General features: G+C 45.5%; 1 protein-coding gene across 3 annotated transcripts; it reads right to left on the bottom strand.

Moving 5' to 3' along the window:
- Positions 1–681: 681 nt before the first annotated feature.
- On the bottom strand, positions 682–90,166 carry LOC147722555 (leukocyte elastase inhibitor-like). 3 transcript variants are annotated; one of them, XM_086965089.1, is made up of 9 exons: positions 90,052–90,166; positions 66,543–66,642; positions 59,290–59,450; positions 47,878–47,934; positions 21,716–21,850; positions 19,284–19,401; positions 17,433–17,575; positions 5,078–5,245; positions 682–1,920 (listed from the first exon to the last, which is right to left on the bottom strand). In XM_086965089.1, the coding sequence occupies exons 2-9, from the start codon at positions 66,556–66,558 to the stop codon at positions 1,516–1,518; spliced, it is 1,203 nt and encodes a 400-aa protein (XP_086821215.1). In that variant the 5' UTR covers positions 66,559–66,642; positions 90,052–90,166; the 3' UTR covers positions 682–1,515. The 3 variants fall into 3 exon arrangements, with proteins under 3 accessions (XP_086821215.1, XP_086821213.1, XP_086821212.1); XM_086965087.1 differs by having other exon boundaries at positions 59,290–59,453; XM_086965086.1 differs by having other exon boundaries at positions 66,489–66,642.
- Between the last annotated feature and the right edge of the window lie 54,013 nt (positions 90,167–144,179).

Genomic DNA, 144,179 nt, shown 5'->3' on the forward strand with positions numbered 1-144,179 from the left:
GCCGGCTCCAGGCCATACAAAATCAGGCCGCTCGCCTCATTTTGTCTCTCCCCAAATCCTCCCATATCACTCCCGTTCTCAAATCTCTTCATTGGCTCCCTATCCGATTCAGATCCTTCTTCAAACTGGCTTGCTTAGCTTTTCGAGCTCATTCCCGTTCTGCTCCCTCTTTCATCACTTCTCTCATCTCTTCTCACGCCCCTAGTCGCACTCTCCGATCCTCCTCTCTCTCTCTCTTGCACATCCCTCGTTTTCGCAAATCCAGAACGGGCGGTACTCGGTTTTCTGTCCTGGCCCCCCAGTTCTGGAATAGCCTCCCACTTTCCATTCGCTCCATTCCCATCTACACTCACTTTCGTAAGGCCCTTAAAATTTTCCTTTTTTCTCAGGCTTTTCCCTCTTAGTTCTCCTGGTTTCCCGTTGTGAGTTCTGAACAGGTCCCTAGCGCCAGGAAGCCGCTTGGCGGCAGTGCGCTTTATTAAATATTTTTTTCATTTCATTTCATTTCATTTCAGATTCGCAGTAGGATTCTGATAACCTGATTGGAATTTTAATGATTGGGCGACTCAACGAGCCACAGAGAACGGCACAGTTGCAACCCTCCTCATAGCGTCTCATTACTTTACTGTCAAATGTTGTTGACTTAATGTGATGGTTTGATTATGATATTATAAAAACAGATTTAAAACAGAAAGGCTTATTTTTAAATATAAGTGCACAGTTTCTCATATATTTTATTATCATGTCAAATATTACACAGTTGTTACACGTTGCAAATGTTTTGGTGGATTGTTAGACAACATTTTCTCAGGAATGCAGTAGTATATGCATAATATGTACTAAAATTTACAGTCCATGCGAATCCTATGAAATTAACTGTACCACCATTGCCGAAATGGATGACTGTTATGTAAAAGGCAATAAAGTCTGTTTAAAAAAAAAAAGGGGTGAAATGTCGTCGACCTTGCATACTGACTATTGTATATTTAACTTGAGAGGGCTGGTTTGTGGCTGTTTGTATGGTGAGATAAATGGAATCATTTGTACACGTGTCACTTGTAATTGCCTGAGTAAATCATGTTGTGTTCTTCTGGTGATACCCACTACTTTTGACTATGAACAAATATGGTCTTAAGTTTCATAGTAAGAAATTGAGTCATGGCTAAATTAATTGACATGATGTGAGACCGACTGTTTCTTGTAAGGACTGTTATTCCTTTAAAATAATATGCACCCTCGGTTCCTATGTACCCTTTGTTTTCCCCCTTGTTTTTCGTAAAATAGTACACACAATCAACTGATTGCAAGGGTTTGTATACTAACCTAATCTAAAGTGGATATTTACCTTTCTTTGTTTGTTCTCTCCCTCTGGCTTTTCGTTTCTTCCCTCATGTCAAAATTATTTTCCCCATGATTTATTAGTAGAATATACTGCTGCATCTTTTAAGTACAATGTGAGACATGACGTGCCAAATTTTTAACCCTATCTAGTGTCACAGCCTGCCACATTGGTCACTATGGGGAACAGAATCTGCCATAGAAGAGGATGCTGCGGGTCATCTTATGCTGGATAAAGAAGATGAAAGGATGGTCTGCCTCGAACTTCACGGCGACGGGGAGACTTCTTACAGCTATAATGCCTGCAGTGGCAGCAGCAGCCTCGGTGCCTTCTTCATTAACCTCCACAACGGCCTGATGAAAGATGTGGGACAGGAACAGGTCCCTTTTGGCAGACATTCCTGAGAGATCAGCTTTTCCCTCCATGAAAACATCACTCATCCCCATGCTGCTCAGAGTTGATTTGAGGTTGTATTTTTCTTCCAGCTTGAATCTGGGCAGGTCCAACTCAACTTGAGACATCTCCATATTCTCTGGGTTGCACCACTTGGCTATGTTTTCAAAGTTCAGGTGTTCTTCCAGCTAGAATTTGGATAAAGGACAAACAATTGAAATTGGCTAAACCAAGAAAAATAGCAATTGATCGCTGCCGTCATAAGAGAAACTTAGAAACACATCTATGTGCTGACACTCATACTATTTTCATGTGTTTCTATCTGTATAAAAAACTATTCCTTCAGCATTACGAGCATATCAAAAAGGAAATAATAAAACCTGCCAGTGTAGCAACTTGTTTACAGAATGGTTTAGTGCATTCATAGACATAGCAGGTAAAGGAGATGCATGCAGAGATTACTAGACAGAGTTAGATAGTCTGACATCTTGTCTTAAATGTCAGGTGCTTACGCCAGATGTCTATTTTACAAACAGAGAGAGCACATTAACCTGTCTCATTAATTGAAAATTGTGTAAGCATTATAAATATTTAGTATGAAAAACTCCTTGAAATAATGTCTATAAAGGAATCGCAAAGGACAAATAATTTATAGTAACATGAGATGTCCTAATCTCCAACAAAAAGCTTGTTTCTAGAAAGTCACCTACACAGGAGTGCCAAGTTTCAGCCTTTTTGTGCATGACATTCCCATAACATAGGCGTGACACTTCTAAGGAACATTTATTGCGAGCTAAGCCATGTCTTAATGCCTGTGTAATACTATTCCTTTTAGGAATGTCCTTATTTTTCAATGGGGGTTTAGAAATGGGCACATAAGTCTTCTGTCTTATTAAAGGCAATTGTTGCTTGTAAATGTTTTGGGTTTCTGCTGGGTCCTAAGGATGTATTGTGACCGTGGGTAGCAGGCCTTGCAGCTCTTCATATCGTATGTACCCTGGCCACCTGGATGATGATGACCAATGTTCCCTTTATTTTTTATAGGTATGTGGCAAAGCAGTGAGTTTTCTGAGCTCAGTGTGCAACTGAGACATAACCCGACTCACTATGTGAGCAAGCGTGATTGAAAGGCAACACCTCTCTTTTAGACAAAGGGCCTTATATTGAGCCCCGCTCCCACATTGCCAAACCTGTGTGCACACAGGTCACAACTTTTTTCATCATTGGCTGGCGGTACTTCGGGGGTCCCACGGCGGTGACTATAAAAAAAGGCAGCCCAATGGGAATGTCAAAGCAAGTTCCTGCAGGGCATGGACTGTCAAGTCCATGCCCTGCAGAAACTGGGGTTGCATGCAGACAGGGGACATGCATGCATCCCCTGCCACAAAGGCAACAGTGGGATCTGTAGGGCCCCCTTTGCTTCCTCTCCGCCACAGTTTTCATGGCGGGCTCACTGCTATGAAAACCATGACTGAGAGGAAACTCGTAATATGCTTGGCGGGGTCGCAGCAGCTCCAAAAAGAATATTGTGGCCTCAAGACCGCCATATCACCGCCATGGATCGAGGATCCCTGGTGACAGCAGCGCTCCTATGGCAGTACTACTGGCCTACTTCTTATAGGGCGGTTGAACCATCCCATCTCTAGTTTGCCCATATTGTTTTGCGGTGACATCCACCATTTAAAAATTCATAGCTCCGGGAGAACGGATTGAATTTTTGACATTTTCTATGCAAATAATTAATGAACTTTACCATATTCTTTTACATTTGTTTGGGATTTTTTATGTGCTGTGTTGCCACAATATTACTGTTTGTGAGCAGCATAAATACTTTACACATTGCCTCAAAGTTAAGCCTGGTTGCTTTTGTGCCAAAATACCAGAGGGTTAAGCACAGGTTGAATTAGTGACTTTAGTGGTTCACCCTGAGAGGGATTGTGGCTGTTCCTTGAGCAGGGCTGCCACCCAATTCAACCAACAACCCAATTTCTCACACCACCATACATACAAAATTTACGTGTAATATGTTTCTGCGGGAAAACAAAAATCTGGATTATGCAAGGTTCACGAGGTCCTGTGACATATAAATATAAAATATTAATAAAACGAAAACAAAACATAATGACTACAACATATAGGACATGCACAAGAAAGATGGAGCAGTTGTCCACTAGTTTGCAGGGGCTCTGGCTTGCAGTGATTACCTATGACATTGTTTTGTTTGCAGTGACACAGCTGAAACAGAATGTCTTAAAAAGGAGACTTTTCTCTCTCTCTCTTGTGCATGTTCTATATGCCATTGTCATCATGTTTTGTTTATGTTTTGTTAATTTTTTGTATTTTTGATGTCACATGATCTCATGAACCTTGCATAATTAGCAGATTGTTTTCTCCTGCAGAGACATATTGCTTGTACTGGATGTTTGTATGCTGGTGACGTATGTAGGGAGTCAATTGTGGGAAAGTTAGGGATCCAGGTCCTGACAAAACACAACCACCCCCTGAGGTGGAGCCATAGAAGGGACTGAAACATGTTGACATGCTGGGTGTAGGAGCAATAATCTCTCTGGGACATCCAATCTGTTTTTAACAGACTCACTTTTGTTCCACCATTAAAAGCGAAAGTCCACAGGGTAGACAGTCAAGATTGTTGTCCCTTTCTTGTCTGCATCTTTATCCTCATTTTCCTTCTAAATATCCTCCATACCTTAGAGGGCCTGCCCTACACTCAACAATTCTTTGCAAGTGCAGGGTGACCAGTGATGAAGCATGACACCCAGGGAGGTGTGTGAGGTCATCCCGTAAAATAGTTTGTGATGTCAGGGTCTTGATTTATGCATTAGGGCATTCTCGGGTTCTCGACAATAGGGTATTTACCCAAACAATGAGTTTTTATTCGCCTCATCCAGTAGCATTTGTCATGTAAGGCTATGACATTAAAACACATCATCTTTCCGTTGACGTCTTTTTCAATACATGTCGTATCAGGGTAGATCCACCAACTGGATTCACCTTAGGAAAGGACTCAGTCACTGAGTGTACTGAAAGCAGTCAATGGTATTTTCCTTAAAATAAACTAGTTCAAGATGGATATCTGATTATTAGTGGATATCTTGGCATTTATAATATCTGCTTCTCCATATTATTGGCAAAACAACGACTTGAAAAATGCCTGGGCATTTACAATCTCCAGGCAAACAAAACAAGCAGTAGAGTCTTGTTATAAATTAAATCTTCGGAAGGGAACATTGTGCTTGCAGTTATGTTGGGCGGAATCCTCCGGCATCAGACCACATGGGAGTGTGTTACTAATTGAAATAGCACGAGATTGTTTTCTGCTGTTACCTGTTCCAGTCCTGTGGAGTCATCATTGATGTCATCTGGGAGCAGTAGGATCATGCTTAGGTCATTGTCAACATAGGGGAGCTCGAGGACCGTGGTCTTCAGTTCTTCTATGTAGAGCACGTGAAATGCCCCTCTCTGGAACATCATCTGGACAGGTGTAGATGTAGCCTACAAAAAGGGAATATCACACCTTGAACACAACTATTTTGCTTACACCAATAAAGAAAAGAAGAAAGGTTCCACTTATTTGTGCATAAAGTGATAGAATGGAGGGGCATTCGATTCACATACGGACTGATTCGCAAAACCTTTTTGTGCGCATGATTGCATTAGTGTCTTCAAATGACAGCCTCTGGTGCACTCAATAAAAATTTGCGTGAATCTCAGATTGTTTAATGATAAGGTTAGGATGAGGTACCATGGGGCCTGCTGTATAAAGGAGGAGTCACAAACCACTTGGCGAATTTTGCACACCTCCACCTTCATTTTGCGATGGGACTCATGTCATAAACAGTGGCATTGCAAAAGCTTTATTCACTAGCAGGTGCGGAAAGCCCTACCTCGTTAATATTTATGAGGCTGTAGCCTTTTTGCGACTCCTTGTAAATTGCTGCAAATGATGGAATGGAGGCCGGAAGACCTCCGTTGCAAAATTAGCATTTCTTGCATGCTAAATTCTTTCAAAATACAGTGAATGACAGAGGGGGGCAAACAGTGGTCCTCTCGACCATCTCTGCTACCCCTAATGCCCTCAGCCTCGATTCACGAGGTAGAAGAAGCTGTCTCTGAAGGACGGCTTCCACTTTGAAAATCTGTTACTATCCCATTTTACATCTTGTTAATCGATAAATGCTTTGTGACCGCAATGGTGGTTTCGCACCAGAGGCACACTGCATATCACTCGAAAAAGAGACTGCAGGCTCATTACACCCCTGTTGAGTAAATACCAACAAGGAAAGTAGTTTTCAGAAGTTTAATGGTACAAATGAAGCACAGCCTGCATGTACATCCACTGTCGAGGAAGATCGGCTGTAACTGACACCAACACAGTTGGAGCCAACAGCTACATAACTTACACCAGGGACGTCTCGAGTGATGCACAGTTGAATCACAACATCACTCGAGACAGAATGAAATAACAACATAGGCACGAGTCGGCGCGAGTCCACGCAGAGAACAACACGAGAAGAACCTCGCACTAAGTAAGCATGTACTCGCGCTGACTCGTGCAGTGCACAACACAACACACCTTCCCCCCTTATGGAAAGAAAGAGAGAAAAAAAAAAAAAAAACACTGTACATTATACTTTTTTCATAATAAAAGCAACAAAATCAGATAACCACTTTGGTTTCTTAGTGACTCTTTTTGGTACAGAAACAGTAGCATCTTGACTGGTGGAACTATAATCTAAACCCGCAGTACTGGTGAGAGTAGAATCCTGATTGGTAAAACTACCACTTGAGCAGCAAGGTGAAACCTCTGTAACATGAGCGTCCTCATCCAAAAAAGAGAAATCAGCATGTTCAGGAACAGGCTCGTTACAGTAAACATCCTTATTGGCCTTGAGAATAGCAATTCTACTCAGATTCCAAACTTTATTGTTGGATAGTCTCACAGAATTTTTTAAAACTTCTGAGACTTCAAAAGGACCCATGAATGAACTTTCACCTTTCTTGACCTTCCATGGTTTCTTGACCTTTACCATCATGCCAACTTCTACCTTGGGATCTTTTCTTGAACCACATTTCTCATCGAAGTATTTTTTGTTTGAGGAATGGGTGCGAATGAGATTTTCCCTGACTAAACTTAGATCCACCTTAGAAGGAGTAGATTTCACTAACCATGATGGGTTCACTTTTGTCCTAGGAACTCTCCCTCTCATGATCTCAAAAGGAGAGTACCCAGTCATAGAATTTGTGGTTGTTCTGTACATCCACACCTTCTTAAAAATCTCTACTTCCCATGTTTTATCGTTGCTACTAGTGATCTGTATGGCTCCTTTAAGAACTCTATTGAATCTCTCTATAACCCCATTGCCACTGGGATTATATAATGACGTAGTGCAATGAACAATACCAAGTCTTGAAAAATAGTCATTAGCCTTCTTAGAGATAAATTGTACACCATTGTCAGATATAATCCTTACTGGTAACCCCTCCTCAATAAAAACTTTATCTAAAAAACACAAGACTGAATCAGTGTCTATTTTCTGGACAATTTTGATAATAGGCCATTTAGAAAAAATGTCAATGGCTGCTATAACGTACTTGGATTCATAACCAATGGGACCCATTATGTCTATGGCAATGGTTTCCCAAGGATTACTAGGAATACTATGTGTACCCATATTAGGTTTCAAAGTAACTAGAGACTTGTCAGAATTGGCACATACCACACAATTTCTGACCAACCTTTCAATAAACATGTCTATCCCTGGCCACCAAAATAAATGTTTAACCTGTTGTTTAGTTCTAACCATGCCACTATGACCTTCATGACCCTGCATGACTATGGTTTTCCTTAAACCTACTGGCGGTACAATACGCTCGCCTCTTTTAATGATGTTCTCACAACATGAGAGTTCTGACCTTACTTCCCAAAAACTTCTCAATTCTGAACTCAAACACTTCTTTTCAGGCCAAGTACTCACTATATAACTACCAACATTCTTTAACACAGCATCATCCTCAAATTTCTCTTTCCACAAATTCTGATCAATGGAAATGGGACCCTCATCATGGATCATGGCAATCTGGAAATTGTCCCATTCATTATGTAAATCCTCCTGAATAGGTAAAGGCATCCTAGACAGAAAATCAGCAGAAACATTTTCTCTCCCTGGCAAATATTGTATGTTATAAATAAAATCCTGCAAACGCATGGACATGCGTGCAATTCGGGCTGAAGCTCTTAACATGCCTTCTGTAGTGAGTAATCGTACTAACGGTTTGTGATCACTCCTGAGAGTGCATTCCTTACCCCATACAAACACCCTGAAATGTTCTAAAGCCCAAATGCACGCTAAAGTCTCTCTTTCTATTGTGGAGTACTTTTCCTCAGCAGGAGTGAGTGCTCTAGAAGCATGTGCAATGATCACTTCTTTTCCCTCCTTATTCTTTTGAGAAAACACAGCACCTAGTCCCTTTGCGCTAGCATCAGTAGTAATGATGTTTTCTAGGGAAGGATCAAAACAAGATAACGCATTTGCTGAACAGATAGCATTCTTAACATCACTGAACTCCTTCTCACATTCACTAGTCCACTCAAAAACAACTCTATTTTTGATTAGTTGCCTGATATTATATGTTCTGCAGGAGAAATCAGGTACATACCTAGCGTAAAACTCAACTAACCCTAAAAAGGACCTTACATCGTCCTTAGATAAAGGATGAGGAGCCGATTTAATAGCTTCTAAAAGTGAAGGTTTGGGCTTGATACCTTCTGCACATAATTCGTGGCCTAGGTAATTTACAGAATGTACACCAAATTTGCATTTTTCATGCTTGATAGTAAGACCATGTACATTAAGTGCATTCAAAACCTCTTCCAAAGCCATAATATGTTTGTCTTTATCATCATTGAATACCAAAATGTCATCTTGAAAGCAGATGGCATGTTTACAGTCCTTCAAAATATCTTGCATGACTCTCTGGAAAATTGCTGCTGCAGACGCCAGTCCAAAAGGCATCCTGTTGAATCTGAAACACCCAAATGGTGTAATGAATGCTGTCAAATCCTTACTCTTTTCACTTAACTCTATCTGGTGATACGCAGCAGATAGGTCAATAGTTGAAAAAATATTAGATCCCCCAACTACAGACAACATTTCAGAAATGCGGGGAAGAGGAAACTGATCTACAATAATATTATTATTAAGATGGCGAAGGTCAATGCATAATCTGACCTTGCCATTAGCTCGCCTGGCAACTACTATGGGCGAAACCCATTCAGAAGATTCTATTCTTTCTATTATACCTCCTTCCACTAAACCATCTAATTCATTCTTGACTTCCTCTCTGACAGCAAAAGGAATATTACGAGCTTTGTGTATCTTAGGACACGCATTCTCCTTTAAGCGAATTTCATGCTTAAAGCTAGTTAACTTTCCAATGCCTTTGGAAAAAACATTTGGAAATTTACTCAGCATCAAAGAAGAAATCCCATTTTGCTCATCAATCAGCATCACTGGTGTAGGGCTATTAGGATCCAGTACAATGTCAAGCTTGCCAAAGTCAAACCAACTTAGAACTGAAGGACCCTTCTTTGAAACATACAACTTGGCAATGCATTTTCTATTCTTAAATCTGAAAACTAAAGTCCTGAAACCTAAAATATCTATCCTTCCACCAGAATACCCTTCGGGATTAATATCACTTTCTTCTAGGTGGCTACCAAGTCTAGGTACAAACAATTTTCTCCAGACCGATTCACAGACTATAGAATAAGGTGAACCAGAATCTGCATACATGTTAATTTTTACACCTCCGATAACCATGTCACACAAAGGCTTTTTCTTGATGGAATGGTCATTCACATTTAAAACAGTAGAATCTTTTATGTTTAAAACGAATAAGCAGTCATTGGAGTCATTAGTGAAATCATCCTCATCACTATTCTCATTCAATTCAATACATTTGACTTTTTGATTGACATTACCCCTTCTGCAAGCAGAAGTAAAATGTCCTTTCAAACCACAATTGGAACATTTTTGTTTTAAACCAGGGCAAGTTTTGTCATTAGCCAAATGTGATTTGCTGTTGCACCTGAAACACTTGAGACCAATCCTTGGTGTTTCAGGATTTACTTTTGGAGAAAATACTTGTTTCTTCTTGAAAGTATCTCTATTTTTACTATCATATTTTTGATTAATTTTTGCAACAACATTCTTACTGACAGAGGCATCATTCCCTTTAACTTGTAACGCACTTCTACAAGAAAGCTCAGCCTTTCTAACAATTGACAATACAAAGTCTAAGTTCTCATCACCATTAATCCAAAGTCTTTCCTGTATAGTCTCATTTTTGGAGTGCATGACTACTTGATCTCTTATAAGGTCTTCTTGTAAGTTTCCAAATTTGCAATCCAGAGCTAAAGTTTTCAAAGATGAAACAAAATTATCTACAGTCTCATCACATAACTGTTTTCTCTGGAAAAACTTGAACCTAGAAATACCTATACAGACTTTGGGAGAACAGTACTTATCAAAATCATAAATGGCTTTGTCAAATACATTCATGTCACCACTAGCTTGTGAAATGGGAAGTTGATTGAAGGCTTTTAATCCTTCAGGACCCAAACTGTGTAAAAAAATGCCCTTTTTTTCTGGGGCTTTCATCTTACCATTTGCATCCAGAGTCTCAATATAATTTAAAAAATAAGCCTTCCATTCAATCCAAGGCATACAAGGGGCACTACCAGCAGACCAATAACTTTGTGGGGGAGCAAGAGTGTAACCTTGAGCACACATAGTGATAAAAATGAATGGTACAACTAGAAAGACAGTAAATAAATAGTCTTAGTTGAAAAATAATTAAATACAGTATTTGAATGTTGATGGAAAAATAAAAAAAATAAAGTCAAACCAATTCTGGAAATTCAGAATAATTTTCCTGTGTCCAGATGAAGATTATCCAACGTCTTCTTGAACTTGGGATCACCACGCGTTTTTTAAACTCTCCAAACTTCAGATCACCATTCCTTTTTTTTTATTTTGCCTTTAAAACTCCCAAACCGTTTCAAAAAGGAAGATCCTCCTCTATACACGAAGATAGAGAAAAAAAAAAAACGGAAGTCACCTTGTCTGTTTCATTAAAAACAAGGAAACCAATGAGAAACGGGGTCTCAGTTCCCGTGAGGAGTCGAGCAATAGCCTGTGTTCACCGATTGTCCAATCCGTGTGGAGGAAGATTTCATTAACGCGAAGGTAAACAAGGACGCGCACAGATGAAATAAATCCTTCGCTCCTGGATCGGAAACTCAGCTTCAAGGGTGCGCACAGATGCCTCAGCTCTCAAATAGGAAATTCAGCCTCACTCGGAAATTCAGCTCAATTGAAGAACAGTTTGGAAAGGAGGCGTGTTAAAAATAAGTAAGTGGATTTCCGAAAAAATTATAAATTCAGGCAGGAAGTGCTTCTTTAAAGGTTCAATGCTCCATCCTTCGTCGCCAGATTTGTTGAGTAAATACCAACAAGGAAAGTAGTTTTCAGAAGTTTAATGGTACAAATGAAGCACAGCCTGCATGTACATCCACTGTCGAGGAAGATCGGCTGTAACTGACACCAACACAGTTGGAGCCAACAGCTACATAACTTACACCAGGGACGTCTCGAGTGATGCACAGTTGAATCACAACATCACTCGAGACAGAATGAAATAACAACATAGGCACGAGTCGGCGCGAGTCCACGCAGAGAACAACACGAGAAGAACCTCGCACTAAGTAAGCATGTACTCGCGCTGACTCGTGCAGTGCACAACACAACAACCCCCTATTCACTTTACACGTTTGTGTGGGTTACAAAAGGCCCTTTGCAATTTGGAATTAATTTTTCGACATGCAGTGGATTTTTAATACATTGTCACCCAAAGTATTGTGGACGCAAAGTTTGAAGGTAGTGTCAGACAGCCCTATCTCCAAATGTTGGGAACTCACAGTCACAGTTTTCACTAACATTTCCAATGCATTTCCAACACTAGCTGTTTACATAAACGTACAGCTCATAATAAGTAGGGAAAAGCAGGAGCGGCTCCTCCGCTAAGGCGGAGGAGCATCGCCCGCTGCTCTCAGAGACGGAGGAGGGACGGCCGCCATGAAAGCGTGAAAGGTAAGTTTTTTTGTTTTTTCCCAAACCCTTCTCCCAACTGCCCCGCAAACCCCTTTACCTGCCCGACGCCACTGGGTAAAAGTGGAGCTGTTACTGTGAGACAGGGCATAAACAACCTGGTATTTTGTGAGGGAGATTTCTCCACTTGGAAACAAGTTTTACAAATGGAAAAAAGATTAATACAAATAAATATGTACCTCCACATTTACACTAACCTTTCGTTTGTGAATTATCTCCTTTGTGTACATCACACAATTGGGGAGTTAGAGCTGTTGAGCATATGTCTGAAAAGCTGTAAAGGTCGTATTTGAAGCTTTTGCATGACAGTTTTGTCAATCCCAATACATTACAAATAGGGTTCCCCGCGTTATGATATTTTAGTTTTTTGACATTTCTGTCTGTATTTATCCATATTAAACTTACGACCATATTATTGGTGTTTACGCATATTTATTTTGTTTTGAGAAAACATGGAGTTGTAAAAAGGCATAGTTCTGCATTTATTTATTTATTTAACTGATAGACAGGCACTCATATTTTGATATTAGCATTGCATACAAATAGAGGTTAACCTATGCCTGATCCTGCTTTTCAACTCCCCATGCAGCCTATCTGTTCAGCTGTTGGCCTGGAATTCATGAAGGACAGCATGTACAATTTTCAGTATGTTTTCGCTCTTCAAAATGAATACAGCGAATCAGTAAAAACGGGAAACTGGAAGCCTTAATTATGAATGCTATACAAATCATAGATGTATGCCTGCAAATCTGTGGTATTTCTCAGTTTTATTAAATCTGACACTTAGTGCCAAGAGCCAGGGCTTTTGCATAAACAAGCACCCTTTTAAAACCAAATATTTATAAATTGTGACATTTTTCAATATTCTAGAATAATTGCCGTAAAAAACATCTGATAATATTTCAATGTTTTCAGGGTATCCATAACAGGTATGATGCCAAATGTAAGTGTTTATAAAGACTATTTTCATTATTTTGCGTGGCTAGCATACATTTCTTAATTGCAATTTGAAGAGGTTTACATTGGTAGCATATGGTTATGTCACAGCATAAACTGAACATTTAGGAGTCAGTGTGGTACCTGGAATATGTAATGGAGCAGTTTAAGCAGAGAATAGGAAGACCAAGCTCACTGAAGCTGGCATGGACTCCTATTGGATGACCTTTTGCATGTACCGCTTACTCACACTCCATAGATACCCGAATGCAAGAGGCAGCCAAAGTCACAGCTCCTGGTCAGCCACTATTTCAGACCACTGCGCAAACAACCCAGCAATGGTGCCTTCTACGGGCCCGATTCATAAAGATTGTCCTGTCATATATTCTCTTATAGTACTGCCAGCTCACTCATTAATTCTAAGAGTAGGTCAGGAGTAGGCCACTGATAGCCTGGCTTACTGTTTGAATTCAAAATCAAGGCAGGAGTACTACAAGAGTAAGGGCCTAAATTATGTTTCAGCGGATCGGTGACTCCCTCACAAACATGACATCCGCCGTATTACAAATGCCATTGGATATAATGCACTTATAATGCAGCCGACAGGATATTCATCACGTTTGTGATGGAGGAACCCATACTCCAAATTCTAAATCAAGCCCTACATCACTAACACACATTGCAGCATCTTTGGGACTAGGGCAATAGAGATAATACTGACACTGATTGTTCCCAGTGCTGAAGATGAGATGCAGCCGTACAATTAGAATTGATGAAAGGAAAAAAGAACAAGCACTGGCAATGCCAGTAGGTGTGGCTTTGATGTGCTGCACACTGCACTCACATAACACCTCTCACCTTACTCTGACACAGGCACAACACTCACCCTGCTTCCACACAGGGGCAGCACTAACCACACACTGTCAAAGGCATGTCGCTCAAGTACATTCACACAGGCTTAGCATTCACCCTGCACAGACAGGATTGCCACATACTCTGCACTTCTGCTGTCACACCACTCATGCTGCACTCATGTAGGCACACCACTTACTATGCATTCATACATTGGTACAATTCTCATCTTGCACTCACAGAAAGACACCCATACATTCACACAGGCACCCTATTGGCAATTTATTCACACAAGCACACTCCTCACTCTGGACTCACCCAGGTACACCCCTTGCTCAGCACTTACATGGGCACACCAATCACCCTGTACTCACATGAGCATACCTCTTATTCTGCACTCATTGAAACCCATCCCTCCCTCTGCACTCACACAGCCACACTAACACGCTACTCATCCTGCACTCACTTTGGCACAACACTCAACCACCACTCATGCAGATGCACCCCAGCATTCACACCAGCACACCACATACCCTACACTTACAGAGACACGACACTCAACCTGTACCCATACAGATGCACCCCAGCACTCACATAGCCACACTGCTCAGCCTGGACTCAAACAGGCACACTCCTCCGGTTACACTCATGCAGCCTCACCAAAAACCTTGTACTCACATGCTCACACCTCTCACCATACACTCACCTGAGCACACCTCTCCTGCGGCACTCACACAGGCACTACACTCATCCTGCATGCACACAGACAGGCTGCTCACCTTACACTCACACTGACAATTAGCTCACCTGTCACTTAAATGCTCTGTATTATGATAAATGCGCTGCCCTCAGGGCAGCAGCTAACTCACACTGCCCTGGGGGCAGCTCATTCATGTGAAAAATGGAGCAGCTGCTTTGAAGCCCCTCCATGTTTTCACAGTCATTCGGCAACCAGGCTGCACTTTTTAAGGAGATTAGAGATCCCCTTGCAGGTGGGTGCAGTCAGTGCAAGGGGATGTCTGGGAGGCCCATGGGACCCCGTTTCCCTCCTCCAGAGGGCTGTTCTCAGAGGGCACATTGACAGTGCGCCACCTTTTAGGTGGTGCACTGTCAGTGCGCCTCCAAAGACTTTTTTGCCTCTGCGCCCATGTCTGTAATACAAGGCAGGCACGGAGGCAAAGGGATTTCATCATTTGCATGGGGCACGCAAATCAGAGAACGCCCCCTGAAGATAGGGCTGGTGCTTTATGTGCGCCAGCGCTATCAGTATTACAGAAGGGGCCACACAAGCGTCTACGACCCCTGTAATAAAAACAGTGCCCCGGGGCGCGCAAAGAGCGCAAAAGCTTTTTGCGCCCCCAGGGCACTTTGTGTAGAACGGCCCCTGTACAGTGTGATCACTTCTTTGAGCAGTTCAGGCAAAGGTCCTGATTTAGATCTTGGCAGACAGGTTACTCCGTCACAATGGTGACGAATATCCCGTCCGCAGAAATATAAGTCCCATAGGATATAAAGGGATTTTTATTTCAGTGGAATCTAAATCAGGCACAAAGTCTTCACCTCTCTTCTTCTTTCCTCCCTTGCCCACGGATGCCTGCGGATTCCTCCTGATGAAGAGGGGGAGTGTTCACATGTATTACATGGGCACTACCGATGAATGTGACAGTGTTTCTGTGCAGTTGCCCCGACCGGCTAGAAGTTTCTGTATCCCTAAACAAAACATTATTTCCTCTGCTATTCATCATGCCAACATTAAATGGATTGAAATAAGAACATGCAGCATATTTGTGGGGCATGGCAAATGATTTCTCCCACATTGCCCGCCACAACTCTGAATTCATCTTTGCTATTCCTGCAGTCGCCCCCATGAATAGCCTGGCATCCATTTTGTTTGCTGGAACCAGGTTCATACCTGGTTACACCGTGCCTAGTCTGGATATTGTTATCATGCTAAGAATTAACCCAGCCATAAGGTATGCTCTTCCAAAGTCCCCAAGCTGAAAATGACTGCTCAAAGAAATATCAGAAATGTCTTCTTCTTAGCTTTACTTTTCTCCATGTAGAGGATCAGACTGACCATCCATGAAGTACACACTGTACTTATGTTTTTAGTGGAGTTTGTAAATTCAATTGTTAGAGCATTAGGGTATTGATCAGTTAGAAGCTCAAAGAACTGCACTCATAAAAAACAGCATGAATTGATTTTGTCTTGGATGCCAAGAATGGAGTTTGTGCCTTTTTGGATCTGAATGTTTTACCTTCACTCCAAATGTCTCATTCAGTATACATACTCAGATTGATCACACCTGCAATAGTGTTAAGGAATCACACAAGATAAATGATGGTTCAGGACTTGAAGGATGGAGTATCTGGTCTTGATTGCAAGGCTTTTTTGGGGTGTTGTGAATGAAGATACCAGAGAAAGACTCAAAAGCTTTCGTTTTGCTCATCTTGCTCTATATATTTATCGGTTTGCATATACTGTGTGATCACTGTAATGGAAATAGAGTATTTCCTTTCTTTCTTCTCACATTACCCATCCTCGATTATGAGGTAAATGACAAATATGACTATGTGTCGCTCAGATATCCTAATGATGATGATGTCTCATGAAGGAACCATATTTATTAATGATTTGTTTGGTTGGACGATTGCACTAGAAGAGTACAGAAGAGAGAGATTTGAGAATGTAAAAATTTGCAGCAGTATAACTCAGCATAACTGAAGTAGTGGCAGCTATATACCTGCTCACTGCGAAAGCAGTGCTACCAAGTTGTGACTTCTCTGATGTGTAAAGTCTTACTCTCATGTATGTAGTGTTGAACTGGATATTTGGGTGTTCTGGCAGTCTGGCACTTCCTGATGGGCCAGCTTCAAAGTGCCAGTGTGTGGGTTGTTTTTTTGGTCCCATCACAGCACATGGGACCATAAAAAGTCTGAGACACTGGCCATTTCAAACTCTCCCATCTCACAACGCCAGACTGACCAAATAGCCAGCCCAACACTGCATATCTGACTTTGTAAGCAAGACATTTTCAAGTCACTTGAGCAGCTCTGAAAGTTTACATTTTTGTATCTTTTCAATGATCGAATGTTACTATCTGACATATGCCAGGCCTCCCTTTGTATCCTTTTTGTGATCTGAATTGGATCCCTGTGTATGACAATGTATTATCTTTAAAAACATAAATGAACCTTAAAAGCATTTTAGGACTAACATACTCTTTCAGTTAATATCAAAATGAAATCGAAGTCCGAGAGCAAATTTTATCAGTAGATCTTGAGGCACATTCTGATATTGACATTTTCATAATAAAACATTATTATGAAGGCAAGGAAAGGAAAGATTTTACTTCCTCAAAAACATTGATTCTCTGGGTTTTCTACAGATTCACATAGAAACCCTATTTAATAATCTCTGTTTCTGTTAGATGGGAAGAGGGTGAGAAGTTTTGCCTTTTTTCTAGCCAGATTTTCCTTCCTCAACACCCACACTTTTGCTGCTCTTGTGGCATGCTTGCACCCTAGAACCTCATGACACTACCAAATGATCTATTCCCTTTTACAGAGGATTGACATAATTTTCCTATGATCTCTGGTCAGTCATTTTCTATGTATTTTACTAAAAAGCTTTCTTCACAGGTTTGACAATTCATATTGTCTTTGATTATTTTACTCTGGTTTCACTAATGTGATTAAAATGTTTGGGGAATTTACTGTACCTTACTTAGTCTGAATAATTTCTCTTCTGTATTTTGTTCTGGAAATTTCTCTGCCCAGTTTCCCTTGAAGTAGATGGCATTCACAAGGACCAGTCTGGTAAGTGCATCAATAGATCCCAGTGGCAGAAGGTTCTGAATTTTACCTTTAAGTAAACAAAAGATGGACGTTTAATGACACGTTGATAAAACAGTGCAAGTACGCTAAAGGAAATTAAGTGTGTCTAGATATGGCAGATGAAAAACACATATATAATGCATGTATGGATTGGCACTATAAAATGCAGGAGTAAAATGTGACAAGAAGCATTCAATGTATAGTTGATTGTTTGCCGGTATCGAAAAATGCTAACATGGTTGAGAGCAGTCATTTTGTGCAACGTGGTTGAGAGCAGCCATTTTGTGCTGCAGATTTGGGGTGGTGGAATACTATAGAGGAGGTGATAGTTAAGTTCTGTAAAGTTCAGAAACTGGAGAGATTGCTGCATGAAGATGCAGTCTGCGTCCGACCATACCCCTGTGCCCTTAATGCCTTGTAGCTGCACCTGGATCGTAGTCATTGGATACAGATATGCACCGTCCATCCACACACAATGCTTGGACTTCGCCAGTGACCTCTCCCTTCCCTCTCCGACCTTGGGGGCATGATGGAGGACGATGCTGACAGCGCCTGCCAGCAACACCTGCTAAGGAACTATGGCGAGGACCCACGGGCTGAAACGAAAACTATTTGTACTTACCGCGGAGCCCGAATACCCTTGGCCTCTGCCCGGTGGAGCTGTCCTATGCAGCTTTAGCAGAGTCTGGCCCTGGGTAACCCCATCAGCCGTCACCTACCCACCCGGGCAACGGACATTGTTCTTCACAGTTCTATATCTCTCTCTCTCTCGGAGACTACTTTGACTGCTTTGTTCCCCCTGGAGTTTTTTTCCTCTTCAGATCTACCTGACGCGGTCTGCTTTCCTCCCCCATTTTTACCTTTCCCCCACTATTTTCCATTCCCCTATGACGTATGTCTTGGAGATGCTACACGTTAATTTTCTACATTAATATGTATGCTCACGTTTCTCTCCCAAGCATACACTGGTAACTGCAACTGTAACTGTAATCTGATGTAACTATGTAACAATGTTCTATGCAATGTCCTACCGCACGTAAAGCGCTCGGATACCTCCGGGTCTAGCCAGCGCTATATAAAACCTTTCAAATAAATGAACAAATAAATACCAAAGGCAGGCAGTTTCTGTAATTCTGTTGGCAGGACTCCTTTTAGTTGTCACAAATGACATGACTGCTAAGGAAGCAAACCATATTGAATGCTGTTAGTGTGGGTGTATGCATATGTGCTGATGTGTGGGAATGTACATGTGTTCATGCATGTGAGTATGTTGATCTGGTAGTAATCCGCATATGTCTCGTTGTATATATGTATGCGATCTGGAACGTTATTTACTTTTAACAGAACTTGAGATCCCTTTATCTCTAACACTGCAACCCTTGTCCAGTATCTCTCCCATTCAAAAGCCCTAGCCAGCACCCTGTCCTTTTAGCTAGGTACACTGCATTGCTTGTGGGAAAACCTGCGACTCACCCCACAAATGCTATTGGCTATTGTATGTCACTGAGACAATCCAAGCACACCCTCTCTTTATTGATATTCACCCTCCTTAAAAGCAGCGTGTTTTTTAAGAAGGTCACCCATTTTGCATATCTGCATCATCATCCAAAGATGGTTTATCTTTCATTCACTTTCATGTGACCACCCTCATTGAAGAGCCAAGAAGTTGACAGATATGTACAAACTAATCACATGTATTGTTTGCAGCAAAGATGAAAGACACTGACGCTACTCACTCTCAGTCTGACCTTCCACCCAGGAATTAATCTCTTTTCTTGCATCTTCTGCGGCTCCTATGAAGTCAACAATCTGCATCTTGGCATTGTAGAATTCCTCAATGGAGTAGGAATATTCCTAAAGTGCAAGAAACATGGTATACCACACATATTAAGACAGTTCACTGGAAGATAAATGTAGCTGTGGACTGAAAAACCTCATGGAATTCAATAAGGAAATGATTTGGTTATCAATAACTCTAATCCTAGGGGCATAACTTATCCCGATTTCATAGAAAATGTTGTGACAACATTGACCAGCTACGGCAAACGCTAGCTGGATATGGCCTTATCAGGAGTGCAAATCACTATATAAATTCTGCAGTACAATACGCTAAGGCAATCGTGATATCAAAAGTCTCCAAAACGCTTGAAAGCAGCAGGAACTAGGATTGATTTCTACATGCTAAACCTTTGCAATTCTTGTAAATATCCACCTATCTGCTGACCATTGGGCCATGAGAGTAAAAAGCGATGACCAATTAACTAATTTGAGGAGTAGAAATTAAACATGAACATATATATGTTTGCTACTTTTGTAGCTAGGTGTTTTTTTTACTGTTATAATTCGCTCTTTATGAACACATGCAAAGTAAAGATTTCTTAACAATAATGTGCAGTGGACCACCATTGGTGGCTGCGCAAACTCACTTCCTTTCTATAATGAGGCCACTGTAGGGATAGGAGTTCATGACTATTTGTACTCATTTATTAACGTGCTTCACCAGGCTGTTGGTCTCTCTGCTCTCTCCATAAGGAACCAACCAATAGGAGTGTTAGGGGAGTTTGCCCACTACATTTGGAGGAGGGGAGCTTGTCAGTCTCGTTCACTGCTCACCCACTGCCTAGTCCTGCAGTGAAAGGTCAGTAAAGCAGTGCAGACATACACTATGCATGAGACATGGATGACTTTAATGTCACCCAATTTTCTCAGTGTGCAGCGTGTGCCTGTGAGGCAGCACAGGCAGCAGGAAGGTGCAGCCATATGTAACACTTATGACATGGCTCACGGTATGAGATCCATGATGTGCGCTTAGTTCTGTCACCCAGGTCCGGTCTCCTCCACTCATTGGCTGTTGGTTCCAAAGAATAGCCAATGAGTGGAGGAGGAGGCTGCATCTGGGAGAGGCAAACTGAGAGGCATGGATTGTTCTTGAGCGTGTCCCTGCCCTTGTTACTGTCATGTTTCTCTGCCCTCTTACCTGAGCCACAAACGTCTCATGTGTTGGTGGTGGGTCGCTGCAGAGATCAGGAGGCAGAGAGTTCTAAACAAGAGCTATATGCCTCTGGCACCCTGCTGCGGCTAGCACCACGTGGCTGCTGTCACTGTGGCCAGCTTCTCCCTCCCATATTCACTGCTGCTGTAGCCTACACCTAAGATGTGGGCAGGAGGGAACAGGCTGAGATACGCAGAGCCACCGAGATGTAAGTGTGGGGGGAGGGGAAACTTTGGCTGAGCGTTCATGTGTGCGGAGTGCGCAATTGAGAATGTGTGTTTGAGTGAGAGTGTGTGAATAAATAAGCATGTCATTGTTTGGGTTTTCCTGACTGCTTATGTGTGTGCCTGGTAAGGAGGAGCAGGTGGGTTGGTGGGGCGGGGTGACAGGCTTGTCACACAACTTTCAAAGGTCACTTTCAGCCCTTCCTTTGTCATCTCTCCAGTAGAGTAGGCCTACTGGGAAGAGTGCCAAGATCTAAAAGGGAAAAGATAAAGTGTAAGTTGTCTAAATTGGGAACATTACTTATAAAAAAGAACAGCAATACGCTCGTTGCGACCACGGGCACCAAGACTGCAGTCCAAGGTTGGGGAAATGGTTGTGAAAAACAGAAGACCTTGAAGAATTGTTGTCTATGCTGAGCAGGTTATTAGAGTCCCAAGACACAAGACCGCCATGAAGAAACAATAGACACTAAAAGACTAAACAACGGTTGTGAGATGAAAAATAATGCAGATGTAAACTATGATAAAATCAGAATACTAACTAAAAAAAATTGGAGATTATAGGGCAGAGAGAGATGGGCCATAACGATCTGGATGCGAGTGGGACGACTCAGAAACGGTAGGAGTCAACGTGAGCAGCCAACACTAAAAGTAAGATAAGGAGGGGACATGAATGTGGTACCCGAGCTACTTGGCCGGATAATGATTCGTTTCTTGTGACCAATTTGATGCAAAAGAAAATGCCATTTAATGCCAACTATACTGCTTAATTGTTTTAACTTTGTTGTTGAAGCAAACAATTATGTTAAAAAACTCACCAGGAAATTCATGTCAGGTCAGCAAATGAATTGTAAGGTAATGGACTGGATTGCCTAGGCAATTGTTTGCAGCATTAATTTTCTTCGCTAAACAATTGCAGCTATCCCTCCCTTAGAGAACCAGCCCAGCTTACGCTCAGAAAGTTGTAGGTCGCCTCCCCAACGAGTCTGTTGGCAGTTTTAAGCAGGTAGGCCCTGTTGGGTGCGTTGATTGCAGAAATAAGTTCCTGGAAACCACGATGGATGTTATCTTTTTCAAAATCCGCTTCCTGTCGGGTCACCAGAAAAAGAAAAGTTGCACGTTACACAGATTTTCTACAGATTAACACATTGTTGCATCTACATGAAGATTGGCTACTATGTCTCAAACGTAGTAGTTAGTGTGAAATGGGAATCCTATTTTGTCTTTATTCCGACGCATGATAGAATTTACCGATTAGAACAATATATAGCTATATAATGTGTTAGTTCTTCCTAATAGTTTCAACATTTCTTAGAGGTGTTTTTTCCTTAATCATCATCTGAGGTGCCAGGATACTATTAACTTTCCCCTCGTACCATTCTAAATTTGGTAAAGTGAGAAATTTATGTCCAATTTTCCAGCTTCCAGTAGTTCTTTTGCAGCATCAAAAGTGAATTTTAGTAATTTGTTGACATCGATAAAATATCAAATATGATTTTTGTTATCACAAAACATCAATGACATGCAAAAAGAAGTAGACAAAATAACATTTGCGCCTAATATATAAAATATAGCTAACTTGGTGTGTAGCACCACCCAAGGAGTATATCATTATCTGGCCTGTGGCAAGTTATTTAGCTAGATGTTCCTCTCTTCCATAAAGTTGAACACATATGGTACTGACGTTTTATCTACTTTGAGTTGTGTTAATGTGACCTGAAAACATTGTTATGGGATCGCTGCAGGTTATATCAATCGCATGTTCAATCAAAACCTGGGCAGGGCTGTTATTCATATGGTTATTTACAAGGGCACTGGTTAACCCAGTGGTGTCTCTAGGAATAGTTGTGTGTATGGGTGGGGAGGGGCAAGGAGGGGTATGCAAGTATATAAGACCACTAGGCCATTTTACTGCCACCTGCAGTCACTAGCTGTCATTGTTGTTGCACTGTGATACATCATGGATAGAAATATAACGAAACAGATATTAAAGGTTAGAAGTTGCTGACAAACTCATCTAAATTCCTATCTTCCTGTCTCCTGCAACCTCAAAGATTCTACTTGGTCTTCTCCTCTGCTTTGCTCATGGACATCTGAAGCTGCAGCTTTTACCATACAATGTTAAAGAAAACACAAATACATTATCCCATGAACATCAAAGGAGCGTTCTTTACAGAGAGGGGCAGCTAGAGGCTGCTTAGGGGTATCAGTTTGAGTCTATGGGATGAGAATAAGGCAGAACCGCTCCCCTCTAGTATGTAAAACCCATACAACGTTGCATTCAGCAAAACAAAAACATGTCTGTACTCACATCAGGAACCAAAAGCGAAAAAGTACCATGCAAGTGGCAGCAGTTAATATCTTGCATTGAACCATCTTCGTAAAGCAAAATAGAAAGGAGTTGTGTAGTTATTTGTTGGTGAAAAATAAATGCAAAAATGTCACCCAAGTTGGAGGGGATTTCAGTTGTAATTTTGTGTCTTTAAAGTATGTGTGATGCACTGATCTGTACATGTTTTGGGTTACTCTTGAGCCTGATACATTTGTCACACCCAAATGAAGGCCCACAGGCGCAATTACAGATATTAGAGGATGGGGCCTACCCGCTGGAGCAGTCAAACTTGAAGCTGGGGAACTGGGCTCAAGTCTTGGCAGGAACGCTCAACATCCTGTGATTCTGGGCAAATCACTTAATCTTCCTGTGCCTAACAAAATTAATGTGTCCATCTGTAATGTGACTGGTGCTCATGTAAATCGCTCTGATACCTTCGAGTTTGCGCTATATAAAACTCCCAGAAAAAAAAATAGTGTTTAGGTCAGTAAAGAATTGATAGAAATCGGGGAGAGAGAGAAGGAGCGGGCGCAGGGCTCTACTCCCTCAAAGGTGAGAGGGTCAGACCTTCATTTCCTTGACTAAAAGCAACATTGTGTCAACATAAGGTCAAGCCCTTAGAAGGAAAATGCTGCTACAGGTACACATGTATGTAGCTAGCAGTAGATCACAGTTCCTGAGATGATTGTGGTAGTAATGTGAGGTTGCTAGATAAGTTGAATGCCTCATCCTAATTTTATATATCTTGTATTGACTTCAGGAGGTGCTGCTTATTCCATACGTGAATCTGGTCCTGTGTTGGACTTCTTGTGGGGTGATGAAGAGTAAAATAGAAGGGACCTGCCAGTACGCTGAAGATGCAATATGATTGGTTGACCTGTACTTAAAAGAAGAGTGGGATCAGGAGTACATATTTGAAATCATTTGCTTGAGTCACTCCATCAGGGGCTGTAACTTTTATACTTTTAAAACACTTTCAACGTCTTTCTCTTACCCCAGAGTAAGTGCATACCCGTTGCAGCCCTTGTGGGGTGGAGATGAGCGAATTAGAGAGCAGATGTTGGATGTTGGTGGCATCCTTTAACCTGTATTTTAAATAGGGGTGGGCGGAATGTTTCTTTCTGCCTGCAGAATTGGCGGAATTTTGCAACTCCACATTACTCTTGTGACACATAGTTCTGGATAAATTCCACCAATTGCTGTGTGGCAGAATTATTTTCCCGCTAGGCTCCAGAATTGCTAATTGGCGAGCGTAAGTGGGATTTGGCAACTGCTAGCATAATTTTCCAAAGTGGGCGGTTGCTGGTGGTTGCAAGCAGTTGTGGTCAGAGGGCTGCTTCTTGAGTAGATTTTGCAGCTTGACTCAAAGTAGACTTGGTGCGCCCCGGTTTAAACCTGTGTGCTCAAGACTATAAGAGTATAAGTATTGAGCACATCACAACAGCAGCCCCCTGGGAGCTTGATTTTCTAAGGCTTTAACTCCTTACACCACTAAATTTTAAATTTACCCCATCTTGTGTTCTATATATGGGGCCATCTCCCATAATTTTACAACAACAGTTCCAGCAAGGGAATGGTTGGTACTAACCAGGGATCAGTAATTAGGAAATGTCAGGAGGTACTGAGATTGATGAGTGTGTTTTAGGCCAGAATATGTGTCTCAAGTTAGGAAAGATGTATTAAACCTAGGCTGTTCTGTTTTCAGAGTTTATTTATTGTGGATTTCAGTGGTGTTTTTACAGTGTTTTCTAAACGTTTTGACATCAGTCCTTATCAGTGTATATTCAGCAGCCTAACCCCCAAAATAGACAAAAACGTTATTTTTCCAATGTTTACAAAACATGCTATCTTTTGCATTGATTGTTTAAAAGCACATCTTTAATTTATAGGAGAACAAATGCAGGATATGTAGTGGCTTCCCATTAAGAGTATGTCCAATGGACTTATGTTATACTATTTTCAGCATAGAAAGCCTGTGTATTGTATGCTCACATCTCATTACCCTCTCTCACATCTTGTAAAGGCCTCAAAAATTCAGCACAGGAAAAGAACGTCAAATGTTCCCAAAACGCCTCTCTCTGAAAGGCACTGTCTTCTTTTAACACTCAGATAACAGTTTGGTCCAGAGGGTGGAAAGGGGATGGGGATTGAAAGAAGAGACAGTTGTCTTTTCTACTTGCTCGCACCTTTGTTCTTCTCAATTTTGTTAAAATACTATTTTTCTTGAAGAACCATGAAAGGGTCTCTCTGTAGTTGTAAAACAACATTCCACATTACTCTACTTTGATATCTTACGTAACAATAACAATAAATGCAGTTCATAATAAATGTTACAGCGAGTTTTACGACTGGCAACTTCTCCTCGTTCTATTTGATTATTATTAAACTGGTTAAGTCATTGGATAATCTTGACAACTAGATTCTCTTCATATGTACATTTTACTCTATACAATATGTCATTATTAACAATCTTTTTCTTTCTCTTTTTAAGTACTTGCATGTTTCTCTTCAAAACTTGGAAGACCGAAGAACACAACTCTGGATTTCAGGTAAATTCTAAGGATTTCTCTTGTCTTATTATTGTGCCTTCATAGTTTGTGTCATTTCTTTTCAGGCTAGTCTTATTTCGTTCGTCTCATGCAGACTAGCATTTATGGCTTGTGCTGACACTTCTTAGGAGGCGGGGAAAAGGCTAGGGAAGTCAATTCACTTATTATCTTTTTCTATGGAAGAACGCATGCTCTGAGCTGAAACACTGCGTGCTTCGACCAAGAATCTGCCCTTATGACCCATCGAAACTCAGCAACTTAAAGGAGAGACACTAGTTTACATTGAAACGTGGGGGAACCAAATGACAGTAAGACGTCGACTCTACCCTGACTAAACGTTTGTGACAAGAACTAAGTACACTGTTGCTCTTTCGAATTTCTCAAGTTAAGTGCGGTAAACTGAGAGCGAGCGTAGAACATTCTATTGCAGCCTCTAGTTTTGCAACACTGGAGCGTAAACCAGAGAGCAGGATCTTGTCGCCATCTTGGAATTCTGAGAATTCCATTCCATCCTCCTCTCCAACAAACTACGTTTGTCTTCATTTTAGGTTGTAACCCAACCTTGTGAGTTACTACATTTACCAAATGGCTTCTTGAGCGACTAAGTATCTGTTGAGTTCTGACACATCTCATTATTTCTCACATTCACACTGCTAGGACTCTATTAATAGTTCAAAAAGTAAGAGTTGGTCTATATTCAAATGTTTTACTAAACAAATTCCTGGATACAGTTGGGAGTCTTTCATCTCCTTATTGAATATCATCACATCTTCGAGGGGGGGGGGGGGGGGGGGGGCGAGGTTAACCCTGCCAACAGCATAGTACCTTGTGAAACCTTTACATGAAACGTGAAATGTGAAACATCATCCTTTCATCATGCTCACCACAGTTTTTCTGCACTTTTTGGCTGACTACATTAAGATGGCGCTGCTGTTGTGTCACACACACAACAAACAATTGAGGAAGGGTCTAAGGGCGGGTTTACCGACCAACCAGGTAAGTGCCCCAAACACAATATTATAACAACAAATAATGCTGCTGTTGTGTGACATTCATAGCTCCAATGTGTCCCCATGACAAACGTCTTGCTTTCAGTCAGCCCTGACCTTTTAACAGACATCACATTGTTATCTGGGACTTGAAATTATGCTATTAACATTGTAACTACTGGCTCCAAAACCCCAGCAGTAAAGTGCAGTTAGGTTTGTTGAAGATATCACATGTAAGATTGGGACCTTGAAGATGGCGGCGTGAGCGGACGTGCTTTGCTGAGCTCCCGCCGCCGGCCACCGAATCTAGCACGATCACAGCACCTACCCGGCCGTGACCGGTCCTGAGAAACTTCTGGCGCCGACGGCGCAGCAGCGGTGATCTGCTGGTCCGGTCCTGGGCCCGGGGACGGCCGGACCCGTGACCTGTCGGACTGCGGAGGCGGCGACCGTTGGGGCCTGGTGCGCTCAGAGTGCCGAGAGCGCGGCCGACAACGAGGCCGAGGTGGGCGGAGCCACAGCGCCGTCCGAGAACGCACGGAGCAGGCATCGGCTGAAGCGGCGGGTCCGGCCCGCGCGGCAACGCGCGAGGCTTCCCACGGCTCTGCGTGGAAGCTACTGCGGACCTGCCGGCCCCAGCACACGGTGGAAGCAGACATTGCCCGGGCTGTCGCCGGCTCCCATCGCCGGACCTGGTGCCCCTGGAATCCCGGCCTGCAGCTCTCTGCAAACGGAGGTACGGGGGGGGGTTGGGACAGTGGTACCAGGCGCCCCCCCCCCTCGCCACACACACGCGACCCGGCCCGCCAAGCCAAGGCTCCATCAGCGCGTTAGGCGCGCTCACCGGCTGCAGCCCGTCGCGCGAGGCCGGAGCTTCACTGGCGCGTGAGGGGTGATTGCCTGCGGCAGCCCGCCCTTTTTTGGCGCACCGGCACTACAGCTCCCCCCCTCCTGGACCACTGACCGGCGCGACGACGCGGAGGCGTCTGGGGTCTCACCGAGCACAGAGCCACCACGCAAGCGGGGAGCCTGTCCACGTAGCCTGCACTGCTCCCACTCCACAGGCCCCTGCGGCGACCCCGACACTGGCCCGGGCCCCCGAGGCACAAGGCGGGCCCATCCCGCACCTGGTTGGCACCCCTTGGCGGAACCCGCTCACCCATACCCACGCGGCGGAGGCCGCACTGCGCTGTGGGCACCGGCTGGACTCGCAGAGAGCAAGCGCAACGCACCGCCATCCCCAGACTGGGCGCCAGGAGACACAGCGGCGTCGGCAGCCTGGGCCTGCGGTCCAATACCAGAAAGCTACTGGACAAGAGACGCCACACGGACCATGTCCACCGCCAGGACGCGGAAGGACCGCTCCATCGCGGACCTCTTCACCCCCGGCGCTCTGGGGAAGAAGGCGGACACCTCAGCGGCCAGCCAACGCGGGGGCGCCGAGAAGAAACAACAGGCCTCGCCAGCCCAGGGGCAGCCGGATGCTGAGGGCCCAATCACGCGCTCCTTCCTGGAGTCACTCTTCATGGGACTTCGCGAGGACATTCAGGACTTAAAGAAAGAACTCCAGGACGAGATAAAAGAGGCGCGCCGCGATACCGACGCCATTGGTGAGAGAGTGGCGGAGCTGGAGACGAAGAGCGACGCACGGGACATGGAGATTGAAGCACTGCGGCAGGAACTGGCGCGCATTCACGACCAACAGGTGGACCTCCAAACACACGCCGAAGATTTGGAGAACCGCTCCAGGCGGCACAACATAAGGATCCGGGGGGTGAAGCACTCCCCTGACACGGAGGACCTCTTCCAGTTCACCCGGGAGCTGTTCAACCACATCCTGGGACGCCCGTTGGATACACCCCTGGGCCTAGATAGAGTGCACAGAACGGGCCCGCCTAGAGCGGCCACAGCTCACCCAGCGGACATCCTTGTGTGCGTCCAAGACTTCCGCACCAAGGAGGAGATCCTAGCTAATGCGCGCAGGATGGCGCCGGTGTCCTTTGGCGCGCACTCCCCTGCCCTCTATCAGGACCTCGCAGCACTGACCCTGGAGAAGAGGCGCCTCTTCCGTCCTGTCACGGCGGAATTGCGGAAACGCAACATTTCATACAGCTGGGGGCACCCCTTTCGCCTTGTGTTTAAAATGGGCAATAACCTCCACCAGATACGCTCCCTCAAGGAGGCCTGCGCCCTTCTGGACATTGAGGAGCCGTCGGAGGCCGAGAACCCCGGAGCGGGGGTTGCACCCAATGAGGACACGCCGGGAAAATGGCGGCAACAGCGGAGGCGACACAGGCCGCGACGCCCCGCCACCAAAGAAATAACAGAGGGCCAACGAGCGGCGGTGGAGACGGTCGCGCAGGGCCTGGCGAATAAAGAGCACGATTGAACTCTACCACGGTCACACGGCGCTACCAGGACATGACCTGGCCGGGACGATTCACCCCGGCGGCGGGGGCGAAGCCTCGCTGACCCGCGTTGTGTCTGCGCCGTCCCCTTGATGGCTGACCCACGTGGAGAGGCGCGGTACCCGACATCGCCGTCGCCATTGCCCACACACCAAGTGTATCCTTCACCACGGGTCCAGCGGACTTTCACCTGGACCTGGGACTATGTTGATTCGGACTTCTTTTTGGTTGCAGGGGCGGAGGGTGGGAATGGGGGGGGGATTCCATCGGTGCTTGCACCTGTTAAGAGAATCGAGCATTGCACTATTGGGGTTTGGGGGGAGGGGGGAGCGGCACCAGTTGGGGTTGGGGGGGAGTTGGGGGTAGAGGGGGGGGGTTGGGGGTTCTCCTTGGAGGTTGGGGGGGACAGTTGGGGATGGGGGGGTGTTGGGGGGGGGTAGGGGAGGGGCGGGTGGGCTCTCCTTGTCCAGGGGATTGTGACATCATGGTAGGAGTCGGTAGGACCCCCTGCGCAGCGTCTCTTGCAGCCTGTTGGTCTGTGGCGGCCACCTCCGGGTGGGGAATAGCATCTCCCTTGTTACCCCAGACATGACACGTCACCTAACGGTGCTTTCGCTCAATGTGCGAGGTCTTAATAGCCCGAATAAGCGCAAAGCAATCCTCTCCTGTCTCGAGCGCTCCAAGGCGGATATCTGCCTCCTCCAGGAGACACACCTTGTTCGCAGCGATCAGCACAGACTCAAGTCACGCGCCTTTCCCTGGCAGTTCTTCTCCTCCTCCCCGAAGAAAACGGCGGGGGTGGCGATCCTAGTGGCTAAATCCTTCGAGGGGAGGGTCCTCCAGAAAGAGGCCGAAATTAAGGGGCGACTTCTGCTTTATAGCTTCCAGGTTGCGGGCCATACCTTGCTAGTGGGCTCAGTCTATGGCCCGAACGAGGGACAGGAACGGTTTTTGCATACGGCACTAGAGTCCGCTACATCCACCACACGCACACACTTGTTGTTAGGGGGGGACCTTAACATTGTTTTTCACAACACGGCGGACCGCTCAGGCCAGAGATCCGGGCAGGTGGGAGCACTCACTGCAGCAGGACACACACACGTGGCGGACCTGGGCCTCATAGATTTATGGCGACACATGCATCCCCAGACCACAGCATACACGTACTACTCGGCGGCACACAAGACGTATGCGCGGCTGGATTATTTCCTGTGCTCTACTCAGCTAGCGCAGCAGGTCGAGGAAGTGGAGATTCTGCCGGCCGCGCTCTCGGATCATTCCCCAGTTGTGACGACACTTCGCATAGGCGCCATGCCAGCTCCGCAACGACACTGGAGGCTGCGAGACGGCCTCCTGCAGTTGCCCGACACCCAAACACGCCTCACTGCTGCGATCGACCGCTTCCTGGAACATAACGCCAATGATGACACCTCGAAGGCCACTCAGTGGGCTGCCCTCAAGGCGGTCCTCCGCGGGGAACTCATCTCCATAGCCACCGCCAACAACAGGGACAGGGCGCTGAAGCGTGCCGAGCTTACCCAACGGGTGGCGGAACTAGAACAGATGCACCAGCGCACGGGAGCAGCGAGGGCATGGCGCCAACTATGCGCCGAGCGGAAAATGTTGGCGGCTTTGGACCAAGACGTAGCGGAATACGCCGCTATGCGCCTTAAGCACGCCTATTATACCGGGGGTGACCGATGCGGAAAGCTTCTGGCGAGCAGACTACGGGCGCAAACCCAACGACAGCAGGTGCGATCCCTCCGGTCGGCTGATGGCAGCCAGATCACGGAGGACGCGGCGATTGCGGCGACCTTTGGCACCTTTTATGCGGCGCTATACGACGCGGACCACCTGGACCCACTCGCCTGCCCGGCATACCTGCAGGGCGCGGAGCTCCCCTCCCTCAACCAAGCCCAAGCGGACTTCTTGGAACGGCCCATCGGCCTGGAGGAAGTCATCTCTGCTATTGCCCGCCTCAAGGTGGGGAAATCCCCGGGGCCCGATGGCTATACCGCGGCCTTCTACAAAACCTTTTGCCAGCAGCTTGCCCCCCTCTTGCGCGACCTGTTTAACACCTTTGACACGCCTGGTGCCATCCACCCCGACTTGCTGGAGGCGTCCATCTCTGTCATCCCCAAACCGGGCCGCGACCCGGCGGCGTGTAGCTCATACAGGCCCATCTCGCTGCTGAATGTAGACTTGAAGCTCTACACGGGCATTCTAGCGGGTCGCATTGCGCCTTACATGCAGCAGCTGGTAGACCCTGACCAAGCGGGCTTTATTCCCCAACGGCAGACTAGCGATAACACCAGGCGAGTGTTGCACCTCATTGAGGCCGGGTCGCGCACTAAACCGGGCTGCATGCTCCTCACCATTGACGCGGAGAAAGCATTCGACAGAGTGCATTGGCCCTACCTCGACCAGGTCCTCCGCCACTTCGGTTTTGGCGAGAAGCTCCGCCACCGCATCTTCAATTGCTACCGCCGGCCCAATGCCACGGTCAGGGTGAACGGCCACACCTCCCCGAGGTTCGACATCGGCAGAGGCACGCGCCAGGGCTGCCCCCTGTCGCCGCTTCTATTCGCCCTATACATGGAGCCGATGGCTCAGAGGGTACGGCAGCACGCGCTCATATCTGGTATCAAATTCGGTGCCGATACGCATAAGATCAGCTTGTACGCTGACGACGTCCTGCTATCTCTCACCAACCCTATGCAATCCCTGCGTGCTCTCTTTGTAGAGCTCCACACCTTTGCCCTAGCCTCGGGTTTCAAAATCAACGAAGCTAAATCTGAAGCCCTGAACATCTCCCTGACTCCAGACGTGGTGGCCGAGATTAAATCGGAATTCAAGATACAGTGGTCGGACGCAACCGTCCCGTACCTGAGCGTCCGCCTGGCTCCCTCCGTCAGGAGTACCGCACGAGTCAACTACGGGGCCCTCACACTTAAACTTCGGGAGCAGCTCCGGCGTTGGAAGCCGCTCACACTGTCATGGCTCGGCAGAATTGCCGCAGTCAAAATGACTCTGCTGCCGCAGATTCTGTATTTGTTTCAGACGCTCCCCTTGAACCCCCCGCAGGGCTGGCTTCAACAAACCCAATCGGACCTGTCACGGTTCATTTGGAACGGCCGGCGGCCTCGGTTTAGGCACGCTCTCGCTACCCTACCCCCGGCGAATGGGGGGGTCGGCGTACCCGACCTCACCCTGTACTTTCAGGCAGCGCAGCTGCGCACCTTCGTAGAATGGTTCCAGCTGGAGTCCGGCAAACACTGGCTCTTCCTGGACCAAGCAGTGGCTGGCCGTACCCTCCAGGGCGTGCCTTTCCTGCCGCGCCGCCACCGCCCCCCTAACCTGTACGCCTCTGATATCACTAGCACCGCCCTGCGAGTGTGGGACAGAGTGGCCGTGGCCAAGGGGCTGACCTCCTTCCCCTCGCCTATGACTCCCATCTTTGAGAATCCGGACTTCTCGCCGGGCCTGGTCCCCGGATCATTCACGACGTGGCGGACGACGCCCTGTAGAGCGGCGGGACACATGTTCGACATCAAGGGGGTCCTCCCGTTCCAGCAGGTCAAGGCGGATTATGGCGTGGCCGAATCGGAACGCTTGCAATATCTGCAGGTGCGCCACTGGGTGCTCCAACCCTCGGTCAGGCCTGGGGCCCAACGGCACCTCACACCCTACGAACGGTGGCTGCTGACGCGCACCTCCGACAAGAAATTGATTTCAGACCTTTATCAACAGCTACTCCTCACCCAGGCACACACATACAACGCAGGTCAGGCCCGGTGGGAAAGGGACCTGGGGAGACAGCTCACTAGGAAAGAGTGGGAGGGGGTGTACCATAGGGCCAGACACTCGGCGCACCACACCGGGCTCACAGAGACATTGACTAAGGTAGCCATGTACTGGTACCACACCCCTGAGCGACTTCATCAATGGGATGCCCGGGTAAGCGACAGGTGCTGGAGGGGATGTGGGGAACAAGGGACACTGGAACACCTGCTGTGGAGCTGTAAGGCGCTGCGCCCCTATTGGGACCCTATCCTGGATCTTATTGACGCACACCTGGACACTCAGCTGCCGCGATTCCCAGCGTACATTATTCTAGGCCTCCCGAACGCCCTCATGTACCCCCTGAAATCCTGGAGAGGCCGCTTGATTGCTCTGGCACTTGGGGCTGCAGTCCAAAACATTGTGGCCCACTGGAGGGCGACTCAGGCCCCGCAGCAACTGGGGTGGCTTCACCGGCTATGGGCGATCCTGGGCATGGAGAAGCTGTCACTGGCGGCGGCAGGGAGGGGGGCGGACTTTGCGGAGCTCTGGCGGCCATTCCTCACTCTGCTTACTGGGGAGTTTCGGGAGGTGAGCTGCCCGCGCTACCTGCGCCTGCTACGACTGGCAGAAACACCTCTCCCGGATCCCAAGACGCACACCCGTAAGCGCACAAGCACTGCGCGCGCAGCACCACCTGATTGTTAAGCAGGGACCACATCCGTTAGATTACGCCCGGAAATGGACAAGGAGAGGGGAGGGTTAGGGTGGGAAGGGTAGGGGGGTTGTTTACGGTTCTTTGTTTTATGAATTGCACTAGCTCTGATCAGCTTGCACCGTTGTAGCACCTCTTAAGACGCGGCCGGCCCAGTGGGGTTGTAGGCGGCTTGCTGTGTTAATACACGATGTTCCCGCTGGCCCCGTGTTGGGTGCCAGTGTGGTCGCTGACCTAGGCCTCCCAGGAGTGGGGTCGGCTCTACAGATGTCTCGGAGGTGCATTTCATTGCCTATGCTCAATAAAATATTTAATCCATAAGATTGGGACCTTGCACTTTGAACTTTGTTGGTGTGTGGAAAGACTTGTATCATGTTTTCACCACTTACCCAGGTGCATGGTAGCAGCACACTTTTCACAGGTACCTGTGACTACATCTTACATCAAATATGTAAAGCTTGGGATGTTTGGCTGTTGATCTGCTATAAATACTGGCTTGTTAAAAGAAGAGGGGCTTGATGTATCGAAGTATTTTACCCATTTGGTGTCTGTGCGTAAATGTGACAGTGCATATTAGCCAAGATTCTTATGAGCCAGATATTTCACCAGTCAGTGAAAGAATGAAACATTTCCAACATCTTACATCAAATATCTAAAGCCTGGGATGTTTGGCTGTTGACCTGCTATAAATACGGACTTGTTAAAAGAGGGGCTTGATGCATCAAAGTGTTTTACCCATTTGGTGTCTGTTCGTAAATGTGACAGTGCATATTGGCCAAGATTCTTATGAGCCAGCTATTTCACCAGTCAGTGAAAGAATTAAACATTTCCGAAAGAAAATACATGATTTTAATGTTCCCAGATTCTCTTCAGTTTAAAATAATTAGACCAGACCCAAAACATGCTTCTAAACCCTGCACCTTCAATCCAAGCACACAAAACTGGAGGAAACCAAAGGAAGAAGAAACACTATTTATTTCCCTAACACAACATCCCTAAACATGAAAACTAAAGCAGAGCAGTCTTTCTTGCTGTTACCTTGTATATCAAAGTTACATTGGGTTTTTCCCTTTGGAGAGAAATTAAAATTACTCTTTCTCTCTCGCAATCCTTTCTTTGAATGGCATTTTATTATGTGTAGGTGTTTATCGGTGTTTATATGTTTATACTGACGAGGGCCATTTCCATCTCAGTAGCATTTTTATCAGTTATTATAGGTTTAAACCTAAAACAGGATAGCTTAATTAAACCACAGTAAAAACTTTGAGCAGCTAAGTCATGTCCTGGTATTGAACAATCTTACATTAGAGGATATTCTCCCTATTGAATTAGCCACCATAAAAGATGATTCTGCTAGAGAACAAACCTTCACAAATTAAAGTTCAAGGGAAGTTGCTGATCTAGTTTATAAAAAAATGGTACCCCTTGGACAATGGGCATTTCAATCAACCATGAAGAAGTAAAAATACTGCCGCCTAGTGCTCATATGTCAAGATTTTAAGTTAAATCAGAGGGGTGTGATTTCTAGTTAGTCATGTGCCTCCAGATATTCAATGCAAAGGACAGCACTTGGAATGTGTAAAGTAGGCATAACTATAGACAGGAAGGGAATGCATATTTTTGCTCAGTCTTGATCAAAGAAAAGCTCAGGATTGGAGTTGGTTTTCTAATGCACATGCATGTAACACCAGACATTATTCCTTGCAACTACCGTGTTTATTGCACACCAAAAAAAAACATGAAATGTCCACATCCTGGCTAGTATACTTTAATGACATGGAATGTGGCAAGTATGAGAAAATTAGTTCAAAACCAGGTAACTGTATCCTTCTTGGTAAATTGAGACACTTGTTGTATGCAAGAGACATGGGGTCTCTTGAACAAAGCTCTTTGGGATCGTAATCCCTGCAAATTACAAAATTCCAGGTTTGCGACCACAAAAAAGAATGATGTGGTGGGATGTTCAATTTTGTGGCATGATGAGGAATTCTGTGTTGTGGATTGGATATGTGGTCTGTAGTGAAATTGTGTTGTGGAGTAGACATATGTGGTTTGGTGTGTAATTATGTGGTGTAGAATGGAATTGTGTCGAGATGAATCGTGCTGCATGGAACTGTGTGGTGATGAGTGAAATTATGTTGAGTGTAATTATGTGGCATGGTGTGGAGTGTATTTAGGTGGATTATTGGTATGTGGCGTAGAGTGTATTAATGTGGGATGCAAATATGTGGTATTGAGTAGAGTGTAATTAGTCTGAGTTTAATTATGTGGTGTGGAGTGGCATTATTATATAAATGCAAACCAAGGGAGGAAAAAAAGTAATTGCATCCAGCATTGGATTTCTAGAGGAAATTTAACGAAGCAGGTTATTGGTATTGCATGCGAGAGTGAATATTGGAAATTAGTGTGTCCAGGCAGCTTGACCCGCAGTATCTTTGCCTCTCCTTCAAATGTAGCACTGCGTGCTGCCGTAAAATGGAGCCGGAATTCAGTGTTGAGTATTGTAAATACAAATGCACTTCCCAGTGCATCAGAACAAGTATGCAGCCCTTGTCCGAAATCCTGCCTTTGAAAATGTGCAAGTTCCATGCAATGGATTGAACAAATTACCATGAGTACAGAACACATTAAATAAACATGTTTAACTTGCTCTTTTAGATTAGTTATTAATTATGGGTTTGTTGAAATGCTAGCCATTCACTTTGAGTGCAGTTTGTCACATAATTGCTGAATTCTGTGCATCTATGTTGTCGCTTCACTGGTATCTTTCAGTTTACTCAGAAAACAGCACATGAAATTTGATCTCGGTCTTTGAATGCACATAAAATGTGACAAGATAAGAGCAACATTTGCAGGCTTGTTTACAGAAACAAAGCTTGGAGCGAGTGAAAACATGAGCACTCATGTGAAGTGCTCAAAAACAAAGAAAAAAGTAGTTCCTAAAACACTTCCTAAAATGGAAGCAATGTATGATTATTAGTATTTGGTCCATGCTCTCGGGGGAGGGCAAAACATAGAAAGAGGCATGATGCATGCATGCATGGACAAATGGGGAGAAAGAACATGAGAGCGAAGATGAAGCCAGCAAATGGGTAGCTTAAAGGCGGACTGAAGTCCACATGTTGAAAACAATGTGTCTCTTTGGGCCTGCACATGCGATGTCTAGCCGAGACCTAATAACACTGGCTCCTTTGAGGAAAATGGGCTGCTTTTCTTTAAAAAAAATCTGTTTTGGAATGCAATCAGAGTTGGTGTTCAGCTGTCCCTTGCATGCCACCATCACTGTGATTTTAGTCAATCACAGAAGGTTTCAAATGTCAACCTCCTTAATGAATATTAGAAAAGCAGATCATTTTGCAAGCCCCCCTGTAGTATGGTATTTTTTTTTACTGAAATATTAGTACATAGATCAACTGGCAAATTACGATTACATTTGTACAAAGTTGTGCATAATTTGTAACCACTTTAGCCAATATAATAATTCAGGTTCATTGAGTATTAGCCTGCTCATGTTGCCCTATTACTCTTAGCACATTGTCTCAGCAAACAATGAAAGGAAATTCAGCCAGTCATCATATGACTTACAGTTTATATTTCATCAGCCCTCAGTGTTAAAGCATTATATCTGAACCACACTTCTTTGTGCAAGCATTTATTATTGATCGTTGATTGGTGGGTAAAGAAAATATTTCCATTTTAATACGAGATACTTTTTTTTAAAACAGATTTTATTCATCAAATGACACATATAAAGCAGGGTCTCTTTAACCCAGGGACATCGGCACAATAAGTATAAAGCTTCATGAATTTGAATTTTTAATAATGAGATCAAGGAAAAATAGAAAGCAATAGACATGAAATAAACTATATGCAAACCCCCCACCCAACAAGCCCCCTCCCCCGGTCACACTAATGGCCACCCAGTAAAGCCTAGCTATGCAATCAGCACCACAACCACTTGCTATAACACACACTTTTAGCGTCAGCACAGGGCAAACTGGATTCCTCCTCCCTGGATAAAAGTGATGACTCTTTTTGTGAGACCATTAAGGCACTGGGAAACCTCTTCCTAGTCCCAAGTAGGGACCGTTCCCTGGTAGAGAGCAAGAGAAGTAAGAGTAACCTGGGTTGGTTTACAAAAAAATGTAGGTGAAAAATAAGTGCACTAGTAGCTGCAGTTAAAAGTAAATCCCCGGTTCAGATCAGGTTGGCTAGGAAAGAGTATAACCAGACTATTCACGAGGCAAAGAAAGAATGGGAGGACCGGTACTGGTGTGATCTAAAAGAAGCCAGTGCAGGGAGGGACTCCAGAGGGTTCTGGAACTTAGTCATGGCCAGGAACAGACCGGATAATACTCTCATTACGTGCAATATCCCGGGCCAGAGTTAGTTTAATTATTTCTCATCCTTATATACCATCGCTCTGGAGGATAGTCAGGGGCAGCTCATGTCCCATTCTATTTCAAATGACCCGATAGGGGCACAACTAGGGCACCCCTTTACTCCAAAGGAAGTTGAGAATGTGATAAAAACCTTGGTGCCTTTTAAAGCAGATGGCCCGGATGGGATTCCTGGAGACCTGTTACGCGCTAATCTCACTGAGTGGGAGAGGCTAATATCTGCCCTACTCAATGCCATTAACAAAGGTGCGCCAGTCCCAGATTCCTGGAAAGGGGCGGAGGTTGTCCCTATCTTTAAAAAAGTGTGTCGGGACAACCCTGCCAACTACCGCCCAATAAGTCTTATTGACTCGTCACAGAAGGTTGCGGGAAAGTGGTTCTGGGGAGGGTGCTCTAGTGGGTGGACGATAACATCTTATCGGACTACCAAGCTAGTTTCAGGTCTGGTACGGGGACCATCAAACAGGTCTTTAGGCTGGTGCTCCTCTTTTGGAAGGTGGTTGTACTGGGCAAAAGCAGTCTTTATTTAGCGTTTTTAGATCTGAAGACTGCCTTTGACCTAGTGCCCCGGGAGGGGTTGTGGAGGGTACTGACGGAAATGGGGCTGCCTCTGTATTTATTGTCCCTACTGGTGAGGCTCCATACTGGCAATTTTGCGCAGGTGAGGTGGGGTATGCAGGGTCAGAAAACTGACAGGATTCCAGTGAATAGGGGTGTCCGCCAGGGATGTGTGCCCGCTCCTACTCTATTTTCTCTTTATATGAATGGAGTGGTTGAACATCTCTTAAAAAATCCATCTGATGCACCGTCCCTGGCGGGCAAGCGAATACCAACACTCCTTTTCTCAGACGACACCCTCCTCATCTCCAAGTCTCCCGTGGGCTTACAGAGCCTCCTGGACAGCTTTCAGGCCTTCTGTACGCAAAGGGGACTGATAATTTACACCGATAAAACTAAGTACTTGGTGCTGAACCCATCCAAAAAATGAGGTCGTCCACCGGCACTGAATTGTGTGCCCCTGGAGAGGGTCGCGGAATTTGATTATTTAGGCATCCGTCTTACAGACACCATGCACTAGAACTCGCACATCCAAAAGATGCTACTTAGCCAGAAAAGGGTAATGGGGGCCCTCCTAAAGGAGCAGCGCTCCTCTACAACCAAACCCATTGCCCCGGTTATTGTTATCTATAAAGCAAGAGGGGTGAGTGCGGCCCTGTACGGGGCGGAACTGTGGGGTACTTGCAATACTGAGCTGCTAGTTAGATCTGAGAATAAATTTCTAAAGGACTTGATGGCTCTCCCTCAGAGCACACCAACCTTACCTGTGCTCCGCTCGATTAGAACCCAGGCCTAACTCTGCCCGTTGCTCCTTTGGGCTCGGTTGTGGCGAGTCCCAGAACTGACCTCTTATGCGGAAGGCCTCTTGGAGGTTATGTCAATGCATGGTTGGTCTAAAATTAAGTGGTTAAAAGATGTCAAATTCCTGCTTAGTGAGTTGGGCCTCGGAGATGCCTGGGATTCTAGATCCGCTCCCCCTAAAGCTGTTCTTAAGAAGTTGTATTGGAGCTGGATCTCCAGTAAAAATAACTCTGAGTCGACGTATGGTAGAACCACCGTGGAGTTTTTGAGGATAAAGGATGTGGCCGGTTATGAACCATACCTTGACATTATCACAATCCCATCTGATCGGGCGTTGTACTTCAAATTTAGAGTGGGGACCCTCCCTGTAGGGGAACTGACCGTGCACTGGAAACCTCCACACCAGACCTCACCTTATTGTCCAGTTTGTTTGACACGAGTAGAGTTTGTTGCCCACATGTTGTTCGAATGCCCAGCATATGAAGCACCAAGACGGTGTTGGCTCAAACCAATTTGTAGAGAATTAGGTACTCGGCATCATATTGTGGCCCTTCGTATTTTGAGGTCTGATACCCGGGCCTCTTATGTGGTGTGTCTAAATTTTTTAAATGGGCATGGTCCATACGAACAAAAAGGCTTTCTTTATCAATTTAATGATCGTTTTAAAATTGTATAATTAAGGTTTAAGTGACTAATAATGAATATAAACTTGTAAATATGGTGGTTTTAATTGTGTTGTATAATGCTTTTTAAGATATTTTTTTATCGAAATAAAGTCAATCAATCAACCAATAATACACATAAGTGCAAGAGACTACAGCCTGCACCAGCAGGGTTATATTACGCTGGATGAAGGGGGCCCACTGCATCAACCGGCTCCAGCAGCAAGCCCTGGTAGTCTGCCCACCGCTTCAAAACTTTATAATGTTTCTACGGGCACCCTCTTGCAGTAAAAATAGAAAGTTCCAAGCCCATACAAAAGTCCAGACCCTTCTTCCAAGTCGACACTGATGGTGGAGCTAGTGCCTTCCACGTTCTAGCAATGTCCCTGTTCGCCAGAGTAAATCCGAGCAACATAAGATGGCGTTTATAAATGTTACCTCCAATTCCATCCATGACATGCAAAAGCACCAATTTCGGCGAATGGGGCGGGTCCAAGCCCAACACCTCAGAGAGGCAGGTCACCACCCCTCTCCAGAACCATGACAAGGAGAGACAGTGCTATAATATGTGCACCAAGACCCCCTCCTCCCGCTTGGATCTAAGACATACAGGGAGGGCCACCAGTACTGCCCTCCACAACCAGACCCGTGTGAAGTAGACCCTATAAAGGTATTTAAACTGGACAAGGCGCAGACGTATCACAATGGCTGCCCCCCACGGGGAGGCCAGGGCCTCCATCCAGTCCTCCTCATAAAGTGGGCCAACATTGCCCTCCCAAGCCCCTCTAAGCTTCTGCAGCATGGGGGAGCAGTGAGTCACCAGTGATTGGTAGATCTTAGATACTTTATGATTCTAAAAGGTCCCCTATAGATACCTTTGCTTCTATCGGGCTGAACTCTGCCAGTGACTCCAAGCCCTCCAGACTAGGGGAGAGGGCGTGTCAAAACTGGAGGTATTCATAAAATTGGGTTTTCCGCATTTGAAAATCTTTTCGTAGGTCTTGAAAGGACTTCAGAATCAGCCCCCGCATAACATCACCCAGGGTAGAGATACCAATGTTGTTCCAAACACGAAACCCTGACAGAGTAGCTAGTTGTGTCAGGTGGCCATTATTCCATAACGGGGTCTCCCGTGTCAGCGTGTTCCACCACCCCATCCTTCACAAGGCCTTTCACCCAAATTTGGAAAACTACCTGAGTCGCTGAAGGCAGGGATCTATGTATCAGTGATGAGTATAGAATTGTGTGTAGGGAGAGATCCCCCATAAGATGCCATTCTACAGCATAGGCAGGGTTGTCTCTATCCCCATACCACCACTCATTTAAGACCAGTAAATGTGAGGCCATGTAATATGAGAGTTTATCAGAGGTCGCCAGCCCTATGCAATACGTGGAAAGGAAGCATGTCCAGCTCCCCCAGCCCATAAAAATTGACCCAAAGCTGCGTTGACCTGCTGAACCATCTAGGGGGAATCAGGTAGGGGTAATTCTGCAACTGATACAGTAATCGTGGGAGAGAGACCATCTTGAAGATGGCCGATGGACCATATATAGAAAACGGCATATGAGACCATACCTTAAGATCTTCCCGGACACGTTCCCAGACTCGAACCAAATTATTTTCCCATGCCACAGAGGGTAAGTCTGATAAAAATACCCCGAGATACTTCATACCTCTGGTAACAACCCAAACCGAGGAGGCCCAGGTGCCCAGACCTGACGTAACCCCAGGAAGCCACAAGGTAAACTTGCTGAGCTTCAAGTAGAGACCTGATGATTCCCCAAAAATCTGCATAATACGAAGCAACCGCGGCCCCATCCGATTTACGTCCGTGAGAAAGAATAAAACATCATTGGCATATAATGCAATACGATCCGATAATCCATGCGCTCATTCAAAGCCAGTCACCTTCGCGTCCATGCGTACCCAGACGGCCAAAGGTTCAACTGCCAGTGCAAACAAAGATGGAGACAGGGGACAGCATTTCCGGGTACCCCGTCCAAGAGAAAAGGTGGAGGAGGTAGAGCCAGCAACACGTACCGATGCAGTAAGATCAGTATAAAAAAGGGACAGGTAGGACAAAAAGCACGGTCCATGATTCAACCTGCGTAACAGCGTGACTAGATATACCCAACTGAGGGAATCCAATTCCCTGTCCATATCTGCCAGCAAGAACGCCGCCCATTCACCATACCCCGGATGGCCGCAAATACTACCTGCGCCCGGCGAATATTATGTCGGGTCACTCTCTGGGGCATAAACCCGGCTTGGTCTGGGTGTACCAATGTAGTAATGTGGAACCGCAAGCACATTGCCAATGCCTTGGCCAATATTTTAGCTTCTACATTCAGGAGCGAAATGGGACGATACGAATCGTGCTGGTCTGGGGGTCTGCCTGGTTTATGGAACACCACAACCTCTGCATGTCGCCAATCCAGAGGAAGACACCCCTGCTCACGGGACTCCTCCACCACTATAAGGTAGTGGGGTACAAGCTGCAGAAAGTATTTCTTTAAAAAAATCACAAGGAAACCCGTTTGGCCCCGGAGCCTTACCAGAGTTAAGGTCACCAAGAGCTGCACCAAATATACCTCCACCGTGAGCTGGAGATCAAGCTCTGCACTCGCCTCATCGGACAGAGCCCGAGCCGGGAGGTCATCCGAAAACCGGCCTATCATGTCTTCGTGGAGACATTCTCTGGGGGCATACATCTCTGCAAAGTGGGTAGAGAAACTTTCAGCAATGTCCTGGGAATCTGTGCGAGCCTTCCATTCGGGCCCACTATTCTGGGGAGAGGCTGGGTATGGAACATCCCCTGACATAACCGATGAAGCATCTTGCTAGATTTATCCCCCCATTGATAGACCATACTGGGCGTTGCCAGCCAAATAAGGCTGGCCTCATCCATAAGAAGGGCTGCATAGTTCTGTTGAGCCAGCAACCACTGTTGCTGTACTTGATGACCTCTGACACCTCTACTGCGATGGTCAAGATCTGCAATATCAGCCTCTGCTTGTAACATAGTCTCCCTCTGAGTCTTGTGGGCTGCCACGCAAAAAGAGATATCTAAGCCCGCAGGGTTGGCTTCAGTGTCTCCCACAGAGGTTCGGCCCCAGAAACCGATCCCACATTAAGCGCCAATTATTGATCGAGCACACTCTCCAGACACTCTCTGTAGTCTGCCTTCTGGAGGCTCCACATTGAAATACGTCAGCTGAAGAGCTGTTTTACCCAACCCATCTTTATCGTAAGAGTAATCGACGAATGATCGGAGAGACCTCTCGAAAGAATATCCGCCTCCACCACCCTACCAGCTGCGGCTCGAGGGACAAACATATAGTTCAGGCAAGAGTAGGAATTGTGGACTGTGGAGAGATATGTGCAACCCTGAACATTCCAATGCATCCGGTGCCAAGGGTCCACCCAATCAAGCCCAGAAACCAACGAGGAAAGTTTTATAACTTGACGAGCAACCACACTCTCCCCTGGCCTCCAACGATCCCAGGAAACATCCAGAACATCATTCCAGTCGCCCCTAATTATGGACAGGCCATCCGGCATATCCGCCCATAATGACATAAGCTGTTCCACAAGGCCCCAAGAAAACAGAGGAGGTGCATAGACACAGCCCAATACCACTGGTTCGTCCCTGATCATGCCCTGCAGAAACAGGTATTACCCCTGGGTATCTGCCCACATCTTAACATGTGTGCATAGAACCTAGTGGTGAATCAAGATCACCACCACCCGGGACCCCAGCACAAACCCAAAATGGAACCCTTGTGCGTAACCATAGCGCCGGAGGCAGATCGCCCTTGAGCCCATAAGATGAGTTTCTTGTAGCATAAGTATGTTGGCATGGAACCTCTTGGCCTGCTGGAGGACAGCCCATCTCTTGATTTTATCTAATACCCCCCTGACATTCCAGTTCACTATTTTGAGAGGCCCAAGAGATGCCCGGGTGCCAATAGGTGGGTCGGCCATGGAAGACCCCGATGAGATACGCTGGTGCAAATGAAAGTATGAGGTGTGTGCATAAAGGCCTAACTATACTGTAGCAAAGTGTGACTTGTTGACAGAAACATAAACAACCCAACAACCCCCCCACCCTATTCTTCAATAACCATGAAACATCTGTCCTGGCGGGTGCTGCCCACGGATCCCAACAGGGAGTCCCGGCACACCTCGACCAATGGAACCCCAACTTACAGCCCAACATCAGCATGCACCCTCTCTATTGGAAGTCCAACAGAGAAGCCGGCCCTCACTGGGGCCCCTCTGATCAAAGCAACAATGTCAAAGTTACACAGGACTGCGATCTCCCATTCCAATTAGGATGGGGCTGTAGTCTGCCGGTAGGCTGAACGAGCCTGGAAGGACACACTGCAGGAGTGGGATCTAGAGTGTCTGCGATCTTTAAGCTTTGATTGAGGTTGCTTACGAGCAGCTTCACTGGATGAGGAGTTGGATCCCCTCTTTGGCGGTATATGGGGATGCAATCATACTGTCTCATCTGTCCACTGAAACACTTCCTCCGGCGAGTCAAAGAAATGAGTGCGGGGTCGATACACCACTCACAACCAGGCAGGATACAACAGAGTGTAGTTTAGGATCACAAAGTCGAGCCTTGACTGCCAAAAAGGACTGTCTCCGTTGCTGGACCAGCTTCGTGTAGTCCGGAAAGATCAATATACGCGAGTTATCAAATAGCAGCGGTTCCTTGGCCCTTACCTGTTTTAGAATGACATCCCGGTCATGGTAGTTCAGCAGCTTTGCAATTTTCGGCCTTGGACGGGCTCCAGGCGGAGGCTTCTACATAAGGGCCCTATGGGCACACTCAACCACGAAACAGCGGGACATGAAATACGGGGGAAGCCAGCTCCCCAGCCACACAGTAAGGAACTGCTCCATGTCTCCCCCTTTGCACCCTTCCGGGATGCCCATAAAGCGGAGGTTGTTACGCTTGGCCCGTCCGTCTTCTGCATCCTCCACGTATGTTGCAAGGCCCGCTGGGTTGTCTCGAAGGTAGCCACCGCTTCCTCAGAATAGCAACTTCGTCCTCCACACCAGAGATCTGCCTTTCAGTCTCCATGATATGGGCCACCCAGTTCGTCAGATCTTAGTGGGGGAGCATGACATCAGAGCCTACTGCCCCGATTTTGACATCGACATCTCTGGACTGCGTGATAGCAGCCAAGAGTGCAGCATTATCTGGTATGTCCGACACAGCCCCCTGTGCCCCTCCATGCACCGCAGCAGCAGCCCCAGGGCTGGTATGTTTGTCGAGGGTGCTCTGTTTGGCCCAGCCCCCACTCGTCTTGTCCTTCGTCATGGCGTCCATGGAGCCCTCCTATTTCTAGGCCACCCAGCACCAGACCTTCAGGCCGCTACATTCGAGGACCACACGCAAGTCTGCGTATAGGACAAGGTGTCACACCCCTGTGTACGTAATAGCTCTGACACGACCCCGCAGGTGTGAGGATAAGCAATGCAGGGGGGAGGCCCCGAATGTGGGTCCCGCGTGACCCGACCTGGATGCCGAGCGCGGGAACACCAGCAGGCTACAGTAGAGAAGTGGTGAGCGAAGGGGGCCCAAGGGATGACCAATATCAGGTGGACTGGAGTCAAGGGCAAGCGTCCACTGTAGAGAGCCGCCCTACTGCAGCCCGGTCCCACACTGTCTCAGCAGCAGTTCTGGCCGCTAATAACTGGGCTCAAGATCTGGGAACCTGGGGGTCAACCACACCCTCTTAAGGGCCTCCTGTAATGTCCCCTCCTACCACTGAGATGTACTTCAATGTCCCAGAACCTCCAAGTTCACCAGTGGTCCCACAAGCCTCCCACGCCGTCACTGACTTGCGCAGCCCGATAGGGCCGCCGGAGCGAGTGCACAGCACCACCAATGCAGAGTGAGGCAGAGTGCGGCCCTCCAGACATCTGATGGGTCAAGGTGCATGCACCCAACGTCAACCCCAGGGCAGCAAGGCGACCTCCAAGCACTGTCCGCGGCACCCCCTCCTCACTTCACAGCGCTTACCCTGCAGCCCGATATGACTGCCGATGGCTCAGTTGGGTGCCCCCCGCAGCCCAATAGAACCACCAATAGCTCTGCCACAACTCCAGTAGGAGAGCGGGGGAGGGGAACGGCCCCGCACGAGACCCCAGTGGCTGATTTCAAGAAGCCGCCGCCTGACACTCCCACCGTATAAGCCGGCTCTGCTTGCTCACGGAGACCGGCTCAGCATACCATCCGGAGCCCCAGGGACGTCGCTCTCCTTATGCCAGCCACCGCTCCAGGCTACGGCGCATCTCTGCAACTCCTGGGCCGCACCCCAGGCCGCCGCCACCGTGGATCACCACACTGAAATGCGGGGCGAAAATGGGCACAGATCACTGCCCCCACTGGCGCCCCACTATGAACAAGATCCGAGTGCAGGTAAGGATCGGAGGGCAGGATATATCAAGGATAATTGTTAAAACTGGACGGAGCTCGCCTAGCACACGTCCGCCATCTTGGCTGCCAGGCCACGCCTTCTAAATACTTTTTGAATATTCATTCTTCTAGTCATGTTAAACTTATAGAATTATTTTGTAATGAAACAGAATCAGATTCATTACTATTACTTTATGGAAAAATAAAGAAGTCATAATTACTGTGACTTTAACTTAAATCAGAGGAAACTCCGGATTGAAGACAAACATATTACTATGATGGATTATCTTTGTGGAATTAAACAAATAAACTCTGTAGAACAAAGTTATGACACTGAAGGTGAAGTACTAGCAGCTTTTCTTCACTCCCTGCAGATGAGAACCTTGAATGACAGATGAAAAGCAGATCCTCTCTGTAGTTATAGTCATTATTCTAGCCAGAGAATCGCTGTTTCAGATTACACGTTGCGAATGAATATTGATTTGATATTTGGAATGGGCGGGCTAAGGTCATCCTTTCCAAATACTGAATCGGTATCCAGTGTACCCTTCGATTGTGACTACAATTGCGATTACAAATCATTGCAAATTCTATGACCCACCCAAGTTGGGGTGCTAACTCATTCATAAAGGGTAAGGAGTACTCCTCAGAACTACTCGCCTTTATAAATTAAGGAAAAAGAAGTTTAATAGAAAGTAGATAGTATTCTTAGACACCAGAGCCTGCTCTCACAAAAACCTTTCATATTTTTTCTCAAGCAGCCACAATTCACTTAAGGAAAATGGAAAAACATTATTGAAACACAAACATCAACATAGTGGCCTTCTGACCCTTGCAGGTCACCATCAGTTTGATTTTGGCCAAACAGAGTGAGTCTCAATTTGCCATGCACTTAATGAATATTAATTAGGTGATCTGGATTGAGGCCCACTCCGATTTAGGAACCAATCAAACAGAACATAGGTTAGTTTGCAAAATTCCATACTGAACACAAAGGTACCCGTCACAAGCTGCAACTTTTTTTGAGACAAGTCTAATCATACATCTGTCCCTTCATGATTATAAAACAAAAGGAAAGTGATTATTGCAAATGATTACTATTTTAAAATAATGATTTGCCCTCGTGACAGGTGAGTTTGCAAAAGCTAAAGGAATTCAACCGCAATAAAAAAATAAAGTCGTGCTAATGTTCGAGCCACACATTTATAGATTGGCATTCACAAGAAATCTCAAAATTTAAGGGGGAAGATTTTAATACTGTTAAAACTGAAGGCTTATTGGTGCAACTAACATACTCCTCGTGTACACGTTTGGCTCCCATGAAGGGTAGTATGTAAAACTATAAAAAGGGTGAAAAGAGAAGGTTAGTTTTCGGCTAATCCCCCCCAAAAAAATAGAAATGCCATTAATACTTATTTGTAATCTATAAGCAAGACAAAGCAAATAGCATATTTTTTTTAATTAAAGTATTTAACTGGAACATCACCTTGCGTGCTTTCTTAGTACAGCCTCCAATACCGGTTATCGCATCAAAATGAAGAACCTGTGGGTACATAAAATGAAGCATGTTACCAGAATTGTAGCATAATGTTGATGAAAAAGTAATCTGGGTTGCAAAGGTGCAGTGTTATCCATGGCCAGTATGCACTCCTGCTCCATTCATGAAGTTTGTTGTTTTTCAGATCTCAGATCAAGATTTTACCCTCCTAGCTCTCCACCCCCTAGTATAGGGGAAATATTTTCTCCAAAAGATTCTAGATTTTGCACCCAAATCCAGTTTCTCTTTCTCAGTTGCTCCCCCACTCTACTATTGATTAGCCCTTACCTTTCGAACCCCCTGTTTTTGTATCTGCTAAACCCTCTACTTATAAATCCTCAATGTGTCAGCTGTGAAAATAAGGACACAGTATAATTAGAAAATTGCACAAAACAAGCCAACTACTATCACCCTATATAGCTGATTGGCTGCACGAGAAAATAATCACTATAAAAAACAAACATTCAATAAAACATCACTAAAACAATGTACTGTATAACAATATTATATAAAACCCCTCTTAGGCAGGTCAGTATCAATGCTAAAGCTAGAAATGGCCACTGGCTACTTGCTAGTGTTACCAGTATTCAAAACCTATTGTTTATAATATAACATGAGTAGGCTTTAGGTCAGCCCCTTTCAAGCTTTGCTATAAGGCTTTGTCAATCACATCTTGGATCAGACAGAGGGGTATTTCTCTCTCCCCATTGTGCTCTTAACTCCTAACGGGTGCATTTCATGCAATTTTTGTGGTGCATTGTTTTCCTCATTTAGAAGGGACAGAAGGGAAGAAATAGTGCAGAGGCTATCTTGAAAAGAATGCTTCACCCACTAAAAACTGCATATTTTGCATGACAATGACCTTCTTACTTGAAATATGATCTAACAAGGTAGATATATGCTCTTATTTATCAGCGTAATTTGTGTTGCAAAGAAAAACGCCATGAAAAAATCGCAAAACAATTTCTTTTTTAAATGGAACCTAGCAAGTATTATGCAGCTGCATAATTTTATTGCTCTTAATTTCAAGTAAACTTTTTTCTTATTTTAATGAGCATGCCCATTATATTACTATGTTATACTATGTCTGTATCATACATGAGGATGTCCTGTCATGCAAGCCCCTTCTAAAAAACAGGAGGGAAGGTTCTGGTGGGTGGAGGCCCAGTGTGCCCCATTTCCAAACAAACTTTTTGCCTTCACGGTTCTGTTTTCTGAACCCATTTATGTTGATTTTCACAACTATGCACAATTTATCACTGCTAGCCATTGCTAAAGTACTTGTACTCTCTCTTTTCAACATGGTAAAATTGGCATACACCCACTTGGCACATTTAACTTACTGGTAAGTTCCTCGTAAAATGCTATACCCAGAGCCTGTAAATGAAATGCTACTAGTGTGCGTGCATCACTTATTGTGCCACCCACTTAAGTAGCCTTTTTAAGTCTCAGGTTTGCCACAGCACTGTGTGAAGTTTTAAACTGTCATTTCAACCTAACAAAATAAATCTTTTGCCAAGCCTAAAACTTTTTTTAATACACATAAGTCACCCCTAGAGCAGACCCAAAACTACCCTTAGGGCACATTGCAGTGTATTTAAAAGGTTGGACATGTACTTTTAAGTTTTACATGTCTAATAGTGGAAATCTCCTAAGTTTGTTTTTCACTACTGCAAGGCCTGCCTCTTCCATAGGATAATATTGGTTTACCTTACTACATTTAATAAGTGAAAACGTTTATTTGGGAACAGGTGGAAATGTCATGTTTGTTCTCTAAAGGCTTGTAATTTAAAATCCTCTTTAATTTGTCATTGCTCATTGCAAAATGTGCACCATGAAATGTTCTGTATTGACATGCTGCTCTTGGAGAACTCTGGGGGAAGCCTTTTCCTTCTTCCTGTCTTTGCTACTGTAAGGCTATTCATGAAATGAGACTGACATTGTTTTCGGTGTAACTAGATTTGTACAGAAACACCTGATGACATTAGGTCAATAGGGACTATATTAATATTCATTTAGTGGATGGTGTTGGGATGGTGCAAGATGATACTGCATTACATTTTGCATAGGATTTGTCAATTTGTGAAAAGACTCGATCACTTTAAACAGGACGCCTCAGCCAGACTGATTCTTGACCTCCCCAGTTGGACCATTATCACCCCCACCTCAGAAGCCTCTACTGGTTCTCCGTCCAGAAGAGATGCCAGTTCAAGCTGCTGACCCATGCCTATAAGGCCCTGCACAACTCCAGACCCACCTACATCAACCACTTCCTGACCTTCCACCAGCCAACCTGACAACTCAGATCAAGCCGCAGCACAGGTCATTCTTTCTCCTACCTCGCCGGTCCTGGAAGGGCATCCCACTCTACCTTTGTACCTCCCCCTCACCCACCGGCTTGAGGAAGGCACCAACGACCTGGCTCTTTGACTAAGGCTCTCCACTGCTCAGCATCTGGATACCCACCAGTGATAAGCTGAGCTTTATAAATACTGATTGATTGACCTTATGCTGACAATGTGATTTTACTGTGTAGGTTGTTATATTAATACTGGATGTACCATGTTACAACGCATACCATTACGACTACCTACTGTTACAACGCGACCATTACAACGCATACCATTACAACGCATAGCGCTTTGAGGTGCTGGATAGTGGTAAGTATCATTTACTATTCTAACTCCAGTCCCCGTGGACACTAGGGAAGGTGTTGGATAGTAAATTATACTTATTCCCTATCCTAGAGCGCCCCCCAGCGCAATGCGTTGTAATGGTATGCGTTGTAAAAGTTGCGTTGTAACAGTAGGTAGTTGTAAAAGTTGCGTTGTAACAGGTGTATACCATTAATACTCCATTAGGTGGTGAGCCAAGTCTGGCTTTCTCCCATTTTGGGGAGTGGTCCCATTTCAGTGTGTCTCTTGCTTAAGACTCAGAATATGTTATTCTGAAATTTGTCTCCATGTCAGACTAATTGCTTCATCTGACTGAGTCTTATGCTAATTCCCTATTCTGATTTACCATGCATTTTTGATTATCCTTGCCTTCTGTATTGCAATTTTAATTATTTAAGAAACCTTCATGGTCTCTAACTTTTACTGGATTTGAGCTTCCTTGACTCAAGGCTAATTTAATGGACTATGCTTATTTATGTGATGGCAATCTGTTCTCTTTTGGGGCACATTGCCTCATAAACTCTTTAAATTAACACCATTCCCAATCCCTTGTAGGAGCTTTATTTTAAGATTAAAGCATACATTCATCAGTAAACTCAATAATCCCTTATAACACATAAAATATACGTGTAAATCCAAAAAATACATACATTGGAGTGTCTGGTGAAGGAATGTGCAGACTCCATTGTCAAGGGGTTAATTTCTCATTATTTTAATTTTATTTATGTATTTCATCAATTATAATTCATCTCATCATCAACATGGCCTTTGCTTTTCTATTTTTTTTGTAGTAGATCAATCATCTTCCACATGCAATGTAAATAAGGATAATGTAAGCAGAATGGGTCAAATATGTCTCCATCTGCCTTTTATTTTTGTCTACTTTATTTATTATATTTTTTGGGAACAAATACATGCCATTGACATATAAAAAAGAGGGTGGTCTGATAATACATTGACCAGTGCCGATTCTGTACACCTCAAGCAATAACTGTCCATGAATACCATCATTAAACTGTTAAGTTGTAGGCTCCATGGCTGCATGTGCTCCCACCACCTTCATTACGGAGGAGGTACATGCATACTATACAATAGATCAGCCAGAGTTTCAGGCTAACAATGTGGGTCAACATGTTAAAAGGGAAGGAGATGGGATGGAGGGGAGGGAGGGTAAACAATGGTCAATGAAGGAGGATGAATGAGGAATGAAAGAAAGAAGGAAAGGGCTCTCAGAACCAACACCCTTTTGGGGATGTGAACATGCAGGAATTTACCCTGACTGTTGTTAGATGGCAGCCTCCCAAGGGAAGCAGAATCCCTTTGAATTTACACTTTTGAGACCCTTTTAGAACACCTAAATCCAACAATAACCCATTGGTCACCTGGAATACTACAAATGTAACCTACTAGTCACTCACGGCACGCTCAAGAAATGCTCATCTAATGGGGATAGGAACATTAAAAATCTGTTGGGTTTCTATTTACTTCTTTGGGGGAAATAAGAGTTCAATTCAGTAAACACAGCAGCCTTCTCCCCTGAAGGTACTCCAGACTCTATCTTTACCGCAGCTGAGCGAGCGGACTCCTTTAATGGCAAAAGTCAGTGGGTTTCTCTTGTTCTGTCTTTCACTGGTGCATTGAGTACAATACTTTCAGCTTAGACTATTGCACTTCCCAACTGTGCAGTCTCAGGAGGCCCGACATCCCAATGCCGCTTAGGTGCAGAGGTGTGGTTCAATCCCCTTCCAGTGATATAATGCTTTTTTTTTTACACCCCTGCTCCTTGGATCGCATAGCATCGTCTATGCTAACATTTTTGCAATTAACCAGTGGTCTCACCTCGCCTCATGTTGCTCTGATAATTGTTCTGTGAAAAAAGCCTTGAATTTAATGGGCAGCTCGGAGTTAATCTGTGCTATGTTTTGTAGCTAGTCGAGTATGGTTTTCTGTGGGTCTTTGCACTTCTCGCCCTTCCCTCTGCTAGCAAAATGCAGTTATTTCAATCCATAACTCACACTTCACCTTTGCTGCAGGTGATGCAGCACTGTTCATGTTTTCCGTTTCCTCTCTTTTCCCAGGCATGCCCCTCCTCTTCAAATGGTCTCATAATTATCTCATGTCTGTTGAGGTGCTTTATATTCCAACCTTCATTTACAGCATCTGCAGGGACATAAATCTCTGCTGAATGGAGCAGTGGTGGCTAGCACGGATCGGGGGTAGCAGGTCGAAGGGTGGAGGCGAGGAAAGGGAAGGGGGTAAAGTAAAGAAAAAAAAACGTACCTTACCCCCTTGCTGCCCCTCCTCATCCCTCCGCACTGCAGGAACAGGAAGCACACCCAGGTTCCCCTGATCAATCACAATGCTGCAATGCAGTGTTGTGAGTGGTCTGAGCACCATGGTTTGTCACTCACCCAGGAAATGGGGGCCTGGCCATGCTTTCCATGCAGGCTGTAATGCAGCCTGCTTAGAGAACATTCAAAGCTTGCATGACTGTTTCTCCGGCAAAAGAGCAACGGCCAAAAAGCTATTGCGCACTTAGGAGGGTGCCACTACCCTCCCTTGCTCCGACCACCAAGCTGCAGCAGGAACAAATAAAATGATAATAACAAACCGTTATTATCATTTTATTTTTCCTTTATTTCCACTACCAAAAGTCTTGGACCAACATAAACGACGACACCATCAAAATCATGAACACTATCCACTCCGGCTCTCCCTCAGACCCATGCCCACACCACACCTTCAACAAAGCTAGCACCACCATCGCACCCCATCTCTGCAACATCAACATCTCCTTTGAGACTGTGACCTTCCCGGAGAGCTGGAAGCACGCCAAGATCAACGCCTCACTGAAGAAACCCAAGGCGGATCCGAGGGACCTCAAGAACTTCTGGCCCATCTCCCTGCTCCCGGCAAAGGTCATCGAGAAGACCGTCAACAGACAGCTGACCCGCTACCTCAAAGAGAACAACATCCTGGACTCGTCCCAGTCCAGGTTCCACAGCAACCACAGTAGCTAGACTGTCCTCATTGCCACCACCAATAACATCAGGGCCCTGCTGGACAGCGGCGAAACCATGACCCTCATCCTCCTGGACCTATCAGCCACTTCAACACAGTCTGCCATCACACCCTACGCAGACACCTTCACAACGCAGGGATCCGAAACAAGGCCCTGAAATGGACCACCTCCTTCCTCTACGGCAGAACCCAGAGCGTCTGCCTCCCCCCTTTCCGCTCCGAAGCCTCCAAGGTCATCTGCGGCGTACCCCAAAGATCATCCCTCAGCCCGACATTGTTCAACGTCAACATGGCACCTCTTGCCCACGTCACCCGACAGCAAGACCTCAACATCATCTCCTACGCCAACAACACCCAACTGGTTCTCTCCCTCACCAAGGACCCTCTCACCACCAAACCAACCTCCACGAAGGAATGAAATCTGTCGCCGAGTGGATGAAGAACGGCTGGCTGAAGCTGAACTCAGACAAGACGGAGGTTCTCATCCTCTCCCCGCCCCCTTAGCCTGGCATGAATCCTATTGGCCATCCGCACTAGGAACAGCACCGACACTCACCGACCATGCATGCAGCCTGGGGTTTATCCTCGACTCAAACCTCTCCATGACCAAACAAGTCAACGTCGTCTCGTCCTCCTGCTTCAACACCCTCCGCATGATCTGCAGGTGGAGCCCCACCGAAACAAGAAGAACGGTCACACAGGCCCTCATTAGCAGCAGGCTGGACTACGGCAACGCCCTCTACGCAGGAGCCTCTGACAAACTCCTAAAACAACTACAACGCATACAAAATGCCTCCTCACGCCTGATCCTCGACATCCCGTGCCACAGCCATATCACACCACAATTGGGAGATCTGCACTGGCTTCCCATCAACAAGATGATCACCTACAAGCTCCTCACCCACGCACACAAGGTGCTCCACAACTCCGGACCGGCATACCTCAACAGACGACTCACCTTCTACACCCCGAATCGACAGCTCTGCTCCGCCGACCTCGCCCCCCGCATCTGAAGTGCCACCACCCGCGGCAGATCGTTCCCCCACCTCGCTGCCAAGACCTGAAACACCCTCCCCATCCCCCTACGGCAAACCCAGGACCTACTAACCTTCAGGAGGCTCCTCAAGACCTGGCTATTCGAGCAGTAGCAGCTCCCCTCCCTCTCCAGTGCCTTGAGACCCTCATAGGTGAGTAGTGCGCTTTACAAATGTATTGATTGATTGATTGATTGATTGATTGGGGGAGACACTCCTCTGCCTTAGCGGAAGAGCCGCCACTGGGTATGAACAGCTCTTCCATCCTTTGTTTCCTTGCCATCCACTCCTCAAAAGGGTTACCACTTATTTTCTTCCTGTCATGTGAAGGAAATCTAGCCCCTGGGTTGTGCCTGGATCCTGGGCAAAGCCGGAAAGGCTATAAATCTACAGTGCCCTTCGAACCGCAGGATCAGCTAATTTCCTCTATCTGTCTCCAAAGTGTTTATTGCATGGGGGAATCTATTTCTACCATCACACTTCCATCACTGTTTGTTTAGTTTACCCTCAAATGGAAGCAAAGTAGCAATTCTCATAGCAATTTCCACCTCTTGCCGAGTTTATCCAGTGACCTTTAATGATGTGAGCCCATGTGAGGTTTGCCTGCCAGTACTTAATCTTCGCATTTGGAGCTTGCCAGCAGCATGTCTTCCATGCTGATTGCCCGATCATACCCTGTTTGTCTATTTACATTGTTCCCCTTCTGTGGCACATCAATATGCAGAATCTCTAGAGGCTGCTCCAGACTGAAGAGCACCAGTCAGGATGATACTGGTCTTGGGTTGCTTGTGTTCCAGTTCAAGTAGGATCTGGCCTGTCAGTTCAGGCAGGATTGCTCCTATTGGCGCAGGTTCAAGATTGATTTGCAAATGGCTGGGTGCAAATTGAGGTGGCATGGTGGGCAAAATGATGAGCTGGAATGCTACTCGAACAATTACCACTATTTAGATTTATTGCAAGTATTCCGCCCATCACCTTGTAAATTTGATTCAATTTCTAGGTGCCTCACTCTGAATCCTCAGGTAACCCCGCCGGAGCCACTGACAAGAGTTACCAGCCCTACTGGGATAATGAGATAGATCCACAGAACCATAATGGATCAGGAATATCTAACCTGGAAACTTTAGCTGCTGAAATCAGTCAAAAACTCATTGAGAAATACCAGGCAAAAACAGGAGAGAATTGTTGTGAGAAGACAGATTTCTGCAAGTTATTCCCTCAAATCCTATAAAATGACATCTTTCTGTCTTACTAATGTCCCTGGTATCAGTAACATCTGGGAGATGTTACCTTCAATTGTCAGAAATATCTACATGGGTCATATTAAAATATTTTTCAAGTAAACCTTTGATGTAACTACTTGCAAAGTTAGGGTAACTTGTGGACTTTAATAATATAGACAAAGCAGAAATAGAAGCAAAAAGTGTTGGCACTGTTCACGACTCCACAGACAAGTCAGCTTTATCAAGGTGCCATTTTCAAACCATTTGATCAATTATCCACTGAATCTGATATGTCAAAAATCCTGTTACAAAAATCTCCAAATCTGAGACTAAATATGATTGAGTTAGTTCGAACCCGAATTTAATGATACTTCTTGCATTGTTTTTGGTGATTTAATAGCCCTTTCCAAACTTTGACATATCAACTGTATATGTATTTCATTGATTCTACATTAAACGTGCTAGATATAATCTTGCTCTAAGTTTCGTAAGTGAAAAACATAAAAACATTAATCACTGCCTAACTGCATCAACATATAAATTGCAAAATTATTGAACAGATACTTATTTCATTAAACTGTAAACAGACTACATACTTGCGGACGAAATGCAAGTCCAAAGTGTTCCAGATGTGGTCACTTTGACTCCGCTTCCGGCCTTGTTTTTACCATACTATTGGGAACATATGTTTAATGTACTTTCAGTAATGTATTACTGGAAAATTATTCCAAAGTAAGACACAATTATATTGGGTTCTTCAGGAGTGGAGGAAAGATGATGATGTGACTGAGGATGAGATTGAGAATGAGATTGAAGATGAGATTGAAGAGGAGATGAGATGAGATTGAAGCTGAGATGAGATGAGATTGAAACGTTCAACACATGACCTAGAGCATATTTTACATTTAATGGGGATGGGTAAACACCTAACAAAGTGGCTGAACACAAATATAACATCGACAATGCCTTTACCACTTGCTACCCTACGTACTAAATGGGATATGGATTTAGGAGAGGCAACGACGGATAGAGAATGGGTGTCCCTTCTAGCTTACCCAAAAGTGGTCGTGTGTAATGCACGCTTCAAATTTATACAATATATGATTACACAAAGAGCGTAACTTACACCGCACAGGCTACACGAGATGTTTCCTGAAACTGCAACAAACTGCCCTCAGTGTACGGAGACAGATGTAAACTTTGTCCATATGCTATGGGCTTGTCCTGCACTAGCTTCTTATTGGGCGCAAATAGCACAGATACTTACAGATGTGGTGGGTGGTCAAACATGGCATACATCAAGAAGCTGTTTGCTGGGATCTACCCGCATCCAAAGGGATATAAAATGCTGGCGCAGTTTGCAGACTTGGCATTAATAGTCGAACAGAGACTAATAACCAGGCGGTGGAAAGTGGCGAGGCCACCTACGATTGCTATGTGGAGAGAAGAAGTAGAACACTGGGGCCTGGCCAAAAGTGGGGCAACACAGAAATAGGAAAAATGAGGGCTTCGTAATATACCCATAGCTATGTCCTGGGATATGCTGCTGGAGGCCTTCAAGGCATGGGATTGGGATGGACAAAATGATGATGTGACGTAAGGGCCTGCCACGCTGACAGACATATAATTTAGTTTTGTCAATTGTAAATAAGTGGATGGATATCATGGAGCCATGCGCTTGTTGCATAGTGGGAGTATGTATGGAGCTCGTCGCTACCTATATTACGTTTGTGCACTATACGAGAATGTGCTCAATAAGAAAATAACTCCTAACCACGGGTAGGTATGCCTTGGATTTATATATTAGCAGATATAATCCTTGTGCCGCCCAGTTAGTTAACTTGTGGGAGGTGTATTTTTAAAATTGTTTTATAAGTGTTAGTAATATCAAAAACATGGCATGATAACTAAAGTTCATTGAATATGTTGCAAATGAAGATGCAATTATAGGATACAGACTGTTATAATGTCTTCTTATACTCTGGCAAAGGCAACTTTATAAATGTCATGAAAATTGTATTCCTTGAGCTACTTTGTACAATTATAAGCTGTTTCTGTAAAGGAAATCTAATGTATCCAAAGAAGGACTAATGACAAAACTCAATAAACTTTGTTTACAAAAAAGATGAGATGAGGAAAACCAAATAACTGACTAATATCCACCACTCAAATTACTTTCATATTTCACTATACTGATTCACCACTAATCCTTATGGGTTCCGGAGTAGCGTGCTACTCGCCAAGTAAGTGCTTCAACACCCTATTATGGGTAAAAGCGCTATATAAATGCAAACCTTTTTTCCCTCTTTTATCCCTCTGCTATCCTTCTCAATCCAAATAACTGACTAATATCCTCCACTCAAATTATTTTCATATTTCACTATACTAATTCACCACTAATCCTTTATGGGTTCTGGAGTAGCGTGCTCCTCGCTGAACAAAAGCGCTTCAACACCCCATCAGGGGTAACAAGCACTATATAAATGCAAACCTATTTCCCTCTTCTATCCCTCCGCTATCCTTCGGAATCCAAATAACTGACTAACCTACCCACCACTCAAATTATTTTCATATTTCACTATAATAATTTAACACTATTCCTTTATGGGTTCCAGAGTAGCGTGCTACTCGCTGAAAAAGCGCTTCAACGCCTCGTCAGGGGTAGCAAGCGCTATATAAATGGAATTACAATAACAATAGCAATTGAAGAGGAGATGAGATTGAATATGAGATGATATTGGAGATGAGATTGAAGATGAGATGAGACAAGGTGAGGGGAGATGAGATGATTTGGGATTGATTGGATTTACACATTGGCCTTTAGAGGCAGGGTATGTGTTTGCCGTTATGAGATTTGCAAAGGCATGGAATAGAATTATAAGTGAAGAAATTTGAGACTGGTCTTCAATGTGACAAAATTAGATTCAAATCAGTTCTTGTCTTCAAGTCTCATCCATAGCCAAACCTTCGGGCTCATTTGTCTGCGTTCAGAAAAATGCAAAGGTTTGAACGACTTCTTGCCCAGTGTGAAGGACTGAAGGGGTCACACAAAAATATATCGTTGATGGTAAGTGGAATGCCACCACCCTGCCCGATTTCAAGTGGTGCTGCCCGATTTCATGTGGTGCAGTGTTCCAGTACCTAAACTTACCTAACAGGTCTAAGAATATTGGGCACAATTTTACATAAATAATATTTTTAAAAATAGTTTAAAAAAATTACCAGGTCCCTAGGTTTCTCTTAATTTTGAGCACATTTAATCAAGAAATTATTTGCAGCTGGATTTTGCTGTTCATCAGAGGAGCTTTGATATAGCGCAGACTTGCATCTTACCTGTAAGCCTTCCCGTTCGGAAAAAAAACACATTAAAGAACTACGTCAATACATTTAAAACAAAGTTTCACTCACCTGTTCTATTTGGGTTGCTGTGTGTCCTTTCGCACCCTGATAAACCATAGCGAGAGCAGTCGAAATACTCCATGGTGAAAAAAATACATTCTCTCCCTTATGACTCTCTCTAATGCTCTTGTAAAAATTGAGCGCAAAGTTTGTGTTTGCCACAGCTACGCCTGCTGGGAAGTAATGTGTAAAACATCATTAGCATACTATGCAGAGACTTTTCTGAAAGCACTCACATGGTTCATCCTTGCAATAATTAGATTATCAATCAGGTAATCACAACAGATCTCATTTACAAAAAATATATTCAAGGAGAATTAAAAAAATCTAAGGTCCTCGGATTTCAGAACATGTTTCCAAGCTATGGTAATCTTTGCTTTCATTCTTTGAACCCTGTGTTACTTGACGTGCTGCTTTCAAGATAGCTGCACAAGGCAGCCAGACTGACTCCCAGAGGTAAATAATACAAGACCACACCCCTTTCCAATTTACTCTGTGGTAAACTTCCTTAAGAGATAGAATTAGGGGCATACAGCCTGAATCAAGCTGAATTGTGCTGGCAAAGGGCCAAATTCTGAGAATCTGGCCCTTTGCAAGTACGATTTTTGCATTTGGGATTCATCATCCCAAATGCAAAAATCGCTAATAGCGATTTCGCTATTTTGCGAAGAATTACATTTAAGGAATCTCTATTTGATATTCCTTAAATGCAATTCATCATCCATTTTTAAATTGCGATTTCGCAATTTCGGCCTGCTATTTACCGCGAGGTCAAACCTCGTGGTAAATAGCGAAAACTTAGAAAAATGCTTTTAAAAGCATTTGTCTAAGTTGCATGTTGCACACACACATGTCCTTTGGACATGTGTGTGCGCAACACCTGTTTAAATTTACATTTAAGGGGTGCTACAGGGTGTCCTTTGGACACCCCTGGCAACCTTTAAATCGCTATCTTATTTGCAATTAGCAAATTTCTAATCGCAAATAAGGAATACTCCCCATTCATTCCTATGGGCCTTTTGGCCCATAGGAATGAATGGGGAGTTATTTGCTAATCGCAAATAAGGAATACTCCCCATAAAGGCCCATAGGAATGAATGGGGAGTTATTTGCTAATCGCAAATAAGGAATACTCCCCATTCATTCCTATGGGCCTTTTGGCCCATAGGAATGAATGGGGAGTTATTTGCTAATCACAAATAAGGAATACTCCCCATTCATTCCTATGGGCCTTTTGGCCCATAGGAATGAATGGGGAGTTATTCCTTATTTTCGATTAGCAATTTGCTAATCGCAAATAAGGAATATGTAGGAATCAAATTTTTTTTGCGATTCCTACATGAATCCCGTTTTGCGAGCCTGTAATAGCGATTCCTTATGAATCGCTATTATAGACTCGCAAAACGGGTCGTTGATGAATCAGGCTGATAGCTATCAATTGTGCAGCAGTAGCACCGTCACGAGGGAGGGGGGGGCAGTGCTTTGAGGGGCCCTCCTTACCCCAAAGGTTTCCTGTATTTGACTACTCAACTGATGGAAGGGGCCAATTCATCTGACTTGCATTAGGGACAATGGCACCTGTGCTAAGCCACTGGTTAGAACAGAAATTCAAATAGCTATTCACTTACATTTTAGAAACATTTAAAATGTTTAAAGATGGCAGATATCTGAGAAGAAACAACAGGGCCAATTCACAACATTTATGAGTATGGGAAGTAGAACCACAGGAGCACTCTTTCATTTATTCTTAGACACCTTTGTGAATTAGCCCAAAACGTCCAATTTCTTATAAGTAAAATTGCAAAGAGAACGCACTCCTTTCTATTTGTACTATCTGTATACGAACACTCACTTCTATTTGTACTGTCTGTATACAAATAGCCCCTGTATATATTCAATTTATTGCCGGATTTAGATGTTTTGTGGGCAATTTAGAAAGGCATGTAAAAATGGGTAAGAGGGAAGTACAGGAACCCAACACTACATACTCCAAAATGCATGTATGAATACACCCACAGCCTGCTGTTCTCTCTCTAAATTACTGCCAATGCACTTTAGGTGCATTACGAATTGGAACTGGTTCACCTTATGAGCCCCTGTATTAGTGCACCCTAGGTGCCCAGGGCATAGGTGTATCCAAGGCCTACCAGGGGCTGCAGCATGTATTGTGCCACCCCTGGCCTGGCCTCCATATTTGACACAACTGGCTGATCACTCAGCTGGGGTAAGTCGGTGTAACCACCTCTTACTTAGGTACAGTATGTCTGTGCCTAACCCTAAACTGGGCACATATGTTCCTATCAGCCACTCCTATGGAAGGCCTCATCAATCCTGGAGGCAGAGTGCTTGTAAATATGTGAGATGGTGCTCTAGCATGAGCTGAGCCTGTCTGCAGCTGTCGGGAACAACTCCCTAAGCTGTTCCGGGATATTGCCATACCATATACTCTTAAGTGCATTATAATCCTCGCGGTTAAATGCTATCTTTGGTTTGGCTTTATCAAAACATGTCGAGTAAGGTGTCATACGAATTGGAATACTATCCCCTCGCCAATTCTGGCGACGGGGATAGCATTCCACCCTTCTAGAGGGACACGACATGTGTGTAGCCTTAACCCCGGTTAAAGTTAAACAGAGCCTCAGCTTCACAAAATGGACGCTGCCACCACAGACACAAGTCTGGCCTCCTGCTGCTGACCGAAACTCGGCAGATGGTGGCCTGGACAAAGGGTTTCCTGCCTTGGGAGGTGCGAGCACCACCCCAGACAGGATTTTGTGTATTGTGTAGGACAGGGCTGAATAGAATCAGACATGCCCGGGGCACACAAGGTGTCCCCGTGCATAGGCCAGCCCAAACCGGTTCTGGGGCCTTCCAGCCCCAGTCCTGGCGCGGAGCTGGACAAAGGAAAGGGGGTGTAACCGCCCCCCTTCCTGGTTCCTCCCAGAGGAGGGACCTAGTAGGTGATCCACCCCCTAGATTGGGAATAAGAGGGGGAGCAGTGCCATTGCACAGCAGATCATCCTGAAATCAACTTTAAACAAAGAAGAAGACTGGACTTCGACATTCTGCTGCACAGAAGACTGAAGAGAATCTCCCTTGTGGCCTAGGAGTGGCCACCCTGTGAACACAGGTACCAACCAGCGACCCGACGTCTGCTTTGCCGCCGCCTCCCGCCGGAGACCGAGCCCAGAGCCCGACAAGAACCAGACTCCCAGACCTCTCAGAGCCCGATCCACAGTCCCTGCAAAGAAGGGACCCGTGGAGGCACCGAGTGACGTGGGACTGGACCTCTTGGAAGACACTCGAACAGCTGACTGCGCAGCTTCTGAGGCATCCTCCACGTTGTGCTTTGGGGATTGAGAACCCCCACCACCGAGCAGCCCTTGCACCGAAGATCAGCCCTCCAGCATCTCCACGATCTGCATGGGGCCCTTTTGCATTGTGCCACTCGACGCGCCATCCCGGCCACTAGCCACGTGGTCAGCGGCCATCTTGGCGACGAACCCGAAGATTTACACAGCAGGTCTGGTTGCTCCAGACCTACCCAAGCTCCTGTAAAAAGGAGCACCCGCTCTGACCTTGCTGGTCCGAGTGTTAAGCATCTTTCACTTTCTGCCTGGCTTGCCTTTGCCAAGGCCTGTTTGCTCCGATCGAGGTGCCGACACCGCCAACAGCGAGAAGCCTGCGTGGGACAGCTCGTGACCGACTCCTGGACGTCCTCGACCCCGGGTATCCACGTGGCTGCAGAAAGAAGCTACCCGACAACGCCTGTTTGCACCCGACATCGCCTGGTTCCAATCTGGTTCCACGGTAGTCACTGGCTAGTGACTTTGAACATTGTCCCCTCTGCTTTCAGGTCTTCACATATTCAGATCCACCCTTGGATCCACCGGAACTCTTCTCATCGAGCCGCCTGCAGCATCTTCAGCTCCAAGCACCCTCGACCAGCGTGACGAAACCCGACACTACTTCGACCCTGTGCACCCGCTTCCTGTGGGTGAGGTAACTCAGCTCCGCCGGTGCTCCTGCACTGGTACACATCCCAAGGGCCTGTGTTTTAAGTTTCAGCTCCGTAGGTCACTCGGAAGGTTCCTAACTTTCTAACTTTGTGCTTTTTACGCACCATAGACTTTGTATTGAGAAGTGCGTGCACTTTGAACACTGCACCCGAGTCCCGTGGGCCTTTCCCGACTTAGTTAACTCCAGTCTCGAATAGCTCCAGCGATTCCCAAGGCCCTAGGCCTCTTCACTTTCCTATTGGTATCTCTTATACCACTTTCTTAGTATATGGTTTAGGTGGCCCCTAGGGCTCATCCATATTGTGCAACTTTTGTGTATTTTAAACTGTCTTGTGATTTAACGCTTGTGCTTCTGTGCTCATAAAGAGTCCAGGGGATTTTAATAGTTAATAAATCAAAATATATTTTCAATATATATCTGTGTGGTGTCCCTTTCATTTGGTATTCAAGGGGGTTGTGTATGGTATAACAGCTGGCTTCACATGCCTTTCAGAGTTTAGCCTAAGACTGCTTTGTCCACGTTACCACTAGGATAACTGGTCTACAAGGTTGAATTACAACCATCATCATAAGGGTTGCTTGGCATGGTACAAAGTGATCACTAGAATTAGTGAGCATTATATACCAGGCCAACTTCTCACAAATACGCTCTTATATTTTCAGATCCACAAGGCTAAACTCAAAATGATGTCATGTATTTTTTATTTTCCTTTGTCCTTGGATAAACAGATGGTGAGTAACAAAAGCAGGACATCAAAAACATACGATAAAAAAACACAGAGGTAGGGAATTGGTGAGTAATCAGGGCAAATGATAAGATTCATGTTTATGGAAAAGTATAGCATAGGGGGTGGGTTAAGGTTAAAAGGTAGAGGTAAAGAGTAAAGTTGAGGAAAGAAGGGGAACGGGGGTATCACCCCATTAATTCAAAATGCATACAGGAACATGTAAGCATAGTGGGTGAAGAGTAAAGAGAGCAAAGCCTTAGGTTAGAGAAAGAATTTAGAAAGGGATTGTGGTAAACGTTAGCCCATTTATCGGTGTGGAGGTCGCCACAAAAGCATAGTTCTCCACATACATAAAAAACATTCAAAGGGTAGAAAAGTGCGAGCTCTGATGTATTCTATGGCAGGAGTAGCCTTGGAAGTATGTGTAATACCCACAAACAAGTGTATCTGTGGGCGTTTACAATCCCTCGCATTTCCAATTCCCTCTTAGAAAAGATTCGTTTTTTTATACTAAATAACAGTGCAGATGTAAATCACTTCCTGGGGGAAAGGGAAATAAATCATCCCAGATTTGGTAGGTGTGTAGGCAAATGGGTTTCTCTGTGCATAACAAAAATGCGCATTTGCACAGGGGAAAATATTTTCCCTGTGCTGAGTTCTCTCTACTGTGGGGTACTCCACACAGTAGGAAAAAGATCCCAAATGGAATATCACATGATGACCTTCCCAAGAATCTGCCTGGAAAACTGATCTGGCACATCTTTCAACGTTGTTTCCTGGGATTTATTGTGGATTCCAGAAAGTAGTTAAACATTACTCCGATATAGGTGTAAATCTAGAAACACATTTACTACTTTCTTTGCAGATCGTCAGCAAAGTGCTTAACTGACCTGAAAAAACACACAATAATTCACAAAGGTATGAAAACATGTGTAAAAGAGCACTTGTTTAGTACCTTTTTTATGTACTCTTAGATGCTTTTGTGAATAGGCCCCAAAACTTTCACATGGGAATACATTGGAAATATGCAAGTCCTTATCATACACAATTTCCTCAGTGGTCATGTTTTACTTCGCTATCCGGAAGAAATACAGTGGATGTGCAATGGAAGACGGTCACTAGGCCTTCTACCCTAATTATGAATGATGTCCAGTGAGGAGACGAGAAGATTTACACACTATAATAGGGCGATACAGGAAATAAAACGAAGGACAACAATTTTGTAACTTCACAGTTCTTCTCATATCTTATTTCAATGGTTTTGCAGAAACAGTGATATTTATTTTGATTTGCAAACCACTATCGGCGAGCTTCACTGAAGAAGGCTGTTTCCATACCTCTAGTATTCTATGACATCATGACCACAGATATGAATAGAAACTACAATGGTCAACATTGTAATTCATGTATTATATCGTGTACTCTAGGGTTCAGGACATAAAACATTTTTGACTAGCATGATTTCATGCCATTGGTGGTAAGCTAAGACAGTGCGTGCGTTTAACCACAGTATTACGAAAGCAGGTGTCTGGTGATGGTAATGCATGCCAAGAATGTTTGTGCATATATGTTGCGTGGAATGTAGTTGTAGTGGTGATGCGTTCTGTTGTTTTTTGTGCTGCTCTGTTTTTCTGCTACATTACTACAATGTGATCTTATTCTGTTGTACTATGGTCGCTGTGCTGCATTGTGTTCTAACTATTTTGTTGGTTTGTGGCTTGATATGTTTAACCTCTTAAGCGCTGCTGACGGCCAACGGTCGTCACGAGCGCTACCTCCCCAGTGCTGCGCACGACCATTGGACGTCCATTCAGCACTAGTTCCAATGGACAGCGCAGCACTGGGGAGGGATATTTGCGAAGCAGCTAAGGTGTTAAACTGTTGTTATGGTGCTTTGGGTTTGTTATTGTTTTAAGTTCTTGGGTTTTCTTCGGAGATGTCAACAAATTCTGCAATATTTCCAGCCTAAAGCAGCAGTTGTCGCGATTGGGCTGCTCCACCTCCCCAACTGATTAAGCAACCAGTCAGCCAACAACAGTGGAACAGACCATGTTTAAATTAGCGCTTTCATTTTTGCATTTTTTATTTATTGTGATTTTATATAGCACAAACTTTACCCAAAGGTGTCAGAGCGCTTTACAAAAGGACCAGTTACATTACATAACAACTTCAGAGTACATGAGTTACATAAAAGATACAGAAAAACTAAAAATTCACATAACAATGGTAGTAAGTACAAAAAGTCTACTACTGATACTAGTGGTTAGAGTTGTATATATACAAGTTGCAAATTCACTCAATGAAAATATACAAACTGATAAACTCTAAACTCCTATAAGAATGGTAGTAAGTACAAAAGTCTATTTCAGATAATATTGGTAAGAGTTACATATATACAAGATGCAAAATCATTCAAGATTACATTTTAAGAAGCAATTAGGGTTGGACAATTATATCTTACATATTTCATTGATCACTTTATGTGGAACGTCCTGGTTGTTCATTTGAGCAATACCTTTTTGACTTGTCATGTCAGCAAAGTACTCTGTATCGTATTCTTCGGAGGGTTTGGATGCAGTATATGTTCGACAGAGCTTCGTTCTGGTTTATCCTTCCTGTGAAAAATGTTGAGAGGTTTAGAAAAATAAAGTAACAAGGGTATACATCTTAAAAATGTGTCACTTTAGTATTAATGTGTTAACAAACTCTGTTATTGTTTTAGCAGATTCAATACCAAGTTTTCAAAAGACGTTTTAAATAAATCATTAAAAAACTTTGCATACAAATCAGAATATTGAGTTTGTAAAGTATAAAATGTTTTCCCAAAACTGAAAATGCTACTTATTGTGTATCGATTCATAGACACATTTTGGTAACTGTCCAATTGCCGAGGCATACCACTCCTCATTTCATAGATTTTACACTGTTACATGATTCACAGAATTACTAGGCTTAAATAAGCTTTGCCTATGACTTTCAGGACTATTGACTGTAAATAAATGGCGTAGATGTTGGGCATACATGTGTTTTTGTGCCCCTATGTGTGCAGACTTTTCACACTGCAGATATTCTGGATGTGCAGAGTTAGAAAATTCATGAAATATCACTAAAAGTGTTTTTTTTTAACTTTTTTCTTCACATGGATTCTTTTTTTCATGTGAGGTCTTTCCCTCTCTCTAAGCCCCAAGGCAAATTCAAGATTTTTATGCATTCTTGCATGGTGGTGATTCAATATCAATAATGGTACATAAGAATCATACTTAAGGCTGTGGATAAGGTATTGGTTCCCTTGAATCCTGGAATACTGGTACAACAGTCACGCCACCAGATCCTTTATAAGGTTCTTAAGTGCTACCAACATTGAAATACATTTTGGCAAAACATAGAGTCAACCGTAATCTACCAAAACCCTGCCCTGATGAAGTGAGATGTTCTAGCGAAACGTGTTGGCATACATTATATATTAATTCCTAAACAGCTCAATGAGTGGAATAAGACATACAAACGAAATATATGAGAATTGACAAAAAACGGTACGTGAAACATTTGTATGCACTGTCAAAGAAGATGGGGCTCAAAGCTCTATGCTCTAAATTAAGGAGTTAGGCTGAGTTTGACAGATGAGATACTCCCTCACAAACGTGGCAGATGACCTGTCTGCAATGTTACAAGTGCAGGATAAGCTAAAGCACTTGTGATACAGCAGGCAGGATATTGGTCACATTTTGACAGAGTATCCGTCCCATAAGCCACACTGTAAATAAAGACCTTAGTTTTCAATCATGTCCTCTGGTCTGCGGAGTATGTAGCTCTGGCTGAGAAAGAGTCATTGATATGATACTTTTGCATGCTACCACAATGCCAAAAATGTTATTGTGATGATGTTATACACCGGTGCTGGCCACCTGGCATGCATGTAATTGTGCATGTTTGGATATGAGATGAAACACTATGACACATTGCATAATAATGAACCAAATGATGGTCATTGTCCATGCACAGAGTGCATTTATATGCAAAGGACAATTTATGCAAAAGGACCCAAACAAGAGTCCAGCCCCCATAGTCTGAATTATTTTGGGCCCCCATGAGGATAATGTCTGCGAGTCAGCCGCAGGCCCTGGCATCCTGGGCGTAATTCTGGCTTACATAGGCACTTAAGGCAAAATGCTAGCACTGCCATATTGGCATAAGTGGCACCAAAAGAAAATGCTGGTACAGGCATATTAAAATACATTTTTGGCACATGGGGCACTAATGGCGCAATGCTGATGATGGCATATTGGAGATAAACCTTGGCATGAGGCACCTGCTTCAAAAAGCAAACAGTGGTGCACTAGAGGTAATTCTTGGCATATGGACCACCTGTTTCAAAATGCTTGCAGTGGTACACTAGAGTACATTTTTGCATTTAGAATACCTGTGGCAAAATGCTGGTACTAGCAATGGGGCATAATCATGGCATAAGTAGCACCCATGGCAAAATGATCGTGCTGGCACGCCACATGTAATTTCTTGACGTATGGTGCAACTTTGGAAAATAAAGGCATGGGTACACTAGAGGAAATTCTTGTTCCAAAGGACACCTGTGGCAAACAATGCTGGCACTGGCACACTGAAGTTATTTCTTGGCACTAGAAAGGACAACCATGTCATATGGGCGGGATCAGGCAACCATGATAAAATGCTGGCCATGATACATTAGGGGTAAGATTCTACATATAGATCACCCATTCTCTATGAATGGTATTAATGGCAAAAATGCCAGCATTGTCACATTGTATGTATATCTTGGCACCCATTGAATATGATGGGAAGCATATGAAAGAATGCTGGTCCGAGCACAATTAAGGTAATTATTGACATGGAGAGCAGCTACTGCACATTTATAAAAAAAAACGGGGTAAACTGCTGGGAAGCATCATAGTTCATTGGCTAGACCCCACCAGGAAAGTACTTTGATATTTACTAAGTGCTCTTTCAGAACTTATGGTGTTTGAACACATTTATGTGAAAATTGTCGTTTAAACTTTTCAAACTTTTCTCTGAGTTACAACCCACTTAGAAAAAAGATGGGCTTATTTGCTTGCTGGAACTTGGAAATAGTGTTATGTCCCACTGCTTTCAAAGATCACATGCTACCACTGGAAGACACAAAGCCCACTCAAGTAAATATTGGATTCAATAGGTCAGCCAAAGACCTAAGAATGAAGGAATACTGTTAAAATTGGGAGTAATTCAGGAGTAGGGTGAGGGCTGGTGGCGTATGATGCTTCAGTGAGCAGCAGATTCTTTGATATTCGAGCTCAGTACCCATTTCATGTTATACCATTTTAACATTAGATAATGCTGTATAAGTTATATGTCAGATATTGAAGGCTTGTCTAAATAAAAGCCTTGACATTTACAACTCCTAGCGCAATTTCTATTAGAATATTATTGCCAAATAAATGTAGGTTGCGCTAATAAAAAACCGCATAGAAATTCTTTTTATCCTGTGGCTTTCAGCAGCACCCAATCCAGCATCCTGACTACAATACAGCTATTTCAATGAAGTGATAGTTCATGGCATTTGTGAAACTCTGACATTACATTAGCAATAGCCATTACACACTAATACACACACTCTCACTCACTCAAGCTCACTTATATTTACTCACCCACAGTCATTCTCACTCACCCACACTCTCCCACACTTGTTCTGAAACAATTCTCATTCACTCACTGTCACTTAATCATGTGAACTCGCTCCTACTCTTGTTCACTCTTACAGTCTCACTTTGTCAATTTTACTAAGTATGTCGCATATTTACACTCGCTGTCACTCACTCTTGCTCATTCTCACTCACTTACTTTCCCTGTCACTCTCACTACCTCTTTTTCACTCACATAGACAGGATCACACATGAAGAAAAGTGTTTACTTATAAACATGCTGTCTCACACAATCTATCAATCAAGCAGGACTTGTCAAGCACGGCTAATCACCCGTGAGTTTCTCCAAGTGCTTTGAACCCTTGGGTAGCGGGGGTGCAGTTGAACAGTAAGGTCTTGAGTCCTTTCCTGAATTCCAGCAGAGAAGATAATGTTCAGAGGTGCAGGGGGGGGGGCGTTCCTTGACTTGATAGCAATGTAGGAGAAGGAGCATTCCCCACTGTTGCTTCGGCAGATGTGTGGGTGTAAGAGTGAGAGAGGGAAATGGAGCGCAGGTGGGTTGGTTGAAGTTCAGGCAGTGGTTGATGTATGCTGGTCCTTGATTGTGCATAGCTTTGCATGTGTGGATCAGAATCAGCTGAGTTCTTTATGGTCTGTAGTCTTTTCAGGAGGTGAACAAGGATTCCTATGTAGAGTGAGTTGCCGTAGTCCAGCCAGCTGGTGACGAGGTCTTGAGTGACGGGTCTTCTTGTTTGATGGGGAGCAGTGTGAAGATTTTACAGAGCATGCAGAGGGTGAGGAAGAAAGAAGATGAGACTGTGTTGATCTGGGTTTTCATGGTGATCTTTATGCCCAGGATGATGCCAAGGTTGCAAGCATGATCTATAAGAGTTGGTGAAGGTCCTAGTTCGGAAAGCCAACAGGAGATGTTCCACAATGAGGCATTGACCCAGAAAATCAGCACTTTCATTTTGTCGGTGATGAATTTTAGTCAAGTGTCTTTCATCCAGTTGGTGACAATTGTGGAAGTAGGCCACAGTAGTGGAAGAATCTTCTGATAGCGAGAGGATGAGTTGGGTTTTGTCGGCATAGGATATGATGTTTACTCTGTGGTTTCTGATGATGTTGGCCAAGGGTCACGTAGGCATTAAACAGTGTAGGGTTGAGGGACAAACCTTGGTGGGCACATCAGATGATGTTCTTGGGTTCTGAGGTGAAAGGAGGTAGGCAAACTCTCTGGGCTCTTCCAGTGAGGCAGAAGGCGATCCATCTGAGGGTATTTCCTTGGATTCCAATGTGGTGGAGACTTTTGATGAGGATGTGGTGTGATACAGTGTTGAACGCAGCTGAGAGGTCTAACATGATCTGGGTTGCCATTTCTCCCTGGTCAAGGAGGCATCTGATTTCATCGGTTGCAGCTATCAGTGCGGTTTTTGTGCTGTGGTAGGTGCAGAATCCAAATGGGAAGGTATCCAGAAGACTGTTGTTCCTCAGGGGCCCTATCACGGAAAGTGCACCAGGGGCACAAGGCGGATGTGCACATGCTTTGCATGCCCGGGGGCACTTTTGTATTACTGAAAGGGCCGCAGATGCTGGTGCAGTCCTTTCTGTAATACAAATAGCGCTGGTACACATATAGTACCAGCACTAGCACCAGAGGATGTTCCTTCATTTGCAAGGGGGTATGGACCCATTCAAATGAGGTAATCGCTTTACCTCTGTGCCCATGCCCTATTATAAAAACGCGGGCGTAGGGGTAAAGAACCTCTCAGGAGGCGCACTGCTCACTGTCAGTGTGCCCCTGATGGCAGCCCTCTGGAGAGGGTAAAGGAGGTCCTATGAACTCCCAGAAATCCCATTGAAGGCAGGTGCAGTCACTCTTTGCACCCACCTGCAAGTGGATCTCCTACCCCTCTTAAAAGTGTAGGCGGGGGACCGCCTGCACAGTGGAACAGGGCAGCACAGCTTTGCGGCGCCCTGAGGCCGGCACATACAATGTAATGGGAGCACTTTCCCTGTTTGCGTCTGGAGTACCATTTTTAAGGTGCACAGTGCACAGGCAGGGAAAGTGCACCCTACTTGTAATAGGGTCCCAGATGTTCCGTGAGTTAACAGTTGATGGCCTTTTTGAGGACTTTGGCTGAATAGGGGAGCAGAGAGATGGTTCAATAGTTCTTGAGATTGCTGGGGTCAGTGAATGGTTTCTTGAGAAGGGGTTTAACTTCTCTGTGTTTCCATTCTTTGGGGAAGGTAGCTGTGATAATGAATGCGTTGAATGTGGCGGGGAGCTCATTTCTGATTTTCTTGCTCCTGAGGATGTGGATTTTGTGGGGGCAGGAGTCCGAGGATGCTCCAGAGTAGATGGAGTTCATGATGGCAGTGGTGTTTTGAGTGGTGAGCTGGTCCCAGGCCGTGAGCAGATGGTGGGGGTTTGGAATTGCGGTAGCAAGGTGGTTGAGGGTGTCTGGGCAGTGAGTTGGGGTTCAAAGTTTTTGTAGATTTTAGCGATCTTGTCGTTGAAGTTCGCCAGGGTGTCACAGAGTTCCTAGGGGAGGGTGATGAGGGAATGAGAGGTTGGAGAACTCTGATGATGTTGAAGAGTTCTTTGCCATGGTTGGAGCTGACTTTGATGCAGTCAGCGAGGGTGCTTCTTTTAGTTTTTTTCAGTAAATGATGGTATTGGTTGAGGGATGTCTTGAAAGCAGCTCGATCAGCCGCAGTCGGTAGTAGGAGTTTCTGCAGGGCGGTGACGTGGGGAGGGGGAAGGGCAGGGTCGGGGGTAGTAATGTATGGATTACAGAGTTTAACAGGTAAGTAAACATATAAATAAATAAAACGAATTTCGTTGCATGCACTGCATCACCAAATGCGATGCAGTGCGCGCAACAAAATTTGTTTTATTTAGTTATATGTTTACTTACCTGTTAAACTCCGTAATCCATACATTACTACCCCCCAGCCTGCCCCTCCCCCTCCCCACGTCACCGCCCTGCAGAAACTCCTACTACCTACCGCGGCTGAGCTCGATCCATGGGCTCCTTGTTGGTGCATCATCTCTTATCAAGACGCTTGCATTAGTGTTTAGTGGTTCCTAGTTCCTCGGTTTACCAGCTTCCTTGTTTGGAGGATATTTTGAGTTTGGCTGACTTCATGTGGGAAACTCTATTGGCACAGTCGGTGAACCAAGTGGACAGGCTCTTGACGGCTTATTCTGGTTGGTTGAGGAGTCAGGGTGGGAGGCATTGAGGGTGTTGATCCACTAGGTCTAAGATACCTTGTTCCAGCTGCAGTGATGGGTGCTGGGAGGCAAAAACTTGCAACTGCATGCACACAATGTCGGAGTGATTTTATGTAGCACCTTCAAAGGACTGTTTCAGCTCCTCAGCAGCCAGGTGCTCCGTAGACTTTTAAGGCAAGAACTCAGTTCCCTCCTGCATTGAACACTTAAGCAGGAAACTAAAAGCTGAGGTCTCTGCAGCACATACTTCATAGTGATGGAATCTATGATGTGATGGAAGAAGGTGAAGTGACAGACTGATTGACGGGTAGCCTCTTGGCACTAGAGGGCTGAAGCTTAAAGTGTCCAGAGCTACTTTTAAAGGCGATGTTGCAGGGATTCACATATGGGATGGCTTGTAGGCATTACAGAATTCTTTGATAGAGTAAGGCCTTCTCCAACCCTGAAAATCTGCCTGATAGCTGGCACTCCAACCTCACTGCCTCCATGCCAGCCATCAGAGAGACTTGCTGCCTCAGGGTACTGCTTGAGCCTCTTTTGCAGTGAGGTTCTGCTTTTTAAAATTATACTAATAGGGAACAATAGGCAATATTAGGACAGAACCCTGATGCCGATAATGGTGAGCTGCCACTTTTGTTCGACCCTTCTCATGATTCAATGGCTTTCTTTTCTATTTCATCCCCTCTGGTTCAATGGGTGTTTTTCCTCTTCTTGTAATTTCCACACGCAAAGAGCTGTGTTACTGTCCTTTGACTGTAGGAGTTTTCTTCTCCCACTACTGATGTCCTAACCTTTCATTAAGTGCATGAGGGATTATTTTGGATCACTCTATGTGACCCTCTGCTTCTATCCTTCATCCTTTCAGTCCACTGTACTCCTTAAAAATGAGTATCTCCCAGCACCTACTTGCCCATAGCCCCCTCATGCTTTCATTGCTGCCAACTATAGTATCAGTGAGCATCCATTTTTAAATGGATTTTGATCCTTTCCGAGAAGAACCCCAATATATGTGCATGCTTGGCAATGATCTTGGAATAGTTTCCCATTTTAAGATGGCCGTTATGCATGCATGTGAACGCATACACAGCAGTCAAGATGGAATACATTTTCTTCCACTTTAAGAAAAAACCTTTTCTATGCTGTAAAAGAGGTAATCCAGAAAGTTGATGAAAAAATCAAGTCAGGTAAAACTATAGTGTCAAATTCTGTATCAATTACAGTCTCATTGCACCTCTTCTCATTTAATGTTCCTTCCGATAAAGATAATGAAATGGTGTGGAAAATGTAGAGCCTCATTCACAAACCTGGTACGGAAGACAAGCATTGGTCTGTTGGTGAGATGGTGCATTGTTTGTATTAATAACTACATAGCACTAAAATAAGCACTTTCACAACATAAAATTGTGCTGAAGCACATCAATTACGCCTTTGTGTCTATGTTCCCTTGGACCGTAATGCAAGGATAGGTTGTGATGTCAAATTCCACCTTTGTGGATTGAAATTACTGTGAACTGCTGTGTTTCACCAGTGATTCATCCAACCTGATCATTGATCGTTTACATTCATGTATATCTTTTGCTTTTAGTAGATGATTATGTGTGCTTGTTAACAGATCCTATTTAATATGAAAATACTGCGTAGGACTTTCAATCTAATGATCAAGACAATTACCAAGAAGCCGTGAAGGAACACCACTAGCAGATCAGGGCTACACACCTTCATTTCTACGCAGAAAAAATTGAGCGGGCTCAAAACTCCTCCTGTGAACTTTCCTCTATTGTAAAATCACTATCTTCTTTGGACCGAGTGTCCCTCAGCAGTTGGCTGTAATTCGATCGCTCAGTTTTTCTTTGACAAAGTTTCACTATTCATGGTACTTTTTCAGAGGCAGTCAGAGATGCCCTGTGTCTTGAAGCCTGGTGTGAACCATTCTCCATGGGGCAGGACTTTATAGCTTCAACCATCTACTTTCAGTGGATCTTCTTCCTCTGTTGACAGAGGTTAAATCAGGATTGCCATCTGATCCTGCTTCGCCCGTTGTTTTGGAACAAGGTATGAAGGAAATATTGCCTGTGCTTTGTGATCGTCTTAATATCTCTCTGGAGCTAGGTCAAGTTCCTCTGAGCTGGAAACATGCTATTATAGTTCCACTCCTAAAAAAGCCTCTACTAGACCATATGAAGCTGGAAAACTTCAGGCCCATCTCTCTGCTGCCTATCTTTTCTAAGGTGTCTGAGAAGCTTATAATGAAACAGCTGTCAAGCTTCATTGAGGCCAGGGAACTCCACAAGACCCAGTCGGGGTTCTGACCTCAGTTCAGCACAGAATCTGCATTGCAGTTAGCCTCTGAATCCTTCAGGCAGGTCTTGGATGGGGGAAACACTGCAGCACTGAAAATGCTTGATCTCAGTGCGGCTTTTAATACTGTTTCCCACTGCCTTCTGCTCAAACGGCTGTGAAACTGCAGTATAGAAGCCAATGCCTTACAGTGGCTAGCCTCTTTCCTACAGAACCGCACTTTCCAAGTGCCTCTAAAACCTTTCGATCTGAGGTTTTTCTCCTGTGACAGGGAGTGTCATAGGAATCAGTGCTGTGCCCCACTTTATTCAACCTTCACTATCTGATATCGTCGAGCACTTCAGTTTTAGCATTGTGTCGTATGCCGACGATACGCAGATCATTATTACCCAGTGCCAGGATAAAAGAGACACTGCAGCTTTGTTAAGGTCATGTCTGTCGAGACCGGGGAACATCCTTTACAACGCAACTTTTACCACGCAGTGCCTTTACGACACAACTTTTTCAACGCAAACCATTACAACGCATTGCGCTGGGGGGCTCTCTAGGATAGGGAATAGGTTTAATGTACTATCCAACACCTTCCCTACTATCCACGGGGACTGGAGTTGGAATAGTAAATTAAGCTATTCACTATCCAGCGCCCCAAAGCACTATGCGCTGTAAAGGCATGCGTTGTAAAAACCGCGTTGTAAAGGCATGCGTGGTAAAAGCATGCGTTGTAACGTCATACATCTGTCAGAACCAGTTGAGTGGATGAACTATAACTACCTTAAAATAAATGCCGGAAAAACAGACGTTCTCGGGAAACAATCATCAATCTGATCCTGGTGGCCAGATGCACTTGGGCCACTACCTGATTCCAAGGTGAAAGTTAAGAATCTCAGCATCTGGTTTGATGAAAGTCTCTCATTCATCAGTCAGATCACTAGTTTAGACAGGAAATGCTTCAAGATTCTCAAACTTCTGAACAAGATCCTGACATTTTCTACCAGAAGCTGCCAGAAAGTCAGCAATCTAGGCTTTAGTACCGTCCAGACTGGACTACTGCAACGTGCTGACTCTGGGAATCTCACAACCCAAACTACAGAGACTATAGAGGGTGCAGAATGCGGCAGCTCTTCTGCTGCTTAACCTTCCGAGGCATTCACCTCCAGGTTCAACCATTGCTAAATTGCACTGGTTGCCATTGGGCAAGTGAGTGTTCTTTAAATCTATGGGCTATTGTCACATATTTTTTAATAGAACTGGGCATTGTCAAACCCTACCTACCCGGAAAAAGTCTTCGGTCTGCAGGGGCCTTTTTAGCCACCATCCCTATATTGAAAAGAGCTCACATGGTAGGTTTCTCTTTAAGCTGGCTGGCCTCTAAACAGAGGAATTACCTGTCTCTTGTGCTTAGACAAGAAAGCTCTGAATTGATATTTCGAAAGAAACTTTAAACCTGGATATTCAGACTGGTTTAATGCCATCTCTGGAACTTGCCTCAAAGGTGCTGCTTGAGTATGAAACTTAAGTACGGGGACTCTTCATTCGAAGTAACCAGGTCCTCTCAGATAGATCCCAAATGATCAAAATAACGAACAGTCTTTCATCTCCTGTAGCGGTCGGTCAAGGTGTTCCTCAAGGCTCTATACTTGCACCCACATTGTTCAATCTATATTTAAAACCACTGGGAAATCTCCTAAGTAAATCCGGGGTCCACTATCTTCTCTATGCAGACGCCATGCAAATCTACCTCAAGGTTGCCTCCACTCACGATCTCTCCATCCTAAGCTCTACTCTTGACTCCATTCAAAACTGGATGCCAACTCATCAACTGATTCTGAATCCCTCCAAAACTGAATTCTTCCTCCTCTCCTCCTCACTCTCTCCTCCCCCGGTTAAATCATGGATGGATCAGATGAATCTACTTAACAAGAAACCCATCATTGTCAACAGCGCAAAATCCCTTGGTGTCATACTCGACAAAAAACTCAATCTAATCTCCCACATCAATTCGATTGCAAAGTCTACTCACAACCAACTGCACCTTCTTTGGGGAATTTGTCGCTTTTTCCCAGAGCAGGACCTTAAAACCCTGGTGCAATCGCTGGTCCTCTCCAGACTGGACTACTGCAATTCTCTTCTTACTGGCCTCCCCAAATCCCTCATGTCCCCTCTTAGATCTGTTCTCCATTCAGCAGCTTGTTTCATTTATGGGGTCAAAAGAAGCGACCACATCACACCGATGTTATCCACCCTCCGCTGGCTTCCCTTCGAGGCTAGAGCTATCTACAAGACTGCCTGTATCACCCACAAAGCCTTGCACTCCTCCTCTCCGAGCTACCTGGCGAATAAACTGAAACTCTCTGGAGGCTCTAGACCATCACGTAATGCTGAAAATCTACTGCTTGAACCTCCCACTTTCAAGAAGGAAAGATCGATGGCCCAATCCTTTTCAGGCAACGCGGTGAGAATCTGGAACTCACTTCTTTCTCAGCTCCGGACCCCCACCTCCTCCCAGGTCTTCAAAACGGATCTTCTCCTCCAAAGACACCTCCAAAAGTAATTCACGCCCTCTCTATTATCTGATGGAAGACCTCCCATTATTGAAAACTCTATTCTCCATGACTATGGAAGTGACTTCCCAGTGTGTTCTTGTGGTTGGAGTGTTTACCATTTATTGCAGTATTATCCTTGTACCTGTGTTTGGTACTCTTTTGTAACATGCACACGCCACTTTTCTCTTGTAACACGCTGTTTACTACCTCTCACATTTTTTTTGCTTTTGATACTTGCACAAGTGCCACCATTGCCTACGTAAAGTTTGTTCTTGTGCCTGAGGGTCTAGAATATATTGCAGTATATTACCTCTAATTGTACTTTGTTTTCTCTTGTAACCTGCACACTTGTCACTCTTTCCTCCTTTAATGCATTGTTTGCTACCTCATGTATTTTGTTTTCTCACAATTGTCACTTTTACCTCATGTAACTTAACGTCTGCTTTTGTAATTTGTTCACTTGTAATTTTCTGTTCCTATTGTGAAGCGCTCTGATGCCTTCGGGTAAAGTCCACGCTATATAAAAATACATAAATAAAATAGGTGCACTTTTCTTCATGCCTTCATGTATATATTGGCATACTAAAGTTAGAGCTTGTGAAATGTTTTGGATCTTTATTTCATATAAGAATGAAAGCAGAACTACTCTGAAAGCGTCCTTGGTGTCGTTATAGTCCTGTTTTTGTTTCAATTTGTAAAGTACGTGGGATGCAACGGAGCCTGTATTACAGTCCTACCTTCATGTCTATGCCATAGGAAAGTAGACACGTTTATACTGAAGGTTCACGTCACCTGGCCTTCATTTTACATAGAAAAAAAAGAGGTCTGCAATTACATTAAGGGAGCCTTCAACATAGTCCTGCTTTCATTTTAATGTGAAACGATGGTCAAATGGCAAGTTAGCCAGTGGCAGCTGAAACTTTAAAAAATCACTCAGCCACAACAACAATGACAAGAAGCCACCTGCAAGTCAAGCTTTAAAAAATATACCTAGCCCAAATGGGATTGAGGAAAAGTAATCAAGAGCTGCACTAACGTTGTTTCCACCTGACCCAAAGATGGCTGGGAGATCCCAAAAAAAAAAAAACGAAAACACAATAGGCAGCCATGTTAAGGTTGCGCTCACAGGACTCCTGTGACGAAAATAACATCAATGACAAAAAGGGCTGAGTTAATAAAAAGGTACTAAAAGTAATGCCCCGGTTACTTACCGGTAATCTTCATTACTCCGAGTCCTTGTCTTCCTCGCCACAGTAATCACCATTGAGCCTCTGGCTCCCACAGAAACTCCAAGTAAAATTTAACATTCTAGTCTCCCTCTCCCTCTCCCAATATGGCCCCCGGTGGCAACAGCCAATCCCTTAAAAGGGACACATAAACAGCCAAACGATCTGAAACCCAAGCCGTATACCTGAAGCCACCAAGAGGGCTGGGACCGAAGGGAAACTATACTGTGGCGAGGAAGACAAGGACTCGGAGTGATGAAGATTACCGGTAAGTAACCGGGGCATTACCTCCTCGTTCGTCTTCCTCGCCACAGTAATCACCATTGAGCCGATACCAAAGCACATCAGCTTCATGAAAGAAAAACAGCCCACACCAGGAAGGCAGTATAAAAACAAGTTTAATAAGAAGAGGCAGATAAACAAACAAGCCCCCTCAAGGAACACCAGCACTCAGTACAGAAGAGGCAAAGGAAACCGAGCCCCCACCCGCAACCTGAAGACGGTAATGGGTCATGAAAGTATGAGGTGACGACCAAGTGGCAGCCAGGCAAACATCCTCATGGAGAGCCCCTTAAACGCCGCCCAAGAGACAGCAACATACATGGTGGAACGTCCCTGAATAGGAAGAGAGGGAACCTCGGAAACAGAATCATACGCCAACAAAATAGTCTCCTTAATCCAACGTCTGACCATAGAAAGGGAAGGTTTCAAACCTTGACGGGACAAACCAAAATTGACAAATAAATTGTCCACCTTACAGAAGGAAGACGTGCGTGATAAATAAATCAACAAGGCACGTCGAACATCCAAAAGATGTAAAAGAGACTCCTCATCCGTGAAAGGATCTGGGCAAAGAACAGGAAGTACCACCTCCGTAGACCAATGAAAGAAGGAATCAACCTTCGGCACAAATGTAGGATGAGGGCGCAAGACCACACGATCCATAAAAACAACCAAAAACGGAGCAGACCAGAGGAAAGACCCCAACTCCCCAATAAGCCTGGCAGAAGCAATCGCCACAAGAAAAACGACCTTAAGCGTCAAAAACTTCAAATCAACCGTCTCCAAAGGTTCGAAAGGAACCGATTGTAAATAATGTAAGAACAAAGGAAGGTCCCAAGAGGAGCACACAGGATAGGACGCGGCCGCTGGAAAGTCAGAGACTTAAAAAGCTGTGCCACCAATGGAGCCACAGAAACCAAAGGTAGGACATGAAATGAACGTATGGTAGGCCATTGAGCACAAATAGTAGAAATGGCCGAACCCAAATCAAAACCCTCATTCAAAAAATCAAGAATGCAAGCCGGCTCCAAAGAATCCATAGACAAATCGTGACGAAGACACCAAGAAGCAAAGTTGTCCCAATGGCTAGCATAGGATTTTAGCGTAGAAGGCATTCGTGACTGCTGCATAACACCAGCAACAGCCATCGAACAACCACCACGATCAGGGAATCCCTCTCAAGAGCCAGGCCCGCAGACCCAGGGATCGGAACACTGAAAGCGGAAGCAGAGAGCACAACAGAGGGAAAGGCATGAATGGCAACATCCACCCCGGTGTCACAGCTAATTCCAACAACATGGGAAACCATGGGCGCCTACTCCACCCCGGAACAATCAGAAGGACAAAGGAAGCCTCCCTCTTGATTTTCTGAAAGACAGCTGGAATCAGGGGGAAAGGCATACAAGAGGCCCAGCGGCCATCGGAAGGACAGAGCAACCACCCTCCAAGCTTCCCGGCAAGGCATAATTGTGCAAAATCAGCAGACCTTGGCATTGGACCAGGACGCAAAGAGGTCCACAATCAGAGATCCAAACATCCGCCTTAACTTCCTGAACATCAAGTGTGTCAGGGACAATGACCCCATGGAGGGAAACACACAGCTCAGACAGTCTGCCACAGTGTTCTCCCGACCAGGCAGATAAATCGCAGACAGGGACTCCAGGTGTAACTCCGCCCAAGAACAAATCCGACGACTGAGGCAACTGAGGGAAAGAACCATGCAACCCCCTGATGGTTGATATACGACATCACCACCTGATTGTCCATCCGGACCTGCACATGATGATGACCCAACAGAAGATCTGAGAAGGCCAACAGGCCCAACTGAACCGCCTTCAGTTCCTTGTAGTTGGATGAAAAGGATATCACAGAGTGAGACCAAACCCCTTGTGTCATCGAATCCCCTAGAGTGGCACCCCAGCCCAGCAGGCTGGGATCTGTAGTGAGAATCTGAGACGTAAGAACCAGAAAGGGGCAACCTTGAGACAGATGAACCTCGTCCAACCACCAACCCAGGCCCACCCGAACCTCAGATGAACAGGGGTCCCAATGCAATAAAATGTGGGAAACCACCGGATACATGTGTAGGCGAGCCCACGTAACCATTAACAAAGATGCTGACATTAGACCCTGCACCCTCAATCACAGGCTCACAGGATGAGAAAGACCCAACAACAGGGATCGAACAGCAGAGATCAGAGTCATAACCCGAGCAGGGGGCAGGGGGCAGGAACACCATCCCCAACCGAGTCCTGAAAAGCGCTCCAATGTAAGTCAATTCCTGTGCAGGAACCAGGGAGGACTTTGGGACATTCATCAGAAATCTGTGATCTTCCAGGACATGGCACACCCTTCGGACATGCAACTCCGCCTTAGAAAGAGAAGATTCAGAAAAGGGGGTGGTGATGAACAGAGTGGTGCAGTGAGATAAATAACGGTGATGGATCAAGCCCTGATCTTTAGACTGGGTAAGAGTGGTCTGCTTAATTCAGACACTCTGTTCATCACCATCCCCTTTTCTGAATCGTTAGAAAGAGAAGAAGCAGAAATCAAAATATCGTCCAGATATGGAAAAACACTAATGCCCTCCCCATGTAAATGGCCAACAAGAGGAGCCAGAACTTTAGTAAAAACTCTGGGTGAAGAGCAGAGACCAAAAGGCAATACCTGAAACTGATAGTTCCGACCCAGGACGCAAAATCGCAGAAACCTCTGAGAGTCGGGTGTACAGGCACATGGAGATACGCATCCCGTGGGTCTATCGAGGCCAGAAAATCCCCTTGAGAAATAAGAGGAAGGATCACCTGGAGAGAAACCATCTTGAATTTCTGATGAGGAATGAAAGTATTTACCCATTTCAAATCCATCACAGGTCTGAGATCCCCTGTGCGTTTGGACACCAGGAACAGAATAGAATAAACTCCGAACCCCAACTGATCCTCCGGCACGGGAATCACCGCTCCTTTTTGCACTAGGGAAGCGATGCCTTCCAAAAGCGCCACCCTCTTCAGAGCGTCTCTGGGTCAAGAAGTGGACCTGAAACAGTCTGGGGGAGTCAGGGTAAATCCAAGACGAAAACCTTCGGAAACCACCTGAAGGACCCATTGATCCGAAACAGTCTTGTTCCAAGAGTCCTGGAAGAAATGCAGATGACCCCCCAACCGGACCCACCCCAGGAGCAACCCAGTCATGATTTTGAAGCAGGAGAGGAGGAGGCAGAAGCGCCTGAGAACCGGGATTTGTCAGAGGAAGGAGCACCCCGGCCTCGCCCCCTCCCACGAAAGGGCTGGTGTGCACGGCCCCTCCGTGAAGGACCAAAAGCCCTCTGTGACACAAAAGCACGGAAGCAACCAGCTCGGTCAGGTGCAAGCAGCTTACAGTCCTCCGCCGTTTTCTTAACCATATCATCCAATGGGGAACCAAACAGCTTTACACCAGTAAAGGGAATTTTCATCAAAAGACCCTTCTGCGCAGCATCAGCCTTCCATGAGTGGAGCCACAACTGCCTCCTGGCAGCGACAGAAGACCCTGCCGCAGAAGCCCCCGCCCCTAAAGAATCAAACGAAATGTCAGAAAGCAGACGAACCTGCTGCTCCATCATAACCAGCGTAGAAGACACATCTTTCCCCTGGTCCATCAATTCTGCCAACGATTGAAAGTCTTTAAGCAAAGATTGGATGGCGTATGAAGAATAGGCCGCCGCCCGGATTAACCTTACGATCCACCTGGTCCGCAGGAGAGGAATCCTCTGAAACAACAGTTCCATGAGAAGACATACTAGCCATCAATGAATCAATCTTTACTGGAGAAGGAAACTTCACAGAAAAATCCTGCAAAGGATAACGCTTATTCAAAAAACGTGGAAAAGCTCCCTTATCCACATCCTTCCATTCCATCTCCAAAACCTTTAAAACAGAAGAATGAAGTGGCGAAGATTCAGGCTCAGGATGCTGATACTGTGCAAATAAATCATCCTCCAAATTCACAACAGAATCAGGAAAAACCAAATTCTTGTGAATGTGACCAAGCCCCACCTTCAGGTCGGCACCCTGCACAAAACGTCGCTTGACGTCCACATCCTCCTCTGTTTCTGAATCAAGAGCAGGAGCTGCATCAGATTTAGCCTTCTTAGTAGGAGAACATCCACCTTATCCAGTAAAGCAGCAGCCACTGCAGAATTAATCATTTTCTGCAAGAGATCCATAGAAGGAATCGTCACGCCAGAACCAGAAGCCACATCCATGGAGCCAGGATCAGCCACAGCAGATGAACCACCCTCCATGACCACCAAATTTGAATGAACTCACACAGGCAACATACCGCAAACACAACCGGTAAAAAAGGCCGTACGTCGCTAGGCAACCAACAAAACTTCCCACTGCACGCCCATTACACAAACATAAAAGCAGAGGAAGTCCGGCACACCTTCCTAATGAAGCCGCCAGACCCACCTCCAAGAAAAACATGCAGCAGGGGAAATACACAAGGTAAGTAAAACGAAGAAGCTCAGCAACTCCATCCACCAACGGGGGAAGAACCACATACCAGAACCGCGCAATGTCCGCTGAGCAGGACGCGCGTTTCCGAGATGTAAAACGAGTCAGAAGACCGCTAAAGCAGGTCAAGACTCGCGTGTCCCTGCAATGGAGGCCGGTTCCCATGCGAACCCACCTCCATGAAAATCCAGAGTCGGCTAAAGCAGGACGAGACGAAAAATGGCAGATGAGGGGAACAGAAAAAAATAAACAAAATAAACACCAACATTCCCCGACATCAAAACCCCACAAAGACCCAGAGCCCAGCTAACGCACGACCCAGCCTCACTTACCCGCATCGCAGGCACACAGCACTCGGAGTAGTGCAGAAACAAAAAAACTGATTGTTTGGCTGTTTAGTGTCCCTTTATGGGATTGGCTGTTGCCACCGGTGGCTATATTGGGAGAGGAAGAGGGAGACTAGAATGTTATATTTTACTTGGAGTTTCTGTGGGAGCCGGAGGCTCAATGGTGATTACTGTGGCGAGGAAGACGGACGAGGAGGTAATGCTTCATGAATAGGAAGTATGTATTACATTAAGCATTGAATGTGTAGTGCTAGAAAGTACTTTTCATGTAAAACCTTTAGGTGTAAATAGACCTTCATCCATTGCCATGGAAAGCGTTAGGATGCATCAAACAGCCAATAGAATGAGGTAAGATGAAAATGTATTCTTCCAAGGTGGAGCTAAAGCTAGGATTAATTACATATTAAAGTATGGATAACATGCAGATACTTGCACAATCGCAAGAGATAAAAGATACACCGACCTTTCATCAGCGTCAAAGGTTATCTGATGTCATTTCCTCTGATGCTGAGATGATGTGATGGTATTTAGCGATTTGAAGTACTTTGTAATAGGATCTTCTATTAAACAAAATATGTAGAATTATAATTGTTATTTTTAGGTCTAGCATTAGCCAAGGCCTTTTGATTTTACTAAAATGATTTGTATAATGTACTTACTCAAAGGGTCTTTCAGCCAGACCACTTCATCCATTGCTTTTTTTTGGGTGATTCACCTTCTGCTTCGGCTGACTACAGCAAACAGCATGGGTCAGCTTACTTCAGCCACTGGCTACATTCACTTTGAGGGACTGAATTTTGCTCTTTAACAAGGAGCACATATGCACATAAGGTAGATCAACTTACTTCAGCCTCTGGCTACATTCACTTTGAGGGACTGAATTTTGCTCTTTAACAAGGAGCACATCTGCACATAAGGTAGATCCCTTCGGTTCCAGGGTTTTTGTTTTTACTTTATTAATGCTTTGGTGCTGCCTTTGTGTTTAGAGCAGGAGTGGGTGGAATGTTTTATTCCGCCCGCAGACTTGTTACGCTTGTATTGCAGAGTTCTAGCCAAATTCTGCCAATTGCCTCATGATGGAATTTTTTTCCCACGAGGCTCCAGAAATGTGAGGTGGCGAGGGTGAGACAGATTTGGCGTCCCCTAGCGCTATCTTCTAATGCGGGTTATTGCGGTCAGCGGGGCGGCTTATCTAGTGGATTTGCAGCTGCTTGAATAGATTTTCGACTCGAGCAGCATGAAAATCAACTCAAATGGCCTCCACTCTTGTGCACTGTATAGTACCATTCATGCTGATTTTTCAGTTCTGCTGCGCTACTGGTGGCAAATTGTAGGGTAAACAGCGAAACATGCATATTTTCCGCCCTTTGGCAGAACTCAGCAGAATCTGAAGACTTTTTATGTATCTCAGTGGAATCCCATGGAATGAAACTCCATGAGTTCCGCCCAACCCTAGTTTAGATCTTGATGTGATAGCAGGTTGAGCACAGGGCACATTCCAGCTGTATTTGTTAATGTCTCCTGCTGATGCTGTTATACATTTCTTTTGGAGTGGCCTTTTTTATCTGACTGCTGCTATTTCACAGCATACCAGATGGAATGCATTTGAAACTGTTCTTTATAAAACTTTATTTTTTGTATGAGTGCAATAAGTGCATTTATAACTGCACTATTGTATGTCATGCTGGTATGTATGAATTTTAATTGAGTGCTACAGCTGTACGTGTAAACCAATTGAGTCCTGTTTGCATGGCTTTCTAATGTGCTTTTAGTGCTCTTGTATACTGTGCTTATATAAACATTTAACTATTATACTGCTAATAGAGGCTGTGCTGTTTATTTCACTTTCCTGTTCTATCTATCTATCTATCTATCTATCTATCTATCTATCTAATCTATCAATCATATCTATCAATCTGCCTATCTGCTAGCTACCCGTCTACCTATCTATCTGACTTCCTGTATATCTATCAACATGTCTATCTACCAGCCTGTCTTCCTAATTGTTTATCTTCCTGACTGTCTGTCTATCCCTCTTTGGCAGTCTAATAATGCAAGTATGTGTCCCTTTGCAAATTTTTCTATCTATCTATCTACTTACCTATCTATCCATCTATTTATGCAACCTTCTCTTTGTATGCAACCTTTTCTCTCTAGTTACCTATCTATGCAACAATCTCCTTCGATGCAACTGCCTACCTATCTTGCTAGCTCACTATCTAGCTAGTTATCTATCTTTCCATTTAGCTATTCCGCACTGTCTATCTATCATTCTATCTATACATCCCTCTCTGTCTGTATGTATGTCTCTGCAAGCATTGCTATTTATCTATCTTTGCAATCCTCTCTGTCATTTATAATAAAGATTTACAATAGCATTTTAAAAAATGCAGCAGCAAAAGCAAGAGGCTGGCAGCCAAAGCCTTACTGATAAGGTTTTTCGGTCTCATGTTAACAGAGGCCTTTTCATTTTACTAAAATTATGTGTATAATGAAATCATAGGGGTTTCAGCTAGCTCTCTCCAATAGTCTGTTGCTGTGTCATTTTCATTTTTCTTTCACTCTCTCCAACATGCCTCAAGGGGCAATGGGGCAGCCCACTTCAGCCATTGGCTGACTTTCCTATGAGGCATACTACACCTTCACAAGAAAGTTCGGGCTGGAAAGTTCCCATTGGAGCAAGGTCAAAACTGATTTGCATATGGCTTGGTCCAAACTGAGGTGGCATGGTGTGTGCAATAATGATACGATGGGATGCAGTCTGAGTAATTAGCAGTGGCTAAGATTAATTCAAGTATTCCATCCATCACTTAATTGTATACTTTAGTGTGTTGCCCAATGTGGGACTGATACTCCCAGACGTGGGTCCTGTGCACATTATGTCATTGGAACCAAGCTGTACTGATGAGCCCTAACTAGGGTGAAACCAGTCCTAGGTTGTTTGTGTTCCAATTCAGGGAGGGCCTGGCCAGCCAGTTTGGGCAGGACTCTTCTCAATAGAGCAGAGTCAAGGCTGATTTGCATACGGTTGGGTCCAAACTGAGGTGGCTTGATGTGCAAAGTAACAATGGACTGGTATTCAGGCTTGAGTAATTACCAGTGGCTGAGATTAAGTCAAGCATTCCATCATAGGCACCATGACCAAGTGGGGTAAGGCAGAGGAGGAGACGCTTCGAGAGGAAGAATTGCGGGGAATCCGCAAACACCCAATTTCCCTGGACTGGGCACAATTGTTGTATGATTTTGCACAGGCGATGAACCCCCCGGAGACACCCATAATCATAGCACCTCTGAAGCACCACAATGACACCAATCACCCCGGGCCCACAAGAGAGTGGTATCCCCACCAAAAGGCTACCCCCCCTGTCGGAGTAAGGGCCACCACAGGGACCTGAGCCGGATGGTCCCCTGCGCCCAGCGCATACAGCCAGACATCCACATTAAACTCCCATGAACAGTCAGGGATATGTAAACACAGCTGCATACTTCCCACACCCCTAAGATCTCTCCCTTCCTCTGGTTCGTTCCAACGGTTACATACAGTTTACTAGTTTACACTGGAGGGAGGCCCCCACCAGGGAATAGTTGGGAAAGCATTTCTAAAACAATGATACGATAACCTTAAGGGACACACGTTTAGACACCCCCGCCAGGTGCACCCGCAGAGACGGATAATACCCAGTGCCGGGACGCAGGGTCACCGTTGCAGAAGTGCACGACATGGACGGTGCAGCGACATGTAATGTGTACACGCGGACCAATCACCCCAATAACAGTTGAACAGTGCAATACATCTGTATGGCATTGTAACTTGGGAATTATTTGTACAAGTACCCTTTGTAACATTACATTACTGAACGGATCTAACAATGTTGTAACGAATGCTAAAACCCAATAAAAATATTCAAACAAAAAAAGTCAAGCATTCCATACATAATTTTTTAGTATAATTTAGTGTGACACCCTTCACAAATAGTGCATCCACACACAAAGTAGTTCCCTTCCGTGCAAGAGACTACTATGGTAATGTGTGCTTTTTTTTAGATCGAAAAATATGTTTTGCCTCTTGACAATGTTTTCCTTTAAATTAATGAAGGCCCAACAGCTTGTCCAACATATAATTTTCTGCAATAACCATGACAGAACACAGCAATAATAGCCAAACCCAAAAGGCTGTAGTCTAGCCCCCGCCCCCGACCTATTGGTTTTGCCAACGCTTGTTTTTTCTAGTTCCTTCTCCCTCAGAGAGTGAATATTCTATATATGGAAACACAGAGGATTGGGAGCGTTAACCTTCACTGTAAACGAGCAACTTGCTGGTAGATTTACCTACATTTCTGATTTGTATCTTTTTTCTTTCGACTGGAAACAGTAATTTACAAAGTACTTCCAGCTCTAATTTAGGGCAATGTATTTGTATTTTAGTGCACATTGTAAAGAAAACTATGTGTTGCAATAACTGAATATCTTGAGCTAACAGCATGCCACTATATGTCATAACTTTAACTGAGGGAAACTGTGGTTAAGATAAAAACGTTTGGGCAACAGTTGATACAGTGCCAAATTACATTTACAACAAATCGACTCTTTCTACTGTCACATAAGAACAAGCACTTTTTGCAGCATAGGCCAATAATGATAAATACCTTAAATTACTTTACCACATATTAGTTGAAGGTTGATGAAACTACACAGTTAGCTTATTAATATAGTTGATTTCAACTATTTACACCCTTCACGTTCACCCAATTCTTAGAAGTGTTCTGAACTTTCTCATCAGGCATATGCCTACCTTTTGAGTATATTTCCCTTTTTTATGGATTTCTTAAAGAATTCCAGGAGCACCCCTATCAGCATGTGATTGTTGAAGGCTCTCTGAAATGTTCTCATGGGTGTATCTATTCACACTATACATAAGCGGACATGCCATGAATAAGTGCATTTGTACTATGGAAACAATTTTCAGTGTAAACACCCCTTGCTCTACACAAGTCATTTTGTGGGTGTGTCTCCCCTTTCTCACCCTGAAGTTAGGTTTACTCCTCTCCATGATCTTGCAAATATCGGAGAGTTTTCAAAGTTGGAAAATGCCTGGCAAATATGTGTGAATACTCACGAACCTGTGAATTTGTGGACGTTCACCAAGTTTGGCGGTTGTCCCCACGCTGGAACACCCACAATCGACTCCAGGTTCGCTCCCATGGAGAAATCCACAGTAATGTGAGAAATTTCCATTTGAAGAAACCCCAATTAGGAGCGCAAATTCTAAGAATCAGTCAATTGGATTTACGCCCGTAAATGAATGAAAGCTGGACCCATCGAAGGATCACTTCGATGTGCACATTTGTGCAGCTAAATATCACATAGATGTGCAAATACCTTTGAGAATTCGGCCCTTTATTACACTGCTAAGCTTTGTGCATGCTCTGCTGGTAATTGGAAGTGATCATGATTCATGGGAGAAACAAAGGGCAGGTAGACAAGAGTCAGAAAGCGAGGCTGAGGACTGTACTAATGAGTAGGTTATGGTGACAGCCAGTTAACAGGCTGCCTTGCTATTTGGAAAAGGTGTAGCAGTGTTGCCTGTTAAGTCAGTGTTGGCGGTTGTCTCTCCAAGGGATTTATGTTACCAGTTGCGGCAAATGGTACATTTCAAAGCCCACCCAATTACATCTAAACAGGAATGGAAAACAGAGATTCGGTATGTCCAGCATAGCATTTGTTATGATAATGAACTTTAGGGGAACTCACCCTTCCATGCATACCTACATAAATGAACAATGTAACAACTAGTACAGCAATGTAAGAGTGAGTCTCACAATTATGATTGAGACATTGAAATGTAACACAACACATAAGCAAACTGAAAAGGTAGCTAACACTCTCTCTCCGAAACCCAGGACTTGTAAGTGTGACCGACACTTTGCAATAAATACTCACAGGTTAAGTAGGTGAAATGATTGAAGATGTCTGCACAGTCTTTCCCTCCTTCCTCCTAAACTCTTCCCCTTAGCTGGTATCTTCAAGCGAGGCCTTGCCTGGACTGCTTGTGGTGAGGCAGTTAGTGTTGCAATAAATACCTCCCTTCGGCCCCTCCCTTGCTTCTTTCACATCTTCCAGCCTCACTCTCCTCCCATCTCTTGCCACCGTTTCCGAAGAGGAACCTCTGCTTCAGATAATGCTCAGAAATAAACTATTCAAAAGAGTAAGGTATTTAAAGCATCATTGAAGCCAGTACAGGACTGGTTACAGTAAGGGACTCGGAGAAAGAACTTGCTCAGTAATAATCCATGTCAGAATCTCATTGTTTTTGTTATTTTTATTTTCACAGCGAGCATTAAAGTGTACAACAATATCAACAAGGGCCATTAAAGAGAAAATAGGCTTAATCAGTTTTTCCTGCAAATATTCCATTCAGCATTGCAGCAAATTGAAATCTTCTGCCAAAGCCGCGGAGAAATATTTAGGGCCGAATTACGATTCTGGCAGCCCTCGTACCACCGGACTCGTGGAGGGGTGGCAGTGGCAGTCGAAACGACCTTGACGGTTGTTCCGCCCTGGCTCTGCCAACTCAGCCAGTGAACCGCCGTTCCCTGGCGGCGGTGCGGCAGTCAAGAGGCATCAACATGCTTCGCGGGACCGCCACAGTCTTGCCAAGTATATTACACAGGGCCGGACTGGCCATAGCAGGCACCGGGAGTTTCCCCGGTAGGCCGCTAGGGTGGGGGCCAGTTTTGGGCCCCTGGGGGGGCTGTTTTTGTTACCGGGGGTGCACAATGTCGGCCCCCGGTAGCAAAATCGGCCAAAACCTGCACTCCCCCTCACCCCAGGGGGGGCCAGCTGAGCAGTTTGCCAGGGCCGGTTTCTGTTCTCAGTTCGGCCCTGATATTACAGCTTTCCTCACTGCCACTGATTTCATGGAGGTCTTTCCTCCGTGAAAACAGTGCCGGTGAGGAACATTCTGCCTCACTCCATGTGGATGCACCCAGGGGGGCACACCATGTGCCCCCTGTGTGCATGCCCCCCCCCGTTTTAGCACAACATGGACTTCAGAGTCCATGCCATGTGAAACTTCTATTGACGTTCCCATTGCGGTGCCCATCTTATAGACAACGCTGGCAGAACAACAAAGAAACGCCCGGCAATGACTAAAAAAGTCAATATACGGTGGTAGGTTCTCACAAGGGTTTGGCGGTGCGGCGGCATGGCGGTCCCACCGAAGCACTATCAAACTCGTAATCGGGCCCTTATTAGAGTTCTGTCAGGAAGGCGGAAGTTTCTCTGCCTTAAGTGAATAGTTCCATCCTCAGAGGGGTGGCTTGGCGGGAAAGCCTTCCATGGATAATACATCAGAACTCCTATCGGGTGGGTATATTTTTGTGACCAAATGTGGGCGCTAGCAATGCACCCAGATAACCAGAGTACATCGTCAGCATCTCATAAATAAACGTCCTAAAATTCTGGTGGGGTTTTACACAAGGAGTGTAAACTTTGTCCTACCTCTACCTGAAAGTTCGGCACTATTTCTCCAGTGGGCTTTTATGAGGGCCTTCTGCCGGTGAATTCAGATATAGCCGTTGATATGTTGCCTTTGTTAGACTTTGCATCATGAACGTGTGCGCAGGCATTGTGCAGGCCTGTATGCTTTTTTAAAAGAATTTTCAGTGTCTAAAATGCATACACATAGACTAGAAATGCCTCAAGTTGGTGCATGAGCTGCAGTCAGCACAACTCGCAAAGAGGGAGCAGTGCTTGCCTTTCTAGGACTCTCAGCTGTGCTTTCCTCAGCCCATGCACAAGCGAGTTTCTGAAATAAGTCTGTGATACGATTCTATGTAATTTAGACAGTGCGGACACCTTAAAAACAGGTGCAAACTATGCTCTGCCCCAGCACAGCCTTCATAATATGATCCAGCCAGTGACGTAATGAAACTTGAGCCCACCCCCCCGCCTCCCCACCACCTGCAAAGTACAGGGCAGGGACCTTCTTCAGGACTCACTCAGGAACTTTCAGGCCAGGTCACTGTGTTGGGGGCACCCTGGAGCTGCTCCCCCGCTGTGCGAAGGGGGGGGGGGGTTCGGTCTTTGCAACGTGAGACACAAGACAAATGTGTACAAAATAATGCTGGGCTTGTAAAACCCAGCCCTGTGACATTTTTCACTAGCTGAACACAATTCAGAACAAGCATTTGCAATGCAACAGGTCTCACATTTCACAGAGTTAGAGCCATTGGCATTGTATTTTCAGCAGTTACACAACAATTCACATGCTCATGCTTCAGGGTTGCAACCGGATGAACACATTAATGTGAATGAGTCTGTTTTTTTTTATGGGGTGGCGGGGGAGTTTTATATGGAGCAAACTAGACCCGGAGGTATCAGAGCGCTTTACATGAGCACCAGTTGTATTACAGATGGACACATTCATTTTTTGTTAGGCTCGGGGAGATTAAGTGAGTTGCCCAGAATCATAGGATGTTGACCGTCCCTTCCAAGCCTCGAACATGGTTCCCCAGCAATGAGGTCCACCTCTCTAGCGGTTAGGTCACATCCACTCTCATCAAGCTCAGATGCATGGTTGAATGAAGGTAGCTGCTATCCGTAACAGATCTCTCTAAGAGTTTTGAGTGTTATCGGGAGGGATTGAATCAGCTTGTTAGGTATCAAGCTCATGTCATTAAAGTGGTTTGAATATCAACATAGCAGATTAATGGACACTGATGGGTATTTAAGTAGCTCAGTTCGGGGTGTCCCCTGGTGCTTAGAACAGTATTCTGAGTTTGTGAGCCTTGTTAGAAAGAACAGAGCACCGGGTGAACCTATTTTGTGCTCCCTGGTTTCAGTTGGGCAAATACATTTCTGTTGAGCTACTTTCAGGGCCATCTTTCAAATAAGCGATTAACAGTTGATTTGTAGATTACACAGATTTTGCTATGGCTTTTCACTAGTTGTGCTGTTTTCACAACAACAATGGCTACAGAAAAATGAATGTGCTCTTTAAAGGTGCATTCCATAGTTCATGTTATGGAGAACTGTCTTTTTAAAGCCTGTTGTATACTGTGTTTCTCTTCAAGCTTCCCAAAGGGAGTTTACCAGTTGCACTCCCGCTTGGAAAGTATCTGGTATTTTCTAAATGTGGTTGTTCCATAACACCATTGATGTTTAAAATTCAAGTAACTTGATGGGGAGCGAAATTAACTGCCCAGACCCCTTATGGGCTGGGAATTTTCCACCGGCAGTGGCCAAACTGCAGGGCCTTCGGGCCTGGAACCTTATCGGCATTGATAGACTAGGGGACGTTTGGAAGAGGGTAGACATGGTGGAATTTGTGACCCTACAGATGGAATTCCATATGGGAACTGGAGAGTTCCTGCATTACCAGCAGCTTAGACATGCCATCCGGGGCCATTTGAAGTCCGGGGACCACCTACCAGAATATGCCCCGCTTGAGGGCCGGCTGCTGATGGATCCGATGGTAGATAAAGCAATCTCCCTCACTTATAAAAAACTGATCAACAATCTGGCTGACTCCCTGAGGGAAAAGTGGGAGACAGACGTAGGGCTACTGGAAGATGACGACTGGAGAGAAGCCTTGCAAGGCCCAAGGTAGGTGGTGATTCGGGCTCGGTTCAGGCTGGTCCAGCTTCGTATACTACACAGCTCTTACACCCCTCACACGACACAACACCGGATAGGCTACGCAGATTCGAGATTTTGCCTCAGAGGATATGGGGAAGAGGGCACGTTCTTCCACATTCTGTGGGATTGCACCAAGGTCAGGGCTTTTTGGTCCAGGCTGTCTGACATTATGGCGGAGGTAGTGGGGCAGAAGTTCCGCTTGAGGCTCGATGGAATGTCCTGGGGGTAACGAGTGATGTTACATGGCCGAAGAGTGACAAGATTTGGTTGGCACTAGCCAGTATGGTCACCAAACGGAACATAGCAAGGCTCTGGGGGAGTGAGGTGGTGCCTACAGTGGAGGAGTGGGAAAGGGACCTCGATTGGTGCCAACGGGCGGAAAGGGTTATCTATAAGAGTAGGGGATGCCCCAAAAAATGGGAGAGAGTGTGGAGGCCATGGAGGCGATACAGAGGAGAGGCGATAGACACCCAGGCAGACTCTGAGTCCGATTAAAAGCTGGAATGGGCCTAGAGTCCAGCTCCCTTCTTGAGGGGGATGGGGGTTGGATGGGTGAAGTGGGAGGGAATAGGCCGAGTTTTAGAGGGGGGGGGGAAAATACTTCAGTACGTAGCGATGTTCATTTGCAGAAACTTCACTGGTGCTGGCCCCGGACATTCATGGTCAGGGTTGGGAGAGCTATGGGGGGTCCTGCTGGCCGTGATGGTGCCATGAAATATATATGATGATGTCTTTTATGTATCAATGTATTACTACTGCGACCACTGTGTGATCTTACTGGAGCATGTTTTATAATAAAAAGATTTTTAAAAAAATTTCAAGTAACTTTAGGACCAGCGGTCCTGTTGTGAAACTCGTTCCAGCAACTTTTTGAAACTGCAGAGCTCTAACGTAGCCTGTTGTTGAAAGCCAGCCGAGGCTTTTATCTTCCTTTAAGCCCGGTTGCTTGCTTGGGTCCATGCACCGCTATAAACATGATGATCCCTGAGGGACAATCAATGAGTCGAAAGCTACTTCCACTAATCTATTGCTCAGCTGCGAGTGCCAGCGCACGGGAGAGAACACCAAACACTCCTCGCGACTCAAACTTCCAAGCAGTGACATATTTGTCATCCTAGGCCGAGCCAGGACTATCGAGCAACCTACAAGGAAAGGCGAGAATAGGCATCCGCTTTTGCACAGTCCCGACTCTGTGCCAAAAACCGACTTTTAACAAAATAGCCAACACGCAACTCTTCTAGAATCAACCTCGCCACCAGGACGTAGCAAATTCCACAATCGCACTTGCTATCAATGCCCTATCGTCATACCGCAGTTTGTAGTTTACAGCACAAACTTGTGGTAATATTATTATTATTATTATTGTTACAACTACTGCTATTCTTATTATTATTAGTAATAATAACAAGAATAAAGGAAGAATAAGGATAATAACGGTAGTAATAATTCGAAAACTACTACTAATAATATTAATAAAAAAAATTATTGATGATTGAAGATGTTACACACTTCAGCATGAGCTACTCCTGCTCCGCAAATAATCACAGTTCTTAAAAGTAGAAAAAACACAAATAGAGTTTACCATAGCACTTTCAAGAGTTTAGAGACAATTCAAGTTCTAACGCCCTGTAAATAAGTGCATTAGTGATTGTTATCAGTCATATAATTGTCACCATATTTGCTAAAGTTGTAGCCTTCTGTACAGTCTCAAAATCCAATCATTCCATAAATTGCAGAAACCAACATTTGTGGGATACGGCGCCTGTTGCTGATTCTTCCCAGTAAACTCTGAGCCAGGAGAACCCTACCTTCAGCAGCAAGTGGCTGTCTCCAGGCATGCGGGTGGAAGCGTGGACGCCTATGTCTGGCAGCGTGCAGTGCACACAATCGGATGCTGAACTCTGAGTGAAACAAGGTGGAAGAGATGCTGTGCGCGAGCGAAAGAGATGCCATGCGCGTGCACAATCTCCAGTCCAGGTGGGCGTGCTGGAAAGGAGACAGGGAGGGGAGCAAAAAGCATCACTGCTAATCAAAGGCGCACGTTCAACATAAAGTGTGACACGTGCCAATGAAAAGCAGAGGCGGAGCTTCGACCCCACTTCCACAAGCAACCCGACAACAACAGATCTCGCAGAGCAAGCAGCGCATGCGCTGCGACACTAGGCGAGACCTAAAAAAAGGACAACACCATGAAAAACACAGGCAAAGTGCAGGGGCCACAAGCCTGTTTACACCAGGCCCAGCACAAACAATGGATGCTGACAAGGAAGAAGCACATGTGGCATTAAGGAGAAATTGGATCCATAGCACCAGTACAGAACACTCCAGTTGCATACTCCCTCTCCCTCCCCCTTGATAAATGCATCAGCAGAGGCAGCCCTGGGACACTGTCCACTGCAGCACCAATTAAAGGTCAACACTGTATATTCTACTGGTGCAACCAGAGCCGGCATTTGATAAGATGGCGTCCTGGGCGGAGAGAAACCTGGCATCCTTGATGATGGTAAGTACCTTTACATGATAATTTTTTTTAATTAGGGTAGGGAGTGCAGTTTGAATAATGAAAAAATATTGATTTAACTATTCAATTAATTGATGTCAGCTATCTACAACCAATCAATGCTAACTGCCTTTTCACTTAAAGTTTTCTAGGGAATTTAAAAAAATATATATTTTAAGACTGTGTTAAAAGTTGATGTGCTGTTTTACCTTTTTCGAATAGTTTTTGTTGTGATAACTAATTTATTACCGGACATGTAACCTTTATGCTAACTTATGGCAACATATATTTCTTTTTGGAATTTTAGTATTTGGTCATTCTTTGTGAAATTATGTATTTTCCTGTAAAATAAGTTGTTTCTTTACATTTAGCACTAACAGAAATAAAGAATACAGGCACATTTAACATTAGGTTATTACATCATCACAACGTATGAGCAAACACATCACATTTTCAACATATATTTATTTGTGTGTCAAAGCAAACCAAAGTATGCTTTCCAGAATTCAGGATAATGTTGTTTATATTTCTCACCTAACAAATAGTTAAGCACATTCATGACATTTCCACAGCTGTATCGTATGGTAAGGTCCAGCTTTCATTTACTCAGCTTGACTTGGTAGTGTTGTTGTTATTCTTTTAGGTATTGTAACAGTGTATTCCAAATACCCCCTTTTTTCCATGTTCTAGGCATCAGGGCTGTATATATGTCAGCAGATTCACTGCAAATGGTCCTGTCTGTTAAGTTTGTATCTTAGGTACTGGGCATCTCATCCAAGACATAGCTATTGTGTGTTTAGCTAACAAGAGTAACAATGCTTTAATTTTCATACATCCTTTCTTGATCTGTTCTACCTATCCCAGTAGAGCTACTATCGTGGCTGCAAACCCTTCCCTATTTCTCTCCAAAGAGTGCATGAACTGTGCAATTTGGTGAGCATTTCTGGTGCTCTCTTCTGGATCAACTTTTTATTAACCATTATTGGTGTGTAATATGAATGGTGTAGACATTTAAAATGAATCAAACTTCACCTAACATTCAAAGAGGTGAATTTCGTTTGTTCACAACAGTATTTCAACACTTTTTTTCTTGTATTGCTATATCAAGGTCTGCCTCACGTGCCCTAATTACAGTATGTGCAGTAACCACACTGTCATCCACAAAAAGCCTGTAGAGTTTTAAACCCCATTTTACATTGTTTTCAGAGTCTATAATCAAGTTAGTGGTTCAAAGTGGGTGGTCCAGGGGGTGGTTCAAGAGTAAATGTTGTGTACACTGCCTTCATAGCTTATTTTACTCTTTAGTAGGTAAGCATGTTTGTATAGTTGTGCTTGAAATGGTCTACAGATATAACCTTCCCATCCTGAAACAGGTCCTCAAGGCAAATAATATCATGTCAGTATTTTCACCACTGGTGTCTCCATCATGGGCATTGGCCAAGGAACTCACAGGATTACAATCAATGGAGATTATATATTCTTTTCGGCCACCCAATTACTCACCTCCGATAGTGCCAAGTTTGTGCAGCTGCCTGTTAGTATCTGAGTGCTCGCCTTGATTTTTATTTTTTACTAAATAGATTTGTCTGGTCCATGTTTTGATCTAGACATACTCAATCATTAAGTAGGGCATGTGACATTCGGATTAAACCATTATCAGCAAAAGTGCACCTGGGCAGTTCTCATATTGAAGACTATTAATAATGGCATTTTAAAAGAACACACATGATGATCCCTGACATATTTGAGCATCAATTATCAGACAAGCATCGCTAACTGGCATGTTGAGCACAGCTCTAACTAACTTGAGAAGCACTCCAGAGAAGCTCACTTGGCACACTACAAGCCCTTTACACGAGTCAGTAACAATCAGCTGCAAATTGGTTGCAGCCTGGCACACTGATGCAATTCTATTCTCCTTGTAATATGTAAGTAAATAAGCAAGTAAAACATTTATGAAGTGCAGTGAATGCTGAGGCGTCTCGGTTCTGGAGAAAACATGTACTTCTTCTAGAATAGAGGGGAAAATGCTTGTGTTTACTTGGAGGGGAAAAGCCAGGTTTTGAGCAGTTTCTTAAAGGAGGAAAGATTGTATTTCAATCTGATTGAGGCAGGCAGTGAATTCCAAATTTCCGCTGCCCGGTAGGATAGGCTTCTGCCACCCACCCGGCCCTTCTGATCATGGGAACTTGGACAAACCCAGCATTGGCAGATCTTAGGTACCTCCGCAGGATGTACCAAGCAAAGTATTTTTGGAGATCACGAGGTCCCCCCATACAGTTCTTTATGAGCCAGGCATAATGCTTTAAACATAATCCTTTCTTGGACGGGTAGCCAGTGGAGTTTTCTAATGCTGTTGGATATGGGTTAAAATTTGGGGATATTCAACAACACCCGCGCTGCCGCATTTTGTAGAGACTGTAGCTTTAATTATAAACGCTTAGATGATGACCAGAAAAAGGGCATTGCAGTAGTCTAGTTTAGAGAGGATCAGGGCCACTATCACCATTTTTTTGTAGCTCTTCAGGGAGGAATGGCAAAATCGTTCTCATACTTTTTAGGAGGAAAAAGCAAGAGGATGTAACATGGTTCATCTGTTGGCAAAAACAGAGTTTATCATCGAACAGAACTCCCAGCTTTCTGGCTTTGTTAACTGGGTCAAGACATGGGCCCGCATTCGTAGGCCACCAGGAGTCATTCCACAGGGGGTAGCCGTTTCCAAACTCAATCACTACGTTTTATCTTTAGTTACCTTAAGGTAATTCTTGTGCATCCACCCAATGATGTGCGACAGACAGTTATTAAACTGACTTGCCAACGAGTCAGCACTAGATGTTAAAAATATAACTATCTGCGTATCATCTGCATAGGATACCACAGAGAAACCATAAATTCCGATGAGTTTAGCTAAAGGGGTGACATAGATGTTGCAAAGGGTGGAGGGCAGTGCTGACCCCTGCGAAACTCTGCAGGGGAGAGAGAAAGCACCCAAGTAATTATATTTGCTGGTACAGACATTATGATGCACTATTGACAGTTCTGAGAATGATGGTCATTTCGTCCTGACACTTTTAAACTGGAGTTATTTGCCCATCCATGTAAATTTCAACCCATATTTATTACCAGATGGGCGCACTTTATAAATGAGGCACTGGTTATTCTGGGACACATATATATAGCTCTTGCTGTCCATCTATTAATTTGTATATTTTCGGTGCATTAATTTGAAACTACAGAGAAATATTGTTCCTGGGGTCTATGGAAAAGCTTAAAGTGCTGGAATATTGCATTAGCTTTGATTCAGAATAGGCTTTGTAGGTAGTGTAATATAAAACTGTTCTGTAAAGTGCACTTTTTTCGCCCATTTCGTGTGAAAATATTTTGAGGGGAGATCTTCCAAATCCGTCTAGAGAGGAATAAGCATGTTTGCTTACTGTGGTCATTATGAGGCTGTAATTGCTTATTATTGGGCTACTTTTAGTTCCAACTCAACACCTCATCTTGACATCACCTGACAATCGCTATCTTGACTCTTCACCTCACCTCATTTTGCCTCATCTCGACCATATTTCACGCTCGCCTCACTTCAGACTTATTTCAACCCAAAGCGATCAAAGTTCAGTATTACCCCCCACCCACACCTAATCCCAACATCATCTCAAACTAAAACTCACCTCATCCATCCACAACTCAAGGTGCAACCTCATGCCCTTCTCACCTCACCTTTTCCCTACTCATCTCCCAATACCTCACTTAAACTCTCCTCATCTCACTGACTCCCATTCATGCCTGCTAATGTTGAAAGAGTTTGGGATGTTATATGTAAACGGTTAAACAAAAAAATGTCCTAACTATCGTTCTATTGTCAAAAATGTTCTTCAAAGACTATCCTATGTATACATCCTAATATTGAAGTATGAGGTTATAGCCCATTCCAACACACTTTGCACCAATAAGACAAAATTCTAACTCAAGACAAAATTCTAACTCAAGACAAACTCCTAACTCAAGACAAACTCCTAACTCAAGACAAACTCCTAACTTAAGACAAAATCCTAATTTAAGACTACTAAATGCCTTCTGTGAATACCAAAAGTAGAACGTTTATGATTTTGTCTTAAGGTAGTTCTGTGAAACGGCCCGGTGTGCCTGAGGTGAACTCTAAAATTAATAACAATTCTCCAGATGGAGTACTGAGAACTACACACAATATTCCAAAGAATGGTAGCATTGGATGTGTTATCTGATAAACCTTTGCTAGTGATGTGTAAACATTTTTCCCTTTTTAGGGCTCGCCTGCTGTGCGCATGAGCACAGCTGGCAAAGCTCTATAGGGGCTTAAACAGCGTTTACCAAGCACGATTCCACTGGCGATTTCTTGGAGTGCATGTGCTTTTTAGGTCATTGCGCAAGCGCAAGCCCTAAAAAGCGCGCGCACAATGCCACCAGCCGCCTGCCTGCCTGCCTCGCATTACCACATCAAAGGCAGCTTCTCAGCGTGCGCTCATCCCCTAATTATTCACGGCCGGCCGGCCGTACTTTCAGTTTCACGGCCGCCGGCCGTGTCTCCTTTTATGCGTCTACTTTGGTTTGTTTGCATTTCTCTTCTCGTGTTTCCCTTTGCTCCCCCTTTTCATCTGTAAATAACCTGCACACCTTTTTTTGACCTTATTTTGCGAATAATTATATGTTAATCCAAACTTTTTTACAATCGGTGCAACCCTTTCTATGGCCACGGCGTCTACACGCCAGTACTGGCGTTTCATTTTTGATGGCGGCAGCAGAAATACTGAAGGAAAAGATAACGGGATTACCAGCTGTTCCTAAGGCTTTTATTTAATTACTTGCAGCTTGGATCAATATCGGTGAGTTTTAATTTTCGCTACACTGAAACACCACCTTGTAACATTCAGCAACAAGTAAGTCGCTTTTGAATTTAGGCGCTTTGTTAAAAGATTGCACAAAGGTTCCACACAGCGTCATTGATGTAATGTGCATATGTTTTCCCCTTATCTCCCTTATATGCCTAAATTGCAAGCCCTTGGAAACCACTGGCTTTAAGCACTGAATAAAAACATACACACAGTCGATCTGTTTCTCCATCAGATGGCAGGCCCCCGCCCCCCTACCGCCACAATATACACCCGAAGGATGAAAGGCACAAACCACATTTGGTCAGAGTGGGTCCCAATTAATGTCGATTTTCAATCGCACGGACGGTTATTTCTGTTAATCTATGCATGCACATCATGGGCGGCAATTTATGAGGGATACATTTCCAACTTCATCCTAAACGTTGGTGAATCTGTATTAAATGCACATTGTTACCTGAGCATACGGATTGAAACAGCCGAAATGGAATGTTTAGACGTTTAATGGGGTAAGTGTTTTTTCTTATGGACAAGGCTAACTTGTGCATCGGTGAGAGGGTGTGGCGTAACGACTAAAACTGTTGCCTTTGGCGTTTGAAACTGAGGAGCCACGTCCGAGTCCCGGCGCTCGTTTGAACAGATTGTGATCCTGCGCAAATTACACAAGCCACTCAGTCTACATCCGTGTACAATTAACTGGTCTTTGGGCTGAGGTCGCGCAAAAATATCTATATGTAACTGGAAATAAAAAAAACGAAAGACAATTTGAGGTGTCAGTCTGTAACATGTATGTAGCTTTAGGGCTTTTTCTTTGTTCTTTCTATTATGTCATAGCTCTGTAAATATGGTACATTTGAGTGGCAGCTAACATCACCATGAAGGAATAAGTTGCACTCTGAAGCTGAATGTATTTTCGAGTGGTTTACTCCAGAAGTAGAAAAGAAAACAGAACACATAATGAAATGAGGATTCAATCTAGGAAAAGTAAAAACAATTATTTTACTAATGTCAGAAACCAGACACTTTACCTCATGGAATGAGGTGTGGTAAATTGCTAGCAAAGTTGCCAAGAGCACTGTAGTGATGTATTCTGTGATTTGCAGATCTCGAGTTTGAATTCTGGTGTGCCTGTTCAGTATTCTTTCCTTTCCAGGTCGATAAAGCGAGTGCTGTAAAAATGGCTAGTACTGGCATCTTTTTTTTTTTAAACTATAAATTGAAAAAGTCTGTTTTAAAGGCTTCCCAAAAAGTTTTCAAAGAAACTTTATATATATACACAGCAAACCGTTTTAGTGTTTTGATCTTAAAATGCTAACTACCAGACAGGCTAATAGTAATCTGTGACAAATGTATGTTTTTGTCCGGCAATGCAATTCTAGTACCAATGTCTTTTGATTATTGTTACATTATTCTAAAACTTTGCTTAACGTTATTGGAGAGGAAATGCTGTCTTATGCCCGCTTGCAGACCCAGTAACCAAGAAATGCTGGTTTGAGTGCTGGTTTCACCTTTTAACTAAAATGTGTGATCCTGAATGAATCACTTTTCTCCCAGCGTGGCAAATACTGGAAGTGCCTGGAAGCGATTCAGTTTGCAGAGTGTGCTATATAAGAAATAAAGTGTAAAAGGTGGCTGCTCCTATTTGAATTGTGCATATGTACCCCTCAACCGTCCAAAGTCAAAAAAATCAACGCCGCATCTCCCCCCACCCCGAGGTTGGTAAAATAAGTACCACGTCTGCACCATTTTTACGAGGTTGTTAACATGAGTACCACATCTGCGCTTTAATACCGTGGCTATGGCATCTCTTTGTTACTGTTGTTTGTGACAAAGTGAGCAGTGCATTGTGGGATAGGGTACGTGTGACTGCCTTGAACAGTCAGACCAGTGACAAACTATGCAGGAAGGAGGCCGTGCAGCAGATGGCTTTGCCTAAATAAACAACTGCCACGGAGACCATTGGAATCGGAATTCCACTGCTGGGCCATTTGTGCATTGATGCTGGCAAATGTATTTGTTTCCCAGTGGTTGGCCTTTGTCCTGGAAATAGCAGCAGACACGCCCTGTTGGGGGCTGCAGCTGGCCAGCTTCAGTGGTTTCTTCTGCATCCAGTTGTGGTACCCCGGCGCTTGTATGAAGTGGATGACAGATGTCTAGTGGAACAAAAAAGGAACTTGCTGCTGCTGGTGGGTTAAAAATACAAACTGGCCCAATTTGAAAAACAAACTTGATCTTAATCTACAGGGATTTCAAACATGGCGTACCACTGTGCTGAAACCAGGCCTGGCTCTAGACTGTTTAGGTCTCGTGACCTATCAATGCGCATGCGCATTGATAGATAAGCGAGACTATAGGGCTTTAAACAAACTTTACCTAACTGGGCGATTTGGTGCTGTGCCGGTGGCTTTTAGGTCAATGCGCAAGCGCATTGACCCAAAATTCGCGTGCACATCACCAAATCGCCGTCTGTTCCCTCAGCCGCACTCCAGGCCCCTGCTGCTTTCACACCCTCTCCCCGCTCCGCCCCCTCCCCTGCCCGCCGTGTCGCATTTTCCCCCCCCCCCCTTCTCAGACTGTGATCTTGGCCCGATGCCGGCTACGGCTCATTTTTGGTCTGCTGGCAGCGTTCTCTGTTTCTAGTCCCAATTCCACTGAAGCTGGCGGCAGTGGCAGGCTTGTCTCAGCCCTGGAGCTCACTGCCCTGTCCTGCTGCAAGTATCTGTGTGAAGCTGTGACGTTTCCCTTTCCTTTAACGGGTGCAGCTAGTGTGTCATTGGTTTTCCCGGCAGCGCCATAACTGAAGAATACGTTTCAACAGCTTAGTTAGCCATTAACTCTGTGATAAGGCTGATGTGTCCAACATTCACGGTTCGATGGCAACAGTTTGATCATGGTTACTACTTGCCTTTCCTCCGTCGCTCGGCCCCCTCCCCTGCCTGCCGTACGTGATCTACCAAAACTTCAAACAGACAAAGTGTCACAATTATATAGGTTAGCTGAAGGAACAAAGGACATGCACCCCACTGCATACATTATGGAGAAACAACCTTCAAAATACTCTAGCCCCACACTGCTTTGGCTACGGTCACAATGGCGCACCCACCATTTGGAACTCAATCAAAGGGAAATCTTAAAGTCCAATACAATACCACTTTTATCTTTTGGACATGGTGGGTCCAAGGACAAACTGATGGACGACGCTTCAGAGCATACCTACACTGGCATAAGTGCACTAAGGGGCCAAGTAATTGGTGCACATGCTCTATATAAACAAATAGTGCGCACACAAAATAACGAGAGTTTGTGTGATGGTGGGCAGATTGGTACGAAGACTAGCCCACAAGAGCATGTAGGTTGCCGTGGAAATAACGCGATTGTCTAAAAATATGCTGCAAAAATGCTGACATTTTGCGCTCACTAAGATGCTTGCTGCAGTGAATATACTACACCAGTGAAAAAGAAAACATCCACCGCATCCACCACCACATCCACCACCCCATCCACCACCACCACCCCATCCACCACTACCACCACCACCGCATCCACCACCACCACCGCATCCACCACCACCACCGCATCCACCACCACCACCGCATCCACCACCACCACCGCATCCACCACCACCACCACCACTTCCACCACCACTTCCACCACCACTTCCACCACCACTTCCACCACCACTTCCACCACCACTTCCACCACCACTTCCACCACCACTTCCACCACCACCACATCCATCGCATCCACCACCACCACCACATCCACCACATCCAACACACCCACCACCACATCCAACACATCCACCACCACCGCATCCACCACCACCGCATCCACCACCACCGCATCCACCACCACCTCCACCACACCCAACACCACCACATCCACCACGACATCCACCACGACATCCACCACATCCACCACCACATCCACCACCACATCCAACACCACATCCAACACCACATCCAACACCACCACATCCAACACCACCACATCCAACACCACCACATCCAACACCACCACATCCAACACATCCACCACCACTTCCACCACCACCACCGCATCCACCGCATCCACCACCACATCAACCATCACCTCCACCATCACCGCCACATCCACCGCCACATCCACCGCCACATCCACCGCCACATCCACCGCCACATCCACCGCCACATCCACCGCCACATCCACCGCCACATCCACCGCCACATCCACCACCATATCCACCACATCCACCACCACCACATGCACCACCACCACATCCACCACCACCACTACCACATCCACCACTACCACATCCACCACATCCACCACCACATCCAACACATCCACCACCACTTCCACCTCCACTGCATCCACCACCACATCTACCATCACCTCCACCGCCACATCCACCGCCACATCCACCGCCACATCCACCGCCACATCCACCACCATATCCACCACATCCACCACCACCACATGCACCACCACCGCATCCACCACCACATCCACCACCACATCCACCACACCCAACACCACCACATCCACCACTACCACATCCACCACATCCACCACCACATCCAACACATCCACCACCACTTCCACCTCCACTGCATCTACCATCACCTCCACCATCACCGCCACATCCACCGCCACATCCACCGCCACATCCACCGCCACATCCACCGCCACATCCACCGCCACATCCACCGCCACCACATCCACCACCACCGCATCCACCACCACCGCATCCACCACCACATCCACCACCACATCCACCACCACATCCACCACCACATCCACCACCACATCCACCACCACATCCACCACCACATCCACCACCACATCCACCACCACATCCACCACACCCAACACCACCACATCCACCACACCCAACACCACCACATCCACCGCATCCACCACTACCACATCCACCACATCCACCACCACATCCAACACCACTTCCACCACCACCGCATCCACCACCACCGCATCCACCACATCCACCACCACCACATCCACTGCATCCACCACCACATCCACCACCACCACCGCATCCACCACCACCACATCCACCACCAAATCCACCACCACCACATCCACTGCATCCACCACCACATCCATCACCTCCACATCCACCATGACATCCACATCCACCATGACATCCACCGCCACATCCACCACCACCACATCCACCACATGCACCACCACCGCATCCACCACCACATCCACCACACCCACCACCACCACATTCACCGCATCCACCACCACCACATCCAACACATCCACCACCACCACATCCAACACATCCACCACCACATCCAACACATCCACCACCACTTCCACCACCACCGCATGCACCACCACCACCGCATCCACCACCACCTTCGCATCCACCACCACCGCATCCACCACCACCGCATCCACCACCACCACCGCATCCACCACCACCACATCCACCACCACCACATCCACTGCATCCACCACCACATCCACCACCACCACCGCATCCACCACCACCACATCCACCACATCCACCACCACCACATCCACTGCATCCACCACCACATCCACCACCACCACCGCATCCACCACCACCACATCCACCACCAAATCCACCACCACCACATCCACTGCATCCACCACCACATCCATCACCTCCACATCCACCATGACATCCACATCCACCATGACATCCACCGCCACATCCACCACCACCACATCCACCACATGCACCACCACCGCATCCACCACCACATCCACCACACCCACCACCACCACATTCACTGCATCCACCACTACCACATCCAACACATCCACCGCATCCACCACCACCACATCCAACACATCCACCGCATCCACCACCACCACATCCACTGCATCCACCACCACATCCACCACCACCACCGCATCCACCACCACCACATCCACCACCAAATCCACCACCACCACATCCACTGCATCCACCACCACATCCATCACCTCCACATCCACCATGACATCCACATCCACCATGACATCCACCGCCACATCCACCACCACCACATCCACCACATGCACCACCACCGCATCCACCACCACATCCACCACACCCACCACCACCACATTCACCGCATCCACCACCACCACATCCAACACATCCACCACCACCACATCCAACACATCCACCACCACATGCACCACCACCACCGCATCCACCACCACCTTCGCATCCACCACCACCGCATCCACCACCACATCCACCACCACCACCGCATCCACCACCACCACCGCATCCACCACCGCATCCACCACCACCACATCCACCACCGCATCCACCACCACATCCACCGCATCCACCACCACATCCACCACATCCACCACCACATCCACCACCACATCCACCCCCACATCCACCACCACCACATCCACCACCACCACATCCACCACCACCACATCCACCACCACCATATCCCCTAGATCCACCACCACCACATCTATATGTGTGTGTGTGTGTGTGTGTGTGTGTGGCTCTGTGTGTGTGTAGGTGCAAATGCAATGTTCTTGAATTTGTCACAATAAAATACACTGAACATAATCTTCACAAAAGTTATTTACAAACGTTTAAGCTATTGCCATTATAAATTACAATACATTTTATTTAAGTATTAATTATTTACAAAATTAAAAGCCATTGTTATTTGTAATATCAATACATCTAAGTCACGTAAATACAACACACATTGCATTACAAATGCTATAGGTGTCACATTTGCGAAAGTTAAAACTATTGACATTGTAACTGACAAAGCTATTAATTTTGCTATTCTCAAAACCAACACATAAATAAAAAAAGTGTCATTTACAATACCAATCGCTCAAACTTTCCTAATGCGAGACCTATTGCATTTCCAATGCTTGTTTCTATTTCTTTCTCTCCAGCTTAGATTCAATATTTAGTTAGCTCTCCCTGTAGCGCACAACACACAAAATAGGAAGGCTTAGGCTTGACTCTGAAACTCAGATGTTGGCCTTCAGGAGGACCATTGCTTCTGGTGTAAAAGTGGCTAGAGCAAAAATCACCTGTATTAAGAAGGAGGAAGAGGAGCCCACAAATGGTTCTAAATGTAGCTAGTTGCTGTGTATACCATTCTCTGATGTCCTGGAGAGCTTGGGGAAGGCCAGTAGGAGAAGGGAGAACTGTCTGGATGCCAGACATCCTTTTGGAATATTTGCTTAGGGTGAAAACGACGGGTGGCTACTGCCAGATATTTTTTTATTTTTTTATTAAGGAAGTATAGTTGAAACGTCAGAGGGGGTGGGGTGGCAGGGGTTCTCCTTTCTTTTTTGAGAACATGTCTTTATTAATTTTTAAGAATGGATACAATGTTAGTAGCAGTTTATTTCGGGGGTAAACACCCATAAAGCAGACATAGAATAGAACAAGTGAATACAATATATATAAATTCGGATAAAAAGTAATGTGTGAGTACATGATACAAAGTGAAAAATACGATAAAAATGTCAAAACATCATTAAAAGCATAAGAAGATCCACCATGCATTTTCATGTCTCTGCATTGGAAAGCAGTATTCACAGATCACCTGCAACAAAGTGTCAATTGCACTATTCAATGGCATCCTAAAATACTAACCTTTCCCATTTCCTGATGAACCAAGCCCCACATAGAAACCTATTTACATAAAACACAAGAAAATTATCTAATTTGAGGGCTCTTAGGGCGGGTTTCTAATGCCGAAAGCCCAGGCAACAACAAACAGGACAAATCCACTTCCTCCTTGATTTGATAAGCTGGGCAAATTTTTTTATGTGTGCATTGTTTTCTACCTACAAAATACTAGTACCCTGGCCAGAATTCCATCTAAATGTATAACTTCATATATGTAGAATTCCACATCAAAATTTCATAAAAAGTGGTTTTGCAATTAGGGGTTGTATATCATCCGCAAACATTTCAAAAGAAGGTAAGGGCTTGAACTCAATGTATTGCACTGTAAGACTCCCAAAGGTTGCATTCTCATGTGGCAAACACTCAATATAGTCCCAATAATGCTTTTTGATGGTGTATTTAGCGGCAGGTGCCATTGAAGGAGGATCAGACCAAATGTTCTCCAACTATAATGTAATCAACCTGCATTTTATATAATAGACCCAAGGCAGGGTGATCGAAGAATCGAGCTTTAAGGTTTCAATTAAAATTATCCATAAAAGGGGCAAGCTTCAGAGCTGCCAATAATATGACCGAAAATAAAACAGATTCTAGGGCAGCTAAGGACTGTTTTGTGTAGGGCAATATGATAGACCAGCGAAAGCATGGGGGTACCTTGAGGTAAATCAAATAAAGATCTCACAAATGTATTTCCCCCTATGGCCAAAGAAGCTGTATTAGCATAGCCCCATATCGCTGCTCCATAAAGCACAGCATATTGTGTGTGCTTTATACACCTTCATGGCTGGGGAGACCAAACAGGAGATTTTTCCTCACCGAAAACTTCAGCAATGAAATCATCCTGTGTCGATCTGTCCTTCTCTATTTGGAGAGCCCAAGATAGTCTACTTTCGACCTTGTTTCCCAAATAATCAAACTTGTCTGTCCTCTCCAAGTGTGCGGACCCTATTGAGACTTGTGTGGGTTAATCACCATATACTTTTCGGCATGTTAATTTCTAAGCCCTCGCGGTCACAAAATGCTTGGAACTTAGACAGCAGATTTTGCAGGCCAATAGGGGTTCTAGATAGAAGACTATAATCAGCAAAAAGCTCACCTCTGAGTAATCCCTCTGCCTAAAGGGATGAGTTTCATAATCTCCAGTGTATACCCCAACGTACTTGTGCATAATTGTGCTCATGTACCCTAACTATAAGGGTCGTCAAAGAAATAGAAAAACCCATTGAATTTAGGGATTCCCACAGAAAGGTTAAAAGCTGCCCTCAAGTTCACAAATTTGATGTACAGAGAATCTTTCTTAATACTGATATACTTCAATTGTTTTAGGGAAAGTCAAAAAATTTGATCAACATTGCCCAATTTAGCCCTTAATCAGTCTGAAAATGGGATAGCACCTCGTCCGTAATCCACTGTTTATTAAGGGTTTGCCTAGCAAATATCTTTTGTAGATTATATATTACACTTATTGGTCTATAATTGCTTGGAACACCCTTCTCCCCATTTTTATAAATATGTATTATTTCTGCCCCACTCCAAGTATTCGGCATCTCTGTGACATCAGCTATGGCACTGGGGAGGAGTTTGATATAAGGGTTCCATATGATGACATCATATCGAATGTTATCCCCTAGGATCTTATCTGGGCCTAGTGTTTTGCCCACCTTTACAGTTTTAATAGCCACCAGTTTTTTTACGACGGAAAAAAAACATAATCCCAGGAGGTAGCGAAGTCAATTAGAGCTTTATGTTAATCATGGAAGTTAGGGTCAGATGGAAAATAAAAGGTTCACAAAATGGGAGACCCTAGTAGAGGGTAGAATATAGTGGTCAGTAGGAGAATTACCCTCTCTACTACCATGGGCTAGTATATGCCAAAATGAAGTCATAACTCTTGTCCTTGAATTCTTAATAAGATCTGCCTAAACAGCCTTATCCCTTTCCCTCTCACTAGAACTAACTGCACTTCTATATTCGGATCTAGCAAATCTGATTGCAGATAGGATGCATGGTTTCATTGCGTGCATGAGAGCTGATTTTGCTTTCGTCAACTACTCGAAAACCACAAGTTATTATTGTTCCTTTTTTTTGTTTACATGTATTCCTTCAGAGGGAAAGTCCACTATGTGATAAAAAAAAGGCTCCCCTAACTGGGTGAACAATAATTGGTGAAGGTCAGTAATAAGATGTCATACATCTTTGTATGTGCTTCTCTGTTGGCTAATACGCCATTTTAAGATCAAAGGAGAATGAATCACTTGTGTCAGTAAACCAGAGTTTCACAGGGATTGTATTGGAGACCCTCAACCACAGAACCACTTTATGAGGCATTTCTTGATTCTCCGCCAATGTGGCTAAATGGATAGTATCATCATAGTGCCTATCACTTGAGTGTTCCGTTCTCCAAGTGATCTACTGTTGTCCACCTGGAGGAAGACTAGCTGGGAAGCGATAGTCGTGAACAGAGGTTAAAAATATCTATTTTCCTGTTTATGGTGATTTATTGAACAGGAAAATGATTAGGTTATAAAAGATGGCGATGTTGAAGTGGGTGAGTTAGTGATCCACAACACCTAGTGAGCGCTCAACATGTTAGTGGCCCAGTATTGCCCCTACGGGTCGAGTGGCTTTCATTAGGACCAATGAGGACAAGGTCTGAGGTTTCAGAGCTTGAGTGAGGCAAGTAATCTCACTTACCACTCTTAGGTATGTAGGTGCAGACTTGGCCAATAACTAGAAAGGAAAACAGAAGGCATAACAATAATATTACCAAATGTTTGTTAAACTAAATGCCTATATATGTTAGTTTCCTAATCTAGACCATCATGATACTAAGAAAAGCACTATGTTATTCCACATGGCACTGTGTGTTCAGAAGTGTAAGGGTAGGAGAAAACCTCCAAGAACTGAAATGGTTTAATTCGGTCATATAGACTTGCTGAAGGGTATGAGTATCTAAAAGAAAGGGACTTATGAAAATACCTTTGTACATGTTTCTAGAGCTAGAATCAAAAACATAGATGATGGTAAAGTAGTATATTTATACTGGAAGGTGGACATCTCATATTAAAGCGATACAGTTACCTAGCCAGATCCTCCGCATCACTATAGACAAGAGTTGCCCGTCGGAAAAAACCAAACTGAAAATATCTACGTTACTCTGCAAACAAAGGTGAGATACAACTAGGGAGTAGACTATGTATTGTGCCGCACCTGTAAAAACTATAGTCATACTAACGCGGTTGCCCTTAAGTGGTGATTGCTGTTTTCAATTATTTTTAAATGGAGACGTGCAGGCGCAGCTTCTGAGATTTGTATGATGGAAACTACAATTTGTGTAGCATATGTGTGAACGATAAAGTGTTAGTGTCTAGATATCATATTCATCGGGCAACTGTGCATTTCTTGCAGCTATCTGGTGGCGCACATAGAAACCCTCATATGAAGGTATCATATCTTAAAAACCCTAAATGGAGGTTCAGCAGGCCAAAATATTGCAGAAGATATCAATATATATGAGGGTTGCACCAATGTAAATTTACTAGAGACTAAGGGGCCGATCATAAGGTTGGTCGGAAAGGCTCAGAACGGCATTTGGTTAGTCCGAATCCGATTCAGAAGCCTTGTTTCCAACCAATTCAGAAACATTTCCGACAGACCGATTACAATGGTTGGAAGCCATTCGGACTGTCCGACTCGGTTCCGACTCGCGTCCAAACGGCATTCGGAGACACCGAGTTGGTCAGAGCTGACTCGTACTCCACTAGGGGCAGCATTTCCGACCAAGTAATTACGATGTTGGATTCGGACAGCCTTTCCGAATCGGTCTTTATGACATGGATCAGCTGTTAGAATCTAACTTTGGAGACCTGTATCGGGTCCCCCTTCACCCTGAGGTGTCTGGTTGGGGCCCTTGGGGGTACCCATGGGTCCCCTCTTTCCATCCATGCACAGTGTGACAGCACCATTGAGTGCCCACCACAGGGTGCATTGTTTTCCACATACACCCCTTTCTTCAATGGGAGCCTGTGTAGTCAGTCGGAACATATGCTCCCATTGAAGTCAATGGGAACATCGTAATCGGTCAGTCGGACTCCCCAAAGTCGAGTTGGTCGGAAACCATTCCGAAACAGAGAGAGTCAGAATGCTTTCCTACCGACATCGTAATCAGCCCCAAAGTATGTTATTTTCCTAGACACTATTCATGTATTGTTGCCAGCTGGCAACGCTCGTAGGAGGATTCAGAGGATACAGTTCTCGCAATTAAAGACTCAACAGGAATATGTACAGAGTGTGTAGGGGATAAGTAGTTGAGGTCTGAGTACATCATATGCCTCATGACTATGTAAGCTGCCTAACAGTGCTAATTGAAGACTTCTAAAATTGTTTCTTTAAAAAGATTTCATCAGTACTTTTTACCTTAAAATAGAGAGAAAATGTCCACCATGAGGCACAGGAAGAAAACACTTTCATGAAAAGCATGATGAGCTGGAAATAATTCATAAAAATACCCATTTGATATTAATGGGAGCTGTTGGAATTTAAAAAGACAATCCTGACTGGAAAAGGAATTGCAGCGCAAACTTTACCTTTGTGTAGAGCATCTCTGCCAGCACTGCTGCAGTCCTCCTCGCCTGGAAAGCTGACATGAATGCAAGGTGGAGAGGCTTAAATACTCCTGCACTGACCTTAATTGGAAACAATTATGTGTAATTCGAAGCAGTTGTGTCAGCCGTCACCTTCTTGTCTGGGTTTATTACGTTCTCAAAGATGAAGCTGAAAGAAATACTTCCCGTGAAGTCGAACTAATGTAGTGTAAAAAAGGAGGGGAGAGCCACATCGTTTCCCTCGTTTTGATATTTTACTAGGTCTGCATTTTTGCATTGGGACGTATTTAACAAGATTAGCAAAGCTGTACAATTCTGTGTAATTTTAAACCATTGTGACTGAAGTCATTTTCCTGGCTAAGTGTTTATGTCCAAGCGCGGCTGCCCCCGGGAAGGGTTAGTGGGGCAGGGAGGGCGAAGGAGGGGAGTGGATGCAGGGTTTATAAAATAAAAAAGTCTTTTCCCTGGCTCCCTAAGCCAATCACAACGCTGCAATGCAGCGCTGTGATTGGTCTGAGCACCATAGTTTGGCGCTCAGACAGGGCATGAGAGCCTGGGCATGTTCTCCACCCAGTCTGTAATGCAGCCTGCATGGAGAATATGCAAAGTGCACGTGACTGTTTGACCGGCTCAAGACGGCATGGGCACTTTAGAGGGTGCCACCACTCCTTCCCCGCACCGCCAAGCCTAGCCCCGTCCGTCCCACAAAACTGCCTCAGCACGAAAAATAAAATGATAATAAGCTTGTATTGTTATCATTTTATGTTTCTTTATTTTTGCAATGGAGGAGCCACCCCTGTGTATGTCCTTAAAGGTGGAGGTGGAAGACATGATTCCCTTTTTACAAAGCGGAAGCACTGTGATAAGGAAAGGACACTTGCTCTATGGATTTGTTATATAATTCGTTCAATTCACATGTTTACATGAGAACGTTTAAAAACCTTAAGGTGCTCTACATAAAATGTTTGAGTGAAAGTGATTTAGTCTGCAACGATCTTCATGTGCTTCAAAAATTTTATAGTTTTAACAGCGCAGCAGTTAGAACAAAGACTGTGATGTTTAAAATTACAGTAAAGTTGTTTAGACAGGGGCTACAAGGGACCTAGGGCCAGATGTACTAACGTTTTTGCAGGTGCAAATGGGTATTAGACCCTTTTGCGACCGCAAAAACGTGTGGCCCTTGTACTAATCCTATTTTGCGAGTCGCAAATCAATTTGTGACTCGCAAAATTGGATTAGCGACTCGCTATTAGGAAGGGGAGTTCCAAGAGCCTCCCTTCCAAATAACGACTCCTGAAGCTATGTATGATTGTTTTGAAACAGATGCAGTTTACCACCCTTCACAAAAGGGTGGTAAACCACTCGCATACGGGTAGTGGTCCCAGGGACCACTGCCTGCCCTTAAAAATGAAACGCAAAGTTTCATTTTTATTTTTTAAATGCACCTCGTTTTCCAATGGGGTCGCAAATTGCGAAAGCCTCATTAATATGCATGAGGCATCCAATTTGCGACCCCATTGGGAATCGCAAACAGTGTCTCAGACGCACTTGTGCATCCCAATTTGCGAGTCGCAAATGTGACGCAATTTGTGATTCGCAAATTGGCGAGTCGTACATCTGGCCCCTAATGTATACAAATAGAATATTTTATTGAAGACACTGTGTGCACTAGGAAAGCGCAGGTGTTTTGGGCGCACCAAAAGGCAGAGTGTGCAATAATATATATGTACCAATTGTCAAACAAAATGGAAAGAAAATAGGAACAAAAATGCCCATGAGATAGTCTCTGTTGTAGGGCTCTAGCAAGGATATTGTCTCATTTAGAAGGATTAAACTATGAAATCACTGGGTAAAAAGATCCCAAATTGAGATGGCTTATCGCTGAAGGTGAGCCAGGGTATGTTGTCATTGAATCCCTCAACATACGTATTCAGAAGATATACCCAATGTTGTTGTTTTTCAAACAGGATACGTTCTGCTTTTTTATTGATAGTGTCAAGGATTTCCAGGAACAGGGATGTGGCAAAGAATAACTTCAATTTCACATCTATTGTAAATAGACCTGTGTTACCCACCTTTTGCCCTGGTTTTCCGGATGGCAGACCTATCCCGCCGATGCACATGCTGAACTCTGCCCCCGGAGGGAATAGATTTATAACACACACTCCCAACCTAGTATCCACTTGCGATAGTATTTTTTCACCTGTTAATGGGATGGTTTACCAAGTCCCAATCCAGAATAGGTATCAGTCATTGAGTTTTCTGGACCAAAATGATTGACATCAGATTGGCCCGGTATTTGGGAGAGAGGTAAATAGTAATAATATCGGAGAGTTAACTACGCCCAAAACCGAACTGGTTAATAATGTGACTGTAGATTGTATGCCTGTTGGGGGAGAAGATGAGAATTTTATGTACAATATAGAGCTTTTTAACCCAGATGACAACATGTCCGTATTTAGTGATGGACCGCCTATTGTCAGCCATGATAGGAATAGGGTAACTTGTTATATCGCCAGCTGGAATATTGCAGGCCTGATGGCCAAGGAGGATATGTTAGGATGGAAGGAATTTATTAGTTTATTTGATATCATTTGCCTACAGCAAACCTGGTGCAAAAACTTTAAGGGCAGTGATGGCTTTGTATCCTATGAACTTCCTGCCTTGGCATCGCCCCATGGCAGAGCAAAAGGAGGGCTGTTGGTTTTGATCTCAGTCAAGTTACCAATTTCTGTGAAAAAGCATGTAGTAGTGGGGGCTCACTCCCAAATTTTATGGCTAGCACAAGAAGCGGGTAGAAATATACTTTTGATAAATTTCTACAATAATATATTTGATGGTACTAGGTACACAGTAATTAATGATTTAGAAAATGCACTGAGTAACTTTGTGAATAATTTTAATGGCGTTTATGAATTTATTTTTGTGGGGGATTTTAATATTTCAGTTTGTCCCTTATCATCTCAGAAGTTATGCGGTGTTTATAATCGTTCATGGGATGCTGATGTTCATTTTTCCCATCATTTGTATGGAGAAACCCTGAATAACTTTCTGATAGATCATGACATGGAAATCATGGAAAATGCAAAGAATGATCTAGGAGAAAGTATACCGACTTTCAAAGGGAGGGGGGCTAATACTGTCATTGATTTTATGTGCATGTCCTCTAACCTAATCCCTCTGTGCTCAGAGCCCAAGGTGGTTGATGTTATGCTAAGTGACCATAACTGTTTAACTACTGAAGCCATGATTTGGAAACCTGTCCCCACTCTCGATCTGGGTACTATTGTCAATATTGAACCGCATAGATCAAATGGTTTCAGGTTGAGGTGGAAAGGAGATAAAGCCGAAATAACATCTGATTCCATCATCAATAGCTGTTTGACAGAAATTACGGCGATCCTCGAACAGGATGAAACTGTGGCTGTCAGTATTGATCACTTTGGTAGTATTAACGCAACCATCAATAAGAAGTTCACTAGAGATGCAGGGTACAAGAGTAGACAAAAAAGGGGGTGGTTTGACCATGCTTGTTCTACTGCCCGGAGAGACCTCAAAGAGGCCTTAGCAGCTAAACCTAGAGATAAGAGTCTGGTGATTCAACTTAGGCAGGATTATAATTTGATCCTTAAACGCAGGAAGGCTGAATTACAGCAAGAAGCGTGGGATAACCTTAGCCAATCAGCTGAATTGAAAAACTGCACACTGTTTTGGACCACCGGGAACAGTCCATTCCTTAAGGATGATAAGGTGCCAGAGCTTACATCAAATGTGAGCATGGAATCATGGATTCAACATTTTTCCATTATTATTTACTCTGGTAATAGACCGGCCTCCTATGAAGAAGGCTGGCCCATCATTGCCTTAAACATTACTACAGCTGAGGTCATGGATAGTATAAGAGCCAGTAAGGGAGGGAAGGCCCAGGGACCTGATGGGGTACCCATAGATGTGTATAAGACTGCCCCGGAGATTTGGGGCCCATTGCTGGTCAAGATCTTTAATGCAGCAGTTAGCTGCAAATTACCGTCTACATGGGCAGAATCAATAATCGCCCCCATCTTTAAGAAAGGTGACCGGGGCGATGCTAAAAATTATCGGCCAATATCCTTACTGGACTCATCAGTTAAAGTTATGAGTCGGGTCCTTTTAGTCAGATTAGAGGAATGGGCAGAGACCAATGAGATTTTAACCAACAGTCAGTTTGGGTTCAGAAAAGGTCGTGGCACCATTGAGCAGTGCTTGCATTTAGAACTTTTGGTAGGGAAATATACCCAGGCCAAAAAAGGGTCAATTTATCTATGCTTTGCTGACCTAAGCTGCGCTTTCGATATGGTAGACCACGCTATATTATGGGCTAAACTGATTGAAATGGGAGCTCCCGAAGGTATAGTTTACTTTTTGGCCCGCCTGTACGAAAAACTTTGCACCAGTGTTCGGTATGGACCTAACAGGGAGTGTACGAGCAAGTTCAGGATCGGGAGGAGAATTAGGCAGGGGTGTGTTTTAGCACCCCTGCTCTTTACACTCTTTTTTTTTTTTTGTTTTTTTTTTGTTAGACCTTTATTGCACATTTTGAATAAACACAGCGGAGTGCCTACAACCCCCTGGCAGGGCCGGCCGCAATCAGTGCATCATACAGTCACATTGGATCTCAGTTACATACATCTTTAGTACAAATGCAGTCCCAGACTGAGCTCCTGTAGGCACCATATATGTTCCAATTGCAGTGGTCAGAGCATACGATGATGTCGGCCGTATCGCCCTCATGTGATCTCGGTCTCATTTTCTGATTTTGTAGAACAAAGTCAACCGACTAACAAGTCCAACACCCCCCCACCCCTACCCACTCCTGGTCTTAGCGAGCCTTACTATTGGACATACACAACGCTCAAGTTTTAGTTGTTGCAGGAAACGACCCAGGGTGCAAGGCCATCGTGGGTAACCTATCGCTATTCTTACAGCGTACACTCGGATCGCAGTTGGGCATCAGAAGGCAATCTGGCCCGGTCAATCTATCACAGCAAATGTCCAGTACACATGAAGCACAACAGCACGAGCACATTGCGCAGCGCAGCCACCTTCACCGCTTTCGAACAACATTCAATCCGATACAAGATCATGTTCCGGTAGTTCAGCAATCGTATTCCTTTCACTATCTGAATCTTCTAGAGACAATACATACAGCGTGAATGGAGCCCATATGTCTCGCGGGCGAGACCTCTCCGGCAGACCCTCATAATAACAGTGCAGTTGGTCTCTGCAGTAAGCCATATCCTTCAGCCATAGTTGCACGTCTGGTGCCCTCCTTCCCCCCCATCCCATAGCGACTCTCCTCTTGGCTAATTGGAGCGCCAGTACCACTAGTCGTCGCGATTGTGCTGCCACCCCAGAGGCTATTCCCAACAGGCAGAGCCGCACATCAAGTTGAACCTCAACTGACGTCATAACCGTCAGACACTCTGTTACCGCCCTCCAAAAGTCATACACTCGTGGGCAGCCCCAGGCAAGATGTATAAAGTCAGCATCATCCGCACCACATCTCACGCAACGCGCAGTAGTGCGAAGCCCATACCTCACTAGTTGAATCGGTGTGTAGTACCACTGATGCAGAAATTTATAATGTAAGAGCCGGAAGTTTCCATTTATCACGTATCCCCCCGTCATGTTGCAACACTCATGCCATTCGTCATCATTAAGAGGGTCAGGAAGACTTCTATCCCACCGCGCTCTTGCCAGGTCCGCCCCCCCTCCCTCATCCTCCTGCGCAGCCTTGTACAGTTTAGAGACCAATTTAGCCCTGTCCTTAGCTGTATAAAGTAACTGCAATGCACCGAGTGTTGGGGGCTCCTCTGGGTATGTTGGATACAGATCCTTTATCGCAGCCCGCAGTCGGGCATAAATAAAAGTAGGCATGCACGTGTTAGTCGATCCAGCCGTCATGGCCTGCAAAGAGAGAAACGACGCCCCGGGAAAAAGGTCCCCCATGGTTTGCAATCCGGCTTCCCTCAGAACTTGCAACCCTCCTATCTCACCAGTTACTGAAATATCAGAGTGGTAGAGTAGCGGCATAGCCGGTGCATATAACGGCAGGCGGGCCGCTCTTCGACCGAGGTGTTCCCAAGCTGTCGCTGTAATCCGCACTGTGTCTATCTCTCCCTTCTCAAAAACCGAGTGTTCATTAACTACCATGGCCCTCAGCGGATACGGCAGAACCGCACTCGCCTCAAGTGCCACGTGTGGGGTGTACGGTGGAGCATTCAACCAATAACTCGCAAAATGCGCCTGCGCGCAGAGATAATACAGCCTCATGTCCGGCAGGGCGAACCCTCCCAGTGCATACGGTTTGGTCAGCACCTCCCAAGTCACTCTTGGTTTCTTGCCAGCCCATGTGAGAGTTATCAGGAGCGATCTGATCCTTGCAAAGAAATGCGACTTCAACAGGATAGGGATATTAATGAAAAGGTAGAGAAATTTTGGCAACACCACCATTTTAATTAAGGATATTCGGTCCGCTAGAGTCAACGGGAGTCGAGTCCAGCGCGCTACTTGGTCTTCTAGTTTAGATACAGCAACACCATAGTTGGCCCGGATAACCTCCTGGCAGTCCCTGTGCACCCAGACCCCCAGATACCGAACCGACTCTGTTGCCCACTCCAGGGGGAACTCCAACTGGGTCCGGCGGGTCGCCTCCGTGAGCGGCATGATCACAGATTTGTCCCAATTTATAGTGAGACCAGAGTGTCGACCAAACTTAATGAATTCGCGTAGGATGTTCTCCAGGTGGAGAGCCGGATCCCTCACATACAGGACCATGTCATCCGCGTACATTGACACCGCCAGAGCACGAAGCGGGAATTTCAATGCAGCCTCAGCATATCGTTGACGCAAAATACAGGCTAGGGGTTCCATCATGATGGCAAACAGTAACGGAGACAGAGGGCACCCCTGTCTCGTACCCCTCTGTATCGGGAACGAGGAAGATACGTGGCCGTTGACTCTGACTCTTGCCGTGGGTGCAGTATATAAGAGGGCGACGAGCGACGTGAAAAAGAACGGTACCCCCATCCGGTGCAGGACAGCCATCATGTATTTCCATGCCACCGAATCGAAGGCCTTAGCCGCGTCCAGCATGACCGCGGCTGCAGGCAGTTCAGGTTTAAGCAGATGCAGTACGGCAAAGAGTGTCCTTAAATTATGTGTAGTGGATCTGAGTGGGATGAAACCTGATTGGTCCGGTAAGACCATGACAGGCAGCAGTAACCGTAACCGTGTTGCCAGGACTTTTGCAATGATCTTCACATCTGTGTTCATAAGTGAAAGGGGGCGGTATGAGTCACACTTATCAGGCGGTTTCCCCGGTTTAGGTAGTGCCACCAGCAGTGCCTCCCTCATGGTTGCCGGCAATTGTCCGCAGTCAAACGCTTCCTCCAACACCTGAGCCAGCTGCGGGATCAGTAAATCTGCATATGTTTTATAGAATTCGGAGGGTAAGCCATCCGTACCAGCCGCCTTACCACTAGGGAGGGCCGCTATCGCATCCCTGAATTCAGCCTCAGTTACGTGATGCATAAGGAATTCCTGCTGCCCTCTAGATAGCCATACCAAGGCTACATCTTCCAAATATCGATTCACTTCTTCTTCATCTGCTGTATCCCTATGCGCATAGAGTTGCTCATAATGTTTGGAGAAGCAAGTCAGTATACCCTCTGTGCTAGTAACCACATTCCCCTGATCCACAATTTCCTGCACTGTGCAGTGTCGTGCCCATGGCTCCCTGATCCGATCCGCCAGGCCCTTGCCTGGTCTGCCCCCTTCGCCATAATACCTAGCTGTGGCTTTCTTGGAGAGGAATTTAACCTCCTGCTCTGCCAGATCGTTATATTCGTCCACTTTCGTTCGAATGTCAGCAAGAACCGTGCCATTCACTCCCTCCTCTAGTTGCCGCTCCAGGATCAGTAACTCTCTTTCTAACCTGGTCATGGAGCCCCTAATGGACGTGAGCACCCCTGACCTCAGCCCAATGCACGCACCCCTCACCGTCACCTTGAAGGCCTCCCAGACCGTACCCATTTTGTCTACAGATCCCACGTTGTTAGTAAAAAACTCCTCAATTATCTGCCTCAGTCTCTCAGACAACACCTGATCCGTCAACACCCCAGAGGAAAGCCGCCAGGTGAAAGGAGTGGGAACATGAGATGGGAGCTGCAGCACCAGTGTGACGGGCGCATGATCAGAGATAGTACGAGGTAGATGGTCAACACTCACCACCCAACCACTGACATCTCGTGTCATTAGCCAGTAGTCTAATCGCGACCATGTATCATGTGCTGAGGTGTAGCAGGTGCCCTCCCGCTTAGTCGGGTTACGTAGCCTCCATACATCCAGCAGTCGCAACCCATCCATGCCCTCGCACACCGCATCCACTGCCTTCTTACGCACAGGAGCTCTATCTTGCTTCCTATCTAGGTCTGAATCCAGAGTGACGTTCCAATCTCCCCCACAGATGATAGCCGAAGGTGCAAGTGAATATAGCTTGTTCCAGAGAGTCACATAAAATTCAGGGTCATCCACATTTGGTCCATAAACATTGAGCAGAGTTATCAGTGTGCCACATAATTTACCCTGTACTATGATGTATCTACCATTCAGGTCAATGTCTTCATGCACAATTTCAAAGGGAACATTTCTCTTGATCAGTATCATCACCCCTCTGGCATAGGAAGAGTATTTTGTAGCCAGTCTCACCCCCGCCCATTGTTTGCCCACCTTTTCGGCCGCCTTACCCTGAAGGTGCGTTTCCTGAAGGAGTGCAACCTGTACGCCATGTCTATTCAGAAAGGCAAGCATTTGTCTAGTCTTTTGCGGCCTATTGAGTCCCCGCACATTCCAAGTAATGCATTTAATCTTACCCCCCCTCTCCATAACACCAGTCCCGCAATCCACCCTTAATGCAATAGGCTTTCCCCGGCTTACATCTCAGAGGCCCATCCTCAGCCACCATCAGCACATAATGGACGTAAGACCCTCCACTACGAAGATCAATCCAGTACCAGAAGTTCCAAGCACAGTCGAACAGCAACATAGGTCTCACTTCCCTGACCAGGTAGAAGAACAGTCCCCCAACATCCCCCAGAAACTCAACCCCCATCCCACCACCCACTTCAGCGTGCCCAAAATGCCAAAGCAATCCCTTTGACCTCCCTACCCCAAACCCCAACAATATCAACAACTGCGTGTGGGGATCTCCCGTCCTGGGGGGCGTAGTGGCACTCCACTCACGCCAGGTATTGACGAGAGCGTAGACCCAACATTTAGAATTACATCCCCATACCTGCAATCCTATTTCGTGAATAAAAAAGGAACAGATAATCGAGTAAACTCCAGCACATTTTTAGATTTGCTCCAGCCCGGGCCCTCAGCAAATAGATCAGAGCTCATAGGCAAATGGGCGCCGCATGCGCTCCGCAGAACATGCACACAACGCACAACGCTAGTGGCCCTCGGCCCGGCCCAGCAATGCTCACACCGGTGAAATGATCTATAAAGGGTCAGTGCCGCACAATCCACAGTGTCCCCATCAGTTAGTATGCCCCGCATTCCACAATGTACACAGTCGCTGAGCAGGGCAAAGCAGACCCCATTGGACCCCGAGTCCCAGCAGCAATAACAGCCCAAGCTACAATGGAGGCGGCATATCGCAGTGACTCGCAGCAAGTCCCCCTCCACAGGCAATTGCACATCTTCAGCTCAGGCGGCTTCTTCCTGCCCGCCATCGTCGTCTTCCCGACGGTCCCTCGGCCCTTTAGCTCTTCTTTTCAGTTGTTTGGCGTAGTCCATGGCCGCCTTTGGGGAGGAAAATATCTTATTGTCCGCAGGGGGCCCGATCCGCAGGCGTGCCGGATAAAGCATGGCATATGCTACGTCCTCAGATCGCAGCATCTGCTTCACCGCGGCAAATTCTTTCCGAGCCGTCTGCACCGCCATGGTGAAGTCGGGGTAGAACTCAAGTTTGTTGCCCTGGTATTCGATAGCCCCTTTTTCCCTCGCAAGCCGAAGAATGGTATCTCGGTCCCTATAGTTTAGTATCCTGGCTACTATCGGGCGCGGTGTTGCTCCAGGCGGAGGCCGTTTGGCTAGAGAGCGATGGGCCCGCTCCACTATAAAGAGTTTGGACAGTTGATCAGCCCCGAATATATCAATAATCATACGTTCCATGAAGTCTTCCATACGACCCACATTTGTGGATTCCGGCAGGCCCGTGACCCTTACATTGTTCCTTCTGGACCTCCCTTCCAACTCCTCGTTCTTGGCCTGAATGACCGCCAACACCCTCTCCATGCTGAACACCTTAGAGGAGACTGTGGCCAGACCATCTTCCGTGGCAGAAACTCTCTGTTCCACCTCCCCCATGCGTTCGTTTTGGCGGTCGAATTGCGTCGCCATTTGATCGAGGCGGTGGTTGACAGACTCCATGGTACCTTCAATTGATTGTAAGGTCTTTTGCATGGCCACCAGGGTGGTTTCCAAGTTTGGGGCACCCCCTACAGCCCCCCCCTGATCCGGGTCAGCAGGCGCCTGGGAAGATGTGTGCGCAGTCTTTTTGTTTGCTTCAAATGTTAATTTCGGCTGAGTCCTGTCTGTCCTGCCCATGGTGGCGGTTAATTCAGCCCAGGAAGAGATGCCAAGCAGAGACGCAGCTATTTCAGGCTATGCTCACAGGCCGGGCCCAGTACACTGCCCAGTGCTATTTCCAGCCGCTTTTCGTGCACCACAGCCTGGCGCTGGCAGGCCAACTGCCCTTCGTTAGAGGAAGCAGAAGCGCACCTCGTCACAATTTCAGGCCCTCCGCAGCCACATGCGTTACAGCCAGCACAGTGTCCAATGGAGCGCAGCACAGCCCCACTGCCGCGTGTACAGTTCGTGTAGACTGTGGCTTCGTTATGCAAGGCTCCCCTATAAGGCCAAGGTCTCCCGATCTGTTGTTAGCCCCTGGAAATGGCGGTTGCCGCTCAAGTCGCCAGCCTCTCAGCGCATCTCAGGGCCCCAGCTGTTCCGCTGTATATGGGACGCTCTACCGCTACAGCCCAGGGCGATAAGGACACCCCCCTGGGTCACAGCTCCGCCATCTCCGCGTACCGCAGCTCCTCCGCCCTTCCCCCGCCAGCCCTAGCTCGCGCGGCGCGGCCTAACCATGCCCGGCGCCACCTCCGCAGCCCCGGGCTTGCGTAGTGCCCCGCCCCACTCACCAACGCCGGCAGGCCGGGCCCAGGCCGCTCCGCTGCTACTTCGGTGCTTCTCCGCTGTTGTGCTCCGCCACCGACTCTCCTCCGCAGTCCGCCGACTCCACACCTCCGGGACAGCTCACGCAGGAGGCAACGGTGTACTCAGGTCGGACAGCAGCTGGGCGTCTCCTCCACGAGGTCACCAGACCGCACTAGCGTGAACGCGGTGCAGAGCGTCCCGATCCCCAGGGGCTCACCGAGTCACCGCAGACGCCGGAAAAAAGCTTCGCATCCGACCCCCGCTGGCAGTGGGGTTCTCTCGGCGTCTTTTCAGGGTGCAGGCACGAGAAATGTTAGGATAAATTGGCAAATGTTAATAGGTCTCGACAGAGCCTCACGCAAGTGCGGCCATCTTGTCCGGCGCCCTCTAGCGCCCCCTGCTCTTTACACTCTTCATTAATGAGGTGGATTCTGTTCTGCAGACAGTTACGGCAGACGCCCCTAGAGTTAACAATCTTAACATGCCTGTGTTACTCTATGCAGACGACGCCGTGCTGCTGTCTAGGACCCCTCTGGGTCTCCAACGCTTGATGGACAGGTTTGTGCAGTTCATCAAGAGTAGGAAACTGGTGATTAATAGGTCGAAAACTTATGTGATGGAGTGCGGGCCCGGGCGAGCTAAAACGAAAGTTAACTCCCATTATTCCATAGAAGGTGAACCGGTTCAAAAAGTTGATAACTTCTGCTATCTGGGGATTACTTTTTCTAAAAAATGGCAGCTGGGATACCGAATATAAAGCTGTTAAAACAAAGATGATCAGGAGTGCCAATGGGGTTTTTGTATTTGCCAAGAAGCTGGGGAATAGACGCATTGAGGACATGCTAAAAATTTTCCAATCTAGATGTCTTTCTGCGGCCCTTTACGGGGCTGGAGTTTGGGGTGTGTCTCCAGCCGGGAGTCTTCAGGTAGAGGAGAATAATTTTCTGAAAAGGCTCCTGTGCTTACCCAAATCTACCTCCATCAACTTGGTTCATAAGGAAACAGGGACTCAATTCCTGAATGATACGATTATGTTAAGACCCTTATTACTGTGGCGCTCTGTATGGCTGAATGAAGGCACCTCTTTGAATAGAGCCATTATCGAGGATTGCCTCACTTTGGATCAGCACTTAAAGATCCCTTGGATCAAATATATCATCGATTGTTTTCAAAAGGTTTTTGGGTTTAATGTGACCAATGATCGATATTGTGCCGCTGACATCTCCAAGTCTAATTTGAAAACTACTTTTCTGAATTATTGCGCAGAGAGGCGTGCTTTGGAGGAATCAAAACTATCTACATGTATTCTGTACAATAGCATGAATGATTTTATCGGATTTCATCCGTACTTGACACAGGTGACCAGAGCTTCGCACCAGTTTGTACTGACCAGAATGAGGATGGGAACAGTACACCATCTGGTCGCGTGCCCTAATGTAAAAATGCGCCCTACTGGACCCTGTGCCTGTGATAATAATGCGGAGCAGAGTACCACGCACTTTCTTTTATCATGCCAATTGTATAGTGAGTTATGGAAAATCTTCCTAAAGCCCATGTTGAAAAGATTTGGAGTAAGAACAATTACTGACTCTATGAAACTGCTTTTTAATCTGCACCATCCGGACATTTGCTTCTTTACTGCTACTTTCCTGCTCAAAGCAATTGGTGCCAGGAAAAGTATGTGTTTTTAATCATTTTAACTATTTATTCCATCCCCTTCTGGATAATAAATGTATCATGTGTTTCTTTTTTAATTGATGAAATGTTTTGTATTTGTAATTGTATGTGCTTTTATGGACATGTTTTTTATGCTCCGAATAAAGCTTTATGAAATGAAATGAGATGGCTTATCGCTGAAGGTGAGCCAGGGTATGTTGTCATTGAATCCCTCAACATACGTATTCAGAAGATATACCCAATGTTGTTGTTTTTCAAACAGGATACGTTCTGCTTTTTTATTGATAGTGTCAAGGGTTTCCAGGAACACCCACTCTAAGTCACTGGCTGTATGTCCCAGGGTTAGGAAATGATGATTCATTCGAGTGGTGGATTTTCGACATCTGATGTTGCTTCGATGTTTGCCAATGCGTAATTTCACCTTCCGGCTGTTCATGCAGATATACTTCATACTGCAACGGTATGTGATCAAGTAGATAGCATGTGTTGTTTTACAGTTGGTGTGGCGTTTTTGGGCTCATTCAAAGTTATCTGTCAGTCTCAGAGTTTTGTTTTTTTCACAAGGGTGGCATCCTGTTATAGGAGTTAAACCCCAAGTGGTAAGTAGTGTGTTGGTTTGGGCATCAGTCTCGTGTACCAATAGGTCACGGATGGTTTTAGTCCTTTTGTTGGCAAATCTGGGTTTGGCCCATTTGAGTGCTCCTGAGGTAAAGATGCTCCAGTGTTTATTAATTAACTTTTTTACAATGTTTGAAGCTGTACTGCATGTTGTGACACATGTGAGGACATCTTTCTCTTGGGTCTTATCTGTATATTCAAGAAGGGATTCTTGATTTGGATTTCTTGCTCTTTTGTGACATTTTTGGATGATCTTGATTTGAGAATTTCTTTCCTTCAGTTTGTCAGTAAGGCCAAGCGCTTTTTTTTATAGTCCTTTGTGTCACTACAGTTACGTTGTATACGTAAGAATTGGCTGTAAGGAAGATTTTTTTCTCAAGGGACGTGAGTGAAACCTAATAAATGAGAGGAGGCTATTCTTAGAAGTGGGTTTGTAATATATTTGGTTTTTTAAACTGTTGTTTTCCGCAAAGATAGTGACATCCAAAAAATCAAGTGTCCTTTCATCAGTGGTGTATGTGAATTTCAGGAATTCATTGCAAGTGCTGAGCCATTCATGAAATTCTGGGAGAGTTTTTTGTGTAGCTTGCCAAATGAGGAAGATGTAGTCTATGTATCTTTTCCAGAAATGAATCTTAGTTCTAAAAGGATTTGTTTTGCCAAGGATGTACTTTTCTTAAAAATTGCTGGCATAAAAACCAGCCAGGCTTGGGGCGAATGTGGTTCCGCGGGTCTGACTGGCTGATACATTTATAGAACGCTCGATTGCTGCGGCTTCTTGGCGCTATGGGTCTGGAGGTAAAGGTTCCCGTTGAAATCGAAAAAGTTTTCTGTCAAGAGTGGCTTCCTGTGGAAGACTCATGCATATGCTCTCTATGTCGAGCCCAACCAATATGCTTGTTCTTTGGTCATAGACTATGTCTTTCAGTGCAATAGATCTCTAGTATCTTTAAGATACATTGGTGTTCTTTGGACTAAGGGTCTCAGGAAAAAGTCTACAAATTGAGATAGGGGTTCTATGGTGGACCTAATATCTGAGATGATTGGACATCCAAGTGGAGGTAGTCTGTTTTTGTGCTTTTTTGGCAGGGAATAAAAATAAGTTGCTCTGGGAGCTTTTGCTTGCAGATATTCTGCTTCCTTTTTTGAGATCCACCAATGGGTTTCCACCACTTCTATCATAATGCTGACAGTACGTTCTAATCTGGGGGTGTTATTAGTTGTTAATCGTTTGTAGTATCTGTCATCTGACAATAGGCTTGTACATTGTATGCTATAGTCATCAGATTTAAGTTGAACAATCTCTCCACCTTTATCAGCTGGTTTTATAACTACGATTCCTCTATTCTGCTATTCTTCTAGAACAAACAAGTTCTTTCTTGGTAATGTTGAAAAAAGTTTTTTCCTTTTTTTCTTTTTCTTTTCAACTTCTTTGAACCTTGCCTGTTCAAAGGCAAACACTTCCACAGGCATGAAGGTGTTTGGTGGACAGAAGGTGGATTTTCTTTTGAGGTCTGGGTTTTCTTCTGATGGTTGGTCCATTTGATCTTTAAAAAACGCCTTAAGTTTAATTTTGCAGCTAAACTCTGCTATTTCACAGTGCAATTTGAATTGATCAAATGTGGGGATGGGGACAAATCCAAGTCTTTTGTTGAGAAGTTGTTGTTGATCATCTGTGAAAGAGAGGTTGGTGAGATTGAATACTAGTGATTTTCTGTGCTGGGTCCTAATTTCTCCTGATCCTTCAGCATAATCCTGGTCTGGACCCCTTGATCTGTGTCACCCTATCGTACTCCCTTCTTTTTTCCTTGTGTTGGCATCTGACATTTCCCTTAAAAAGGGGGAGATTTGGGTGGGGTCCTTGCATGTATGGGTTCATCCATTCGGTAATCTGTGGTGTGAAGGGTTGAAAGATGGGACCAATGTTCTCTCCAAACAATGGTGGTCTCCAGCCCGTTTGCCATCCTTATGTTAGTTTTCTGCCACAACCTCTACTGTGTCATCGTTACTGGTTATCTCCTCCACTATTCCAATCCATTGTATCAGTGGAGCTTTCTCCTGAGGAGTCGGTGTCACTATGTTCCTCTGGAGGAGTGTAGTCATCCTTGATATATGGATAAATGTGTTCTTGTGAAAAATGTTTCAGGTCTTTTCCTATTTTTTGTATTTTGCTCTGTGTAATGAAATCTTTCATATTGGTCATTTCTCTATTGATCTCTTCTAATCGCTTTTTGGAAGCTGATCTATGGACCATTGTTTTCAATTTGGCTTCACTAACTTGAATTTTAATAGATAGGTCTTCTGATAATCTTGCTGCTGTTTTAATATTCAGTACCAATTAGCCTCTGATCCATTTCCAGGAGTTTGCTGCACAATCTTTTCTAAATAGAATATCTTGTAAAAATATTCCAGGGTTATTTTGGACCAAGAGGCCTCTGGGTGCAGCATTTACCCAAAGGTACTCAGTCATGATAAGTGCATGGATAGCTGTTTTTATTTGTTCTCTCTTAGTGTTGGTTAAGGCCTCCCAATCATTGGTTTGGGTTAAAGTTTGTGTACGTTTGGTATCTTGTAGAATAGATAGACCCGAGAGAATCAAATTAATCCGGCCATCTGTATAGCCTAATCCTTCGTTTTCCATTATGTATTTGATAAATTGTTATGCTATTATCAGTAAAGGTAAATCAATTATTTACCTTTGTGGTGCTGTCTAAACAATCATCAATTTAATTTCTTAACAGAGACCTGATAGGCTTCAGCACTTTGTGAACGAGGATACAATAGTTGCTGAGTGTGAATATCCGTTGGGTAGAACTTTTCTCATCTTGACTGGATATATACATTGTTGGACTTGGCCTTGCTGGCTAAAGTTCACTTCAACTTTTTGCTTTTCCCCTTGACCGTTTTCCTGACAGAGAGATGTGAAGTTAGATACTGTAGGTTTTTGCCACTGCTAATCAGTGTGCAAGTACAGATGCTCCCTGTATACATTGTAGTGGTGATTGGTTGTCTCTGATTGGTATGTTTGTCTTACTAGCAAGACCCCTTATTGCTGTGCACTGTGTGTACCACAACTAGTACTAAAGAAATGCGCAGAAAGGGAACACAGGTCTTCAGAGTAGAGCCTGCGCGCATTATGCTGAATTAGCATGTTGTCCTGTCAAGTGCTACCATTTGTCAGGCCTCACTTTTCCTTTTGCATACACGTGGGACACCCCTGTAGGACATCCTGGGTAACCCCTAGGCAGGGTGTAGTGTAGGTAAACGGAAGGACCAGTGCCCGTGTGGGTGCTAGGCCCTGACAGTGGAAAATACTCCATTTCATTTTCCCTGGTGAAAGATCATCCTGCCCATAGAACAGAATGGGGTAAGCTGGGTGTAGTATTGTTAGCCTAGTTTCCCAAGAATTGGAAATGGAACAGTGAAGTTTGGTATGTCTGAGCTCAGTGCACCATAATGCATATTTTTGGGTAGATGGTTTTTTGCTGTGTGTCCAGAAACCGCTGCTTGAGAAAATGGCTGAGTTGGTGCTTTAGACCTTTTTTATGTGTATCTCAGCAGAATGTGAATTGCCTGCCTGGATCTGGGAGAGGTGAGAAAGGCTGAGGGAGGTCATCCCCAGGGGAGGGGTGGAGATGGCGCCAAGCTGTCCTGCAGCTGGAGCCGGGGAAAGGAGAGGCTTTGCGAGGTGAAGAGTCCTGGTTCAGAGCCATAAAACAATAGACCCATCTCCCTCTGAGTGATTAAAGATCCAGGCCCCCAGAATCAAAAAGAGGACAGTTACACTGTGGGAAGATACACAAGACTGATTTAGGAAGGGGTCGGGACTCCTGAGCACAAGGAAACTTCAAAGACAGTGAGGGTTATAACTGGAGGAACAGTAACCCCAAGACTTTGGTTATTTTGGCGATGTAATCGAGAACGGTCTCTGTATTGTTCAGAGAAGTGCTGGGAGCACTTTGAAGACGCCGTGGACTGGTCGAGTCTCGGGCGGCTTCGACCTGTCTGCGATCGGGAAGAAAACCTCTGCCTCAGGAAGAGTTGCTGAATAGGCTGCGTGAGAATCTTGACCCTTTCTTCCTGATCTGGGGCTTGTGAGCAGTTTATGGCTCTTGACGGAGGTGAGACTAAAGGGGCGCTGCAGTGGGTCGTGTCCCCCTTCTTCCTGAGCATGACTTTGCTGTGTGCTGTGTCCTGTACCCCAAGGGCCCAAGGTGAGCTGGGTTCCTGTTGGAAACACACAAACACTTGAAGTTTCCAGGAAGTATCAAGTGGCGCCGTGGTGAGACCATGTCGTGGCAGTCTGAGACCCCTGAAGGGGTGCCTAAGGTGATTGTGGGCACCCCGAGCGAATCAAGACTCTGACACGCAGGGTGCGTGTCCGGTGGGTCTACAGGTGTTGGAGCACCTGAGGATTGTGGGCATCGTGGAATAGAGCTGAAATTCGGGACGCTCTGGGGGTGCGTGTCGCAGTGCAGTCCAGGCACTAGTGAAGAGTGCTGGAACATTGTGGCCACTAAGATGGAGTGAGTCTCCGACACACGGGTCGCATATGGTGGTGCAGCCAGGGTGTTAGTGGAGAGCACCTGGTACCTTGTGTGCACCAGGAGGAGAGGTGAGACTCAGACGCAAAGTGTGTGTGTCGTGGTGCTACCCAGGTGTTAGTGGAGAGCACCTGAAGATCGTGCACACCAGTAGATGCAGTGAGTCTCGGACACGCCAGGGGTGCATGTCGAAGGTGCCACCGAAAGGTGCTGGTGAGGAGTACCAGTGAGCGGTAATCACCGGGGAGCGATGAAGTCCTAACAGCTCTGGAGAGAAAGGCCAAGTGATCAGGCCCTCGAAGGCAACGTGAGGTAGCACCGGCATTGTGTGGAAGGCTTCGTGGAAGAATTTTGTGCTGAACGTTGGCGGCCCGGACCAGCAGCCCCGCAGGAGCTAAACTATCGGCCCGAGCACGCCATGCCCGTGGTGAAAAGGTTCTGGAGTGAGGCCAAGCCGCTGCTGCCGGGGAGGAGAGTGGACTCGCGGCCCATCCCAGATAAAGTGGATTGTCACTGGGGCGGTGTGCGGGCCCGGAGGGACAATCTCTCAGTCTCACTGCTGTCAGCTGTGTGCGCCACTTGCTTCAGCCCAGATCTCGGTCCGTGCTGGTCCTGGACTGGGCAGTACAGGGGCCAGGGCCCAGAGTGGAACTTTGATCCATGTTAGGGGCAACCGGTCGCACAACTTCTAAAAACAGTTGTATAACACTTTGTATATTTACTGCTAACAAACTATCAAACTATTGGACAACGTCAGACACTAGAGGTGCTTTACAAACTCAGGGGTTAGTACGCTACGCACTACGTCATGTTTCTCTTGCAGGATACAGGATCATAGCGTAGCGCACTGCATTGGTTGTTTACTGCACTGTACTGAATTGCACCGTGTAGCATTACCTTTTTTCTTCCTTGCACAGGGCATGCTGGTGGTGATATGCATTGCATTGCCTTCCTATCGCACTGTACGTAATTGCAGCGTGACGCATTGCTGTATTTCTTCCGTGAACAGGGCATGCTGGTAGCGAATCTAGTTGCATTATCTTGTGTTGACTCAATACATGATCTTGACACTATGCATTGTTTCACTATGGCACTGTGCAGGAACCAATTGTTAAGTAGTGCAGTATTCCATGCATTTTGCAACATTTGTGAATCTAGTTATATGATTTACCTAGCCTGTTGAGAACGGTTAAAAGTCAGCGTAATTGTTGGTTAGAAGCGGTGGTTGGGCATTAGGACCGCCCAACCCACCGGAAACAATATTAACCAGTGTATATATGTGGGAGTTGTATTGTGTGGTCATTTCATATAACTTTTTATATAAAGTATAATCCTTTTTGTCGTGTCCCAACCCACACATACACGTGGACACTGACTTCTGGTTAGGAGCTCTTTATTGATGCTTCTTACTTGGTCCCCGTCCCTACTCTAACTGCCCTTTCCTGTTCCTGACCCCACCTCTTCCCCTCAGCCCACCTAGCTCCTCCCACCCCAACTACTAGACCGTCAACAATATAACATCTCCCCCTTTCTTAACAAAACAGCAAAGTGAAATTAGTCCATTTCAACAATCAGTCTCTTTGGAGGCTGTACCTGTCGTCGTGGGCGACCTGAGGTGGTCACAGCGGTCTCGACCACGGGTTCTGGTTCCATGCAGGGTGCCGAGTCAGGTGTGCCTGTTTCGGGGTGCTCAGAGTTCTCCGGCACGGAGGCAGGGGGCGTGCAGTCACGCTTCTCAGGAGGGCATTTCTTAAAGTGGGATGCGTTCCGAGTGACCCGCCTGTTCTCTGACTCCGCAGTCACCATTGTGCCCTTCTGCTGCACCACTGTAAGAGGTTCGTTTCTGAAACGACAGTCAGTTTTCTGGCGCTGTTCTTGTTTAACAAGGACTCTGTCGCCCTCCTTGAGGGAAGGGGATCGGGCCCTCCGTTTGAGATCAGCATGTTCCTTCATCTTCTCCTTGTGATATCGATCTGTTGCAGCCATGTCTTTGATCTGATGGTCTGAGAGGGGCTTCCTCAGTGCGCCTTCCCAGGTTGGGATCCGAGTTCTTTGTGCCCTCCCGAGCATGAGAGTGGCAGGGCAGACACCCGTCGTGGAGTGGGGAGTGGTTCGGTATGCACAGAGGACTTCATTCAATGCTGCTTGCAGGTCCTTTTTTTCGGCAGTGGCCTGTTGGAAGGTTTTCTTGATGGTGGACATGAAACGTTCGACAGTTCCATTGGCTTGTGGCCAGAGCGGGGTGACCTTACGGTGTTGGAAGTCCATCTGTTTCGCAAAGTCACTGAATTCGTGCCCGTTGAATGGGGGCCCATTGTCCGTTTTGATGATTCTGGGAACACCCCAGGTTGCGAAGACTTCCTCAAGTACTTTAAGGGTACAGGCGGCATTGGTGGACGGGATGAATTGAGCCACTGGAAACCGGGAATATTCATCTACAATGGCGATCACATATTTCCCTGATTGTAGGGGCCCGTAGAAATCCATTGCAACTTCTTGCCATACACCGTCAGGTAGCGGGGTCATTTGGAGCGGTGCCGGCGGCGTGCTGGGACCAGTTAGCTGACAGGGATGACAGTCCTTCAGAGTGGCTTCGACTATCTGGTCTAGCGCAGGGAACCAGACGCGCTCTCGGAGCGCTCTCTTGGTGGAGACGACCCCACGATGACCTTCGTGAGCTAGATCAACTACGCCTTGTCTGAGGGTGGCCGGGATGACTATCCGGTGGTCTCTTAGAAGAAGGCCATCTTCAGTGATTGAAAGTTCGTCAGCGACGTGTCGGAACGCTTGGAGTTCACTTCTGACATCGGGGTTTTCCTCATCATCTTGCGGATGATGTCTCCACCTGTTGGACAGTATTCGCTTCATCACGATCTGCAGAACGGCGTCTTTGTTGGTTGCTTCGCGGATGGTGTCCATTGGTATGGCTGGGGGGCGAGCATGGTTTGATACGAAGTGGATGTATTCTTCTGCTATGGATGAAGTCGGTGCTGGAGAGTCTCGGGGGTGGCGAGACATGTAATCAGCAGGGTTGTCACCCTTCCCCGGTTTGTGAATGATTGTAAAGGTGTATTCCTGCAGCCGGAGGCCCCACCGCTCAATCCTGGGGGGCATCTTGCTCTTCGGGTTACCGTATATTGTCACGAGTGCCTGATGGTCAGTAATGAGCGTGAAGTGCTTCCCATAGATGAAGATGTGGAAGTGCTCACACGCCCATACGACCGCCAGGCTCTCCTTCTCAGGCTGAGAGTACTTCCTTTCCGGGTCCGTGAGGCTGCGGCTGGCGTAGGCGATTATCCTCCGTTGGTCAGATTCGTCGTCATATTGAGCCAGGATCGCACCCAGGCCTACGGGACTGGCGTCTACGGTGATCTCTGTTTTGCGTTTGGGGTTGAAGTAGGACAAACAGTCGGACGACTCAACCGCCCGTTTGATGTCTCTGAAGGCACGCTCGCAGTCGGAGGTCCACTCAAAGGGCTGATTGGATTTCGTGAGGAGTCTCAGAGGATGACTTATTGTGGCGTAGTCGCGGATGTAGCGAGCACAGTAGCTCGCCATCCCAAGGAAGGAGCGTAGATCGTTTACATCCTCAGGGCTCTTGGTATTGTTGAGCATAGCCACCTTGTCGGGATCTGGTTTCATGCCGTTGGATGAGAAAATGTGTCCAAAGAATTTCAGTGTCGATTGATGAAACTCGCACTTGTCCTTATTGAGGGTCAGGTTTGCGTCCAGCAGAGCCCTGCAGACGCGGTCAAGGGCGATGTCGTGCTCTCGAAGATTGGCGCCATACACCAGAATGTCATCGCTGTAGTTGAGAGAATTTGGAATGTGGTGGATGATAAGTCGAATTGTCTCTTGGAAAATTTCAGCTGCTGAGGACACACCAAAACTGAGGCGTTTGTATCGGAAGAGGCCGAGGTGTGTGGCGAACGTGGTGATGGAGCGAGAGTTGTCATCTAGCTCGAGCTGGTGATAGCCCTTGTTGAGGTCTAGCTTGGAAAAGACCGTGGCTCCATTGAGGGCTGTAATCATATCGCTCAGGTGTGGGCCGGGGTGTCTCTCCCTTTCGATTGCTGTGTTCGGGAGGCGCATGTCTACACATAGACGGACTTTCTCGGGGGTCCCTTTTTTTGGCACGACAACTACCGGGGACACCCAGGGAGTGGGTCCTTCGGTGCGTTCTATGATGTCGGCATCCAGAAGGTCTTGCAGCTCTTGAGCCACCGCGGATTGCAGGTGAAACGGCACTCGCCGTGGATGTTGAGCAATGGGCTTGATTCGCTCGTTGATATGCAGGTGTACTTGTCGGCCTTTTAGTTTGCCCAGGCCCTTGAAGAGGGCTGGGTACTTCACAACGTAGTTGGAGCTGTCGTTTATGTTGAAAAGAATGTGAACAAGGCGTAGGCGCTCCGCAGTCGGAAGACTTAGCAGGCAGTCGGCATCAGGTCCCTTGATAACGTGAATGACGGCGGGAATGGTGATATCGCCGTGTGTGAGGGTGGTGTCAAACTTCCCCAGGCATGGGAGTGGTTTCCTCGCCATCCATGTGTATACTCGAACGGGCGCAAAGCGCAGGTGAGGCTTGGGAACCATGCGCTCGTGCTCAGCAACAGAGATGTAATTGAGAGAGGCACCGCTGTCCATGACGAACTTCGCTGCATGATTGCCCACCATGATGTCGAGCCGGGGGTAACGTTTGAGCTGGTCGTTGTCAGCGATGTTGACATACTCGGTGGTGTAGCCCGATCGCCTGGAGGAAGAGGATCTGGACTCTCTCGAGGGGGATCGGCGAACCCATCTGGACCGTCTGGACTCACGACTGGAGTGAGACGACGCTGGGGAGTGAGCGGGTTCATCCTGAACGGCTCTGGCGTGGTGCCGCTTGGTTTCTGTCCTTGAAGATCTTGGCTGGCTGGTGCGTCGATCAGCACCGCTACGTTGTTCTCGGTGATACTCGCTACACATGACCTCAAAGTGATTGGATCGTCCGCATTTTCGACAGCGTTGGCCCATGGCAGGGCACGAGTCAATGTGGGGGTAATCATACCCGCACCTGTAGCACCGTCTTGTGCGTTCGGGTCGTCGGTCTCTCCTCTCTGAGTCTCTGGGCCGGTAATCTGTCCGGCGTCTGGGTGAGAATTTGGATCGGCGTGATCGGTCACGTGGATTGCCTCGGTAAGCCTGTCGGCCGTGTCGTCGGTCGGAGACGCGGTTGGCATGTTCTCGGCTAGTGCTGGGTTTAACTTCGATTTCCGCTGCATTTTCTTCAGCTTGATCATATATTCGTGAGTTCTCCTCGATTTCTGCCAACTCTTGTGGCTTCCTTAGTAGTCTTCGTCTCAGCGACTCTGAATGGCATCCCGAGATAATTTGAGACTTGATGGCCGCATCAGGGGAGAAGTTTGTGAAGTCGCAGTACTGGGACTGACGCCTTAGCCGGTGTATGAAAGACGTTAGTGGCTCATCCTTGTCCTGGTGCTGTTGGTGAAACTTGTGTCTCTCATAATCAACGTTTCGTTTGTGCAGGAAACGGTTGTTCAATATGTCCTTTACCTTGACATAGGTGTCGCCATCGGGATCTCTCGCACTATCTTGCTGATCTCGCGCCCTCCTAAATTGCGAAGGGTTATTATTTTGTCCTCGTCTGACTCAATCCTGGAGCCCTTGACATAGTCCTCAAAATCCTCCAACCATTCCTGCCACTTGAGGCCCATGCTGCTCCCTGTCGTGACTGTTAGGGGTTCTGGCGCTCGCAGATGCGTGCCTTTGATCTCCTTTCCAGCGGGAGCATCCTGTGCGCCTGTCGCGCGATTGTTGGACATCCTGAGGAGGTGGGTTCAATCCTGACGCTTGACTCTGGTTGCAGGGGCGGGCGTCCGCTCCCTTCACTTCTGGCGTTTTCGGTAGACTTTGTAGACGCCAATGCTTGTTTGTTGCGCCTTGCTGCTGTTTCTTTGCCAATGTTTGTTTGTTGCTGCTTGCTGCTGTGCCCCACGAGCACTGTTCACTAGTTGTTGGCGCTTGGCGGTGTCCTTTTGGGGCTGCCAGGGCTTGTTTGAAGAGTCTGCCTGACTCAAAGATGGCCGCCCTCAGTTTTGACAGGGCTTGTCCCTAAGGCTGCCTGACCTTGTAATGGCCGCCTCCTCTGGCACAACACGAGGTTCCTCTCCTTCTCCGGGCACACACATTCGATATTAGGGAACTCACAGTGGAGCTGGGCCGACCTCCGCTCTCACAGCGCGTTCAGGTAAGGACTGCTTGTCCAGCGCTGGTCTCGCGCATTGCCTGCTGCTTGTCTCGCTTCTGCTGTCCCTGGCCGGGTTAGCGCTGGCTTCTGTGTGGGGCAGCGCGTGTCTGGGGCTCTCTTTTCGCCTCCTCTCGCCTCCGCAGCACATCAGGCTCACCTGGGCAGCATCGGAGGGAGTCTCCGGTCCCTTGTCAGCGTCGGCGCACTGTGGGCTCGTCAGCGCGTCTAGCGCGGTCGGCGTTTGGCGCTCTTCACTCGGCGCCCTTTCTGCCGCGTTTTCTGCGCTCCGATTCAGCGCTTCCAGGACACCTCAGCGCTCGCTCGCTGTGTCGCTGCGTTTCTTCTCGACCCTCGTCCACCCGTGAGGGGAGATCAGGCCACTCCTGGGGGGCTCGCTACCGGCGCCGCAGGGGCCACGTTGCAGCGGAGTGCACTCCACGCTGCAGGACGGGGCACTCGTGAGGTGGGGTTTCTTCAGATCCCACCCTCGTCGCCAGCTGTCGTGTCCCAACCCACACATACACGTGGACACTGACTTCTGGTTAGGAGCTCTTTATTGATGCTTCTTACTTGGTCCCCGTCCCTACTCTAACTGCCCTTTCCTGTTCCTGACCCCACCTCTTCCCCTCAGCCCACCTAGCTCCTCCCACCCCAACTACTAGACCGTCAACAATATAACACTTTTATACAAACTTTTGTAGAGTCCATTTGTGGTGACATGATTGGGATTGCTGTGGGCGTGGTTGCACATACTGAACACTTGTGCCTTGGAGATAAGCCTGGCTGCTTGTGCCAAGCTACTAAGTGGGTGAGCAGGGCTGTCTCGAACGGTGTCCTTTCTTGTCCTAACGTGGGAGTGGGGGGATCTGGGCCGCACACTTGACAACAACGGTGCGCGCGGGAACACCAGCTTCTAACATAGATGTTCTCCCATAGTTGCACATTGCTGCTTTATTTCAAACAATAGGGAGAGAGAAGCAGAGATACATTCAGCTTCCAAAGATTTGCAATTTTTTTTAAAACCTTTATTGTAGCATTCAATAATAATACAAGCATGGGCCTACAACCGCAAGGGCCGGCCGCTAAACAAATTGGACTTACTATATCACTGTATGACCCAGCTCGTCAGCCGACAACCCTGAGGTCCGGCAGCGATTCAGGATAGAACTTGTATTAGAACGCACAACTAAGTGACAGGATGAGACAAAGGTTTCATTTTATATTATCTAAATAAACGGATCAGGTGCCATACAATCAAACAGAAGAATACGGGGGACAGGCCGAGAGACAAGAATGCACGTATGAACGGCTATAATTGGAACGCTGGCGCCAAAGCATATGAATCTGAGTAAACAACCATACAATATACATTCTACTTTAAGCGCCAGTTCTCAAGGCCTGCCCACCCGGGAATCAGGATAACGTAAGAAGCATGATCACTAAATACAAGTACACGATAAAAATCAGAATGATTAAGATTTGCAATTTTAAGGTCGAAGGAGAATGAATCACTTGCGTCAGTAAACCAGAGTCTCTCAGGGATTGTATTGGAGACCCTCAACCACAGAACAACTATGTGCGGTATATCTTGATTCTCCGCCAATGTGGTTAAGTGGATAGTATCATCATAGGGCCTATCACTTGAGTGTTATGTTCACCAAGTTATCTACTGCCCTCCACCTGAAGGGAGACTGGCTGGGTAACGACAGTCGTGAACAGAGGTTAAAAATTTCTATCCTGTGTATGGTGATTTATTGAACAGGAAAATGATAAGGTTTAACAAGGTGGCGGTGTTGAAGCAGGAGAGTTAAGCCACTTGATTGTCCTGAGATAATTAGTTATTAGTGGCTCTACTGTAATCAAGCCTCTAATTTCAAATGAGACTGACATAAGATTAAAACATATACTAAAGTGCAGAACATAGTGATGATCACTATCTGCTGTTTGGAATCGCTATAAAGTCAATCATTTTATCCCAAAGGGCTGTGTCTAATAGAAAATATCCAATCCTGCTTTTGCAATAAATGTAGGAAATTCTAGGACTTGGATACCCATTAATTTATCTTGTTCATAAATTACCAGGTGCATGTATTTAAGTGGCTCATAGGTGACGTTAAATTCACCACCAATCAGAGCGGGGTTTAAGATTGAGATTGGACAAGGTTGAATCTAAAATAGCTAGGGTCTGGGACTCCTTATGAACGAGGGACGGGATGTTGTAGACTGAATATAAGTTAATACTTGACTCATTATCTCCTATTAGACTTAGGCCAAGGATATCAGGAGAATCTAGAGGTCCGCTCTGCAGCAGGTGTGTTTGAACTAATAAAATAAGCTTTGAAACCATTTCTATAGACTGGTTCAGTAAACCAAGTTTCCTGAAACATCAAATATTTCTCTACGGACTCCAATCCTTCAGGGTTGATTCGTTTTTCTGTATACCTGCCAAGTTCCAAGACAGAATAAGCCAACTCTCTTTTTTTGCCCAGTCAACTGAGATCTGGGATCATCAGTCTTAATTGCTTTGGTACTCCCCTCCTGAGATTCCACTCTTATTTTGTAGACTCACTGACTTGGCCAAGTCCTCACCTCCTTCAATTTACTGGTATAGAAATAATTAAAGACCTCTTGTAGTGAAGGTCTTTGGCAGTGAGGGGCTTAAAACTAGAAGCTCGAAAAGACAGTCAATCTATGCGTTTTAGTGAGGGGGTTTTGGGACTTACACTCTGGAGAAATTCTTTTTTGGGTGAGAACCAAGAGGGTGCATTTGGCCAGTTGGCCAAAAATAAAAGTAGAAAAAGGGCGCAACTTGAAATAAACCCTAAGTGGATTGGGGGAGTAATGGGTGAATCTAATGATACAAGCCCCTCCACTAGTTTCTGATTGTTGAGGTCATCTTGATCGGATCATACATTGCCTATAGCTGGATATGCGTAAGGCCCCAAGTATATCAGTACGAACAAGGGAAAGGTAATTACGCTATGTCCTGACAAAATAGATCACTTTACCTTTTAAGGAATCATTGTCCTCCCTTGTATATTCTTTCAATTTGGGTACATTCGTCAAATAAATTATTCCTACCTCGTCATTCTGCTCCCTTCCAATAGCCCCCCTGGTTATATCACGGGTCGAGTTGAAGGGGAAGTTGATACCAGCAGTTGGGCCCAAATGTATCATCCTAAGTGAGTAAAGTCCCGCCCTCAAGAATAAGATTGCTTATCTTGTTAATTATACAGTTATCGGCTGCATGCCTAGAAGCCTTGGTGGTTCTGTTTGCTCCCATTAAAGGCTCTACTGCCTTAAGTATACCCATTTTACTCAGATTCAACCAACAAAATAAGAATAAACAAGAATAGTCAAGATCGAGATTACCCAACCATCAAAGCAGCACTACCAGTAATGGGAAAATGCAAAGCTATTAGAACAAATAAATTCATAAATACAGTGCACTCCTGCCCTTTCACATTGGTTTAGGGCTGCGCAGCAAGACTTGCAGAACTGCCCTAGGCCAACTGCCCATGAATGAGGCCCGTAGTACTTTGCAAGCTCCTTAGGCTTTATCTCTGTAGTGCATCATAGTTCCCAAGGCGCTATTGCAGTTTTATATAGCACAAACTTGACATAAGGGCATTAGAACGCTTTACATGAGCATCACACTACACGCAAGGTTTGCTTTTTTAAGCACGGGAGATTATGTGATTTGCGCAGAATCACAAGATGTTATACCAACGTCAGATCTCGAACCCGGTCCCCCTGTTCCAAAGTCAGCAGTTCTGGTTGTTAGGACATATCGCTTCCCCTGTTAAAGATTGTATTAATCACTGTTGTGACAGAGGAACCCGTCTGCCAAGATCTAAATAAGTTCTGTAGTCTTTTTGTGTTTTTCACTCTCTAGAAATGATACATTTCAGACATACAATACAGGTAGGAGAAATTAGGGAAGACTCAAGCAAGAGTACATTTTAATTTCAGTACAGTAATGTGCATGCAATCCTTTCTTAATCTTAAACTATTTCCCTTACCTGGTATCTTCATGCAAGAGCGTCCCTCGATTGCCTGGTCGAAAGCAGTTAGGGACTCATTTATGAGGCCCCTTGAGGCACTTTTGCGCTGCTGGAATGTCACTTTTTTTACGTTCTGGTGACGCAATGTGCCACAGTATATTTACAAGGCCAGGTAAAGCCAAATCAATAACCTGGGAACGGGTCAGAATCTAATGGCACCCCAGGGTTGACGTTACGGATGCGCAACAAGGAGATATGGGCAGCACACATAGAAAAAGGAAATCGCCTTTCCTTGTTTTGTGCAGGAAGGTGCACCTTCCTGCACAAAACAATCATCCCTGCAATGCAGGCAACCTTGCACCATGGTGCAAGGGTGCTTGCGTTGGCGCATGGCAGTTCATTGTACGCCAGTACAGGGAAAAAGGTTAGGAATGCATTGTATCTCATAGATACGGCGCAATACTGCCCTTTAGTTATTGCGCAGGGCAGTGCCGCAAGATTCCTTGCAGCTCTGCCCTGTGCTAAAACCTCATAAATGAGGCCCTAGGTGGTAAAATAGGTAGACGTCTTGTGACCCTCCTTACTTCTTTTTCATATCTTGCTGTAACCTCATTCTCCTCCCACAACTCTTGCCTTCGTTTCCGAAGAGGAACCTCTGCTTTAGATAATGCTCAGAAATAGTTCAGAAATTCGAATTTTCTTGCAACATCATGTTGCGGAAAAAAATATTGAAGTCACTACTATGTTGCTTAGAAGAAAAGACTTCTGGCCTGCAGTATAAAACCATGAATTTGTTATTCGGAAATGTAACAATTCACAGTTTAAGAAATTTAAAAACAGCATATACAAACCACCTTTTTTTCTCCAAATTGTTATTTTTTTAGGGCTCTCAATCGCTAAATAGATATTTTTAAAATGCAATTCAGTGTACATTAGAATATAAGACTCTGCTGTTGCAATATGCAGATGTTTGTCACAAATAGCGAATGTCGCATGGGCGTTTATTGATGACCCATTGGTGACCCGCCCCCTGGAAGCCGTCTGATGCTGCTGCTGCTCGTTCGCTCACTCGCTGCTTCGCTTGGCCCAGTGTAACCGTGTAAACGCGGGGTAAAAGAAGGAAAATTCCCCGAAGGTTTTGAACGCCTGAAAGTCTGGGAGCTTGGCAGCCTGGGAGACCTGAAACCACCCGAAAAATACACTTGAAGTGAGCGTTCGTGCTGGCTGCATCCACGCGTTAAACCAGAGGTAAAACGCTCTCAGGTGTTCCAAGCTCCCTGTTCTCTGCTCCCTGCTATCGGCATGCTGTTGTTACTAAAGCGCTCCTAAAGTGGAGGGGCTGAAGGTCAAGTAGCCCGTTCGAGCGGAGGCAGCCGCTGAAAATTGATTTTTGACTACCGGGGGTTTTTACAAGTCCTAATCTTAATTGCTACATAGAAGCTTGTAGCTTGCGCAGTACAGGGATCAGCTTCGTCCCCACAAATACAAGAACAAATACACATATATTGCGGATACCCAGGAAAGTGCCGGTTTGGCAGTCATTATCGTTTAACAAGGGGACTACCAGTTCCAGCATGCCTAGCGGTTCTGGAGCGACGGAGAGCTAAAAGGGGGAAAAAGGTCGCAGTGCTTTCTTGCTTGCTTGGACTCTTAATAAGCTGGATAGCTAACTAACTGGTGCTGCCTGCTTTCCATTGCGAGGGGAACCTGTGGGATACTTCTCCATACTGGGACTGCCTCATTGCTGGGGGTCTGTGTTGCTTGCCTTGTCTCCCTCCCGCCGCCGCAGGGTACCATCGCGGCTGCCGAGCGGAGGGAGACTTCGTTTCCCAGGTGCCCTAGCACCGCAACTGGCGTGTCAGCGCCCGCAGGCGCCTTTAAAACGAACAGCAGCACCCGCGTCGCGGGAGCGCCCGGGGCTAAGCCCGGGCAAAGGGCGGGCCCTCAGAGGCCTGAAGAGGACAGGATGGGACACCCCTCTTGGTTGGTCTCTTGGGACTAAAGACATGAACTAAGGTATGCTTAATTAGAGACCAACCATCCAGAGCCTACCAACGAATGTTCCTGCTTATTTTTTCCGTAGCCCCTTAGTCTTCCTAGATATCCATTGGTCTCACACAAAGTGTGTGCAGTTGGGTCATTAGCTTGTCGCATCATGACCTCTAAAGGGTCAGCCAAACAATCTGCTTCTCAAGGAGGGTTAACTAAGGGGACCCTGGACCTATATTTAACCAAGGTAACATCGGCTTTTGAATCAATAGACCATAGCCTCCATAAAGACACCATAGGTAGCAAACGATCCCCTCCAATCTTAATTGACTCGTCAAACTCCTTATTACAGAAGGCATTAAACACCATTTGCAAAACCAGGTATATCCCCATTGAACAGGGAATTGAACAATCCAGTTCCACAACATGCCCTACGGGTATTGGAAGCCCCCAGTTTAGGAA

This window comes from Lissotriton vulgaris, chromosome 4_1 (genome assembly GCF_964263255.1).
Source record: "Lissotriton vulgaris chromosome 4_1, aLisVul1.2, whole genome shotgun sequence".
Classification (NCBI taxonomy): domain Eukaryota; kingdom Metazoa; phylum Chordata; class Amphibia; order Caudata; family Salamandridae; genus Lissotriton; species Lissotriton vulgaris.

Bases quoted from the DNA above. Each gene is read 5' to 3' on its own strand.
- LOC147722555 (XM_086965086.1), bottom strand. From the start codon at position 66,558: ATGACAAGTCAAAAAGGTATTGCTCAAATGAACAACCAGGACGTTCCA. The intron at 17,576-19,283 runs GTGAGTAGCGTC...GTTTACTTAAAG, and splicing joins GGTGGAAGGTCAGACTGAGA to GTAAAATTCAGAACCTTCTG. The intron at 5,246-17,432 runs GTACAGTAAATT...CCCTTTTTGTAG, and splicing joins AATTATTCAGACTAAGTAAG to GCTACATCTACACCTGTCCA.